The sequence below is a fragment of the Triturus cristatus genome, chromosome 2_1 (assembly GCF_964204655.1).
Source record: "Triturus cristatus chromosome 2_1, aTriCri1.1, whole genome shotgun sequence".
Classification (NCBI taxonomy): Eukaryota; Metazoa; Chordata; class Amphibia; order Caudata; family Salamandridae; genus Triturus; species Triturus cristatus.
In genome coordinates, this window is record NC_140581.1 from 553,695,583 (window position 1) to 553,839,761 (window position 144,179).

Consider the following 144,179-nt stretch of genomic DNA (forward strand, 5'->3'; position numbering starts at 1 on the left):
ATTGAGATTTCCCTATTTCTATCCCTCCTCGGGTCTCCGACACGCAATCTTCTTGCTGTCTACTTGTCCCTTCACCTAGCTTATCAGGAATGTTCCCTACACCTCCTCGGGGGTCTTCCGCAATCTGTCCCTCTCTATCTTCTACTGACCCTGCTTCTTCAGGTGTTATCTCAAGTGGATTTTCAACCTCCTCATCCGACTCAGGTGTAGTCCCTGTGGAATTGCTCTCTTCTCCTCTTTCTTCTCCACTGTTCGTTGGAACTTCAGGCACTCTTACAGAATCTGATCTCTCCTCTGAGACTCTCAATGTTTCTCTTGAAGACTCTCTTGGAAAGAAAAAAGAATCACCTGACTCCCTTTCTCCTTCCCCCCTTTCAGAATTTTTTTTTTCTTCTCACTGGTTCAGTTTCTGCATCATCACTGGAATCTGACTCTTCAAAATACTCTTTACCAGTCCCATCTTTTGGATTTGGAACTCTCAGAGAATGACTCGCATGAACCCAATTCTTCACACCAGCACACTTTACTGCAGTTGTCGTAGTCAGAATGACTTGTCTTGACCTTCCCCACCTTGGAACCAAGCAATTTCTTCTTCTGTGCACCTTAATCCTCACCCAGTCCCCTGGACTCAGATCATGAGCTTGCTTCTTCTCAAGTGTGGTAGCGTCTTCTCCAACCTGGTGAAACACAGAATGAACTGCGTCAGCCAGGCCTTTACAGTAATCCAAAATCATGTCATCAGTTATTGTCATCAACTTGTTGACAGGCACGAATGCATGTCTCATCGCACGTCCCATTAATATTTCATGTGGACTCAACCCTGTGGTTCTATCTGGAGTAGACCTAATAGTCATAAGCACTAGAGGCAAGACATCAGGCCATTTCATTCCAGTGGCTAAACACATCTTACCAATTCGGTTTTTGATTGTGCCATTCATCTGCTCAACAACGCCAGAAGCCTCTGGCCTGTATGCACAATGTAGCTTCTGCTGTATGCTCAATGCTTCACAAATTAAACCCATGAGCTCATTATAGAAATGTCCACCTCTGTCTGACTCAATTGTCACTGGGAACCCGTACCTAGGAATCAACTCTCTTAACAGTAACTTTGCAACTGTTATTCCATCATTCCTCCTAGTCAGATAGGCCTCCACCCATCTTGAGAACAAACAGACTACCACTAGAACATACCTCAATCTGTTCACTTGGGGCATTTCAATGAAATCTATTTGCATTCTGGTAAAAGAACCTCCCTCTCTGCATATTGTTCCTGGACTCACCACTGTCTTTTTCCCAGTATTGAACTGCTGACAAATCAAACATCTTTGACAGATACTCTCTGCAATTAGCCTGAACTTTGCATTGTACCAGGTTTGTTTGAATGACCTAATCATCGCGTCCCTCCCCAGATGTCCCTGGCCATGATACATTCTCGCCATTGTTGATAGCATTGAATTTGGCATAACTGGTCTTCCATCTCTATAGATCCAAACATGATCTGTCTCTCTTGGGGCACAACCTGCCTTGATCCAATCTCTCATTTCCTCATCTCCTGCTTCATCCTGCAACTGTTTCACTTCATCCCACGTTTCCAGGACATTAGTAAACATCACAGAACAAAAAGGCATTTCCCTTTCTCGTCCCCTGTTAATCGAATTATTGTTCTTTGCACAAAACTGTGCTATGTCATTGGCAAAACGATTACCAAGGGTAACAAAATCATCTCCTTGTCCATGTGCAGCACACTTTACAACTGCTAATTCTTTAGGCAGCTGTATCGCCTCAAGCAATTTTCCAATCACCTCAGCATTCTTTATTGGAGTCCCACTCGACGTCAAGAAACCTCTCTGAAGCCAAAGTTGGCCAAAATCATGAACCACTCCAAATCCATACTGACTATCAGTCATCACAGTCACTCTCAGATTCTTCCCAATCTTGCAAGCTTTCGTCAAAGCCACCAATTCAGCCACTTGAGCAGATCTTACTCCTTTCAAAGACGAGGCTTCCATAACTTCTGAAACCTTGCACACCGCATATGCTGCACTTAGCACACCATCATCAGTTCTCAGACATGATCCATCCACAAACAGCACATGATCACTCTCAGGCAATGGCAAATCTCTTATGTCTGGTCTGGGTTTTGTGCAGTAATCAAGCACATCCAAACAATCATGATCAACATCATCTCCCACATTCACATTGTCAGCATCTGGCAACAAAGTTGCTGGATTCACATTCACACATCTCTTGAGAGTCACATTTGATGCTCCCAGAATGATTTTCTCATATTTAGTCAGTCGACTGTGTGACATATATTGAGTCCTACTTCTTGTCAAAAGAATTGCCACATCATGAGGTACAAATACCCGTACAGGATATCCCATTATTATACCCTCACTCTGTTCCAAGCTTCTGCATGTAGCAGCTACTGCTTTCAGGCAACCTGGCAAACCCACAGCTACGGGGTCAAGTGTCGATGAGAAGTACGCAATCGGCCTTCTCAATTGTCCATGTTTCTGAATTAACACTGAAAGTGCACATCCTTTTCTCTCACTGCAGTACAACTCAAACTCTTTCTCATAGTCTGGCATTCCCAAAGCAGGAGCTTCACACATTCTGCTCTTTAACTCTTCAAATGCTGCCATTTGTTCTGCATCCAATTCCAATGGGTCTTTCACCTCACTTTTAGTCACTTTAATCAGTGGCTTTGCTATCAGGGATAAATTACTTATCCACTGACGACAATAACCCACCATCCCCAGAAACATCCTCACTTCTCTCTGGGTCATTGGGGCTCTCATTCCTCTGATAATTTTGATCCTGTCATCAGTCACCTTTCTCAGACCCTTTTCAATATTGTGTCCAAGATAATGCACCTCTTTCTTGCAAAATTGCAATTTGGCTGGAGATACCTTTAACCCTCCATCTGCCAGGTGATTCAGTAAAGCTATGGTATCTACTTCACAAGCTTCACGTGTCTTCGATGCCACAAGTAGGTCATCGATGTACTGTACTAGTACTGAGCTTTCAGGCATGATCAAACTCTCCAATGATTTTTTCAACAACTGATTGAATATCGAAGGACTCTCTGTATACCCCTGTGGGATACGACACCATGCTAAAATACACTGTCCAAACCGAAATGCAAAAATCGGCTGGCTGTCATGATGCAATGGAATTGAAAAGAAAGCATGACACAAATCAATTACCGTGTACCACTCAGCATCATGAGGAATCTGGTACAAAATCACTGACGGATTTGGCACAATGGGACAACATGCCACCACAATTTTGTTAACTTTTCTCAAATCTTGTACAATTCTGAACTTTCCATTAGGTTTCTTTAGCCCCATTATCGGTGAATTACACGGGCTACTCAGTAACTCTCTCAAAACACCCTGTTGAATCATCTTGTCAATTATAGGGGTTATTCCCTCAATTATTTCTGGTGTCAATCTGTATTGTGGGATATTAGGATAAACAATCCCCTCTTTCACTGAAATCTTCACTGGATCTACATTATTCATCAATCCCACATCTTCTCCAGTAAAATCCCAAACTGCTGTTTTTACTGTGTGTCTCAACTCCTGAGGCAAATCGTCTGGATTAAACACAGCATATGTACCAACAATCTCACTCTCTCTATTGTCTAGAGTCATCCTGTACAAAACATCCTCATCTGGTGTCTCAAAAGTTATTCCATCCGGAGTACAAAAAATTGTACAATTCATCTTGCACAATAGGTCCCTACCTAACAAGTTCACTGGACTAGTATCACAGACTACAAACCTGTGCATGTCTGAAAATTTCCCTATTCTTACCCTTACTGGTTCGGTAAGACGAGTCTTAATCTGTGTATTGGCTACACCAACCACTTGGATTGCTGCATCCGAGAGAGGAAGATTTCTAATATCTGCTGACCTGACAGTTGATCTCGTTGCTCCTGTGTCTACCAAAAAAGTAACACTCTCCCCATTTATTTTCCCATCTACAAATGGTCCTGCCTGGTCTATTTCTAGAGTTGCACCAAGTATGCACTCTTCCTCCTCTCTTCGGCACCGTCAATAGTCCCCTTCAGACTCACTCCCCTCGTTCTTTAACCAGTACTGCTGTACCAGGTTAGAACGTCTCGGTTTGTTTACCTGCTCATCATTGTAGAATCCTGAGTCCTGGTTATACTTTTGGGACCCTCTATTCTGCGGCAAGGGCGGTTTTGGCTCTTGGCTCTACTGTCTGACAACCTTCAGCTGTTGTTGCTGTTGATTACACCCCTCGTTCTGCACCTGTTGATTCAAAGGTTTATTCTCATTACTCACTAATGGTGGATTGGTACACTCGGATCTCCAATGCCCCAATTGTCCACAGTTGTGACAAGGGAACTTTTTCTTTGCTTCTTCTAGATTCCCCTTCCCTTTTCCTGCATATCTGAGTCTATTTCCTTGATTATTCGCTTGTTCCACCATCTGTGCTTCTTGTCTTTCAGCCACCTTCACCTGTGCCCACATTGCTTTCTCTTTCAGCTTTCTCTGCTTTGCCTCAATCTCATCACTGAAGTACTTTGCATGTCTCAAGATCTCATCAATCTTTTTACTCTGCCAATCAACTGTATGCTCACGTATTCTTTCACTGATTTCAGGTCTCAAGCCATATACAAATCTGTATACAAAATGACTCAAATCCTTGTCACCCAGGTGTTCATCTCCACTAAACTGTTTAAAAGCCAGTATCAGCCTTTCGTAAAAAGCATGAACTGATTCTTTTGCTTCCTGATGTGTTTGATCTATCTTAACCCAGTCTGTCTCTTTCGGGGGTACCTTATTTTTCAGGAACACAATAACCTGCTCGTATTTCTTCATAACCTCTGGGTCTGGTGCTCCCGTTTTTGGATCTCTTGGATACTCCTTTGCAGGCCAATCTACAACTATTTTACACTCTGCCCACAGGTCTGCTGGAACAATTATATCAAACAGACTATTCAGGTCAATCCACAGCACTTTTGACAATTTCACAAACCTATCTACCTGCCTATACCACTCGACGGGCTTTTCTCTCAGTCGAGGGAAATCATTTGTAAATGACAAAATATCCTGGCTAGTCCATGGGACATGTACATATCCTCCTCCAGGAATCTCTCTCATAGGATAAGCATCCACTGTTTTTTCATTTTCTCTCATGGGAAAAGCTGAATAAGTCCTGTCCACTGAATCTTCCCTTTTCTTGTACCATCTATCCTTCCATTTTTCCACATCACCCCATTTTCGCAATAAGGCAATCATTTCCTTAATCTGCCCTGTTCTGCCAACACCATTTAGATTCTCAATATCCTTGTCGGTGAAATCCACCCTGCAAGGCTTCTGCAAAGCTTTCACTTTATCCATGTCAACTCCTTGTTCACTCGCTATTGCTCTTAACCTGTCATGTGTACTTTTAGCCCTCCAGGTGATACTCTTGCACATAAATAACAACTCTCCATCATGATGATTTTTCAGTATATCTGTAGGAATTGTTCCTGCAATAAGTTCCTCCAATTCTATGCGCAACCTGGCTACATCAATTGCCTGTGAATCTTTATCCTTCTTTTGAAGAACTTTCAACCAATCATTAAAATCTTCAGCTGTTATTTCAGTAGACTTTTTCACTGCACCCACTTGTTCTGCCATCCTCTGTGGTTCCAAAATCGTTCCTCCCAAACAACCAGTATTCAATCCCGAATTAGGCTGTACATCTGATCCTCCACTACATATGTCATATCTTGACTGCCTCAAATTATTTTCACCAGTCCTCATTCTTGATTCCTCCAAAGTGCAAGAACCAACCAAACTATTTCCTACATAGGGAACTGTCAAACCATTTTCACCCATTCTTTGTTTATCAAAAATAGGCACAACCGGACCAATTGTTACAGGTACTGTAACAGCTTCTAGATTTTTCGTCAGCTCTCTAATTTTCTCAGTCAGCTCAGATGTTGTTCTGGCTAATTCTCTTGTTTTCTCGTCACTGACTCGATTCTCTCTCTCTCTCGCTCTCTCTCTCTCTCCCTTTCCGTGAAAGAGCTACCACTTTTCAGATCAGGTGTCACAACCTCAGTTTTAACAATTCGCAAAGTATCTCTTATCGGAGTAGCAACTGGCGTGCTCTCTTCTGGTTCTGGTCTATATGGAGGTGGTCTCTTGTAAATAATGTCATCCAAGACCTCATCCTCATAATCATTAGCCCCATACCTTCTCACTTCTGTATCAGGCACCTTTTCTGCACCTTTCCTCCCTTCCGCTTCTTCAACAGTTCTCATAGGAGATAATCCCTCTGACATACTAGCATCTCGCCATCTCCTCATTCGATCATGATGAGTCTCACGATCATATTTCCTCCCAAAAATATACCTATATTAGCCTCCACTCCTCTCGTTCATGCACCTCATCTTCCCATTCCACCAACGCCTCGAACTGTGTCGGCCTTGGTCTAGGCTCTAGACACATCATTTTTTCCCGTAAATTTCTTAACACGGCCAGATTAAATGAACCATGTTCCGGGAACGCTAAGACACCATCTTCCTTAGTATACCTAGCCCAGTTGTCTAACTATATACAGGTATGATACCCATATTTCGCAACCATGAAGGATGCAGGAGTTTTTGTCGGAGGTAGCAATTCACCTTCTCTAGTTATTATGTTCTTATCCTTGTCGAACCACCTTTTAATTTTACCGAACAAGGATTTCTTTTTCTTTTCCTCCGGTTGATAATACATTTTCGCGCTTACTACAACCCTCTAGTCCTTTCCGCAACTGTACGATCCTTTGTCCAATAACAGCGCGACTCACACCAACGCACCAATCCTGGAGCGTCTACGTCACCCTGTACTCCTTCCAATCCCGGCGCGGCTCACACCAGCTCACACCAACGCACCAATCCTAGCGCGAGCACTGTTCCAATCCACTACCCAATCACAGCGCAGTCTGTATGACTCCCTGACGTCACCGCTGCAGACGCTTCTGCTCTTGTCTCCTGTCACTCGTCTACCCCTCCTTTACAAAGCCTTCTCAGTAGACTTTGTTTCAGATTCTACAAAATCTATTAGTTACAACATATAAACATCTCCATTGTCTGCTTCGCTAACCACAGAATAGTAAAGAAAAGTCTTTCTCACAAGAATCCCGCTTCTCTCTAGAACAGTGCTTACCTCTGCTCCACTACGGAATAATTACTCTCGTTGACACAGTAACACATCCCTCTACTCTGCCCTTCTAACATGCATCCATTAACTGTTTCCTCTAGGAATGCTCCAAAGAGTCTTACAATCAACTAAATGCTCATACATTCACGCACTTTCACACCAGAAAATGTAGCACATGCACACAGAATCCTGCCTTTCCCGAGAACAGCGAACAGTCTGTCCCACTACAGAATTATAACACGCGTAAAACAAGCAGCGCTTACCTCTGCCTGCCCAGCCCTTCAGACAAGCTCAGAGAATACCTATTACTACTCCAACAGTAAGCTTTAACGGCGAACCTTACGGATCCCTGGGACTTAAGACCAGAGTTTCACAGATAACCTTCGCTACCATACACACTCCTTTTATACTGAAAATATGTCTCTAATAGTAACACACGATGATGTCACTGATTCCGAACCCAGACAATGTGACGCGCAACTTCAATTGTCACACGCTTTTCCTGCATACGTACAGGTAATTACAACAGTTCCGTCTTTCCCAAGAGCAGCACTCACTTCCCTCTGCCCTACTACGGAACCGTCACCAGCTCCCCACGTTCCAGAAGCCGTACCCACTACATAGAACTCAATACAACGACTTCAACATATAGTATTAGTACATATACCAACATCAATCAATAAATCAATAAATCAAAAAGCCTATTTACAAGCAATCTATCAGATCAAGACAATAATCTAACACCATCATACTGCTACCAGGAAACTGCTGCAGATCGGAGCATACAAATTCTCCCTACTATCACGGACAGAGTAAATCCACAGTCGCACGCACATACACTCATCATACGCTAGGGCCCATCACACTGACATTCATTCTATCACTCTATCCATACTGAATATAGGAGAGAAACCTAAACCAATCTGCATCTAGAGCGAGGTCAATGCGACCATAAAGAAATTGTCCTGAGTCATGATTTTAAACATAGGAAATACATTTGAAACTCAATAAATGACAAGGAAATAACCACCCGACACTGGAATTCAAACAAATGTCAACTTTTATCTAAATTAGTTCAGAGGAAAGTCAATCAATAGCAAAATCCTTATTCCCATAGTTACCTATTCTAGCTAAATGGGTCAGGACAGGTCTCTCAGTAAAGTCTACCGAGTCGCCGTCCTCTCGATCAGCATCGATCCTCACGAGCATCGGTTCAGGAAGAAGTGGCCTTAGACCCTCCCTAGTCTAACATTATTTATAAAAAAACTTGCAAAAATAAAGTAACAAACAAACTCCAAACGTCCGTTAAGCCGCTGAGCAGAGCGAGCAGGAAAGGATGTTGTCTGGCAACATTTAGAAAACCTCCGCTCAGAAAAATCACAAAAATAAAAACACGGAAGAAGTTAGGAAATGATACATTCATGAATGCTTTTCCTCGGAACCATAGCGTAGCCACCGCAAGTTATCACAGTTCATTGTGGCTTTATTCTTTTCCAAGGGCACTTGGAAGCAAGCCCGGAGCTGCTGTCCTCACGGAAACTTTTAATTCAGACAGAGGCTATGGTCAGGTGACTTCCAACCATGTTCAGCAAGGCCTCTTGTCAAATTTCAGTCACTCGAGTGCAGGCTGTAAATAGCGGCCATCTTGGTTTAGGCCAAAACAGACCATCTTAATTAAAAGAAACACAAAACAGCGTTACCACATCATAATGATTATACAGTGTTAATCCCCACTAATACCCTTATGTGTATGTAATTATCTAGCCGTCTGCAACACAAAGAAGCATTAGAGCACGTTATTTTAAAGCGCAAACACAAAACAAATAGCACTTTTGCAACACTCATTTAATAAATTTGCTCACCAATTTAGTTCACGTATTATTAAAGCAACATATATGCATTCCCGCGTGTAATTTCCTCTCATTAGTAATGTTGATTAGTCAAGACTTCTAACAGAGTTAATAATTAATGATTATAAATTAGTAATTTTAATCATGACAAACAACATAAACTGGAGTTTAAATCTCAATAAATTTTCAATAGAAAACTCTGCTCCAGCAACATCACAGGAAGTGAAATACACTGAGGCCATGGCCCCAATGAAATCAAAGTATATTGCCTCGCACGATTTGACCTGATGACATCACGGAACGGGAGACCGTTGAAGTAAATAAAGCAATGTACACCATTTCTGAAATTAATGAAACACAGCAGATTTACTAAAGAATATACTACATTAACTAATTCACTGCTGTCATAGATCAGGTACAACATACAGCTATCACATGCTGGCCTACAACGATGACAAGCTCAGCTAAAGCCATCATATGTGTCTGACGTCACCAGGTGCAGGCTCAAAGCCTATACCAGTTACAGAATTAGATACCCAGGCACTGCGTTGTTTGTCCATGTAGAGCCAGTGTGTGACAGATACAGACTCAGAGACTGAGGAAATGCTGTCTAATGCCAAGCGTTGCCCGGTATGCCTTGCTACAACCTCACATTTCCAGGTGTTGGCTGTGAGAAGGTGGCTTGATATATGCTGTCCACTAGTTCTAGTGGGTACCTTGTATCAGTCCAAACAACCCCTTATGGTGATAGGTTAAAGACAACCTTTATTGAAAGCTATCTTAGTGGTAGCTATGGAGAGCAGCCTTCAGGCTAAGTCTTGAAGGAATGTAAAGCAGCTTGTTTTACCAGTCTATAATCTCTTGAATGATCAAATGAAAGGACAACCACACCAGGTATATATTCAAAATATATGTATTTAAGATAAAACACATCCCTCTAGTCTCTTTATGAGACTGGAGTTCGAAGTACTTAGTTTACAAGATAGCAATCATCAGTAATAGCACAAATACACATTTGGGCCCTGGGGGCGTACCAAACCATACACCAAAAAAGTGGTATAAGAACCACGACTATAATAGACACAAGGCCTAGAGCCTGTAGAATCGCCGGGACCCCAAGGAACCACCCAAGGTAGTTACACAGGGGACCCACAGGGACTGTATGCAGTGTGTAAACACAACCCAGGGTTCCCGTTATCTTCTATGGGCAATGTCGCGGTTGGAAATTTAAAGATTAGGGACACTTCTAATTGAGTCAGGACCAAACCCTTTTGAACGTAAGAAGTTGTAGGGTTAGCACCCACGAGAGCACCGGAGTACTCGAGTTACCTCACCCAGGGAAGCCGGGTGCATAGGTGTCTTTTGGTGTCAGGTCGCGTCGCCGATTTCAATGGGAGCCTGCAAAGAACTGCTGCTGTCGTGAAGAGGAGAAGTGTCCGAAGAGATCCAAGCCTGGATCTGGGATGAAAGGAACCTGAAAGCAGAGGGGACAGAGTCTGGGTCACTAGCCAGTGACCAGGGGCAGGATGGACCAATGCCCACAGATGTCAGGTGCTTCAGGTGAGTTGAGGGGTGTCTTGACTCTTCAGCCACGAGGTCCAGGAGGTGTCAATGAAGTCCACGAGCTGGATTCGAGCTGTCCCACAAAGTCCATTGAGTGCTGCGGTGTCTGTGACCAGATTGGACCCAACAAGCCTCGGCAAGTCACTGGAATTCATAGAAAGGAATGTGGTGCAGACCAACAAGGTCTGAGGGACTCACCCAGTGAGGGTAAGTCAGAGCACGTCTGGAGCAACCAGGAAAGTCCAATTAGAAAGGGTGTTGCCTTCGTGGGGACCTGCTAGCCAAAGGGGCTAGTGATCGTGAAGGAGCCTCAAGCTGTCACACTTGAAGCTGGCCCACGGGTCACTCGTGGAGTGGAGGCCAACAATCTTTGGTGCAGGAGGTGCTCAAGGCTGGGGCTACTCGGAGCCCAAAGCACAACTTCAAGAAGGACCAGGAAGATAGTGTTGCTGCAAAAGTTCACGGTGTCCAGGGGTCACGGTTCCACGTCACCCACGTTAGCCACGGGCCTCAGCTTTGCTGTGGTCTCAGGGTAGCCTTGGGGAAGTCTGGAAATCCACCTCTGGTGATGCAAAGACCTCAGCGTCCGGCAGAAGCTTCAGCGATGCAGACCAGTCAGTTGCTTCTTTGGTGCCTGCCAAGCAGGGGAGTCACTCCTTGACCCCAAGGGAGATTTCTTCAGTCTTCTAGTCAGGATAGAACATCAAAGGTCCAGGATGTACATTGCAGAGTTTCGTCCAGGGTAATATAAAGTCCTAGGGGCTGGATTCCTATACTTATAGTAAGTTTAGGGGATGGACTAACTCTAAGGCCCCACCTATGGGTGGGCCTGGAAAGAGGGGTGGTTACACCTATTTCCTTTGTCCAGTTTCACACCAGAGCAGGGGCAGGTAGCCCCTGCATCCGGTTTGAACTGGGCTATGCACAGGGACAGCAAACGTGCCCCCAGTGCAGGACTTCAAAGCACCAGAGAGTGCTCCCACGCAGCCCCAATACACATCTGCCTGTCTGGGAAGGTGGTTACACCTCCCTTCGACAGGAAACCTATTGTCCAGGCCTCCCCTGCCAGAGTTTCGGTCAGCAGCAGGAGGCCAGACCCGTGTCTGTGACAGAGGCATCCATTTTGTGATGTCAGGGCTCAGGAAAGTCCTACCGGGTTTAGCCAGTGTGAACATGTCTATCCCTCTAGAAGGGTGGAATGCTACCCCCGCCGCCAGAACTGGTGGGGGGGGGGTAGTATTCCAAAGCGTTTGACACCAAACACGACATGTTTTGATGCAGCCATTCCAAAGTTAGCATTAACCACAAGGTTATAATGCACTTAAGAGTATATGGTATGGCTGTATCATAGAACATAACTTAAATATTCGGTCCGTGAATAACGTTCCGTATACGGGCGCACAGCGTTGTTTGCCTTGTAAATCTAAATCACGTATTTCAAAAGATTAATCCATGTACTCAAACGTTGTAATGAATTGATTTATTTCCAATGATAAAACACATGTGAGTCAATATGTTTTAAAACTGCTTCTCATGCCTCAGATATGCTCATCCAAGCCTTTTTCTGGGCACGTTGAAAAACATAAAACATCTTCAGAAGTGAATCTTATGGTACCCAATGCATTTCGAGCTACTGTAAAGCTCTTCTTCAGGGGTTTCACTATAAATAAAGAACATATGTCAATGAATTGCTAACTAAAAGATGTTTAAAAAAGCACTGAGCGTTCAAATTAAAAAAACATTCAATATTTCAAATCTATGCCATAAATTGCAACTAGCCCTTAAGCAGCGTTTTCCCTCTATAACCGTAACCCTGAGTGTTCGAGAATATCCTGTGGATCCCCTGAGTGACATCCTACATGTTACCACCTCTGCTCTTCCAGCTCATGATACCAACCCTCTGAGTAATCAACCCGCTCAGCTTGTGTTTTAAATACCAAAACCCAAAAATGCGCGACTTCCTATACTCGTACCTTCATATTCCTTTGTGTGCATACACCAACCTGCTCTCGCTTTAATTACGGCACCTGACCTTTCTGATCTTGCTTTGCCTTTAAACCATGTGCCTTAACACCTCCTCTAACCATCAGCCAATCATGAAGCACCAACCCTCTGTCAGTCAACCTGAAGACTACACGCCCCATAATGCTGTATTCCCAACCTCGTTCCTGCTCGAGTATCACAACCAATGACGACTGATCCCTCCGTTCTCGACTGACAGATACCCCTGGATATTCACAAAGTTACCCCACCCCCCTATCTGATGTTAAACAATTCACTGCTCAAAATGTTTAAGCATATCAATACGGACTATAATCAAACAAAATATATACATGTGCTTCAATTTAATAAAACATGAATACTGCTTGTGCTTATTCATAGTTAAATGTGTAGCTTGCTTATTACGACAATGTTTCTTCTCATACTGAAGTGTACATCTCACATGTGTCCTTAGATCGTCATTCATCTGTATTTTTCCAATGCTCTCAGGGTGCAACACATAATGTGGGCAGAGTCCAAACAAAGTTTACATCAAAGTATACTGTGCACACCTTTTCTTCGAAAAGTTTTTTGTAGTTGAGTAGGGAAAACGCTGCTTAAGGGCTAGTTGCAATTTATGGCATGGATTTGAAATATTGAATGTTTGTTTAATTTGAACGCACAGTGCTTGTTTAAACATCTTTTAGTTAGCAATTCATTGACATATGTTCTTTATTTATAGTGAAACCCCTGAAGAAGAGCTTTACAGTAGCTCGAAATGCATTGGGTACCATAAGATTCACTTCTGAAGATGTTTTATGTTTTTCGACGTGCCCAGAAAAAGGCTTGGATGAGCATATCTGAGGCATGAGAAGCAGTTTTAAAACATATTGTCTCACATGTGTTTTATCATTGGAAATAAATCAATTCATTACAACGTTTGAGTACATGGATTAATCTTTTGAAATACGTGATTTAGAATTACAAGGCAAACAACGCTGTGCGCCCGTATACGGAACGTTATTCACGGACCAAATGTTTAAGTCATAATACAGACCGTGCAAGGGCGGATCACGGAATCGGGTTGCACGCTCAATAGATTAAGAAGACTCAACTACAAAAAACTTTTCAAAGAAAAGGTGTGCACAGTATACTTTGATGTATCATAGAACAGCCATAAGGAAGTATTTCCGAAAGCTGCAGAGGGGCTCAGCTCATACTTGGGCACCCTCTCACATAAAACCAAGCACTCTGCCTTCAGAATTGTCAAGGCCTGCCATAGGAGTGGCTTATAGGTTTATATGTGTCTGTATATATGTGTGGATATAGTTAGCCTATACCACTGTAAGGGGTGCAAGCACACCCTTACCCAGGCTGCAGTAGCAGGCCTGTGGTGTCATTTTGTAGTGCTTCCCAGGGGTGGCATAATATATGCTGCAGCCCCTTATAAGCCTCTGAGGTACCTATGCCCTAGGTACATAGTATACCATATACTAGGGGCTTATAAGGCACTCCAGAATCCAGTTAGATATGTACCTAATGTACATGGAAACCATTTTAGAGAGGAAGCAGCTAGGCTGTGGTCCTGATTAGCAGGGCCACAGCCAGACTAAGGTCGAAAAACAGTGAAACACCAGCAAAAAGTGGGGGTACCCATGTGAAGCAGATCCTACTCTCCTACACATGGCAATGCATCGAAGCCTTGTTAGAGCTGCATAAGTCAGGTGCTACCTAACATTTTCAGTTATGGTTTCACGAGTACAGACAATTGTATCAAATGCCAGGCTCAGAGCTAAATACCCATTATTGTCAAGAGAATGTCTCCCGCGCCATCTTCTGGCACGTGCAGCCTCGTGAGCCCATGCACAGCTCCCCCATATACTTCAGCACCTTGTACATCATCAAATACTCATCTGCTGCCATTGAATGCCCGTGACAACCCAGTGTGCTGTCTTATGCCTGGTACAGTCTCACGTGCCCAAGGTTCAACCTCGCATGCCAAGGTACTGCCGTCAAACGCCAGGTGCAACCTCGTGCACCATTTTGTACTTTATGAGACTTACAGGGCACAGCTGGCGCTATCATCTGTTCAGGTCCAGGCATCACATCTGCAGGTGCAAGTCCAGGTGCCAACCGTGCCAGCCATCACAGAGCCTGGGAAGCAGTAGTGTTCCCAGAAACCGTCACCACATACCCAGACGGCACCTATCCAGTGTTTGGTGGGTGCAGCTGCTGTGCACAGACACTCACCTTGCGAGAACCGGACTCATCATCAGACTTTGACCCAGAGCACGAGAGAGAAAGGCAGAGAGGGGAGAAAGAAAAGAGAAAATAAGAAAATAGTTACAAAGGGATAAAGTACAGATGAAAATGAACCTGTAGTGATATTGAGTAATACGAATTGTACGGTGGTGGGGGAAAGAGGCCTACGTATTTGGCAAGCAGCAGTCCTACATTCAGCAGCACTGACAGAGTCCTCTAAAAAAATCGTTTGGGCCCTGCACCTATTTTATTTATTTATTTCAATTGAAGCCCTGCTGCCATCACATGCAGATGCATTCCATGACATTCACAGGTGCCAGTTCATGCTCCGTCTGTTCCATCATCACAGCTTCGTATATATGCACCACCCATAGGCCTTTACTGTGAAGGACACATGTCTTCTTAGAGCCTCAGACACCCAGGTGCAGCCTCAGAATCTCTCATTCAATTGTATGTGAGGTACACAGCACCAGCACAGGCTGGTAGGTGAAGTGGGGACGATCAGCAGGTAGTAGCAGTCAGAGCTGGTGATTGGGTTGAGGCGATAAAAGTGGACAATCTCATTTTGACATTGAAACCAACCCCAGAATTGTAAAGTGGCAGAGAGTGTGGGTGGGGAGGTGGAAGTGCACATATCTTTGGGACCATTGGATGCAGAGCCACAGATGACCATGATATTGATAAGGGTTGTTCATTAAGCAATGTGTAGCAGTCACATGTCAGATAGTAGAAAGGAGGATGCTCACACCCAGAGCTTGCCAGGAAGGAGGATAAGGAGAGATGATGTGAGTGCCATCAGCATGAAGTAGTAGGAGAAACCAAACTACACAAGGGTTCTCCACAGGAAGAAGAGTATGAAGGGACCAGGACAGAGTGCTCTGAGGCCAGCGTGATGGAGAGAGGTTCCTCCGAGTGCCTGTCATCTATTCCAGATCACCATCTAGGGCAGCCTAGCAGAGGATCTATTCTAGTTAACTTTGCAGTTTAGCCACAGTCCACAGAAGATATGTAGAGCTCACAACATATTTTACTGTTCATATAGGCATTTGAATAATGGTTGAAGACTCCATCATTGAGCCTGTATGAACATGGGTGACCTGTTCTTGCACCACACAATGCTTAGGTGGAGAAGTGTGGCTCAATGATTAGAGTGGCAGACCCTGATGCAGAGGTCTAGCCTGGGACCAGGGTTCAATTCCCTGCCTCGGTGGGTCTTGGGCTCAAAAATTCCATGGACCTGATAATTCTCGCCTCGGTGCCTATTCCAATCATGGAGTCCCACTCTGCAACTCTGGGCAATAGCTTGCTTAATCTCCACACCGGCCCCCACAATGCTAAGGATGCCTGGCCTCCACTTTGGGGGTGCCCAGGAGTGGACACCTCACAGGGAAAGCCAGGATGGGTTCCACAGCGGTATTCGTACAAGCGCCTTGAGACCCTTGCGGGTGAGTAGTGCGCTTTACAAGTATCAAATTTACATTTAATGTTGTAAGTCTTTCATGAGCTCATTACTTCTCAAAAGTAATAAGTGTCAGGAACTTAGATTGGAATCAAAGCATGCGGTGATCTCAGTGCAAGAGCAATGTTTCCAATGTTTACATTCAAGCTAACCCGATACCCGGCATATGAAATATTTTACTGTATGCTTTGAGGAAAATCTACGTCATCAAGGCAGCTTCAGGTTATGGATCAGTTTATCTCATGCATCGAGCTTTGAGGTATGGAAAAATCCTCATGAAGAGCAGGACGTAGGAAACGTTTAAATGCCAGCCCAGAGCTACCACCAAAGAAGAACCTGTATTGATTACAGTTCGATCTTGAGGGCCAGCCGCTAGTGATTCCAGCCTCAAGGAATGAAAGGTAAAGGACTAGTTAACAACTAAACTCTGTAGAAGAGGAAACCAAGACATGGAGTGCTGAAGAAGCACAGTTTACCAGCTGAATTGTTTTGTCCCTTTGCCAGGCCAACAGCACAGCCACGTTGGTGCAATGTGATCTGTTGGCAATGTAATCTAGATTGCCACTGAACAATGCTGGTTTCTGTACTTTTATGATACGGTTGACCAAGCTCCCCAGCCGAAACTCCGGCCTAGGTTGCGAATATTTTGTGCGCCTTTGGAGGTTTAAGTAGCCCAACCCATGGGCCTTCGTAATGTTCAATCAGTTTGTAAACAAGATTAGATTCCTTTGTATTTTCAGTCTTTTGAATCTTCTATTCGTAAATGAAATTTGTGTTCTTATGGACTCATATTAAATACAAGAGCATGTTTAATCTGCAGAATTACCTGGAGGTGTCAAGCAATGAGCCCTTCTACCTAGAGTTTACGTTTTTGTTCTATGATCTGCGCCACCTGTCAATTGTTTTCTAATTCAACGTTTTCATGTTGTGAGCCCGTAGTCATAGGAACAGATGTAGTATCGCCTGTTTAGGTTTAATGCTCATCACTGCAAAAAACGATTCCTACTGGTGCAAACAAAATACTTTTAATACTGTAACCTAAAGATGAGAAGCACACAAACACAGGAATGACAATAAAGAAGGGAAAAGAACATCTTTGTAGAACATTCTTAAAACTAAAGGCTAAAATGTACAGAAAAATTATTGACAATATAAAGCCCCACCCCAAGCAATGGCATTGAACTGCACTTCTCTTTAGGCGGTGCCCATATGTGATGACTCGTGCAAGACAGACAGTGGCTGAAGCGATCAGACACATTGCCCCATCACTGGCGTAACGAACCTTGAGGGGGCCTCCCTGCAAGACACCTGGGGGGGGCCCCCTCCGGGCTCAATCGGGAGCCCTGCAGCCAGAGTGCTGTGCTGAGGGGACCCCCTGGAGCTTGGGGCCCCCCGCACCGCGGGGGCTGCGGGGGCCTGTGTTACACCCCTGTGCCCCATGCTGTATGCTGTCGAGCAGAAGTAAAATGTTAATGACAGTCAGAGGTGCAACTAGAGCCAAATTTCGGGGGGGGGGGGGGGAAAGAAAAAATATCGGGGGGGCTGAATCTTTAAGCAATAGGCAGAGTGGAGCTGATTTCGGGGGGGGCTGAATCTTTAAGCAATAGGCAGAGTGGAGCTGATTTCGGGGGGGAGGGCTGAATCTTTAAGCAATAGGCAGAGTGGAGATGATTTCGGGGGGGGCTGAATCTTTAAGCAATAGGCAGAGTGGAGCTGATTTCGGGGGGGGGGGCTGAATCTTTAAGCAATAGGCAGAGTGGAGCTGATTTCGGGGGGGAGGGCTGAATCTTTAAGCAATAGGCAGAGTGGAGCTGATTTCGGGGGGGGGCTGAATCTTTAAGCAATAGAAAGAGTGGAGCTGCAGGGGCTCTTAGAAGGGGTGGAACAACAGCAAGGCCTCATTAACATGCAAATGGTCTTTTAAAGACCTGTGAAGTGCTCGGGTGCGGCTGTGTGTGTGCCCGGGAAGCTGTTTCATCCCGGGCTGCCACACGGGGGGGGCTGAAGCCCTTTGAGTCCAATGGGTGTTGCGCACCTGATGACAGTTGAAAACACCAATGGACCAAGAAGACTGGTCCAATGTCCCCGGTGAATGTACATACGTATGTATTTGTTATTTCAGATTTGGTTTTATTATCTGAGGCTGGTGAGACTGTTAAAGGTGTGACTACGCCCGAGCTAAACCCAGTGGACCCAATTCACAAACTGCATTTTGTATTACGTGGAGTAGTACAACAGCAGTACTCAGAGGCGCAACTAGAACCACATTTCGGGGGGGGGGGAGGGCTGAGAAAAAATTTCGGGGGGTGGGGGCTGATTCTTCCAGAAATAGGCAGAGTGGAGATGCAAGGGCTCTAAGAAGGGGTGAAAAATAACAATGCCTCATTAAGAAGCAGATGGTCTGTTAAAGACCTGTGAAGTGCTCGGGTGCGGCTGTGCGTGGGACCACACACAGGTAAGGACACAAGCTCTGCGCTCTTACAAAATATACATGTATTTGAGCCTATACAGCTAAGCTGTTTGGATAATTTGCGTTCTAAGTGGTTCATGTGGTTTGATCCATCCAGAAGGAATTCGATTATTTTTAGATTTTAATTATTGCATTTCTTAAATACGCCATACATTTTGTTTATTCTGTACAAATGGGGTTGGGCTGCATTTGTTCGGTTGGCTAGCCGGGCTGAGAAATGTGCTGAGTTGCTGTAAACAGAATATCTTTATGTTTGTATTTGCTGTAGCATAAATATTCAAAGCAGAGCTCCCCTCTCACTAATTTGGAGGCATGACAATAGTAGCAGAGCCTTGATACTGCCTCTCCCTTTCTTTGGCACTCGTACCCTGCCTCCTCCCTCCCCCTCTTCACTTATCCATGCCATCTTGGATGATGTGCAGGCAGGAACTTTCAATAACCATGTGTTACTATCTTTTTTCTCTTGCAAGTTTTTCCACCACTCACATACACCATCCCATCACCTTGTGATTTGCACCATGTCACACATGATCTTTTACTAGCACGCACTTCACTCTAATACACCACACACCTCGCTCTCCATCATATGCAATCATGCTCAGTTACAGAAGCGGAGGAAAGTTTGCACTGCTGCTGCCTGTGATATATAAGTGAGTAAACTTGGACTGCTGCTATTTCTGATACGTACGCTTGAGTAAGCATACTTTGTTGCTACATTTTCAGTAATCAATTTATGTGTGGCAGGAAAACATGCCCTGGTTGTGTATGTCAGTGCAGCACTGTTCACATAATGGAAGCTTACACCACTGCTACAGTTTCGATTAATTAAACGTAACTAGTGTCTGTCTGCTGCAAGCGCTATAATTGAGGCACTAGTCCCACTTTCTTTGTGAATGATGTGTTACTATGGCAGTTTTTGTTTGCCTGTGCTTGTGGATTGTAATGATGTGTAAATGCAGTGCTTAATTTGAGCCGGAGCTTTCCGGTGCTGAGCACCAGCACTTAATTGGTTTCCGGTACTCGGCACCAGCACCTAATTGTCAACACTACACTTAGGGCAGTCTGCCACAAGGTGGCGCTGCTCATGTAATTTAGAGAGGAGCAGTATTTCAGCTGTTTAGGGAAACAATATACATAAAAAAATTACTAATACCTGCTTTCCCAGCCATTCCTTTAGCTTTGGGGACCTGGAATAATCTTTACTGTCTCTAGAGAGAGGGGTTAGTAGTTGTTTTGGCAGCGATGACAGGGGTGATGGGTGGTGCAAGCTGCAGTGACCCCCTGGTCAGAGCCCTGGCACTTAATATTTTACAAATTAAGCACTGTGTAAATGTTTTATTTTCTGTGTGCCAGCTTGATAAAGAAAAACGTTTTCGGTGGCGTACACCCACTGCACTCCAATACAAAACACTTGTAAAAGACATCGTCATTTATAAGCCAATACTTCAAAATCTGAAAAATACAAGACCAATTTGCATTGAAAATGCTTGTTTTCTTGGCCCCCGCTTGACGGATCACCTCGAAACCTTCAACATCGCAGCTGAACCAAAAAGGGGAAGTTTTCTGAAAATCTTGTGGAGATTCGTCAAGCGGCAGCAAGTTATTAGCAAAACCAAAACTAACAATAACTACCTACTGGCGTCGTAAGAACGTAATTGTGCGTTTTTTTCATTTGCCTATATTTTTTAGCCATTTGACGAATCTTCTCAAAATCTCCCACAAAAAGTACCTTTGTGATTCTAGTTGTGCATGGAAAGTTTTGGGGTGATCGGTCAAGCGGGGGCAGGGAAAAATAGAGGTTAAAAAAGGAAGTTTCCCATGTTAATTTCCCATAGACTCTTTAGACATGCCTGAAGCCCAAACCGCTAAACGAAATTACACCAAATTTAGCCAAAAGCTAGCTTTTGGTCCACAGATTGTGCTTTTTGTTATTTGGTGTAAATCCGTTCAGTAATTTGTAAGGTAATAGAGGAAATTCAAAATTGTTTCTCTGAGATCGTGACGATTTTGCGAATAATAACAAGCTCGTGCAGAGATCTACACAGCTCTGATTCCCTGCCAACACTTCAGCCAGGAAGTATTGCCAGCTGTATTGGGACTCGGCTTCAGCCAAGTCAAAAATAACATTAAAAAACAGAGGACAGGGGGGAGGAGCCTAGCGCCGGACCAAGATGGCCGCGTGAGCTTTGAGCTCCCGAGACCCACGCGCCCTCCGTCGACTATCCTGTCTTCAATCCTGTATTATATGCACGGCATCTTGCAGATGACTCGTTCTGGAGGCGATTGACGTCGCCCGAGTTCGGATCGCCCACCGGGAACCGGAGTTGTGCACGGCGGAAGATTGAGGCCTGTCTCCGAGGGATGCCAGGGGCTGGCGTTGGCAGGATGCCCGACCTCTAATTGAACAACAGCGGCCAGGCGAGGTGTGAACTGTCGGACGGAAGATCCCGTCCTTTCACTTTCACTTTCTCGCCCTTTGTCTGCCTTGGCCTGGGAGTGCTTTCGGCTGCTTTATTATCCTCTGGACGCTCTGCGCCCTACCCAGGCGGGCTATTGCAGATCTGACCTCTCCTGCTCCCTCTACCTGAGAGAGGGCCGTCTTTTGGCACCGGACTGCTTGGAGCCAGACATGTCGGGTAAAGCAGAGGTGGATCGTCTGAAACCCAAGGCTACCAGGCGGGGAGCTTATACTCAAGCTAATAACATGGACCGGTATGCCCAGCAGAAGGGGTCGCCCGGTGGATCGAGCCAGTCGCTGGATGGACAGAAGACTGCCTCACCCCCGGCCTCGGAGCTCTCGTTGCAGGATGTCATGGGCGCGCTCGAAGGGATGCAGGCCTCGATTGGGAGACAGTTTGATGCCCTGGCGCATAAAGTGGATACCATCTTGGTGGACGTTAACCTGATCCGCGCGGACTTGGGCAAAACTAATGAACGGGTAAAAACCCTTGATCTTAAGACCACGGGCCTCGCTGACGATGTCTCGGAACTTCAGACTGAGGTTCGTAAGCTGCGGGCCGAGAGTGACCTCTCCGCCCGTCAGCTCGAGGACTTCGAGAGCCGGGCCAGGCGCAACAACGTGCGCATTATCGGGGTCCCGGAGTCCTCGGACGAGGTTTCTGTGGACCTTCTCGTGGAGGACTTGGTGCTTAATCATCTGAAGCCGAAGGGCCTTGGGAAGTTCTTCGCAGTTGAGCGAGCCCACAGAGTGCCAGGCGGGAGGCCCAGGGTGGGAGCGCCACCGAGACCGATTGTCGCCAGGCTCTTTCACTTCCGAGATCGGGACGCTATCCTGCAAGCATCTCGGGTGACGGGCCCGGTCCCTTTTCAGAACGCGTCGGTGAGTTTCTATCCTGACTTCACCCAGCTGGTGCAAAAGCAAAGGCTGAGCTTCCTGGGGGTGAAGAGACGGCTTCGGGAGAGGGACCTGAAGTATGCCATGCTTTTCCCTGCCAGATTACGGGTGGTGTATGAAGACCGAACTTTCTTCTTTGAATCGCCTGCAATGGCCGGTGAATGGCTGGACGCTTTGCCCCGACGACGGACTGGTGAGGATGCCGCCACAGACGGGGACAGTGGCCGGGATGGGCAGGGTTGATGCCTTTGGAGCCGGACTGACTTGATTTGGTTCCGGATGATGACTTGAACTGATTGCAGTACAATACGGAGGGTTGCGGGAGGACGATGGGAGCTCTTTCCTCCCTCAGGGTACTTTTTGTAGATTTGGGTATTGGTAGGGCGACAGGCACACTGCAAGTTGGGGGGGCTTTGTAAGCTGCAGCAGGGGTGCAGGGTGGGGGGGATAGTTGGGATTTTGGGTTTGTTGTTGGGGGGTTTGTTTTTGCAAGGCGCAGTATTCATTGTCAGGATTTTTCCATGGTGGCTCTTCGGGTGGGGGGTGGGTCTCTTGTGGTGTGGGGATGGGGGGTAGGGGTTTAAACGTTCTTAGCTGGAATGTTAATGGTTTGGGGGATCGCATTAAGCGGGGGATAGTCCTGCAGTTCTTGAAACGGTCTTTGCCGGATGTCGTCCCACTGCAGGAGACACACCTTATAGGTAATACTTGCCATGCTCTTAATAGGAAAGGTTACAAATTCATAGCTCACTCGGGATTCTCCTCTGGATCCAGGGGTGTGGGCATCCTAGTTAGAGCTTCACTACCGTTTGAGGTGAACTCCACCATTGTTGATGATAGAGGGAGGTTTGTGGCGGTGGCGGGGAGGTGGGAAGGAAGAACTTTGGTTTTGGTTTCGGTCTATGTCCCTCCTGCCCTGCAGGCCTCCACGTTCACAGATCTGGGTAGGGCCTTGTTGGACCTCCCGGAGGGTATGTTAGTGGTGGGGGGCGATTTCAATGCTGTCGGCTCTGGGCTGCTCGATAGGTACCCGCCCAGGGATACCGGGGGGGCTCAGAAGTGGCTTCCAGACTTCCTAGACACACTCGGCCTGGTAGATTGCTGGAGGCTCCGGCACCCCACACAGAGCCAATACACCTTCCACTCCGGGGCGCATGGGAGCCTCTCTAGGATAGATTACCTGCTGACCCTGGCTGCGCATGCCTCATTGGTATCTGAGGCCAGGCATATGGCGCGGGGCATATCGGATCATTCGCCAGTGTGGGTCCGGCTGGATGTCGGGCGCGAGGGAGGGGGCAGGGTTGCTCCTATTAACCCCTGGTACTTTCGGGACCCCAAGATGCGCAGTGTGCTGTTGAAGACAGTTGATCACTTTTTTAAGGACAACCAGGGGTCTGTTGACTCGGCCGTGTTGTTGTGGGAAGCATTTAAGACTGTGCTGAGGGGAGAGGCCCTCTCCCTGGTAGTGGCGGCCAAGCGGCGGAGAGATGGCGAGGTTATGCAGGTTGAGGAGGAGATCGCGGCTTTAGAGGTGGCCCTGGAGGAGGAGGTTACAGAGGCCTCCCTGCATGAGCTGAGCCTGAAGCAAGCCGAATATAAGGACCTGGTGACTAATGCCGCCAAGACCCTCAGTAGGGAACAGCAGGGCCGCTTGTATGATGTTGGGGATAAGGCCGGGAAGCTCCTAGCTTGGCTGGATAAAAAAGAACAGGTTAATAGAGTAGTGCCGGAACTGACGAGAGAGGGGGGAGAGGTAGTTGTTGACCCTGAGGGGATAGTACAGTGTTTTTCGGATTATTTCAGTATGATTTATGCCTCAGTTTCGGATAGGCCGACCGAGGACTCGATTGACCTCCTGCGGGACATTGATCTGCCCTGCCTGTCTGACGTAGATAGGGACGACCTCGATGGAGACATAACGGTCGATGAGGTGGCGGGTGCCATCCGTGCGCTGAACTCGGGTAAGGCCTCAGGCCCTAATGGTTTGCCGCTTGACTTGTATAAGCTGTTCCCGGATAGGGTTGCCCCTCACCTGCGCGCCATGTTTGTGGAGGCGCGGGGGGGAGGGTCCCTTCCGTTGGACCAGAGACTGGCGACGATTGTTGTAATACACAAGGAGGGTAAACCCAGAGATAAGTGTTCCTCCTATCGGCCAATCTCACTCCTTAATGCTGAGCCGAAAATTCTGGCTAAAATTCTGGCAGGCCGCTTGGTCAGGGTGCTCGGAGACTTGATCCATCCGGATCAATCCGGCTTTATCCCGCACCGTAACACTGCGTTGAACCTTCGGCGCCTCCATGGAGTGATTGCCAGGGTGGGCACGATTCGAGAACCAGCTATTGTGGCATCTCTCGATGCCACGATGGCTTTTGATACGGTGGAATGGGCATATCTGTGGGCAGTGCTTGCCAAGTTCGGTTTTGGCCCTGGTTTTTTGAGCTGGGTGAGGTTGCTGTATGAGGGTCCCCTTGCGAGTGTTGTGGTAAACGGGCGGGCGTCGACTCCGTTCCAGCTTGGGAGGGGAACTCGGCAGGGATGCCCCTTGTCGCCTTTGTTGTTCGCCCTTGCCCTCGAGCCGCTGGCGGCGTGGATACGCTGGCATCCGGATATACGTGGACTTAGGTGGTCGCCCGAGCACGAGGACCGTATATCGCTCTATGCCGATGACATCCTGTTATATCTCGCCTCGCCCAAGAACTCGCTTATAGTGGTTTGTGACGTTCTGACGTCCTTTGGCAGGAACTCGGGTCTCGTCATCAATTGGAGTAAATCGTATTTGTATGTTCTGAGCGGCGAGGTTCCGCCTGTCCCGCGAACGTGTTCGATCCAGATTGCCCAGCAGGGCTTTGTGTACCTGGGGATCTTTATCTCCACTGACTCCACCCTGCGGTATGAGAGAAACCTGCTCCCCCCACTGGCGCGCTTGCGGCGGGATGTTGTGGGCTGGCGGAAGCTGCCGCTCTCCCTCGTTGGGCGTGCCGCTTTGTTTAAAATGATGTCTCTCCCCCGGTTCCTCTATGCTTTGCAAAATACCCTTGATTGGGTACCGGCCAGTTACTTTCGGGAGGTTGAAAGCCTCCAACGATCATTGTTGTGGGATGGTAGGCCGCGCATAGCGATTGCTAAGTTGACGCTTCCGTGGTACGACAGGGGTATTGCGCTTCCGGACATTCGACGCTATTATTGGGCCACCCAGTTGAGCGCGATTAATCATGGTTTCTATGGTCCGGCTCTAAGCCCCGGTTATGCCATGGACCGATGGTTGCTGCGCGGCGGTAATTATCATAGAGCTCTGTACTCTCGGGCACTGGACTCGTCCCTCACGGGGCCTACGGGGGTGGCGGTGCGTGTGTGGAGGTTGGCGACTGACTCGTTGGGCTGGAAGGATAGGCTCACCCTAGCTACCCCGTTGTTTGAATCTGACAAATTGGGGAGGCTCTGGCATACGAAAGGTTTTGATAAATGGGACTTGATTGGAGTCTCCAGGGTTGGAGATTTGCTGATTAAGGGGAGGGTGAAGCCCTTTGAAGAGCTGCAGCAGGAGTATGAGTTGGGGAAATCCGAGTTCTTCCGCTATGTTCAAGTGCATCATGCCCTGCGATCAGTTCTCGTAGACGGAGAGAAGGTGCCTGAGTCCTCTCCATTGGAGGATCGGATCCTCGACGGCCATATGCCGGAGAGTACGATTTCTCTCATATATAAGAAATTGATAAACGTTCGGGCGGACCTGCTGTTGGGGCTGAGGGACCAGTGGACTAGGGACGGGCTCGAACTGGATGATGAGGATTGGCAGTCTGTGGTCTCCTCTCCTAAGGAGGTCGCGATCCCATCACGACTGAGGCTGGTGCAGCTCAAAATACTCCACAGAACCTATGTCACGGGGCCTAGGCTGGTTCGTATGGGATTCTCGGAGGAGGGTTTATGTAGGAGGGGATGCGGTATGGTGGGTACCTTTATGCATATCATTTGGGAATGTGGCGTTATCAGGGAATTCTGGAGGAGAGTCCATACGGTGATGGGGGAAGTGACGGGCATTGTTATGCAGCCGGAGGCACGGTGCTGTCTCCTGAATGTTTGGGGGCCTACCGATCACGATGTGGGACAGACCCAGTGGGTGACCCTGGGTAATATGGTGGCTAAGCGAGACATCGTGCGCCTGTGGGGCTCAGCGGGTCCCCCCACATTGACTGCGTGGAAAGAAAACATGGACTGGAGTATGCTGAGGGAAAAGACAGTATATTGTGCTAGAGGGCGCCCCCGGAAGTGGCATGCCATTTGGGGGAGGTGGAACCAGTATAGGGGTGGCATATGTCTTGCCCCTGATTTGGATCCCCCCGATGAACAGCTCTCTCCTTAACATTCTTTCCAGCATTTGTATATGTATCTGATTGATAATTGACTTTTTGGGCCTCTGCTTTTCCCCCCTTTTTCCTCTTAACACAGAGTTGTGACTGTTAGACGACGGGGGTCTGCTCTCCCCTGAGGGGCAATCACCAGTGGTATTCAGTGTCATTCGCCTTGCTGGGGTTTTGTGTGAGTTTGTGTTTATTTAAAATAGAACCTTTTTTGCTTCTCCTCTATGCACTGTGGACGTTTCCTTGTTTGCTTTCTCAAAGCTGCCGAACCTCCGGGATGTCGGCTAAATAGCTGTGTCCATGTTTTCAAGAATAAAGGTTTTTCAAAAAAAAAAAAGAGGACAGGGTATGAAGACCCTGACCCTCTAGCTCTAGTGATGTGATCTCACAGGGACCCCGCCAGGGCAAAAAAGCATTTTTTATAAAACATTTGCAAAAAATTCATGAGATTTGCAAATTGGCAGCAAAAATAATTTTAAAAAACGAAGCGCGGACTCCTGCTCTTGTTTTGAAAACGGCCCTGGGTGGGCTAGGTCCCAGGGGCATTTTGTAAAAAAAAGTGGGGGATGCACAGGCCCCCTCCTGAGGCTCTTTGAGGTCTGGGGACCACCACCTCCCTGGGGCTTTATTTTTATTAATGAAGGAGGGCCACACGGACCCCTCTCCATCAGATCAAATGAGCCACAGGGACCACCACCGCCACAGGGCTTTATTTAATGAATGGAGGGGTGCCAGACAGACCCCCATTCAGGGCTGTTACAAGCCCCTGGAACCACTACCTCCCCAGAGATACATCAACAATATTGTGAGAGGGCCACATGGCCCCCTTCACGGGTTATATGCAGCCAGGGGACCACCACCTCCACAGGGCCAGTCATGTAGATCAAAGGAGGGGGGCAGCATGGCCCCCCTCCTTGAGCCATACATTGCCCTGTGGACCACCACCCCCCGGGCTGCTATGTACCAGGGTGCCCACTCATGGGATATAGCTGTTGGATTTCATCGGCAGGAGCAGACAACTCCCACCAAGTGAAAGCAAACACTCCAGTTCCACTGAGCAGGAGATTTCAAAGCGCTCCCGCCCACTGGAAGATAAGGTTTCATCTCTTTCCCTGCCCCCAGACATGTGTGCGGGCAAAGTCTTGCTCCTGCATGCAGAGAGCTGCATTTCCATCAGCTCCCTTTATGAAAAAGCAATGCTGTCTCCCGCAGGAGGTGGTGAGCTGGCTAGGATCCGGAGGGCCTTGAAGGGCTCAAACCACGGTCCTCAGGGAAAAGAGCAGAAAGAGGTAAGACAAAGGTGAGAAATGAGCAGAAAGAGGCAGAGTAAAGGTCAACAACAAGCAAAAAGAGGCAAGATAATGGTGAAAAACAAGAAGAAAGAGGCAAGATAAAGGTAAGAACGGGCAGAGAGAGGCAGAATAAAGGTCAGAAACAGGTAGTATTGTAGTGAAGATCGTTATCAATATACGTACAATGCTAAGTTAGCACAACCGCGTTAGATGTTAGTAAGCCATCTTGCCGCTTTTGCTGCTTTTGCACACGACACTGTAGTTACATGTTATTAATTGAGAAATGCTTGCTCGACTTTGCTTCACATGAGAACTGTCTGTTGTTCACATCCCAAACAGTGAGCAGTGACCTTGGTCTGCACATCGTGTAAAGAAACAGTCTGGGTCGCTAGACGGTGCATGTTGTTGGGTTCAGGTTGATCGGCCCACTATTTAGCCAAACACGCACGCAGCTGCAAATACCTGAAAGTCGGGTGCTTTTAATATTGCAGTGTTACATGTTTTTCATTACATTCGGAAGAAGAGCTTTCCCAGGAGCAGAGCCTAGCTGATCCTGTGATGTGATCTCACTGAGCTGATCTTTACGGTATGGGGTTCCCCATTCAAGCCTAGAGACCTTTACTAGTCTAATAATAATAATCTTAGTTTGCTAGCGAAAGGAAGGTGGCTGAGATCCACTGTCATTTTAGGATGATTACTCCTTTCATTTTCTATGGTATTGTAACTATGCTGATGGTTTTGATCTTAATCATTTATCTGCTTATGTTAGCCAAAGTACTGCATCTTAGGACACGAGGTTTATAAAATAAACTCTTTAAACTTTACCGTGTCTCTGTTTATTCTGTTGTGGACTGATATGAGAATAATTACGAACAGGTATTTCTGATTCCCACCATTCCTGAGAAATACACTAAGTCGCTTGTTCTGGGTTGTCTATACATTGGGACCGCCGAGATAAACCTCGGATAACGAATAGGACACTGATGCTGGTCGGATAAGGGGTTCTGGGTTCTGTGGTGAGTTTTTGGTACACCGCAATTCACTGAGGTCCTGGTTTCCTGTGCATAGTTCTGTGCATAAGCAGAATCCCTGCAACATGGCGCACCTAATGTTTGGTCTATTGATTTGAAACGCCTTAGTAGTGCTTATATTACTCCACAACTCCCTCACTCTGGTTTCCGGTTGACGGGAGTGACGGTTTAACCTACCTGTGTTTCGACTAATAGGTTCTTTCAAGCTTGATCATTAAAAAGTTTATTTTAACTAAACCCCAGTGCTACTGTTGATATCGTTGATACTCTTTAGTGTGTCCTAATGGCGGTAGACATAGCCGTGCATAGTCGTGCGCCTCTACGCCGTCATTTGACGACGTATGGGGTGCCAGATGATGGGATGGCTGTTATTTTTGTGGTGAGAGCTGATGCGTCATACCCGTATGAGTTGTTTTACTCATGGGTGACTTTTCCGGCAGTGGATGACGATGATACGTTTCATTCCTTTACTCCCACACAGCTGCCTGCGGTCTATACCCCGTATAGGACACAATAAATTCCTATCTCTGCCTGGCAGCATACCATTTGGTTTAATGGCGCCCTTCCCCAGGCGGTTGCACCGGCGAGAATGGGCCTGTTGTCTATTGCAGGGGCCACATGGCCGGTGCTGGCCGGCTTTACGCCTCATCCCCGCTATCTCACGGGGGCTGAGTTGCGAGTGCTACACACAGCCCTGATTACGGTCCATAGGGCTTTAATGCAGTACGTGTCGCGCAACGTGCAGGTGGGAACACCAACGGACCAACGGACCAACGGACCACCGGTGGTTATTAGTCCTGTTATGGTTAATTCGGTTATGGGCAAGCGCCCACAGAATAGGGATGATTTTCCTTATTAGCTTGCTGAGAAATTTGACCAACTGGAGGCGGTTTTTCCACATACCACTCCTGTGGAGAAACACAGGATACTCACCATTAATTTGCCGAAAGACTTAGTCCCAGATATGGCTGATTGCACAAACTGGGGCAAGGTCTTTGCCGCGACCTACTCGAAGTGCTTCGGCACTCCGTCTATGTCTGTACTACCCTCCGTCATCAAACTTGTTCAAGAGAATCATGGTGCGGAGGCTGCTGTTGAATTGGGAATGAGGCTTGTCGGAGTGTTCGATGTGGTGGCAACCTCAAAGGCGATGCCATGCAGTTCCAAGTACTAAATAAGTTGGACAGCGTGGATGAACTCGACAAGCCCAAGGAGTTCGCAAAAATAATTGCGCAAGCCTACAGGCAAGTGGGCCGTAGTGCGTTGGGTATTAAACCAACCGTTATTCCTGATATAGTACAGCAAGCTAAGGTGAGCTTGTCGACTAAAGAGGAACGCCCAATTTTTCCTAAACAAAGTTGGCGAGCAAAGAAACAGGGGAAGCAGCAACAGAAACAGGGGTCTCGTCCTGCCTCGCCCGTGCAGTCGTCCAGTGAACGCACATATGATCTGCGCGATCAATCTCGTATAAAGTCACCTGATAGATTTCAGGTTTCTGAACAACGCTCTCCTCGTTCTTCACAGGAAACATCGGCTTCACAATCCGGTGGCGGAGATCGTGGGAAAGGAAGGGGTGCCCAAGGTTGTGAGCAGCCCCGCCAGACTGACGGCAAAGGCAAGCAGGACGAGTCTTCGCGTCAACGACCCCCATTTCAGAAGAAGAAAGTTGCTACGCTAACAGCGAGGTATGCCACAGATGGTGCGGACGCAGCTTCAGAACCTGACATGGGCACTACCGCTGCTTGACAGCGCGGCGGAAGTTACAGCAGTGCGACAAGCACTGCGTCCATATCTGGTGGCGACAGCAACTGATACGTTCATAACTGTAGAAACTGCTGACACTAGAGTGGCTCCCCCTGACAGACTATATAACATAGTCCTTTTAATTGAGGGTGACATACAACGCATGATTAAAGGGATTTTTTGGGATCATCTGACCACTTCATATGATATTCTATTAGCAGAGGCAGATTGGCCCCCGGCTTTCGTTTTAGATGCTCCTAGAGTGGAGGAGGTAATCCTCCCGTCCTTTGCGCACACAGTGCCAAGGGACCAAGCTAAAAAGTTCGCCGAGGAGTGTGCTCTGGTGCTTGCACCTGCTCTGTATCGTAATCAGGTAGGCTGGGATAAATTGTCCCCCAGCCATGAAATTCCGTTGCGGTCCACGCCCCAGCCACAACCCCAATATCCCATGCGTCGCGAAGCAAGACCTCACGTCGCGGCTATCCTTGAACAATTGGAATATCAAGGGGTAATTGAAACTTGTGTGTCACCAATGAATAATCCTTTATTCACTGTGACGAAACCTGACGGGTCGTACCGCTTAGTTTTGGATTACCGGCATTTAAACTCACATTGCCGGACATGCGCAGTACAAAATACCCACAGTTCGGCTCTCGTCGATAGTCTTGTGAGAAAACGGTTTAAAACCACACTTGACATTTCCAATGGCTTTTACAGCCATAACCTGTGCTCTCTTGGTAGTGAGTGGACGGCATTTACCTCGGGTGGCAAACAAAACATTTCAAAAGATTACCGATGGGCTATAAAAACAGCCCTGGTGTCTTCGCCGCTCGCGTTGTCTCTCTGTTAGAGAGCATAGACCCTGATGCGTACTCGTATGTGGATGATATTTATCTCACGGATGACGAGTTGGAACCGCATCTCAGTCGTGTTGATCGCATTATTGTTTTGTTTGCAGACTTCAGTTACAAATTCAACTTTGCGAAGTCTCACATTGCGGAATATACAGTGTTGTTCTTGGGGTACGAACTCAACAATGAAGGTCGAGGATTGGCTCCGCACTTCCTAGAGAAATGTGCATGCCTACGTGCTCCCACGACACTGAAGAAATTACAATCTCTGCTGGGTTTTCTGAATTTCGGTCAAATTTACATTCCAGATTATGCCCAGCGTATCAAGCCGCTGTATGCCTTGATACAACCTACTTTTTCCAAATCATGTTGGCTGCCAGAGCATTCAGCTATATTGCAATCATTGCAAGCTGATCTTCTTGCTTCAAAATACTTACTGACGCGTGATAACCACACTAACCTGGTCATAAGAATAGTGCCAGGCGCAGTGGGTTTCACATACTTGATGTTCAATGAGGACGACACTGTCCCCATTGCCTACAAATCTCACTTGTACACTTCGGCTGAACTACGATTTTCCGCTGTCGAGAAAGTTCTGACGGCAGTGCAGATGGCGAATCTGAAAGAGTGAGCGCTATCGCAAGGTAAACGCATGTTGGTGGTAACACCATATCCTGCCCTTGAGGCGGTGACGAAAGCAAGTGTACCAAATTCTAAGGCTTTGCATCCAAGGTGGATACAATGGGCCACTTCCTTGACATCGCCTGACGTCACATATTTGACGCGGCACTTCAGACTCAGGAGTTTTTGCAGTATGAATTTGTTCATCCAGCTCCTCTGTCTTTGCGCCCGCTCGAAGATTACCATTGTGTCATTTACACTGACGGTTCTGTGCAACCGGCAACTGGATCAAAGCATGCCTATTCAGCGGCCTGCGCAATTGTGGTCGGTACTTTCGTAAATGGTGATTTCCAATCCGATGTCATGCATACGCAGTCATTGGGTGATTGTACCGCACAGTTGGCGGAGCTTCGTGCTCTGGTGCTAGCGCTAGAGTTTGCTGATCCCCACGTCACTACCCTTATAGTGAGTAACTCATTTTATTGTGTCCAATCTTACAACGACAATCTACATTTTTGGTCTCAGAATGACTACCATGATTCCAAAGGTAGCACGATTAAGCATAAAACGCTTTGGGTTCGAGTGGCAAAACTTAAAGAACATCTGCCTCTCGTGAATGTTATTCACACTCTTGGTCACCAACGAGTTGGTGTCCATGCTGTCGGCAACAGCATGGCTGACGAGGCAGCAAAAACAGCAGTGGCAACATACTTATTAGCAGCAGTTACAAGATCCAAAAGTAAGATCGATGATGACATCTTGGCTGCTATTGCTGCTACAGAGAAGGGAACGAAATTTCCGAGAGGTTTCCCTTCTCGTTCCCATTATCGCTTAAGTCCTGATAACGTCCCATTAGTGAGGATCAATGACGTAGGTGACAGATTGATTCCCAACGCGGACTGCAGACCATCTTTGATATTAGCAGCTCACGAGGGCATGGCGTCCGCGCATGCCGGCGTTGCAGCTACTGTATCTCTGTTGCAACAACGTTACTGGTGGTGCGGTTTATATAAACAAGCCCGAGCTTATGTTCTTAATTGTGACATTTGCCAGCAGATAAAACCTTCGACTGCACCGCGCCCACCACAGACTCAGTTGTACATAGCTAATAAACCGCTGGGTTGTGTTTATTTAGATCATTGCGGTCCATTTACCTCTGATACTGCGTACAAATACATCTTGGTTGCAGTGGATTCGTGGACACATTTTCTGTGGGTGTGGCCACAAAGGAGTGCTGATGCCCGTACTGTCATAAAGGATTTGCGTGTCTTTGTTGGAAGTTTTGCATGTGGTACCTTTCATTCTGATCAGGGCCCTGCGTTCGCCTCTAAGGCGTACAAAGATGCCATGAGAAATTTGGGGGTCCAAGTCAAATTTTCATCTCCATACCGACCTGAGGGTAATAGTGTAGTGGAGCAAATGAACCGTGACTTAAAGCAATCTTTGACAGCCAGGGTTTTAGGTACTGGCCGGAACTGGCTAGCCCACTTATATGACGTGCAACGTGCACTTAATAATCTCCCTAGAAGGTCTCTGGGTGGGCGGACCCCATACATGATGCTCTTTGGCATACGAATGTTTGTCCCGGACCTTGATGGTCTAGACATGGCGGCGTCGGCTGCACCCTTTGACGTAGATGATCACTGTGCTGTATTGCTGCATCTTCAAGAAGCCAGAGACAGTCTAGCGAAGGGACACGTACCCTCCTCATCTGATGCTGCGCTTCAGGTTCCGGTAGTCGGCTGGCTACCTCGAGTTGGTGATCTGGTCCGTGAGAAGGTGGAGAACAAGAGATAGTTCGGCCCCTCTTATCGTGCACCAGTTCCGGTGCTTGGAGTACAGGGTACACGTACAGTCATTTTACCTCCACTTCCTGTTCGAAAGGATAACAGGTACATCTCTATTGACAATGTCAAGCTACAGCGAGTGGCCGATTCCTCATAGTATGACACCCGCAGTTTCTTGCCCTTCGATGCTGAGAAATTCTGTTGTGGCCCAAGCTCCTAACACCATGCCTGATGTTGCCGTCGAGATGCATACAGTTACTGGTCCTTTATTGCCACCGACACCTGGTGGTCTACCTGAAGATGTTGAGTATGCTTATCCTGCGGATGTTCCATTGCCTGTTTTACAATCCACCACAGTTACCCAGTCACGATACTCTTTTGACTCTAATTCAATGACTTCCATTGCCCCGTCCAAAGTTTCGATTTTTGTGGCCTGGTTCAAAAGGCATTTTTTAATTCCCCCTTGGACTTACATTTGGCTGGTGCTCATATGTATTTTTTTGTTTATGTCCATTGGCTTTGTGGTAGTGTTTTTTAGACTTATCAATGGACACTACCTGAAAGAAAGATCTACAATTCGACTAATTGATGGAACTTTGGACCCCCACTCCTCATCACATATCATGAAAAGGGACCAGACTTTTGTGAACATTACTGCCTGGCCCGTACGTGATATGATCGCTTGGGATGCTGTAAAATTTCAAATTCATGGCCCCACTGAAGTAATCAATGTGCCAAATGTATTTCGTGTTTCTATGGGTGATATAGTTAAGCAGAACATCCACTCGGATGACTGGAATGTTCAAGCCATAGAAGCACTGTTTTCTGATTTGAAATATTATGCTGCATTTGATGCTGAGGATTTGTATTTAGATACTGCTAATTATGATGAGCAATTCTGTTATCAACATTATGGCACGCATTTCCTACACAAAGCAAATACGTTTAGAAATTTTGTACATTTTACACAATGGGAACACTGTCCCGCCCCTAGGCTGGGCAGCTCTGCCACGTTAGTGGACAAATTCACATATTTTTCTGATTTCAGTGTGTCAAATCCGGCCTCCTTTTATTTTAAGGTTGCGCCTGAGTCTGCTTCTAAAGTTAGACTGACACACACCAAATTGTTGTATTCCAAGTCCTTTATGGACGAGTCGGCAATTGGAGGATATGATCTGTGGAAAGCTACTATCGATCTTAAATCGGTTTGGGGTTCTAAACCGTGGCAGGTACAGAAGCTTTGCATCGTGCCTGTCTTATCCCGAATCACATGTTATTTTTAAATTCGCCCATTTTTCAGACCACCTGTTTTGGATTGGCTACTTCTAAAAAGTTAAATTCTCGCTCCATTCCGGGTCTGGGTGCTTATCCCAATTGGGGCAATCATACGGATCTATCCCTTGCTACGTTGCAGTCATACGTTTCCAACACATCCTTCAATATTTCTGGAAGGGTGGTTGGTGTGGCAAACGAGTACGGATTCCTGTCAACATCGGTCTCTCGATTTAGCGCCGGGGTATACACAACTTCGTGTAGACCCCCGTTTTGAATCTTCTCACACTGTAACTACCTACTCAGCAGGGAAGGTATGGCAATCTTGGCTGCAACATTCCACCTTAGCATCTGTTAAACTTCATTTAGCATGATTAAACGACAAAATAGATTTGAATGATTTTGTTAAGGGTCCTGCGGTTGGCAGGTCCAAAAGATGGGTATATGCTGTTTATAACGAAGTTTGGAAGCTATCACAAATTGAGGCTGCATCCAGATTACGTGCTATTGATCAAGTTAATATGGAAAAGGTATTGGCTGTAATAGATAATAGCATTAACACCCTGTCTTCCAGAATTTATACCGTAGATAATATTCTTTCATCTGTGGTAGACATTGTGCAGGATGATTTGTCTGTTTTGTATCATGGTCAGAATCAATTGCGTTCTATTATGCAGTTTGCATGGACATTGCAGATGTTAAAGGCTGGGAAAGTCCCTTGGGATTACATGAATAGTTCATCTTTGTTCCTTCCTTTTAATTTAACCGCAAAACAACAGTTCATGTCCATGAAAGATGCGACTTATTCGTTGCTACACATTGAAAAGTTAGAACCTTTACCTTTCTCTGTTGCTGAATTAAATTCCGCTGTGAGGCTTATACACGGGTTGATCACATTACCGTTCCCTCTGTTTAAGTTCAGTTCGTGCATGAAACATTATGCTCTTGGCAGATATGAAAAACTTGGTTCTGCCTTCCTGCACAAAGTTTGGTCACTCCCATTCACGTATAGATGTGTGAGAGACGGAAAAGAAGTATACTTAAAAGGTGAAGAGTGCACTTCCACTCCGGATCATTCAACATTCAATTGCATGGTGCATGTAATGTGCACGCTCCTAATTTAGCTTGCGTCCTGAAAGGGATCCCAGTGCCAGTTATAACACCGTCTTTTACGCTGCTTGCTAACGTTAGTTATTTGCTGTTAAATAATGAAGCTTGCTGTGGGATGTTAGTGGGAATTCCCTACATAGTGACTGTATCACAGAGAGTAGTTTGCTGTAATAACGTCCTTTTCCCATCCCCTCATGGACGGCTCGATGTATCCATCTGGCCTTCCATTCCAACCTTGAAAGCAGAGTTCAATAAGATGAGCAGAATAAGGGCTCTGTTGTCTCAAAAAGAAGTCGCGTTGACTTCATCCCGGGAAACATTTGTCCTTCACGTAGCAAACACCCGCACTGAGGTACAAGCGCTTTTGAATACTGATCTCCCACTTCATTTTGGGACCCTGATTCAGACTATCTTTAATGCCTCGTCAACAAGTGGCCTGGCTCATTTTTTTTAAATTGTGGGCTCCGGCCTCGTGACCTCCTTTCAAACTATTTTTGGTGTGCTCCCGGCATTTTTTCATTCTATTTTTTCCAGCGTCTTCGGAGGTCTCCCTTTGCTTCTCACCCTCGTAGCTAGGGTACTTTTGTTGATCTGCGCACTACGCTATGGATGCACAACTTGCGTCTCACGACAGCAGGTCCCGGCTGTTACATCTTCGTAACCGGATGCTTGAATACTATGGCACTTAACTACTGGCGACCTTAAGCATAGCCTATGGATTGTCCTTCCGGTTTCCCTACTTTACTTGTGTACAGCCCGTCTTTCATTGCCTAGATTGTCCATTCCAATGGGCTCTGGATTTGTGTCTGTTGAACTCGGTGTCTCCTGCCCCGGATTATGATCAGCTGATGAGCCCCTTACTGGCTCATGAGTTGGACTATTCTGGCGTCGGGACTATGGCCTGTGGAGCAGCACATGGAGTCCTTGGGAATTGGGACATCGGAACGGCTGCAACAGAATTCTTAGCGAGAAGTTATCTTGAAGTGCACGCCAGTTGTCCTCGAATGGTGCTGGAGGCTCCGGTGGTCGGGGAACATGTATGTTCCTTCCCGTGCTGAACTGGATGGCAGATAATTTTGCAGAACGTTCCAATGATTTCCTCTTGGAAGCTGTTGCAACTTATTGTGCTTATACATTGATGGATTTACTTTTTTGCACTTTCATTTCGTCATACGTCCTTCAATGATGTTTTTTATCCTTTAAATGGTTTTTTCAATTTCTTTTTATTTTTTTCTTTGTTTTTTCCTCTTCGAACTTTTTCACTTACCTTATATGGACTTACAGTTCCTGCCCTTGGTTCCGTTCTATCAAACTTGAACTCTGCGTTCTTGCAAGTGCGCCCCTACTGGTTAGTGGTCCGATCAAGGGGGGGTGTAGTGAAGATCGTTATCTATATACGTACAATGCTAAGTTAGCACAACCGCGTTAGATGTTTGAAAGCCATCTTGCCGCTTTTGCTGCTTTTGCACACAACACTGTAGTTACATGTTATTAATTGAGAAATGCTTGCTCAACTTTGCTTCACATGAGAACTGTCTGTTGTTCACATCCCAAACAGTGAGCAGCGACCTTGGTCTGCACATCGTGTAAAGAAACAGTCTGGGTCGCTAGACGGTGCATGTTGTTGGGTGCAGGTTGATCGGCCCACTATTTAGCCATAACACGCACGCAGCTGCAAATACCTGAAAGTCGGGTGCTTTTAATATTCCAGTGTTACATGTTTTTCATTATATTCGGAAGAAGAGCTTTCCCAGGAGCAGAGCCTAGCTGATCCTGTGATGTGATCTCACTGAGCTGATCTTTACGGTATGGGGTTCCCATTCAAGCCTAGAGACTTTTTACTAGTCTAATAATAATAATCTTAGTTTGCTAGCGAAAGGAAGGTGGCTGAGATCCACTGTCATTTTAATATGATTACTCCTTTCATTTTCTATGGTATTGTAACTATGCTGATGGTTTTGATCTTAATCATTTGTCTGCTTATGTTAGCCAAAGTACTGCATCTTAGGACACGAGGTTTATAAAATAAACTCTTTAAACTTTACTGTGTCTCTGTTTATTCTGTTGTGGACTGATATGAGAATAATTACGAACAGGTATTTATGATTCCCACCATTCCTGAGAAATACACTAAGTCGCTTGTTCTGGGTTGTCTATACATTGGGACCACCGAGATAAACCTCGGATAACAAATGGGACACTGATGCTGGTCGGATAAGGGGTTCTGGGTTCTGAGGTGAGTTTTTGGTACACCGCAATTCACTGAGGTCCTGGTTTCCTGTGCATAGTTCTGTGCATAAGCAGAATCCCTGCAACAGTATAAAGACCAGCAGCAAACAGAAAGAGACAAGTTAAAGGTGAGAAATGAGCAGAAAGAAGCAGAAGGAAGTTCAGAAATGAGCGGAAAGAGGCAGAATAAAGGTCTGAAGGGAGCAAAAAGAGGCAGAATAGAGGTCAGAAACCAGAAAGGCAGAATAATGATGACAAATGAGCAGAAAGAGGCAAAATAAAGGTGAGAAACGAGCCGAAAGAGGCAAAATAGAAGTCAGAAACAAGCAGCAAGAGGCAAAATAAAGATGAGAAACAAGCAGAAAGAGGAAGAATAGAAGTCAGAAGGGAGCAAAAGGAGGGATAATAAAGGTCAGCAATGAGCTAAAAGAAGCAAGACAAAGGTGAGAATCGAGCAGAAAAACAGCAGAATAAAGGTCAGAAGGGAGCAAAAAGAGGCAGAATAAAGGTCAGCAACAAGCTGAAAGAGGCAAGATAAATTTGAGAAATGAGCATAAAGAGGAAAAATAAGGGTGAGAAATGAGCATAAAGAGGAAAAATAAAGGTCAGCAACGAGTAGAAAGAGGCAATATAAAGGTGAGAAAAGAGACAGAATAAAGGTCAGAGGGGAGCAGAAATTGGTGGTATAAAGGCCAGAAATGACCAGAAAGAGGCAACATAAAAGTGAGGAATGAGCAGAAATGGGCAAAATATAGGTGAGAATCAATCAGATATTGGCAAAATAAAGATCAGTAACGAGCAGAAAGAGGCAAATTAAAAGTGAGTAACAAGCAGAAAGAGGCAGAAAAAAGGTGAGGCGGGAGCAGAAAGAGGCAGAATAAAGGTTAAAAACAACCAGAAAGAGGCAAGAGAAAGGTGAGAAGCAAACAGAAAGAGGCAAAATAGGGGTCAGCAACAGGCAGAAAGAAACAACATAAAGGTAAAAAGGGAGCAGAAAGAGGCAGAATAAAGGTCAGAAATGAGCAGAAAGTGGCAAAATAGAGGTCAGAACCAGCAACAAGAGGCAGAATAAAGGTCACAAATGAGCATAAGGCTCAGGAGCATGCAGAAAGAGGCAAAATAATGGACAGAATAAGAAGAAAAAGGCAAATAGAGGTGAGAAACGAGCAGCAAAAGGCAAAATAGAGGTCAGTATTGAGCAGCAAGAGGCAGGATAAAGGTCAAGAACATGCAGAAAGAGGCAAAATAATGGGCAGAATGAGAAGAAAAAGGCAAAATAGAGGTAGAAAAATGAGCAGCAAGAGGCAGAATAAAGGTCGGGAGTGAGTAGAAAGAGGCTAAATAACAGGCAGAATGAGTGGAAAGAGGCAACATAGAGGGCAGGATTGAGCAAAGAAGAGGCAGGAAAACATGCAGAGGAGGCACAAAACCAAAGGCAGATGAGGGCAGTGTACTGCAGGCAAGCTGGACTGGAGGACTGTCACGAGGGACTGTCATGAGGACCTGCTCCAGTGTACCCACTACTTTTCTTTACAATGCATCCACTGACAGACCCATTCATACACTCATGTACCCACTCACCAACCCATTGAGAAACTCACATGCATACTCACAGACTCACTCAGAGACTCACACACCCACTCACAAACTCATGCACCCAGTCACTGACCTACACAGAGACTCACATACCCACTCATAGAGCCACTCAGACACTCACACACCCACTCATAGATCCCTCAGACTCTCATGCACCCACTCACAGACCCAGTCAATGACTCTTGCATGCTCTCATAGACCCACTCAGACACTCATTCACCCACTCACAGACACAATCAGGCACTCATATTTCCATTCACAGACCCTCTCAGAGATTCATGCACCAGCTCACAGATCCACTCAAGGGTTCATGAACCCACTAACTGATCTACTCAGAAACTCAGTCACACTCACAGATCCACTCAGAGACCCACACACCACTTATTTCTTTATTTTCCTCTTTTGCACACTGTACTATATTAACTGCTTTGCTGCTAAACTGTTTGCTGCTAAACGCTGCTCGTCTGCACAGAAGGGAGTGTTTTTAAGCGGACAAATCTTTTAAATCATTTTAATATTGTTTTCACCCAGTGGATAGTTGGGCTGAAGTTTGTCTGGTTGTGGCTGGGGAGGGTACCGGGACGCCCCGAGGCTTTTTGTGGCAGTGGTTGCTTTAGGCGACTGCCATCTTGAAGGCACTGTGGGGTTAGCGGTCTAGTGGCTTCCCAGGACAACATTAATGGGAGCACTGACGCGGCACGCCGCTGGCTCACTGAAGGCGTGCCAAAGGCAAGCCCGTCTGCGCCCGTCTGCGCCCGTCCACGCTCAAGACGCTCACAGTGCCAGAACCCCTGCACCATTCTCATTGGGTAAGAGGCTTACCTTAAGGTATTCTAGAGACCAACTATGTAAACCGAGGCCGGTTGTGGAAAATCACGGCTGTGTGTGCCTCCAGCTGAGCTTAAGACCCCCCTCTTTAGATATCACCTGCTCTAACTGTAACTGCTCGCTACCAAGACGCACTTCTACACTTGTCTATAAAACCAATATGAGATAAATATTAGACTAAGTGTTTAACCACAAAAATTGGTATGAGAAATTATTAACTTCTGCATCTCCCTGCTTGCAATCTGCTGCCTTTTAACCAACTAAGGGGCATATTATCAAGGAAGGCATTAAAATTATCGCCGCTTTAGTGGCAGGAAACTGACGCTAAAAGCGCCGATAATGGGCTTGATAATATGCCACAGAGAATTTCAATAGAAGCCCATGTTCTGGTGTGAACATGGGTTTCTATTGGAATTCTCCAGGGCATATTATCAAGTCCATTATTGCGGCTTTAGCGGTAGCTTCCTGTCGCTAAAGCGGCGATAATTTTAACGCCGTCCTTGATAATATGCCCCTAAGATTTTTTAAATTTTAATGTATTATATTTGATTGTAGGTGGCACTAAAGGTAGTTTTGCACTAGAGCACTTTATAAGCACTATATGATGGGCACAACAATAATGTAGGCCCACTTGGGCTACACAACACAGCCAAAGTTGTTAGAAACGAAAAGAATAATAACTGAGCTGAGGACTGTTGTAGGCATGGGGGAAAAAGGGGAAAACTGAGGCTCACCCAAATTCTACCATAACACTCAAAGAGGTCCTAATAAAAATGTCTAGATATATGATGCAGTCACTGACCAGGTCTGTTGCATTTATAGTATTAAATACATAATTTATTTATGTTCACAGACATTTTAATATATTGGGTACACATTTTAGAAAATGTAAAATGAACTCCTTATAATTATGTTATTTACTGTTCCCTATTGGACCGCATACAATTGTATATAAGTCTTTTTTCTATATCTACCATTACCACATAATCTATGCACTTGTCACTTTAAAAATGAGCATCTCGTCCGAAGCCGCGTCATGGCAGAACAATGAGTAAATACACTTATTTGCACCAGCAAAATTGGAGTCCGTTCCTGATTCTTCCATATACCAAGGGAATATAAAGAATAAAGGATAAAACAATATTCTTTCCGAGACGGCTTCCTCAGAAACTAGGGACCAATCTCTGATTGGGCCGAGCGGCAGAAAGCTGAGTCCAACGTTGGGCTGGAAATCTCTAAAGTCTCCAGGCAGGAGAAAGCTGCGGCATCCCCCAAACAACAAGAATATCCACCGGCAGTGGAAACGGCACAACCTGAGTCGGAAGGTAGGAGAAAAGCAAGTGTCTGGTAGACAGGTGTGCGCAGTCTGGGGCATATTCTCAAGGATCTATCGCCGAGTTATCGACACTTTATCGCAGCCAAAGTCACAATATATTAATCGCCCCATTCACAAGCTGGTGCTAACAGCCCATATCACCAGTTTACCTGCGATAGCAGTCGGAAAAAACATCACCACAGATGATCCCAGCAACTAACGCTAATGAGATGCAGAGTAGGCGTTCCCGTGCAAAAAGCCACGACAACACCACTCCACAACATTCTCAATGACCAGCCAGATAAGTGATAAGATCACAAAACATGCGATAAGGCGTGTTAGCAGCAGGATTTTAACACCTGCTCTTATCTGGTGTAAAGTCGGACGACAACCGGCACCAGACAAGGGAGCACAGCCCACAGCCACACATGAAGAACAACAGATGCCCTGGAGCAACTGAACATGCACCCGGAGCCCCAACAGGGCAACAAAACCCACCGCCACCACACCCAGGCCCCCCCCCGGGCCCCACCCTGGGCACCCCCACACCCTCCCCCTTTGGACAAAGATATTGCACATCAACTCCACGAAATCATGAACCAAACAATTCGCCTGAGGTCGCACAATCACAACACCTAGCATACATGTGTAGTCAAAAAAAGGGAAATCATACATATCCAAATAAGACATTTATTACAAAATAAAACCGAAACAACAGTTCTGAAGAGTCATGGCGGGTCTTCTCAGGACATTCTGTAAGTCACAGCCTGCAAGACAGAAATCTAGTAAGAAGGTTGTAAAGAAGTCCAATGGAGTACAGAGGAAATTTGTAGAGTATTTATTTCAGAGTACAAGTAAAGGACCACCAGCCCAAGCAGCAGTACATCTCCAACTGCCTAGGATGCAGACTTCAAGAAGCTGGAGAATTCTGTTGCCAAGCTATGACACCATGGAATGCAGGGACACAGCCCAGCAATATATGTAAGAAGAAATAGAAGCAGGACACAGAGTAGGAGAAGAAGATGCAGGAAATATACATATGAAACCACAACACATCTCCCTCCCCAAAATACAATAAAGTTACATAAAGAAATTAATGCACAGAAATACAATAACAACATAAGAGTTCTAAAACATTTTATAATCTTTGTGCCATGTTGGTCTAAACCTCAATCTCTGCTGATACCCCTTATTAGGCACAACAGGATCATTATCACCACCAGCAGTCCCAGAATTTTCACAGGGATCAGAATATCTTGACTCACTAGAAGGAACATAACTTCACTTATGCCCAAAAGAACTAGAACCAGGTTCCCACTTGACTAACCGAGACATACTCCACACTTCACCAGAGTCCAAGACAACAACATTCTTCCTGACCTCCTTAATAATGAAGGGTCCCATAAACCGTGAGCAACCCTTCCTTAAGAGACCAGGTTTCTTAATCAATACTTCACCACTAACACTCCAGTGTTTGTACAAGGAAGAGTTCCTCAAATCAAACCTTTTTTTGTAATTGTCTTGGTGGAGTCTTCGTTTCAAAACAACTTGTTCATTCACTCGCATGTCATTGATATCCAGATTTAGCCAAGCAGGACTCAACTTGTCATGTGGTTTCCTACCTCACAAAATTGAAAAAGGGGAAACGGATGTCAAACAATTGGGAGTATTACGGTGAGCCCACCATGTTTCCCTAAGCATTTTTTTGAGAGAGGACCTGGTCTGTATTGCCCTTTGAGCACAAGACTTGACCAACTTGTTCATACTTTCAGCTAAGAAATCTGTTCATCTCAAGTGAGACAAACTGAACGCCATTATCAGTGATGAGGTGTTTAGGTATTCCTTCCCTAGAGAATTCCTCACAGAGAAACTCAATAACTGTTCTAGTGTTCACAACAGGCACACATTTTGTTACGACCCACTTGGAGGTGTAATCCATAAGCAACAACACATAACGTTCATCGTAAGCAAAAAGTTCAAAAGGTCCAGCTATATCCAAACCTAACTTGGACCAGGGTTCAGAAGGAATTTCAACAGGTGAAAGTGGTGCAGTACAACTTTTCTTACTCTTATCACTGTTGGCACATTCCCAACAATCTTTGACAACTTCCTCAATCTGTCTATCCATCGTTGGCCACCAGTACCACTCACGAACCCTGGCCTTCGTCAAATTTCTCCCTAAGTGTCCCTCATGGGCCAAATTGATGAGCTTGCACCTAAGATCACAAGGAGGTATCACCCGATTACCCCTCAGTAATTTCTCATCGAAAACACATAGGTCATTCTTAACATTAATGAAACATTTCAGATGTTCAGGAACATCTTTATCAGCTGGCCACCCTTCAACTGAAAATGTCTTGATCATTTCCAAATCACTATCAGCATGAGAAGCTAAAGACCATTCATCTGAGTCAACAGCAGACTCGTGTACCCATCCTACCAGAGAATATTTTTCACCTCCACACTTGATCCAGAGGTAATCTTGAAAGACAATCCGCAATGACATTCATTGATCCAGGAACGTAATCTACAACAAAATTAAATTCTGACAATCCCTCCATCCAACGTTTGATTCTAAGGGAAACATTTTCAACATCTCTGCATGTGAAAATTTGACATAGAGGACGATGATCAGTCCTAACAATTATGGGTAAACCCCAAAGATAAAACTTAAAGTGATGAACAGCCCAGAAAGACCACCAACGCCTCTCGCTCAATCTCTGAGTAGCGTTCCTCAGCACCCCTGAGTGAGCGTGAGGCGAAAGCTACAATCCTGGATTCACCATCCACAATTTGTGATAAAACTGCTCCCAACCCAAGCATACTGGCATCGGTGGACAAGATTGTTTTCTTGCAAGCATCAAAATGCCCCAAGGTGGGCATATGACTGATTACACCTTTGATCTCATTGAAAGCAGAAGAACATTCATCAGACCATGCAAATTGAACACCCTTTTTGAGTAGCAACCTCAGAGTAGAAGAAACACAAGCGAAATTGGGAATGAATTTTGAGCAAAATTCTGCTAAGCCTAAAAATGAACCAACTTGGTCCTTATTAACAGGTACAGGAGCTTTCACAATACTTTCTGCTATGTCAAGTTTAGGACTAATTCCTTCAGCAGAAATAGTATGTCCTAAATAATTCACGGAAGACACACGAAATTTGCACTTTTCCTTTTTGATAAGCAGACCAGCATCTTGTAGCCGTTGCAAAACCTTCCACAATACTTTGTCATGATCCTGTTGGTCCTTCCCATGAACCAAGATATCATCTTGAAAAATGAGAACTTTGGGTAAACCTTCTAAAACTTTATTCATGACCCTCTGAAATCAAGCTGCAGTGGAAGCTAGACCAAAAGGCATTCGAATGAATCTGAAAGCGCCTAGGGGTGTTACGAATGATGTCAGGTGCTTGGAGTCAGGATGTAAAAGAAACTGATGGTAGGTGGAAGACAAATCCATCACACTGAAGCACCTGGCATCTTTAATTAGAGCAAGAGTTTGAGAAATATTTGGTAATGGTTGCCTGTCAACCCAAATATGTCTATTGAGACCACGTAAGTCTACACACATGCGAATCCCTTTACCACCATCCTTGCGTGCCAAAACTATGGGAGCCAACCACTCAGAGCATTCGATCTCTTCAATGACACCTTCATATAGTAGTCTCTTGAGTTCTTGATTCAAAGGTTCCATCAACAAGTGTGGGACTTTCCTAACTTTGCTGACAAAGGGTTGAGCATTATGCTTCAAAACAATTTTGTGTTCAAAGTTTTTGAGTAAACTAAGCTGATCGCTAAACACCTTGGGAAATTGTGAACATACATCATCAGATAACAAACCAGGGGATAAAAGTAGCACTTTTTCTGGTGAATTAGGATCAAGTTTAATTCCCATGTCCCTCTGGTACCTCCTCCCAAGAAGATGGTCTCCTCTTTTCGCTACATACACTTCCCAATGGTCTCTCTGTCTTTGAACTGAATTTTCCTTATTACAAATCCTAAACCATCAATTTTGACCCCACCATAACCTACTGGGTTGATGTCTGGAGGAAAAAATGCAACTTTATCAAGACCAAAAACGGTATTCCAATTAGCATCACCTACCAGAGTGTAGGGTGACCCTGAGTCGGCCAAAACAGAAAATCGTTCACCACCAATGAACACTTCACACTCAGGCATATCAAGAGTCTCACCATCAACAACACCATCCTCTCTTATACTGCAAATAAACTTTTTCTCTTGTTCGACAAGCTGTACAGCTTGATTTCCACCACTACGACACACACATGCATAATGGCCCCTTTTTCCACATTTATTACAAACAATGGACCTTGCAAAACAATTAGGACTATTTGGTAAATGGCTGTCACACCAACAACTAAAACATTTGAAACTGTTCCTGTAGTTTCTAAACCCAGAATGTTCAGTATCAGGAGATTTATATTTTGATAGGGATTGTTCCGAATTGAAAGGTTTTTTATCTCTCTCACATTGATTTCCTTTGAATGCACCCTTGAAGTCATCTTTCTTAGATTCATCTTTTTTAACCTCATGAACAGCCTTATCATCCACAGTAACATCACCACCTTTCTCTATGTTCATCTCACGTACCCACATATTGGTGTTTTCCATGCTCTCTACAATTGATAATGTATCTTTGAGGTCGGGATTCTTAGCAAGAAGCTTTTGTTGAACTTTCAGATCATTCATGCATCTAACGATTTGATCTCTAATGAGAGAATCTGTAAGTTGCTCAAACTCACAGGTGCGAGCTAACGTTTTTAACATGGCTACATAACTGCTAATCTTTTCTTGCTTGCCTTGGATCCTAGAAAAGAACTTATGGCGTTCTAGTACAGCATTAATTTTTGAACCAAAATGTTTTTCAAGCATCATAATAGACATATCATAGACATTTTCAGGCTCACCCTCACCACACCCTAACACAATTTCCTCTAAGCTGTCATAGATATGTCTTCCTTCAACTCCTAAGTTATGTAAAAGTGTGGCTTGTTTCCTTACCACTGAAAATTTCTCCCCTCCGATAGCTAATAAATATGAGTCAAACAGAGGCTTCCACCTTTTGCAAGGTAAGATGGGATCACCAACATCAGAGAGGAGTGGAGGTGGTTGAGACATGCTAGAGGAGGTCATTATGAAGAAAATACTATATTAAAAAACAGAATTGTAATGTCAGATGCAAAACAAAATGGTTGCAATGAAGTATACAGAAACTGAAAATTCTTTAAAAAAAATTAATTTAATGAGGATTATTTGTAAAGATACTAGCAATCATAATGAATCTGTTGAAGTAAATCATTTATGAGAAATGAATTGGAAAGATTTACACACCATAGATATATTGTATGAAAATTTAAATTATGCAATTATGCATTGTTGGAGACTATCCCTCCCCCTTTTTTCTCTCTTTTTTTTTTTAAATTGACTGCGCAGCCGTGCGCATCGGCGAGTTACAAAGCAACATGTTATAAAGGTGAATTATTCTAGAAACTGAAGTTCTTTACTGACTGTAACTCGTTTTATGCAGAAATAAGTCAATTGTCAAGCCTTAAGTGTGCGTGTCACTGATGCTCAACGTAAAGATTTCAATGTTTGAAATTCCACAACTGCGTGGAATCAATAAGCAGTGCGTCCGATGTGGTTGGCAAGGATGTGGTTGGCAAGAGTGAAGAATTAAAGATGGTGGCACGTAGTCCGCATAGGTCGTGGTATGCATCACACACATACATGCCATGCGGCAGCAGGAAGATTTGAATGGAGCGCGGTCAGTGCACAGACTCCCATGAAGATCCACGTTCTTCTGAAGGTAAGGAGATTTAAAGTGCGCAAGCGAGCGCAGTTGCAATTCAAACTATGCCAATGTTACTGTTAAAGTCAAATACTTCCCAAAAGAAGCAAAATTAAAGCACCCGTGAGTGTGGCACGACAGGGTAATGTCACAATACCTTGCCAAGAAAAAACTTGATGGTAGTTTCAATCAATCCCCAGAGCGATGAAAAGTTCACACCAAGCCAATCAAATGTAGATCTGTCCAATCCAAGACAGTGTAGGCAATCCACAAAGTAAGAAATACTAGAAACACGAAGATGATATGAAAAATAGTCGCTCACAATAAAACAGTACCTGAGGCTTGTTCCAATACATAAAAGTCAGCAATGCTGTAGTGGGTTCACAGGGGAGGCTGGTGGTCGTCAAATCCTGTCCCCTTACAGGTACAACTCATCGCCAGTGTAAAGAAGTCCAATGGAGTACAGAGGACATTTGTAGAGTATTTATTTCAGAGTACAAGTAAAGGACCACCAGCCCAAGCAGCAGTACATCTCCAACTGCCTAGGATGCAGACTTCAAGAAGCTGGAGCATTTTGTTGCCAAGCTATGACACCATGGAATGCAGGGGCGCAGCCCAGCAACATATGCAAGAAGAAATAGAATCAGGACACAGAGTAGGAGAAGAAGGTGCAGGAAATATACATATGAAACCACAACAAAGGTGTGTCATGCGCTCCTCAAAGTACAGAGAGAGAGAGTGAAAGAGAGAGAGAGATAGAGATAAGGAGAGAAAGAGAGGGAGAGGGAGAGAGATAGAGAGAGGGAGGGAGAGAGGGAGAGAGAGAGGGAGAGGGAGAGAGGGAGAGAGAGTGCAGACACTGCGGACCCAGGCCTCACTGCTCATCTGCTGCCACCGGTGTGTCTCCAACCCTCCACATCATGCATCCCACACTGCGGGCCACCAGGTCACGCACTAGATTCTGGGTCTCGAGTTTCGCAATGGCAGAGACCATATCAGTGCACATGGCATCATCGCAGGCTGCACACCAGCTCAGCTCTTGAGGTGTCACTAACTCTATGAACCGCGAGGCAACACTACGTTGCGGGAGGCCTGCACTGCCCGCTGGCTCAGGCATACACTTCAGTCCAGCAGGGCTCACACTAATCCTTGCTGGTCCGGACCGCCAGGATGGCGCATTATCGCAGGCTGCACACCTGCTCAGCACTTTAGGTGCCCCTACGTCAGTGCACTGAAAGACATCGTCCCGTGGCAGTGTGCCTGTGCCTGCCGCAGTGTATCCAGTGCCACGAAGTCTCTGTACCGCTAGCCATGGACCCCTTATGATTGAGTCCCATGGTGCGTATGCCATCATGTCACCCCCAGCACTGGGGAATGTGAGGTGGCAGGGCCCTAGGCCCTCATGCATAAATGATAACCACACGGAGACACCCAGTTAGAGAATGGAAATGGTGTCCATCACGTGCACCAGGCCCTTTTTATTGGCAGGGTCACATGTCCTGTGACGCCTGTGCTGGATGGATGTGGTGTGGGTGTAAACCAGCCATGAGGGAGTGGCTGTGGCATGCTGACAACTAGACCTGTGAGCAGCAGATCCCTACAGGGTAGACCTGGGACATGTAGCATTGTCGTCCCCCCTGTGAGCGTAAGCAGAGTGGGTTGGCCTGGCGTATGCCAGTCCAGCGTAAGGGTGTGAACAATGACCCCGGGGCTATGGGTGTGGTTCCGTCCCGGGCTGGACAAGGAAGTAACTAATGGATGTGTCCCTGTTGTAGTGTCAGGCCCACCCAGACCACAATCGGCAATGTGTCACCCTGTGACCCAGGTGCCACAACATGAGCAACATGGACGTAAGGGGAAATCACTGACTCTATATTCATCCATACTTCCACACTTGAAAGATCATAGATTCATAGGCAAGACACATCTGTGTTAACATGAATGTGTATTGCACATTCAGTGGAGAGTTGCAGCTGGAGCAGTGCAGGGCCATGCAAACCCCACTTTACATTGTTGGCACATGGAGGGCCAGCCAGAGTCCTTCAGGGAATGACAAGTACATAAGAAGAGGAGGAGTTCAGTCCGCAGTCTGATAGCTGTGTCACTGGTGACCAAACAGAATATGGCAGTCCATGTCGAGGTCCAAGGTGAGGGTTGCAGAGTTCCTTCGGGGGACAGTGGAAGGTGATGATGCAAAGGGTAGAAGCAAGTGGAAACAGGCCACATGGCAGAGATGAATGCTACTGCCTCCTTCTGACCACGAAGGCAGATTCATCCACATCTTCGTCCTCTGTTGTTGCATGTGCCTCACATGTGGGTGGTGGTTTTCTGTCTCCAGCACTGTGTGGCAGTGACACATCAGGGGCCGGAGGTGGAATGTCTGCCGCACTGTGTGGCACTGACACATCAGGGGCCGGAGAAGTGGATGGGGTGGTAGCAGCATCATGCATCAGTGCCAGGCCTTGTCGAAGCAGTGCCATGAGGAGGGTCTTTAGGGCATTGAGGGACCCAGCTACCTCTCGCTGATGTGCAGCCATGGCAGCTCCTCTTTCCGCCTGCATCCGCTCCATATTCTCCATGATCCGCCGCATGTGTTCCAACTCCCGGGCGAATTCACTGGAGCCACTCTGACTAGACAGTCATTCTTGTCGCAGAGTCAGGACTCTCGTGATGTCAGCCATGGGTCGTCTGAGAGCATGGAGTGGACTGTGGATGTCCGTTAGGGTCTGTGAGTGGTCCCTGATGGGACTTAGGCACCCATGTATGGTGTCTAGTTTGGCTTCCATGCGGTCGAACCCCACCTGCACCTGTTCAGCCAGCTTCTCCTTGGCACCCCAACACATGGTGTTGGAAGGCCATGTGTTTGTCGTGGGGTTCCTGGGAGGCAGCCGTGGTGGTGGGTGCTGCCTGCTGTGTATTCTTTGCAGGGGGTGGGTTTTTCTCATGGCATCTGGGCTGCCCTGCTCCTGGAAGTGGGATGCAGATGCTCTCCACGAGCTGTTGGAGGGCGTTGGAGTCGAAGGTGTGGTGGTCCTCTTTGTCATCAGAGAAGAGAGGTTCGGACTGCTCTGCAGGAGGTGTTGGATTTCCCCCTGCAATGTAAAGGGGAGATGCAGTTTAACATAGTGTTCACATGTATGTTGACGCATTGTACATGTTTACATTCAGACTACATGACAGTGTACATTGTGACTGTTTGGGGGGAGCTGCCTATTTGATGCGGGACAGTGGACATTCTGACCACATCAAGGATGTGTGTTTGTACTTGTACATTGTCAACTCACGTTTCCCTGCAATGCCAAATGTGATTGGACAGTTTCTACGCACATGCAGCACCTGTTGTGTCCTCTGTTCTGTTGTGGACATGTTGCAGTTTGTACCACATCGTTGTCAATGTTGATGTGCTCAGCATGTAGTGTGTGTGTGCCACATTTTGGGGGAGTCGCCCCTGCAGCTCTGATTTAGCTGCCACTTATCCCTTACATGCGGTGTGCCTCTGGCTTCTGTGCTTATGCAGTGCTGAGATGTTGCATATCTGTGTGCATTGGTCTCTTGGTGGAAGTTGGGGGTCTGGGGCATGGTTTGTCCGCAGATGTGCTATGCTTAATTGTGCATGTGTGCCATTGTGCCATCTCCCCCTCCCCCAGTCCCTGGTCGTTACTCACCCTGTTGCTGCTGTGTCCGGTCATGTTGAGCAGTGTCCGGGCAACCAAACTACTGCCACCGTCTCCCCACTGATGACTGTGGACACCATTTCCTCCATCTCCTCCTGTGGCGCTAGACTCCCACCCCCAGTCTGCATTGCTGCCTTCCGGTTGTTTGCGAGTTTCTGCTTGGTTTTGCTCTTCACATCATTCCAGCGCCTCTTGACTTCTTCCACTGTCCTCTTTAGCACTCCGACTGCATACACCTTGTCCACGATGGTCTGACATATTCCATTTTTAGTTTCCAGTGACACAGTGGATGGTGTTCTATCACCTCCGTTATCAGGATCCTGTTTTCCTGTGGACTGAACTACTTCTTCCTACTCTTCTTGTCCTTGCCCTTCCCTTACCCCGAGGTCCCAGGCTGGCCCTCCTGGGGGCTTGTGGGGTTCTGGTTGTCCTCTGTACTTGCTCAGGCTACCTCCATTGTGCTTCCCTGATGTTTGGCTTTTGTTTGTATTTTTTTTTTCTAGTTTTATAGTGCATTTTCCCGCATGACGCATGGAAATTGCAGGCCTGTGGCTGGTTTTCGCTGATTTTTGTATCGCGATTGGCGTCATTGCTACTATTTTCGTGTTTGTGTTTCGTGTTTTTGCAGCGGTGCGTTGATTTTAAGACATTCATTTGACACGTTATCATGAGACTATCGCATGGTACCACCGTGTTGGGAATACCACGTTGACACAGCTTTAATTTCCTGCGATAGACTGCGATGTGAAGAGTTGCGTTAAGCTAATTTTGCGGTGTTTATCACACGTTCTTGAGAATATACTACTTTTAGTGTTGCTAGTAGTCGACACTTTAACATCAATTTGCTCAAAAAGAAAGAAAATGTCTGCTGATGCACTGCGGGCTCAGGAAGCAGCAGCAGGTGAGAGGTTTAGTGATTCCCCGAGGACTGATGAGCTGATACAGGCAAGCAGTAGTTCAACTAACCGGGGTACAACAAACATCAAGGACATGTTAAAAAATTGGGAAAGGCTCATGAAACATGAGCAAGCCAAATGGTGGGGGCACAAATCGCTTTATAGAAACTTGGAGGTGGGCAGGTTCCCATTAGGCTTGAGGATCCTGATTGCGCCTAGTTTTGAAAACCCCAACCCTGACATGCTGAGGGAATAGGCAGAGTGCAACTTAGACTCATCGAGGAAATTGGTACAAATTCTAGTCAAGTATGCAGAAATTGATCGGACTGAATTACAAAATCAAATGGAGGAGATGAATGAACAAATGAACAAAGTAGAAGCAACTGAACTAATAATAAAATGCCTAGAAGAAATGACAACAAGATTACTCAGAGAGGAAGAAATTATAAAAAAAGGAAAGCATTCAAATTTCAACAGGACAAGCAGGACTATGAAAATGGCTAGATTTTTACTTTTTCAAAGAAGTATGACTCACTGGAAGTAACTAGAAAAGTAGGGGTGGGCGGAATTTGCGTAGTTGCCCTACGCAAATTATCGCGAAATTGCTCTAAATCGCCAGGAGCACGCGGAACTTTCGCGAAGAAGCGGAGATTGCTTTTCCCGCCCGTTCGCGTTGTGTTTTTGCGTGCTCGCGGGGAAATATATATCTCTAACTTGCCCATGCAGTCGCTAATGGGCGCGGCCATCTTGCTCGCAATGCTTATTGCCTGTTCCGGGTCGAATGACGTGTTCGCAATCACAAACTCTCGCGGGATAGCGCGACCGGCTACCAGCAATTCAACATCTTGTGGCGCACGCGAACGGATAGGAAAACGTGTCTGCGAATGTAGGGATCCGGTAAGTCGATACCACACGCACAAGAACACATTTTTAAAGCGCAAACAAGAAAATACTTCCACTTTCGCAGCGGATCACAGAAGTTTCGACATCTCCGCAGAACGCGGAAATGCCAAAAATTCGCAACTTTCGCAAGTGGAACGGAAATTTCCGCCCAGGCCTATAGAAAAGGTGTCCAGTTTGAAAAACTACAGGGGGCCAACAACAGTGCTAGTCCTGGCATGCAAATCACCACATCAATGTCAGATCTGAGTTCCGTGATTGAAAGTGAATCGGACCCTGAATCTAAAAGAGAGATGGCAGGCCAAACATCAGTAAAGCTATCACTGGCGGAAGAACTCGATTTTTTACACCAAGACAGGCGTCAAACACTAAGCCCCAGGACACAAAATTACAAACAAGACAAAGGAGGAATAAAAAGCGTCAAGAAAGACGCAAACAAGGGCGCAAAGGAGAAAGTGAGAATCAGCAGAAAACCAGCAATCAGCAAATGGAAGTTCAAATAGAGACAAGTTTCCACAATGCTAACACCGTAATCAACCTATCTCAGATCACCTTAAATGAGGCTGAAACACAGTTACTTTCTGTAGGGTTGTCTTTCTGTCCGGAGAGCAATTTCAACTATTTCAAATGCGAATAGATATCTATAAGTTCATTCGCAAATTGAAACTGCAGAAATGTCATCTCCTTCACAAAAGCAATGATAGTAACCAATGTCCAACAGGTATTGTTCCTCCCTCCAGTTCTGACATCATGACAGCAGCAGATATACAATTACTGTGTAATTTATAAACACACATCAGATAATTCTGAAGTATCTACCCCATCAGTTATAGATCATCAACACCTGCACACGTTTGGAACTGTATCTACAGGATTCAAAAGAAAATCAACATTCCAGCCCATCATTTCGCAAGATGTCATTGATATCTTCAATAAACAAATAACATCTCAAGTAAAAAAACTGAATCATCAAATACAAAGAACGCGAAAACAGCTTAGCCCACCGGTTCACAAGTATCATCAACTAATGAATACATTACAAGGCAAAGATCAATTTGTTAAAAGAAACTCAGAAAAAGGGGGATATATAGTAATCTGGCCAAGAACAGACTACATGGATGAAGCAATTAAACAACTAAATGATCGCGATTGCTACAAAAGGAGCAACATCCAAATTACACGTGCCACATAGAATGTATTTTACTCAAAGCTACTTGTCTGGAAAAGTGCAGGCCTCCTTAGTGCGGATGAATACAAATATCTGGAAAACGACCATCCGATTATGCTTGTACTTTATTTTACTCCGAAAATACATAAGCATGCTACTAGGCCACCTGGGAGACCAAAAATTTTGGTGCGGAAAGGTCTCTTAGAGAACACATCACGCTATATTGATTTCTTCTTACAGGAACATGTGCGATCCTTGCCATCTTATATACAGGATACTAGCGACTTCTTTGAACATATTCACAACTGTACATGGGAAGAGGACTATCTATTAATGACTTTAGATGTCACCACGCTATATACAAGTATCCACCATAAGGATGGTATAAGAGACCTGGAACATTTCTTAGGCACCAGATCAATTTGTCTATACCAACATAACAAGATGTTGGTGAATATGACTACATTTTGCCTAGAAAATAACTTCATTATGTTCCAGAACCAAATTTTCCAGCAGATCGGGAGTGTTGCAATGGGGGCCAGCTTCTCCCTCTGCTATGCCTGCTTACACATGGGATGGTGGGAAGAGCTGGTCTTTAGAGCAAACTACAAGGAGCTTTTAGATAAACATGTAATTGTATATTGACAACTTTTTTGTGATTTGGCGGGGTACTAAAGAAAGCGCATTGAACTTCATCTCACAGATTAATGTTAATAATATCAATTTGCACTTCACGGCAACGCCTAGTGGAGAATCAGTCAGTTTGTTTTCTGGATGTAGAGGTCTATATTGTAAAACTCAAATGGCTAATACAAAGGAAAGGATTCGTGAAATGCATCACATGATTTGGAGTTAACAAACCATCTTACTCAGTACCCTTTAAAGATGAACCAACTAACATCAAGAAATTTCTAACATGCAAAACTGACCATGCAGTATATGTGTTGGAGTGCTCCTGTGGACTGCGATATGTAAGCAGCACAAAGCTGCGAGTACATAAGAGAATACTCCAACATGTCAGGGCAATCACTAATTCTGACACGTCATACCCTGTGGCACTTCATTTTAGAGAAGTGCATGAAAATAAGTTGGAACATCTAAGGTACTTTGTATTAGATTCAGTTGTTTGTCCAAGGCGTGGGGGAAACCGGGAGGCAACACTACGTAAACTAGAAACACGGTACATTAATATGTAGTAAGGCTCAGATTTCACACATACAAAAGCAGTGAAATTCAGCAAACTATAACTTACACCCCCTGCAATGCACTGCTTATGACTTTACATAATACATCACTCATGACATGGTGAGTGATATCACTGATGACATCTCAAGTGATATCACTGATGATATCAAGTGAGTGTAAGTGTTTTTTAAGAGTTTATGATTGTTAAACCTATATACTAACCTACTGCAAAAGTTAAATTAGTATACTAGGTGCACTCATACTGAGTGATACTTCTACTAATATATATAATGTGAGTGGTTGTGCGACTGTATGTATCCTTGTATGTATGGGTGTGTGAATGGCTGTATCGCTATATAAGTCAGTGTGTGAGCAGCTGTGTGGATGAGTGAGTTGCAGTGTGAGTGGGTGTGTCAGTGGCTGTATGAGTGAGTGGCAGTGGCAGTGGCTCCATAGGTGGATAAGAGGTGTGTAGATGACTGTATAGGTGAGTGAGTGGGTGTCTATTGGCTGTATAAGTGAGAGACAGGTTGCATAAGTGGCTGTTATGGGTGAGTGAGTGGTTGTTTGAGTGGGTGTATTGTAGAGTGAGGGTTTGTGTGAATGGCTATATAGGTGAGTGAGCGAATGTGTGAGTGCTTGAATGAAAGTGTGAATGGGTATGTAAGTGGGGCATTAATAAAACTGGCCTGTTTTGTAAAATGGTAAAGTAAAATTTGAGCCATATCGACTCTTGCCTGTCAGCACAGAATCCTTACCCTGAGGTAATTAGTGATAGTATTAATCTTTGTGAGGCCATCAAATCCCTACTATCGAAACCCCCCATTTTTGTCCAACGTGGACCCAGATGGTTTGACCGTGAGTGCTCAGAGGCTAACTGACAGTTACTCAAGGCCCTGATGAATGGCAGGGGGGAGGTTTCTAATGACATTAAAGTACGCAGAGGGTCAGGCAGGTATGCGTCTTGGCCCCACTTCTTTTTATTATTTACATTAATAATTTGCATAAATCATTGATCACACTCACTAATAATGTTCCCAGAATTAATGGCAAAATACTTCCCGTGTTATTATATGCCGATGACCCGGTTTTAATGGGCCGGACACCCAACGTCCTATACACTTTAGTGCAAGGATTTGTTGATTTTATGGCCAGTTTAGACCTGTGCACCAATTAAAAAAAATCCTTTATAATGCCCTGTGGGCCAAGAAAACATTACCTAAATTTTATATCTGTGGGCGACCAAAAATTTAAATGCACTTGCACATTTCTATACCTTGTGTTGGCCTTTGCTGTGAACGGTACCTAGTCTGAACACGTGGTTTTTTGTAAGAACAAGTTCTCAAAGGCCACCAATTCCATTCTTAGCCTCCCCTGGCCGAAGAGGATAGGGGCCATTTTATCGATCTTAAATTTTCTAAAATCCCAGTGCATACCCACCGCTACTTATGGTGCAGAGGTTTGGGGCTTCGCAAAAGCTACAGCATCCAGCGGGAGGAAAACAGATTTTGGTGGAAACTATTGGGTGCACCAATCTCCACCTCTCAATATGTTTGCCACAGCGAACTGAAATTAGGCTACATTGAGGATTTCATAAGGGCACAGCCCCCCTTTATTCCGGCTCGCCCCATGGTGAAATCCAGCAGCGTCCCTTACAAGAGAGATAATAGGTGATTGCATTAATTGTGAGAAGGGGATGGATATTCCATGGCTTGCCGTGGTGAGCCAGGGCCTAAGTAGCATTAATTACGGCAGGCACTTCTCAGGTCCACATGCTACTGATACTACATAAAAACAAGGCCTTATGACGGCACTATACACTCTTTATGGCAAGGAAAGACTGGAGAGGGAATCTAAGAAATCAACTGTCGCTAATTTTATGACCATCGAGCACACTTTGCCCCTCCGGCCTAGTTATCTCAGAACACCTATATGTTATTGAGAGAGGGGACTCCTTTTCCACTTAAGGGCTAACACTGTAAAATTCTTGCTCTTTTTCCCTCTTGGGTACAATGCAAATCTTGACCCTTTGCCTTGCCCGTGTGATGCTCAGAGCGGCCAAATAACTTTACACTTTTTATTCTTCTGCAGGTTTTATATAAGGTATGCAAAATGGCTTTTAATCCCGGTTTGAAAAAACCCATTGCCTATCCATTTAGTAGATGCATACAGGAGTATACTTAAACTGGAAGATGATGAGCTAGGTTTCCGTGTTGGCACTTTTTTGAGAACCGCTGTACGGGTTTTGCAAAACGATGTGTAATCCATGAAGAGTGCCCCAAGGCTCCATCAGAAACTTGCTGTATGTATTTTAATATATTTGGCACTTGTGATCAATGTTACTGAAATCGTTTTATTGTGAACATGAATTTGTGCATTTAATCTGGTATATGTGATTGTGCTTTTATGGATATGGTCATATCCAAATAAAGTATTTCTGAACTTTGTAAGTGGTTGTGTGAGTGTGTGAATGAGTGTGTGAGTGCTTGTATATGTAAGTGAGTGGCTGTGTTGAGAGGCTGTATGGGTGAGTGAGTGGGTGTGTCAGTTAATGTGTAGGTAAATAAGTAGGTGTGTGAATAGCTGTATGGGTCAGTGTGTGGGTATCTGACTGGCTATATTGGTGAGTGACTGGTTGTATCGGTGGCTGTGTGGGTGATTGAATGGTTGTGTGAGTGGCTGTACGAGTGAGTGAGTGGGTGTATGAGTGTCTTTATGGAAGAGTGAGTGGGTGTGTGAGTACTGATATGGATCTGTGAATGGGTATGTGAGTGGTTGTGTGGGTCTGTGAGTAGGCATATGAGAGGCTATATGGGTTGGGTGTGAGTGGGTATCTGAGCAGTTCTGTGGATGATGTCATCAGTGATGTCATTTAAGATGTCACTGACCATGTCATGAGTGATGTAATATGTGAGATCATAACCAGTGCATTGCAGGGGCATAAGTTATAGTTAATTCAGATAACTATAACTGCTGAATTTCACTGGTTTAGTACGAGTGAAATATAAGCCTAACTATAATGTCCCTGTAACCTTTTGATTTTTTCAGTGAATTTCTAAGTTTTTTGAAAGTCTACTTCCTAACTATAACAACCCTGTAACCTTTGTTTTTTAAGTGAATTTGTATTGTTTTTTAACTAGTAGTCATATTTGCATAGTGGTGGAGAAAGGGGGTGAGCCTCCAACCGGCTCTCAGGAATCCTGCTGTGCCAGACTTACTGGAGGTAACAGGAGGGCTTCTGTGCCCCCAAGAATCAACAGCATCCAAGAGGACTTCATTCCCAAACCAGCAGTGTGCTAGGAGGCATGTTTGCAGAGTGATGGAGAAAGAGGGCATGGCCTCTGAAGTTCTCTCAGCAATTTCACTGTGTGTGACTTTGGTGGTAACAGGAGGGATTGTTGGCCCTCAAGGACACTCTAGAATCAAGGGGACTTTGTCCCCCAATCAGCGGTGGGCCAGGTAGCATAGTTTGCAGAGTGGTGGAGAAAGGAGGCGTGGACTTCAAAGTCCTGTCAGCAATCGTGCTCTGTAATACTTACTGGAGGTAACAGGAGGGCTTGTTGGCCCCCTAGGACAATCAGCATCCAAGGGGTCTTTATCCCTCAACCAGCAGTGCACTAGAAGACGTGTTTACAGAGTGGTCGAGAAAGGAGGCGTGGCCTTTGAAGACCTCTCAGCAATCCCACTGTGTCTGACTTACTTGAGGTCTTGTTGGCTCCCAAGGACCCTCTGCACCCAAGGAGACTTCTTCCCCCAACCATCTGTGTGTCAGTAGGCATGTTTGCAGAGTGGTGGAGAAAGGGGGCAGGGCCTCTGGTGACTTGCTGGTCATTTTTAAAAGTTATTTTTTAATTTTTAGGGGAGGGGGCTTCTAGGCTCCCCCTTCCCTGGGCCAATTTCACCCTGGGGACCAGGCTTCTTTTAAATGGGAGAGAGGGGCCATGCGGACCCCATACCCTGGGACCCAGCCTCTAGTGTGGGTGCCCTGGTCCCACCCAGCAAAAACCAAAGAAAATGATGGACGGAGTGTTGAACATTGAAAGCACTCACCCCCAGTCAACTGATCTGGGTTTAATCCATCACCGTTCTTTAGCCCACTCTGCCACCCCAGTTCAGACATGGCCATATGCAAATCAGTCTGACCCTGTGCCTCATGGGAACAGTCCAGCCCGAACTGCCAAGCCATGTCTTCCCTGGACCGGAAACAAGCTTCCTAGGACCGGTTTCTGGCATTTCAGCCGTCTTCAGCCAGGCTTGCTTGAATCCAGTGGCAAAGTGAGCAAGGGACTCACGTCTGAGCATGCCCTGCCAACTTATGGCGAACAAAGCAAAAACCAAAGAAAATGATGGACGGAGTGTTGAACATTGCAAGCACTCACCCCCAGTCAACTGATCTGGGTTTATTCCATTACCGTTCTTTAGCCCACTCTGCCACCCCAGTTCAGACATGGCCATACGCAAATCAGTCTGACCCTGTGCCTCATGGGAACAGTCCAGCCGAACTGCCAAGCCATGTCTTCCCTGGACCGGAAACAAGCTTCCTAGGACCGGTTTCTGGCATTTCAGCCGTCTTCAGCCAGGCTTGCTTGAATCCAGTGGCAAAGTGAGCAAGGGACTCACGTCTGAGCATACCCTGCCAACTTATGGCGAACAAAGCAAAAACCAAAGAAAATGATGGATGGAGTGTTGAACATTGCAAGCACTCACCCCCAGTCAACTGATCTGGGTTTAATCCATCACCGTTCTTTAGCCCACTCTGCCACCCCAGTTCAGACATGTCCATATGCAAATCAGTCTGACCCTGTGCCTCATGGGAACAGTCCAGCCCGAACTGCCAAGCCATGTCTTCCCTTCCCACCCAGGGCACCCACTTAAAAATGTTGGGGACCACAGGGGGATCCTCAAGGTCCCCATTGGCCCTTCCAGCTCTACCCCTCATACAGGACCTTGCATTGCTTTTACACATTGGGAGTAGCTAACATGCAGTGTGTAAGAGCAATTGTGCTCTGCTTTGAGCAAGCGAGAGCAAAACGCTTAAAGTGGAGCAGAGTTTGCTATGCCTTGGCATGCTTAAACACATCCGGTGCTGTGACAGAGGCTGCGACCGCAAGGAAGAATCAAGGGGACTCACAAAAATCACCTAATGCTGCAATAGAAAAGATCTTAGATTTACTAAGCCACACAAAAGATCTATTGACCCTCAAGGGGCTAGTTGTTACAATGGCTATGGCGCTCACCGAGGGGGATGGAGAACAGCCCACTCAGGAAATGGGGTCAGGCAAAAGGAGAGGTTAAGGCACTGATTTCTCGCGTGTCTGGCTCTGGCTCGGTAAGGGGGCAGTGTATGGGGAGTATAACAAGCAACCCAACTAGGTTATCAGAGAGCGAGTGATATCTCCGACTTATCCCCTAATTAACTCTACTGGATACCTCAATCAGAACAGCTTAGAAATTCTGCCCAGACCCAGTGAAGAATCAGCCAATAAAACTCAGACAGCTTCACTGGATGCTGAGCTTGAGACTGAAGAACACCTTACCGCTAAGGAGCCATCACTGGCAGTAATATTGCAGGCCTTGCAAGAACAACGGAGAGAAGCCCAGGATCATCATGCTCAGATTGAGCAGACTGTCTCAGCATCAAGCTATCATTGGATGAGGTGACGGGTACGGTGGTTGGTATCACGAAGGATATGACTGAGTTACAAAGTAGGGTAGCGGAGACAAAGGAGTCAGTTACCGCTATTGCTCAAACCATTCAGTCACATTATCTACAGCTCCAGGCTTGTCAAACTAAAATTGAAGATCTGGAAAACAGACAAAGGTGAAATAATCTAAGATTATTTGGAGTACCGGAGGGTAAGGAGGATGCTGACCCCCGAGCATTTGTGGTTCAACTACTTCGAAAGGCATTTCCATATTTGTCGGACTGGGACTGTCAAGTCCAAAAAGCACACCGGCTTCCTATAACTACACAGAGGCCTAATGCCTGGTATCCTCGGCCTATTTAGATTTTTTGGGGGAATTTTTTGCTGAGACAAGCACTGTCTTTTATGGCTTGCCCCAACTCACTAGTAGCGGTTGATTCTTTATCAATATTTTTTAGAACTGATTTAAGCTGAGCTACTATTGAAAAAAGATGGAAAATGAGACAACTCATTGACCCACCTAAAGCGACAAGGGCTTAAGTGTTTTCAGGACTCGCCAGATTGAAAGTTATTAAAGACGGACAGCCACTCTTTTTTGTCTCGGATTTGGAGGATAAGCTGGCACTAAGCAAATGACAGACGGCATGAACACTTGGTGGGACTGCTTGGTTATGATGAAACTTATAATGCTGCACTTTTGAATCTTGTAATTTTTTTCTTCTTTTCTTTCTTTGTGTCCCGGTAAAAATGGCTGGGGAAGGGTAGATTAGAATTATCTTCGTGCCCCGGTAAAAATGACTGGGGAAGGGTAGATTAGAATTGTATAGAAACTGGGCCTAGGTGGCTTTGGGGGTAGTAAGGGCTTAAGGTTACTCATATCTTTTTTTCTTTTTCTTTTTTTTTCCCCTGGTCATGAGGGGCCAGCTGGGGCCTAGCTGGGTGGTACACTGAGACGTAAGCTGCCATATTCAGCGGCAGCTGTTTGGGGAGGGTGATTCCATCTTTAGGAAACGGGGAGGGGATGGGTAGGTTACTTTTGAGGAGTAGGAGAAGGGTATTTGAGGGAGGGAGTGGGGTATAACAAGGGAAAGAAGTCAAAAAGAAGGTTTGCAGTTTTTTGTTAGGTGGTGGAAAATTAGCGCTTATTACTATTTTGTTTGGAGGTTTGACAATTTAATTAAATGGGCTTGGCTCTGATTAGGTGTCTATCTTGAAATGTGTCTGGTCTGAATAGGGGTCAAAAAGACAATGAGTCTGGTTGGAGCTCAGGGCATATAAACATTATTTAGTACTTTTAACAGAAACACATTTAGCATATAAAGACTGGGGTTTTCTTAACCAATTGGGATTCCAGAATGCAATATGTACCTCTCAAAATGTGTCAGTCAGAGGGACTGCCATCTTGGGGTCTAAAACATTAAACTGTCAAGTCCACAAGGTGTTAACAGATCAAAGAGGGAGGTGGGCTATTGCTCAAATTGAGATTAATACTGTGAAATATGTTTTCTGTGTTTTATATGGTCCCATTGTTGATGATCCGACAATATTTGATGATATTTGTTTAGAATTAGTGGGATGGCAAGGGGTGGTGGTTTTGATGGGGGATTTTAATTGTGTTATTAACTATGGTATGGATTCCACTAGTCGGCCACTTGCCCTAAGAATGATGAAGGTGAGAACTATGGTGATTACATTTACTGCAGGACGCATGGCGCTATTTGTACCCAACTACACCGGGATATACGTACTACTCTGCGCCACATCGGCAGTACTCTAGGATTGACATGGCTTGTGTCCCAGACACTATCTTGACGAGGCATACACGGAGATCTGTCCCAGAATTACATCTGACCACAACCCCATAATCTTTTCTGGCAAACTGCAATCCTAAAGTAGCTCGCCTTTTTACCTTCCCACAGTATCTGGTCACAGATTCTGAGTATTCGGCTTTTATTCTTAGAAAAATGTCGGATTATTTTACAGATAATATAGGATCTGCCCCGCTTTGAGTCATATGGGATGCTATGAAAGCATTTGTTAGAGGAGTCACTCAGCAGTTCGTCCGGCAACAGAATAGAGAAAGGGAGAGACAAACTAAGGATGCTTATCAAAAGCTTATCAGTTGTGAGATTCAGCATGCCGAGGCCGTTCGACTGCAAAAGGTAGATCAAGATTCTCGGTATGCTTTCCTTCTGGAGCAGAGGCAGTGATAAATAGGGCATTAAAAGAGAAGGTAGCGGCTTGCTTTACTAAGCATAAGACACTACAATATGAATATGGGGACAGGATAGGGAAAGTCTTAGCTCATTAGTTTATGGATAGTCACCTTACAACTAAGATTGCGGCTATTAAAGGCGAGGGTGTAACTATTTACAGAGACCCCCAGGAGATAGTTGACCAGTTTTCTATTTTTTATCAGCAATTGTACTCCCCAGATCGAGCACAAGACTTGACTGATATGCAGAGCTATCTATGAGGGAGTAATCTGCCGACTTTGACAGAAGAAGATTCTCTGGTACTAGAGCAGGAGATTACAATGGAGGAAGTTTTGGAAGCGATTGGGGGGCTATCGTCAGGGGAAGCGTCTGGGGATGATGCCTCCCGGCAGAGTTTTCCAAATGCTGTAAAAGCCTCCTCGCCCTGATGCTTCGAGATGTAATCTCTCAAGTTGAGTTCCAGATTCATGGAACATGGCTATCATAATTTTTTTTCTAAAAAAGATAAAGCTCCAGAGGAACGGGCATCATATCGCCCAATTTCTTTAATAAATGCAGATGCAAAGGTGTTTGCTAAGATATTGGCCACCCGGTTAGCTCCAATGATGGCCAGCCTGGTTTCTCCCCAGCAGCATGGGTTTATTCAAGGGAAAGACAATACTGTCCATGTTAATATGGCAATCGCGGCTTTTGATGCTGCAGGGAAGCTAAAAACTGATCTGGACATGGTCTTATTGGATGCAGAAAAGGCATTTGACCGGGTGGCCTGGGAATATCTCTGGGCAACACTCATCGCATTTGGGGTTAAGGAAAACTTTCGGAAGCTGGTTGCGGCTGTGTATCATATACCGATGGCTAGATTACTGTATTCAAATGTCCAAACCATTCCTTTACCCATTCGTTGTGGTACGAGGCAGGGCTGTCCCATTTCCCCTCTATTATTTGCTCTTTATATAGAGACTTTTATTCGGGCATTATTGGTTAATAATTTGATTTGTCCTTTGAATATTGAACAGCGCCCCCTCAAACTTACGGCGTATGCCGATGATATAGCTATTTTTACTGAAAAGCCAAGGGAGGCTATAGAAATCATTAATAGGGAGGCAAAGAGGTTTGGATGCTTTTCCGGTTATAAGCTGAATAGTAACAAAACTCAAGTTCTTCTTAATTTTCAGCCGGAACTCCCAGTTGAAGGGGTCTGCCAGAAGGTCACATATAAGTGGGTGCAAATCTCGGCTAAAATTGGGCTCATGCATTCATTAAATTATGATTCTTTATTAATCACTGTTACTAAACAATTGAAGCTGTGGCACAAGCTTCCATTAAGCATCTTAGGCAGATGCAATGTTATAAAAATGAAGATACTTCCCAAGTTTCTTTATCTTTTTAGGTCAATCCCGTTACGAATACCTAATGTGTTTTTTAAGAAGTTGGATGGGGTCTTGAGCAGCTTCATTTGGGGTTATAAGAAGTCAAGACGCCCTATTGGATTGATGAAGCTCCCATATAACCAGGGTGGTTTAGACCTCCCTGATTTTAAACTTTATTTTTGGGCCGCTTTTGTTGGCCGGCTATGCAGCCTCTTGAACCCCGAGCAAATGGAATTTTGGCATTGGTTGGTCCTTGGGGGAGAGAGACAGATGTTTTTATATCGAATTAATGACCCTAACTATTTTAAACGCTTATGGTTCAAGACCATTAGAGATTGTGTACATATTTGTCAGGGTATCAAAACTAGATTCACTTTATCTCCAAACTTCCTCTTTGGGTTAATCCAATGCTGCCTGGAATATTTCAGGATGGTATGGCTCGTCAGTGGGCTAGGTATGGGGTGTACTCTCTCGGGCAATTGTATGATTGCAATGGTTTCAAGACATTCGAGAATCTCCAGTTGATGTTTGAGATTCCTCAACAAATGTTTTTTAAATATATTACCAGTTAGAGACTATTTTGCCAGAAACTTAGCAGTTCGGAGTGTCTCTGGGTCAGATATGTGGGAGTATCTGTACGTCCAGATCCGGCAGGCCACCATCAGCAAGGCATATCAAATTCTTTGCCAAAGTAGGGCAGAGGGCTGTGAGAAATTGGCCTCCTGGTGGAGTGAGATTCTAGGGGAAAATATTGCAATAGAAAACGTGAGGATAGCTTTGGATACTATTGCCCGTTCTGTACACTCTGTGAACCTACGGCTCCAGCAATTTCAGACACTCTGTTTACTTTATTATACCCCTGAAAGGATTGCTAGATGGTTTCGAGGTGGGGTTGGAGGGGGAGGGATTTATAGAAGGACATGTCAGAACTATCCTAAATGCGGGCTATATGCGGCTGGTATTGTTCATATGTTTATGTGTCCTGCCTTAAGGTTGTTCTGGGATAAGATACTAGCAGCAATTAAATATAAACTTGGCGGTGACCTCATGCTTTCAACAACTGAAAAGATGCTAGGGTACAATGAAGATTGCGGTCGGAATAGGTCTCTATTGACAATTATGCTGGTCGCTGCCCAGTTGGTGATAGCTAGAGCCTGGATTTCTCCCAAACCCCCCACCGAGATGGAATGGTGGCTAATCCTCAAGGAAACTGGGGAAAGGGAAAAAGCGCTGGCTAAAGAAAGGGGTATTCAGGGTTTGCAAAAGTATAGAGCCATTTGGGGCTGTTTAGAAGAGCCATAAAACATATGTTAAAAGGTTATGGGTCGTCATAGGCATATGTAGTTGTGAAATTGCTTAGGAGAGTTTCCATCACTTTGTTTACTTGGTGTTTTTGCTTTTTGTCTCTGCTTTCGCTACTATGCTTTTTTGCTTGTATGACTGTACTTCTTCTTGACAATAAAAATATAAAAAAATAATAATAATTCTTCTTGACCTTAGCGCCGCTTTTGACACTGTATCTCATAAAATCCTGGTGCAATGTTTACAATAGATTGGCCTAGGTGACACCACTCTGAACTGGTTTGTTTCCTTTCTATCAAACAGATAATTCTAAGTGATTTCACCTCCTTATGGCTCCCAGACACAGCTGACACATTATGAGGTTCCATAGGGCTCGGCCCTGAGCCCAACATTATTTAATATCTACGTTCAACCCCTAGCGGGAGATGCAAAAAGCGGGGGCCTCTCCATGGTCTCATACTCTGAAGATACTCAGCTTGTTATCTCTTTATCCAACACCTCTGACCAACACATTGGCAAGTTCCGAAATGACGTGATGACCATCGCAGAATGGATGACACCCAACTTTCTTCAGCTGAATGCAAGCAAATCTGAGATTCTTCTTCTAGGAAGGGACACGCATCTCTGGAGTGCCCTATACTACTAACCAATCCACTCATCACTAACACAACGCCATTCAAAACCATGTATAACTACATCCCATCCAGACACACGCTCCCTGCTCTAATTACTCCTAACAGACCACCTTTTATCGCTAACAAACATATAATCAGACTTCCATCATTTGTCCAATCAACACCCTCCTCTACATCGAAATCAGTTACGAGCCTCTTCACGTGGAAACACAGTCGTTCTAAGGAATGAAAACTTATCAGGGTTTTGACCCATGTCCACCACAAACTATCAAGAAAATTCTTTTAACAACCTCTGCTGCCACTCCAGTAAGAAGAATCATCAACAATTCCTTAACTACTGGAATATTTGCAGAAGAACTCAAAAAGTCACACATACCCCCTTTACTGAAGAAAACAAACTTGGACCCGCTGAACCCTGACAACTACAGACCCATTACAAATGGACCTTTCCTGGGCAAACTGATAGAAAGAGCAGAGTTTGCCCAGATGTCACAATTCATTGAAGAGAATGACATACTTTCAGACTTCCAAACAGGATTCTGTCTGGGAAGAGGCACTGAATCTGCCCTCCTTGCCATCTGGGATGACCTGAAGAATACAGTAGGCCGCAATGGGTTTGCTGCGCTACTCCTCTTGGAACTCTCGGCTGCCTTTGACCAGGTTGACCAGGTTGACCATGACACTCTGAAAAAAAAGAATCTATGAAGCCGGCATAGAGGGAACTGCTCTAGACTGGATCGGGTCCTACCTTTCAAACCAAACTAATGTCATTCATACCCCACCTTTGTCGTCCAAACCATACTCCATAAAAGCAGGGGTCCCTCAAGGCTCTATCATCTCGCCCATGCTTTTCAACATCTACATGAAGTCATTACCAGTACTGATCAATCAATTTCACCTCACGTGCTATAACTCTGAAGATGACCCGCAAATACTCCTTCAACTGGAATGCCCCAAAGACATTGGAAATTCCCAATTTTTAGTTGTCTCAGAGCTGTGGATCAGTGGATGACTTGGAGCCATCTCAAATTGAATGCTTCCAAAACGGAAATATTCACGTGTGGCGATTGGAAACATTATGACCCGCTTGCTGCCTGGCCTGATGAACTGGGATCACTGCCTAAAGTATCGAATGAAGTAAGAAACCTCGGAATGACCATGGACTCCAAGCTATCGATGAATGCCCAAGTGGACAAACTAGAAAGATCAAACTTTGTCACTATAAAAACACTGCAACAAATTTTCCCTCATTTGGGATTTCCAGACAAAGTCCAAGCTACCATCTCCCTTGTTCTGTCCAAACTCGATTACACCAATAGCCTCTACCACGGATCACCTTTAATAAATATGAAAAGACTACAACGGATTCAGAACTCGGCTGCCAGACTACTCTTGCATATCAAACCGCAAGACCACATCTCACCTGCCTTGAAAGCCCTGCATTGGTTACCGGTTGCCAGAAGATCCATGTTCAAGCTACTTTGTATCACCCACAAAGCAATACAAGGAATGGGACCGCTCTTCATCAGGAATAAAATCACCAAACACATTCAACTAAGGAACCTCCGCTCTAAAGGGGCATCTCGCCTCAAATTCCCAAGATACAAGAAAAAAACATGGGTGGCACATCCTTCTCTGTTCAAGCAGCCAAACTATGGAACTCTTTACCCCCCAGACATAAGATCCACCAACAACCACCTTATCTTCAGAAAACTACTCAAGAATTGGCTCTACCTCACATAAGCACCATACGCAAACTGGATTTTACAGCATATCTCTCTGTATATAAGTATTTATTTTCACTATGGATATGTACCTATCTTTGTGTATTGCTTTGTATAAACATGTAGAATAATTATGTTGTTACAAAAAAATCATCTTTGGTCTACATGTACTTGCTTCCATTGTGCATCTATGTACCTTGCATGTACTTGGATCTGTGTGTCTGTTACTTTTCGCCTGAAAAAGCATATCCAATGCACTACCCTATTTTTCATCCTGTGCCTTTATCAATATCTTTAATCTACATATACTTGCCTCCTTTATGCATCTATATACTTTCAATGCATTATGGATCTATATATTTATCACTTTCTTCTAATTTAGCATTTCCAATCCACTACCCTATTTCTCAGCCTATACTTCTCTCAATATATCTTCTAGCCTAACTTTCTGACTCATCTGAAACTTCTTTCCACCACTCTTTTCAATGCACTACTCTATCCCTCACCATATACATCTATCAATATATCCACTCTCTCATTTATCCCAAACCCCATCCCACTACTATGATCCCAAAATAACCCTTTCTAGACTCTCTCCTACTCTACCCCTCCTAGCATCATCTGACACATTTTTTACTATACCGATCCACCAAAACAAACCTTTCTAAACTCTTCCCTCTGACTCTCCCCTACAATACCCCTTTTTACTCCTCCTACTGCTATGGCCTCCAAATCCTTCACTCTTCTATCCCTCCACTTTCCTTTTCAATCAAAATAACAGACTAACGTTCACTTTCCAAATTCCATATTCCTCTATACTAATTCACCACTAATCCTTTATGGGTTCCAGAGTAGCGTGCTATTCACCAATAAAGTGTTTCAACACCCCATCAGGGTCACAAGCGCTATGTAAATGCAAACCGTGTTCCCTTTTCTGCCCCTCCCCAACCCTTCTCAATCCAAATAACTGACTAACATATCTACCACTCAAATTACTTTCATGTTTCATCATACTGATTCAACACTAATCCTTATGGGTTCCAGAGTAGCATGCTACTCGCCAAAAAAGCGCTTCAAAACCCCATCAGGGGTAGCAAGCGCTATAAAAATACAAACCTCTTTCCCTCTTCTATACCGCTACCTACCCTTCTCTATCCAAATAACTGAATAACATATCCACCACTCAAATTACTTCATATTTCACTATACTCATTTTCAACACTAATCCTTTATGGGTTCCGGAGCAGCGTGCTACTCACCAGAAAAGCGCTTCAACACCCAACAGGGATAACAGGTGCTATATGAATGCAAACCTTTCTTTCCCTTCTATCCCTCTGCTATCTTTCTAACTCCAAATAACTGACTAATATCCACCACTCAAATTACTTTCATATTTTACCATACTAATTCACCACTAATCCTTTATGGGTTTCTGGACGAGCGTGCTACTCACTAAAAAAAAAAAGAGCTATATAAATACAAACCTTTTTTCCTCTTCTATTCTTCTGCTATCATTCCGAATCCAAATACCTGACTTACCTATCCACCACTTAAAATTACTTGCATGTTTCACTATATTAATTCAACATTAATCCTCAATGAGTCCCGGAGTAGCGTACTACTCGCCAAAAAGCGCTTTGACGCCTCGTCAGAGGTAGTAAGTGCTATATCAATGCAATTACAATACAATGGTGGCCTGCCGCGTTGGGAGCTTCCCCTACCCCCAAGGAAACCATAAAAAACCTGGGCGTTTTTTTAACACTGTGCACAGACAATACAATGGCTGGCAGCAGTTTTGGATTCCTACGTGGACAGAAGCTACTGCTTAGGTTCTTCAATGCTCAAACACGCCAGACCATTAACCAGTTTACTATCCTTTTTAGACTGGATTATTGCAGTTCTCTGTACATGGATGCTAATAAAGCAGGCATCAATAGTCTTCAGAGGGTGCAAAACGTCACAGCACATAAATTCTTCGCCCCCCGGAAATCCTGCCCCATCTCCAAATTCAAGTTGCACTGGCTTCCGGTAGAAAGGAGAATTCAACTCATGTCCCTATGTATCTCCCATAGAATTTTCCATACCCAAGACCACTCATTTTAGCCAATCTTCTCATCCCCTATGTACCATAATGCACCCTCCGCTCCTCTAATCGACATCTGCTATGTGTTCCCCGTTTTAGACGAGCAGAGGCAGGAGGTCGGTCATTCCCGGCTTTAGCTTCCTCACTTTGAAATGCTCTCCCATGCACTATCAGGAGCATACAGGATCATGGGGTTTTCAGGTAGGCAGTTAAGACCATTCTGCCAAAGTGCCTCCTGGAGCAGTGCTGGCTGGGGGATGAGGTCCGCTTGGATGTTGAGGGTTCTTGGGGGACAACAACCCCTTCTGTTACCTCCTGTAAATCCCACAGAGCGCGGTTGTTGAGAGGAGGCCACATCACCTTTGTCCACCACTCTGCAAACCATGCTTACTGGCGCACCACTGGTTGGGGGATGAAGTCCCCTTGACTCTAGAGTGTCCTTGGGAGCAAATGAGCCCTCCTGTTACCTCCAGTAAGTCTGAAACAGAGAAATTGCTGAGAGGTCTTCGGCGGCCACTTTTCTCTTGCCAATGGTGCATCGAAGGCATCTTATCAGATTTCCAATTCTTAACAATTAATGACCTTGCTACTGCTATAGATATGGAGAAAAAACATTGCTGGCATTTTGTCAAATGGTTTATCTCCGCTGAAGAACCTGATAAAACCAATTTAAGGGAAGGGATAACATAGCCCAATAATGATAATGATTGATTAATAACTTGAAATACTTCAGACCAAAATTGCTGTAAATGGTGACAATTGAAGAAAATATGGTTCCAAGACCATATCTCTTGATCCTGACACCTGAAGCAATACTTCAGAAGGTAGAAACATGTTGTGAAGCCTTTTAGGCATAAAGTAGGTCAGCCATCTTGACAAAAAAGTCATTCTTTTATAGTTAGCAGCTCGAAGCGCTCTATGCCCTACTTCACATTGCGTCTGCCACTCATTGTTCTTGAGACTACATCCAGTTTCCTTTAATAGTTTGGAAAGAAATTAATTAATCTCTTCCTGCTCCCTCAACTGAGATAGGAAAGAGTACCAATAGCTGACCCTAGTTAAGCCATCATCATATAGTTGGCTTAGAATCCTTGATACCGAATTATTAACCATACCATAATTTGATCTTAAAAAGCTGGTTAATTGATTAAAGGTAAAAGAAAGGGCTGAAATCTTAGAGCCCAACTTCTGGGTAAACAATTTGCAAGTAATCAAATTTGATAGATTATAAAAATCCCCCAGTCGTTCAAACTCCGCCTTCCTCCACAAATCCCCTGGGAGAACTGTAAATCGAAACCCTGTCATCGGGTATATATGTGTATATATATATATATATAAGTTATAAAGGCGGCTTGCCGTTGAAACGTGTCGTGGCCCTCGTTTGTTGTGAAATAAACCCGTTTCTTGCTTGATACTCAAGGAGTCTACGCCTGTCATCATTGTTCTTGGCAGGATTGGTTGCATATATATATATATATATATATATATATATATATATATATATATATATATATATATATATATATATATATATATATATATGCAAAAAAGAAGGAGAGAACTCTGGGTATTTCCCAAGTTTAGGTGTACAGAGCACGCTCAACACCAGCGACACTCTAAATTTGCTCACCTCAAATGTCTGCTTTTCTATCAAAGTTTGTAAGCATAGGATTAGCACAATGCTATCCACGCCGAGATAGAAATAGACAAAGACTTTTGCCATTTATACCGCAAAGTCTTTAAGCATAGGATTAGCACAGTGCTATCCACGCCGAGCTGTAAAATGACAAAAGCCATTTATCACTCCAGGCACAGTATTATAGCTTTGGATTGGTGAAATACCATCCAGGCCAACCTGAACTGAATAAAAGCAACCCCTGACACGTGTTTCGCTGTCATTACAGCTCTCCAGAGAGGTTTAGCTTTGTTCAGACACAAGGGAGCACCCAGTATAAGTCAAAACAATTCCCTTGCAGGCATAGAGTGACGCATCAATTATGCAAAAAAGAAGGAGAGAACTCTGGGTAGTTCCCAAGTTTAGGTGGACGGCAGCTCGTGTACAGAGCACCCTCAACACCAGCGACACTCTAAATTTGCTCACCTCAAATGTCTGCTTTTCAATCAAAGTTATTAAGCATAGGATTAGCACAATGCTATCCACGCCGAGATAGAAATAGACAAAGTCTTTTGCCATTTATACCGCAAAGTCTTTAAGCATAGGATTAGCACAGTGCTATCCACGCCAAGCTGTAAAATGACAAAAGCCATTTATCACTCCAGGCACAGTATTATAGCTTTGGATTGGTGAAATACCATCCAAGCCAACCTGAACTGAATAAAAGCAACCCCTGACACGTGTTTCGCTGTCATTACAGCTCTTCAGAGAGGTTTAGCTTTGTCCAGACACAAGGGAGCACCCAGTATAAGTTAAAACAATTCCCTTGCAGGCATAGAGTGACGCATCAATTATGCAAAAAAGAAGTAGAGAACTCTGGGTAGTTCCCAAGTTTAGGTGGATGGCAGCTCGTGTACAGAGCGTACAGAGACTTTGCGGTATGAATGGCAAAAGACTTTGTCTATTTCTATCTCGCCGTAGATAGCATTCTGCTAATCCTATGCTTAAAAACTCGCGCACCAGCAATGCACTGCTCATGACGTCACATATTATATCATTAATGACATGGTCAGTTACACCACTGATGACATCAAATGGCCTGATGCATTTCGAAGTTCGTGACTTCTTCTTCAAAGGCTGATGGAAAACAAATGTGCAACCCCAGGCACTTCCTGCTCATATCTTAATCCGTAATTGCACGCCATTGATTGGCCGCCTAAATAGTTCTGTGCAAAGGATTATGGGTTAGGTAGTCCCGGGAAACAGTTCATGTCCCTAAATGGGAGCGCCTCTCTTTATGCTGGATGGCCGATGTACAAACCCACCGATGGGTCTCAGGAGACAAGCCCGCTCTAAATTCAGCACTGTGTCCCCACGTTGATGGCTCAGTAAATACCTGCCACATGGTCCCCTAAAGTCATGGGGTTGGTTCTTCTCGGCAGCCAGGTAGCCGCCAATAGATAACTGCTCCACAGGTCCCCTGATGTGTGAGAAGCACTCTGAACACAGTGCAAGGTTTCAAACCTTTATTGGTACGAACCACAGCGCCCCTCCTGATTTCATTCTCAGCTGTTCCATCAAATGGCCTGACGAATTTCTAAGTTCGTGACTTCTTCAAAGGCTGGTGGAAAACAAATGCGCAACACCAGGCACTTCCTGCTCATATCTTAATCCGTGATTGCATGCCATTGATTGGCCGCCTAAATAGTCCTGTGCGAAGGATTATGAGCTAGGCATTCCCTGGAAAGAGTTCATGTCCCTGAATGGGAGCACCTCTCTTTATGCTGGATGGCCGATGTACAAACCCTCTGATGGGTCTCAGGAGACGAGCCCGCTCTAAATCCAGCTCTGTGTCCCCACATTGATGGCTCAGTAAATACCTGCCACATGGGGTAGGTGCTTCTCGGCAGCCGGGTAGCCGCCAATAGATAACTGCTCCACAGGTCCCCTGACATGCATGAAGCAATTTGAACACAGTGCAAGGTTTCGAACCTTTATTGGTATGAACCGCATCTCCCATCCTGATTTCATTCTTAGCTGTTCCATCAAATGGCCTGACACGTTTGGAAGTTGGTGACTTCTTCTTCAAAGGCTGATGGAAAACAAATGTGCAACCCCAGGCACTTCCTGCTCATATCTTAATCCATAATTGCACGCCATTGATTGGCTGCCTAAATAGTTCTGTGCAAAGGTTTATGGGTTAGGTAGTCCCGGGAACAAGTTCATGTCCCTGAATGGGAGCGCCTCTCTTTATGCTGGATGGCCGATGTACCAACCCTCCGATGGGTCTTAGAAGATGAGCCCGCTCTAAATCCAGCACTGTGTCCCCAAAATGATGGCTCAGTCAATACCTGCCACATGGCCCCCTAAAGTCACAGGGTTGGTGCTTCTCGGCAGCCGGGTAGCCACCAATAGATAACTGCTCTACAGGTCCCCTGACATGTGAGAAGCACTCTGAACACAGAGCAAGGTTTCAAACCTTTTTGGTATGAGCCGCAGCTCCCCTCCTGATTTCATTCTCAGCTGTTCCAGCAGCAGGCCTGAAGCGTTTCGAAGTTCGTGACTTTTTCTTCAAAGGCTGACCATGTCATGAATGATGTAATATGTGACGTCATCAGCAGTGCATTGCGGGGGTGCGAGGTATAGTTAGCTCAACTAACTATAACAGGCCGAATTTCTCTGGTTTTTTATGAGTGAAATGTCCAACTAACTATAACGTCAGTGAAATCTGTGGTTTTTTCAGTGAATTTCGAAGGTTTTTTTAATGCGAATTTCTAACTACAACGTCCCTGAAACCTATTGTTTTTTCAGTGAATTTCAAAGGGTTTTTAAATGCTAATTTCTAACTATAACACCACTAAAACCTATGGTTTTTTCAGTGATTTTCTAAGGTTTTTTAGATGCTAATTTCTGACTATAATGTCCCCGAAACCTCTGTTTTTTTCAGTGAATTTCTAAGGTATTTTAAATGCTAATTTCTAACTATATAGTTCCTGAAACCTATGGTTATTTCAGTGAATTTCAAAGGTTTTTAAAGTGATATTTTGTAACTGTAATATCAACAAAAAAAAATGTCTTAGCTTTTTATTTGTAATAAAAATAATGTAATGTTTTATCTTTTCTAAAATATGAATATATATATATATATATTTTTTTTAGTTGTTGAAAAAAGTGGCGTTGCGTAGCAATCGTGTACCTGTCTTGGTGGGTGCGCGCATTAAAGCCGCCATATTGTTAAAGTCATGTAGGATGCGCATTTGGTGTGCGATGGGTGCGCCGTGCCCAGCCCCGTGTAATGTCACATACGTATTTCCGGGGGTCGCACCAGGTGCACGTCTCCCGTGTAAAATTTGATTGTTTTAAAAGTATATATATATAACTTTAATATGTATATTAGAGCAAGAGATTATCTAAACTAATTATAAAAATCATATATTTGTAATTGCAATAAAGTTATATTATTCTTTAAGATATTTTCCGTAAGTCGCATCGGCTGCACGCTGGTGGCGCACCCGGTGCGCAATTGCCATGTGACTTCAAAAGAAAGCATTTCATTGATTTAGAAGGTTTTCATTCCTTCAAGACCATCAGAGGAGATACACCTGCTGTGTTTGCTCAGCTATTTGCTGGTATTTTTTACACAACAGAAAAAATGGTTTCTTCAAATCCAGTAGTGGATTTACCATCTGATGAAAAAGATTTGGAGGAACCAGTGAAGAAACAAAAAGAGAGTGTTGTTTGGGCGTTCTTCACCATACCGGACGGGGAAGAAAAGTCAATGCCCAGAAGGTGAGCTGCAAACTCTGTCCAAGGGTGCTATCACTGTGGCAGTGATAAAAAATATTTTTATGGTACTTCAAGTATGATAAAGCACCTCCAAACTATCCACCCACGACATCTGGCCCACAAGCAACATCGTCGCGCACAAGAACTCTCCCAGCAAGATGACCAGGTTGCAGGTCCAAGCACCTCAGCAGCTTTAAGTTCCTCATCTCGTGGACCTGACATTCATCCCGAAATTGCCAACTTAGAATAGTGCTGCATCAAATGTAAAACCATCCTCTGCTATGGAGAATAGTCTGTCGACGCTGTGGTTTCTGCAGCAAGAAACCACAACTGTTAATTTTTTTTGTCGTAATCCCTGTTTTAATTGCAAAGTCTTATAGTTTGTTCTGTTGTTTTTTCCGTTTAAAAAACCCACATAAAATAGTTAAAAAAAATACAAAAAAAGGTGTTTAAAAAAGAAGAAAAATTGGTTCTTGCTAGAACCGTCTCTTTGGTTAAAAAAAAAAATTGTATGTGTTGCATGAAGAAGTGCATGGATATTAGCTAAATGATTACATGGGTGTATGGGTAGTGCCTGGATGATTGGAAGACTACAAGGATACTGCCTGAGTGATTGGAAGTAGTGAATGAGTAGTGTCTGGATGATTACAGGAGCTCATGGGTAGTGATTGGGTGATAGAAAGACTGCAAAGGTAGTGCATGGTGATTGTATAAGTGCTTGGGTGGTGGCATAGTGATTACATGTGTTTATAGGTACTTGCTGAGTGATTGTAAGAGTGCATGAGTAGTGAATGGGTGTTTGGAGGAGTGCATGGGTAGTGAGTAGGTGATTGGAGGAGTGCATGAATAGTGCCTGAGTAATGGACAGAATGAATGAGTAGTGTCTAGCTGATTAGAGGAGTGCATGGGTAGTGCATGGGTGAATGCATGAGTGCATTGATAATGCCTGGGTGATTGCATGAGTAAATGGGTAGAGCCTGAGGGAATGGATGAGTGTAAAGGTAGTGCATGGTGATTTTAAAAGTGCTTGGGTACTGGCAGAGTGATTGGATAAGTGCATGGCTACTGGCTGGGTGATTGGAGGAGTGCATGGGTAGTGCATGGTTGATTGGAGCAGTACATGAGTAGTGGCTGGGTTTTTGCATGAGTGGATGAGTAGTGCCTGAGCGATCCGAGGAGTGCATGGGTAGTGCTTGGGTGATTTTGTAACTGCTTGGTTAATGCCTCAGTGATTGCTTGAGTGCGAAGGTAATGTATGGAGGATTGGAAGAGTTCATGAGTAATGCTTGACTGATTGCATTCGTATATGGGTAATGTCTGCATGATTCAATGAGTACATGGGTTGTGCCAAGGTGATTGCAAGAGCGGAAGAGTAGTGTGTGGTGATTTTATAAGGGCTTGGGTTTGATGGAGTGATTGGATAAGTCTATGGTTAACAGCTGGTTGATTGCAGGAGTGCATGGGTTATTGCAGCAGTGCATAGGTAATGCCTGTGTAATTGTATCAGTGGATGAGTAGTGCCTGGGTGATTGGAGAAGTGCTTTAGTAATTCCTGGGTGATTTTGTAAGTGCATGGGTAATGGTTGGGTGATTGGATGAGTTTATAGGTAATACCTGGATAATTGCATTAGTTTATAAGTAGTGCCTTGGTGATTGCATGAATGCATGGGTAGTGCCTGGGTGATTGAAGGAGGGCATGGGTAGTGCCTGGGTGATTGTTGGAATGCATGGGTAGTGCCTGGGTGATTGGAGGAGTGCATTGGTAATGCCTGTGTGATGTTCTAAGTGCATGGGTATTGCTAGGTTGATTTTACAAGTGCATGCGTAATACCTGGATAATTACATGAGTTTATAGGTAATGTCTGGATGATTACTTGAATACATGGTTAGTACCTGAGTTGTTGCATGAGTGCATGAATGCATGGGTACTGCCTGGATGACTAGAGGACTGCAAGGATAGTGCATGGTGATTTTATAAGTGGATGGGTTTTCGTAGAGTGATTGGATACATGCATGGCTAGTGGTTGGGGGATTAGAGGGCTGCATGGGTAGTGCCTGGGTAATCCAAGGAGTATATGAGTAGTGTCCAGATGATTAGAGAACTGCATGTGTAGTTGAAAGATGATTGGAGCAGTGCATGGGTAATGCCTGAGTTATTGCATGAGATGATGACTAGTGCCTGGGTGATTGCAGGAGTACATGGGTTGTGCCTGGGTAATTTTGAAAGTGCATGCGTATTCCTTGGGTGATTTTGTAAGTGCATGGGTAATGCCTGGGTAATTACATGAGTTTATAGGTAATGCAGGGATCATTCCAAGAGTGCATGGTTAGTGTCTGGGTGATTGGAGGAGTGCAGGGATACCACATGGTGATTTCATAAGTGCTTGGGTATTGGTGGAGTGATTGGGTAAGTACATGGTACTGGCTGGGTGATTGTAGGAGTGCATGGGGTAGTGCACGGGTGATTGAAACAGTACATGAGTAGTGCCTGAGTTATTGCATAAGTGGATGAGTAGTACCTCGGTGATTGGAGGAGTACTTGGGTAGCGCTAGGGTGATTTTTTAGGTGCATGAGTATAGCTTGGATGATTGCATGAATACATGGTTACTGCTCTGGTGATTTTATAAGTGGAGGAGAAATGTCTGGATGATTGAACGACTGCATAGGTAATACTTGGGTTATTGCAACATTCTAGAGGTAATGTGTGGGTGTTTATAGAGCTGCATGGGTACTGCCACAGTGAATAAAGCTGTATATTGGTAATGCATAGGTGATTTTGTAGGTACATAGGTTATATTTCAGTGATTGAAGAAGTGCATGGGTTCTGGTAAAGTGATTTGATGAGTGAGACAATTCAGTTTTAGAAAATGAATGACTGCAATAAAAGTGACTGGAAATATTAATTCATAACATTATGCTTATTACATTACTTTATCTTACCTTCTTTATTGAAGTAGATATGAAAGTAATTGAAACAATTTTGCAGTTGTTTTACTATAGTCTAAATGTAAAATATTTTCAAACTTTAGAATTACTTTCTGTAAAAGAGAAGGAAAAATACTGTTATTGCAAATAATATTATAGTTTTAAGAACGCAACAAAATTTCACAATTAGATAACATATTCATATTCTCTTTTTTGCTGTTTTCAGATTCTATTGAATTTCACCATACACAGTGATTTCAATGTTGATCATCATATAACAGCTGGCAAAAAATACAATCAATAAGATTGTAAACAAATCTGTGTTCAAAATATTTACAACAAACTCCACTATCTGTTTACATTTTCAAAAATAAACACTCTCATGTACATTGCATATAATACAAAGATCAAATATGTGAACTGCTTCATATTTTTGAAATGCAATATCTTGCCCCCTGCCGACACTGCACACAATTACTGCAACAGAAAGCACACACATTGCATCAATGTGCAGGCAATAGTGGACCACCGGGGACTCTTCACCAATGTCGTCGCCAACTATCCAGGCAGTGTGCATGATTCCTACATCTTCCAACAGTCCATCATCAACTAGCGCTTCCAGGATGGCACCTACGGAAATACAATGCTTGTTGGTAAGTACCAAATAAACACACAACACACCTCAAATCCACAATAATGCAACTCACAACTCTGGGAATGTACACATTACAAAATCACATACAACATGCCAAACAACATGCCCAACCACCAGACACGACAGCACAACTTACTGTGGCAACCTGAGCTAGCCATGTTTATGAGTCATCATCATTATGGCCACTCAGCCACACATTAGCAGAATGTGGGGAGAGGTGGGAACCAGGCCAAGTGTGACGTAGATGTGCTGGACAGACTGCAGTATGCAGACCACAGACATATCCATGTCAACATATACTGCTGGTGGTGGTAGTGTTGTGGACAGTGGACACACCCATGTCACCCCAGCCAGTGGGGAAGATCTCGGAAATGTAGCTTGTTACGTCCCCCCTGTAAGCGTGTGGGGAGTGGGCTTGCCCAGAGTACGCCAGGCTAGCATAGGGGTGTGAATGTAAAGCACATAGCCCTGGGCATGGTTCTCTTCCGTAATGGCCAATGTGTCTGCCAGGGCGACGCCTCTCACCCGCCACGAGGCCAACGCCGTGTGTGGCAGTGCCTGCGATCCTGTGTGCCTGCTGCAGCCTGGCCTGCTGGTTCCCGAACCAGTCTCGTCCGCCCCTGCCCATCCAGGCCTCACTGCTCACCTGCAGATACCGTTGTGTCTCCAAGAGGGCCCACCACGTGCCGATGCAAGCTCCAAGCCCAAGGCCCGCGACCTTGGCAGCCTCCTCAGACTATCACGGCCACCGCGAGCAAGGGCCGCAGTACTCCTTTGTTGTTGATGTACTCCACCGGCATACACAGTGGACAAGTAGGTCACACATTTGGAACTGGGTCTTGATTACACAATGGCCGAATACATATTTTATGGCATTGTTTAAATCCCTAAACTCCCTTCAATGTGGTGCCACCCACTCTGTGCATAGTATTCCGACCACATGTGTCTGTGGGCCCTTGCTGACTTCGGCCATCGGCATACACTGTGGTCCAGAAGGCCTCACATCAATCCAATACAGTCCGTACCAGGCAGGACATGGCATCGTCGCAGGGTGCACAGCCGCTCAGCTCTGGTGCTTCCACCTCCGTCAACCACGGATCGTCTCCACATGCCATTTCAACGCCGGAGGAGCTGGCTGCACAGCTGTTGCCCCGTGCAGACCGCTGCCACCGGCACACACTGCGGTCGTGTAGGACACACAATTGGAACTGAGCCTTGATTTCTTCATAGCAGAGGTCATATCATTGTACCGGCCTCATCGCAGACTGCATCCCCTTCCAGCTCTGGTGCCATTGACTCTGTGCCATGGGAGTCATGGACACTCTCTGGTTGGACTTTGGTGGCATTTGAGGCTATGGCCTGGGGGTTGTCTTCATCATCATGTAGCTGGTATTGACATTGTGTGAAAAGGAGACTGTAGCATTCATCTCCTCCATATTGCCTGTTTCTGCTTGCTTCAGCCCTCTGCATCATGCCCTGGATGGACACCTTCCACTGTCCTCCATAACACTTCACGACATTCCCCCTAGACATCAACGAAGGCCCGCTCAGCTCTCGTGGCCCTACCTCAGTGAATCGCAAGTCACCGTCCCGTGGCGGTGTGCCTGTGCCAGCCGCAGTGCATCCGGGGCCCCCAACTCTGTGCAGCTCAAGTCATGGACCCTTACAGTTTGTACTTTGAACTTCTGATTGTCTGATCACTGTTGTAGTTGCTGCCAGCACCAACCAACTCCTGAGGGGTGGCTTACACTACCCAACATCCATCCAGCACAAGCGTCATTGGACTTGTGACCCTGACAATAAAAGGTGCTGGGCACACGTGCCCATAGCCAGTTCCACAAATTATCTGTGTGTGTCCGTGGGGTCATTATGTATGCATGCGTGCCCCGGGCCATGCCACATTACTTTGTGCTGTGTACAGCGGGCGCAACCTTGTCATCTCAGGCAGTGGGGTAGACCTGGGACATGTAGCTGTGTCGGACTTCCCTGTGAGTGTAAGGGAGTGGACCGGCGCACAGCAGTACAGCATAGGGGTGTGGTCATTCAACACGTGGCTCTGGGCGTGGTTAAGTTTAGGCCTTGCTAAGGAAGTATCTAATTGTTTGTGTCCCTGGTATTGTGTCGGCGCCACCGGTCATGCAATATACAATGTTGCTATGTAGCATGCCCCCGGAGTGCAGGCTCTGGTGAGGGGTAAATGAGGGTGCGCAAGCCCGCTCGGGGTCAGGGTTCAGACATGCCAACTGTTGTGTGTGTTGCTATTTCCACAGCATATGCCACTGGTCTAACCTCAACCGCATGGCGAGTTCAGCCAGGCATGAACACTACATCTGTGTATGCCCTGTCCTTACCATAGACCCACACACATGTGGCCTCCCACCTTCAGCGCACAACATCACTGTGTCGTTGTCAGGCTTGTGGACATGTGCAGACAGGCATGACAATGGTGTGCCGTAGGGGTGCAAGTGATGCAACCGCGCTGCGCACAGTAGTGAATAGGCTCGGGGGGAGGGAGGAGCAGCAGTGAGGCTATGTAATACACATTGATGCCACTCATTTACAACAAGCACAACATGTCATTCAAGAATCACAAAGTCACACATATCACACACCAATGAACCAGTGAGCCTGCCAACACATCAAGCAGACCCAACTATTCACTCATGTCTCTCTGCACTGTCACAGTTGACCAAGGCTATGCACTCTGCGCTTGGATGATGACAACCCTCCGAGCCCCGAACACACAGGCCCAGAGGCAGTAAAACGCGGCCCACAAATGCACCAGGGGCATCGTGGAACCTACATTTGACTTGTTGAAGTCACGTTTCAGGTGCCTGGATGTCAAAGGTACAACCCAGACATCGTGTGCAAGATGATCGTTGCATGTTGTGTGTTGCACAACTTATGTGTACGCAGCAAGGCACCATGGATACAAGTTCCAGAAGCACCGGATGATGATGATGAAGATGAGGCTGGTGGACCACACCCCACTGCAGCCACAGCTGGAATAGCCCATAGGAACACTATCATTGCAAATTTCTTCAGATGAGCACATCACATTGTGACAGTCCTTGGCAATCATGGGACAGTACAAAATAACCACAGGCACATCACGTGCAAATAAATGCATTCCAAAATAACATTACCTGAGTGCATGTCACTCATCTGTGCAGGCACACCACTCAGACAAGTGTGAGTGCGACATGTATTGCTAAAGATTTTATGATTGGTTCATTGATGGTGTGTGTGTCACCTCTGTGCAGAGAGGCTGTTTGGGGTGTCATGTACTCGAACTGCCAGTTCTGTGTGTCACAGTTAGTAGGGTATCCCACTTTTTGTTGTTTCACATGTGTCCAAGATCATTTCATTTTGGCTGCCATTTGTAACCTACAATTGACAACAGGGCTCCTTTTGGGGTCAGATATGTACCACCATCCATGATGCAGGGATGCCCCCTGTGACTCAAGACCGACAACATGGGCAACATGTACGTAAGCGGGAGTCACTGCCCCTACATTCGTCCACGCTTTCATAATTGATTGATCATGGTCATGACACGTCTGTGTGCAGGAGGGGTTGCTTGTCCCTCTGCAATGTGACGGGGAGATGGGGTTTCACAGTGTGTTCTATGCATGTGTCAGCATTGGCGCAGTTTACATGCAGACTGCATGTCAATGTACATTGTGTCTGTGAGGAGATGCCTATATGATGCGAGACAATGGTCATTTGTTCTACGTCACAGATGTAGGGTTGTGCTTGTACATTGTCATCTCACCGTTATTTTACTCTGCTTTTATGGTGTATTTTCCTCTATGATGCCTGGGAATTGCAGGTCTATCGCTGGTTATCGCTGATTTTTGCATCGCGATTGGCCTCATCGCTACTATTTTTGCGTTCGTGTTTTGCTTTTTAGCCACATCGCATTGATTTTAACACGTTCATTTGACACGTCATCGTGAGACTATCGCATGGTGCTGCCAGGTTGAGAATACTACGTTAACACAGCGTTGTTTTCCCACGATAGACTGCGATATGCAGAGTTGCGTTAAGCTAATTTTGTGATGATTATCACACGTTATTGAGAATATCCCCCACAGTTTTGCAAACTGGTATTGTCAAATATATGAATCGATCAGTGTCTATTTCAGCGGTAGAAGAAAATGAACGTTTTTCACATTTATGATCCCATCTGTAACAGAGTCCAGACAGATTTTCAATTTGTATTCCTTCATCTTCCAATACTGCAAGCATAAACATAAGAAATTCTTTTTTTTTTTAAATATATTTTTATTACCATAGCTCATAGTACCATAAAACAATAGACAATGTGAGGTAACAGTTAAGTGTTGTGTCCTTGATGATCGTGAACGCTCTTTTCTCAGCCCGCAGCTACCCATATAAGGAATTTTATTCAAAACCATTTCCTACTTTTCAAGCAAGTGCTTCAGGTTATTCCATTTTTAACTTTTGTACAAAACCAGTGCTCCAAATATTCAACAAAGTAGTATCCATATTATCAACATTGAAGAACGGAAGAAATAGCTGGTGCAGACAAAATTCAATCCTGTGATTCTGGGCAAATCACTTACTCTCCCCAGTGCCTAACAAAAATGAATGTGACCATCTGTAACGAAACTGGTGCTCATGTAAAGCGCTCTGAACCTGATATCTTTGGGTCTAGTTTGTGCTATATAAAACTCTAAAAAAAACAAAAAAACTCTGACCTGCTTTTTTACGCATGTTTCCGACCCAGAATGATTATTGATGATGTCAGACAGGAGCACCCTCTTTGATTGACAAAAGCCTCTGGCAGCACAGGGCTTATGCTTAAAGCGAGGGTGTTTTGTGTCACAGGAGGTTGTGGCCACAGAAACCAGGACTGGAAGTAGGTGTGCCCTGGATAGCCTGCAACATGGCACATGGACACCAGTGCATGTGCCCATCAAAAGTGCCCTGACTGCCGAACCTTCAGGCAGGATGAGGGTCCTGAAAATAAAATCAGAGTGATAACGAAATCCAAAAACAGGAGGCAGGAAGGAGTGTGGGGGGCTGAGTCCCAAAGCCCAAATTAATGAACTGCCCATGCGTGAAAGTAGACGTCGTGTTTGAGACTCTACATTACTTTTATTAATAGTGCGTGGCTGAGGGGCTGATCATGGACCTTTGAGATAGTATTCATGTAAATTGCAGCGCCCATGTGTTGTGCAATTAACATGAATACTATCTCAAAGGGCCACATTCAGCCCGCAGCCGCGCACTATTAATAAAAGGAATGCAGAAAATCTGAAGCACGACGTTTGCTTCATAGCTGCCAAGGTTTCAGATTGGCATGTGTGAGATGCAAGGTTTCCCATATAATCTGAATAAAAATAATACCTTAGTGAAGTACTGTTCCATGCAGGTCCTGATAGATTTACAGATAATTGTTATAGAGTGAGTGTTAATGAAAATCAATTACATTGTCAGTGGTTAACTTGAAAACAATCATTATTGCCCTAGAGAGGCTTAGGCTATCATCTGTTTGCGAATATCAGGATTATGATGTAGTGGAGTTTTGACTATAACACATGCCACCTCTACCATACTAGTACGTCCTCACACAAATTTAAGAAAATTGTGCAAATCATTTCAAGACCTCTTCTTTTGGAACACTGTCACTTGACTTCATGTAGCACCCTTGATTAGAGGGTTCCAGGCACAGATACACAAAAGTCATGACTTCGGCATTTTCTTGACAAATTTGTTAAGCTTCTACATTTTTGCAGTGAGTATCTCAATAGTAACTCCAGTCAACTTCCAGGAAAGAATGGACAAACTCAGCAGACAATATCAACGAGTTCATGGTAAAAGAGCCTATATGCCCTTCACAACTGACAACATACAGGACCACCTTTCTGGCCTTCACACTTCTCACCAAACATCTATCATGTTCAGTAGAATATAAGTAATTTGAAGATTCTCTTTCCCAATTTACAACTAGCCTGGTATCATATAGTCCTTCCAGAAGGCAGTCCCATATTGCACCTTGATACATGATTAAGCCTATATGTATGAAACTAAATGGAGAGCCACAACTAACCGCAGGAACAACATAGAGTGCCAAGCAGGTGATCTACCTGTTACTACAAAAAATATAAACTAGCAATGACTCAGCAAAAATTGTTTTACTGAAAACATATCAACAATAAGTCAGTGAGATTTCAGCAGCTCTAAAATACACCTCTGTGGACATAATAATTGGCCCTACTTAGACACTATGGGCCATATGTAGGAAGCCTAATACCGGTCGGTAACGGCCGATTTTCGGTAAATATCCCGTTACCGACCGGTATTTAGGCTTTTGGTATGTAGGGGGCATATTTCAGGATTCGGTAATTTACCGAATCGGTAAAATTACCGAATCGGTAATTTTACCGATTCGGTAAATACCGAATCCTGAAATGATATGTAGGGGGAGTGTGTCGTTGGTGCGGGGATTCGTTATTTACCACCAACTAAAAGTTGATGGTAAATGACGAATACCTGTAAAAAAGCATTTTTTTACCATTTGAAGTGTGCAATGTGGCAGACATACATGCCCTTAGGGCATGTATGTGCGCCACATGTGCACACATGGACTAATCAGGGGTGCAACAGGGTGTCAATGTGACACCCTGCCACCCATGATGATGCCTCCCCCATTACCGATTCGGTATTTACCGAATCGGTAATGGCAACTGGCTTCCCATTCATTCCTATGGGCCTCCAGGCCCATAGGAATGAATGGGAAGCCAGTTGTCATTACCGAATCGGTAAATACCGATTCTAAAATACCGACATATACCGAATCGGTAATTATTTACCTACATTACATTTACCGATTCATAAATACCGAATCGGTAAAATTCGGTATTTAAGAATCGGTAAATGTAATTTACCTACATATGGCCCTATGTGACCAAATGCTGGAGTTGAGGATCTTTAGTAAAATCTTATTATGGTACCACCACTGGAGTCCTGTGCTTTTCTAAACCCAAAGTCTACTTGTTTGTGTAACTAATTCATGTCATGGCGTGTGTATCTAAATTGAAAACCTGCGTTAAGACTCTTCATGTGGCGCTGCATGTGTGGAAATGCACCATGTTTTCACTTTTTTAAGCAAAACTTTGGAGTGAGCCCTTACACTGCCGCATACAGAGGAAAAAAATTAGAGGGAACATTGTTGCTATGCATAAAAAGTGTAGGATCACATTGGAATGCTAAATGAATGAACCAAAATATATACATGTGATGAAATGGCTCATAAATACAGAAGAAAAAGGTGCCGAAACAATTTCTTATCAGGTTACACAAGTCAAATTGTTATGCATGACAAGGTGGCATACTGTCCCTGGAAGTGTTATCAGAGAATTCTGTTCTCTATGAATAGTTCTACTATAAGCAGATTACTGTGCTAAAAAATGAAAAAATACAATTTTGGGACGGGGAAGAAAAAAGTATAATCATAGAAAAAGTTCCAAAGTCAGTATTACGTTTGAAAAAGAATGAAGGCCAAATTCAGAGTCTCTCCGGAACACTGTGTACTTGAATCAAAAGTCAGTGTGTGCGGATGGAGAAAACATAACATTTTCTAATCCTGTAGACAACAAGTCGTCTACCTTTGTTGGTGAGAGTTGGAATACCTCGTGTAGAAGATCAACAGCACAGAGATGCAAACTATTGCCTTCAGCATGGGAAGCATCAGCAATGTTCAGATTGGATGTTACCTGCGTGCCTGGTGTTTCCTCTCGTACCTCAGCAGTAGCATGTTGCGTTTGTGAGATCTCAATGAATGCCGCCATCACGATTGGTAGCCGCTGGGGACAACACATGGCATGGGCCGTTATCGGGTCCAGCAGAGTATCGACATCTGTAGGCATGACTGATGGGAGTGTCAGCCAAATGTCCAGCACGCATTATTCACCGCATAGCAGGCAGCATAGAACAGGTAAGATGCAATCTTGCCAAATTAGTCTGAATGACAGAAACCAAGTGGTGTTTAATTCTCGTAGACGAGGTAAACCCAGAATTCGGGCGATACGCTCATGACACTTCATCTCCAATAGAGTTCTTTCCATGGTGAACTGGGTGTCGATGGTGATTTGGCTTGCCATATCGTAGCAGTAGGAGAAAAAATAGTATTCCTGCAACGAGTGCTAAAAGGAGTGGCAGTCCGCCAAACACAGAGTGCATGAAGTTTGGAAAAATTCCGAGGACTTCTTGAAAAGGTGCTAACAGTCCTGCACACACGGTCTTAAAAAAAAATGTACGATACCGCTCTTATCAGACATGATAAGAGCGGTATACAAAAGGGTATACAAAAGGGTATGTATCTCCGCCGAAGTCCTTGGGTCTTGTTGAACATAGGTTTCCTTGGCAGAGGTCAAAGGCACAGCTTTTTGTAAAAGAATGGCTTTCATCCTGCTTAAAGTATCAACTTGTATAGAAGAGATATTCAGTGAAGGCCATAAAGGCGACTCCCTGACTAGGTCTATTTGGGGAAACAAGACTTGCATACAGCAAGTGACCCTGGAAGTAACCGTTACTAGATATGGGATACCTGGCAGCATGCCACAGCAGCTGTGATCATTCAACATAATGTAACTCCCATTTGAAAGTTGACCAAAGATTGGATTGATCACTTCTGCCGGTGAACCGTGCAGGTGGCAGGATAAGTTTGTAGTGGAACCATCACAGGCCCGTGTAAGTTAATACCCTGACAAAGGAGAGAACCGCTTAGTGCGTGTTCACAGTTTTCACCGCTAAGAAACACTTCACGTCCCCATTCCAACATCTGTGTGTGTAAGGTAAATGCCAGGATGTCTTGATGTATTCTTTACCCAACCTTTCATATTTGCCTGCTGGTATATTTTTTAGGCAATACTGAGAATGGAAAGTCGGAACAGGCAGAGTAATCTTACCATGTATGATCCACTCAGTAGCTGATTTTTCTGCCACTGTGAATGGTAATTTCTCAAGTTTTTCAATGCTCAGCACCGTATAGTCTGCTACTCTTTGCGCCAGTTTGATCTGTCTGTCAGTGAGATTGAATTCCGCAGTGACGTAGTACTGATTAAACGCCAAGGCACATAGCCAGAATGCAGGTTTTGGAGCGTCCAGCCTAATAGCATGATAGAACGTAACTGAGACTGACCATGTTGAAACATGCCCAAGTATTGTTCCATGATGTCTATGACAGAGGATACAATACTGTCCAAAGAATATATATCCTGGACTACAGAGTCGTTAACCCATTGTCTACTACAGAGACAGATTTCTCTAAATTAATACGATCAATTTCTCATATTCGTTCTGCAGTCTCTGCTTGGGTGACCTTCCATGCTTCATTTTAGGCAGCGTAGATACCGGCATATATGAAATGTTTTTGATGCGGGTTTCTTGGTCCTAACAAGAATTTCCTAAGGTCTGCGTCTTCTTCAAGTAAAGTTAAGTGTTGTTTTACATCCTCTAGTGTAGCTCTCTGTAGCCAATCAAGGAAAAGTTTCCCTACACTGTAAGTTGTTACTACCCCCGGAGATTGTCTTTGGACATAACGTGGGTCTGGCCTACCTGTGTTTTATTCAGGAATCTATCTTGACAGTTGTTTGTGTCTAAGGGCCAGAGCAACCATTTTTTCCATTCAGGATCTGATCTGTTGTGATGCAAAATAGTATGTACGTTGACCTCCCCCTTTGTAGTGCTTTCACTTGTAGGTGCAGGTATAGACGGTGTGTTCATGTCTTTTATCTTGGCTAATCCAAGGCATGATGTTTGTTGGACAGTGTCGTTCAAAAGCATAATTTGCTCAGGGATGATACAGGCTCTAAACAAAGCTTCTATTCCCTGTACCTGCCAATCTTTAGTACCCCAGACAGTTTTTGTCTCAATATTGTCTTTCCAAAAGTCGTAACCCTGTCTAGACAGTTGGGTAATAAAGGCTTCAGGATAAATCTGTTTGGTATTCGTTAACATATTTTTCATTCCTGTCTTGGTGACATTTGTTAAAGAAAAATGATTCTGCATTTGACACATTGAACCCTGAAAAATATGGAAATTTAATTGCAAATGTTTTCGAGCTACCCTTTAGTGGTGTTGGACAATGTTCCCATTGGTTATACATGAATACATTTCTGGGCATTGCAGATTTATGCAGGAAATGATGACCATAGTGGTTATAGCAATACATTTGTTCATAGTCTGATGAACCTTGTAAATATTCATTATTAGTAAATGCAGTTAACATCTCTAGATCAGACATCATATTATTAACAGTCTCGAAGTCCCAATCATCAGAAAAGGTACTGGAGGTAATAAAGTTACTTAATGAAATCTTAAATAAATGTGGAATCTTCAAAAGCTCCGACGGGCCAAAAATGTCATATTCGGTTTTGTCCCAAACTATACCATCAGGTATAGGAATCGCTGTGATGTTCACTGCTGACAAGTCTCTTGCTTTACGATGGGATGATTTGTGTGGCTGGAGAAGTACGTTCACTCTTGTACTTGCTGTGTCCATTTGAATATATCTTCCATTAATCAGCATACCCAGAGTTATTACCAGAGCTAACCAAGGTAGAAAGAAGAATATTCAAAAAACAATCCATAGTTCAATCCATGGTGAAACCGGATACGTTTTTTCCAGCAGATGAAAAAAGTCTGTTGCTTATTCTTTGAAAGTTCTTTGTACTAGCGTAGTTTCAGGCTCGCTTGGATCCTCAGAAAACTTATCAAAGTTCATTAAATAGCCAGAAGCAGTTCTGTCAATGGTTGGAATTGCATCCGTAGTTGATGAAATTGCTGGAACCAGTTGATCACTTGTTACTTCTTGGTAGACATGTGTTTTAAGTCAAACTGTTATTTGGGTCTCAAGAGGTACAAGGTCCATAGCATTGTTGCTTAGTCCTCTATTTCTTACTGTCAAATCTTCAAAGGTGATGAGTCTCTCAGTTTGAACTTACCCTGGGCGTAGTTTGCGTAGTAGCGCTACGCGTAGCTACGCGAAGTGCACTTTGCACTACGTGAGATATGCGTAGCGCTACGCGAACTGCGTAGTGAGCTGTTCGGGATGATTGCACAGTGCCTGATGCTTGTCCGCATTGTGCAATCATTGAAAACGGCATCTCGCACAGTGCGAGCTGTCGTTTTCTGCCGCTCAAGTATATTTTTACTTGAGGGACAGCTTTCTCAATGCGGACTGGTAGTTTCTCATCGCGAGCGGTCACGAGCATACGCGACCACTCGCAATGAGAAACCTGACCTCCCCACGTTGAGAATCTCGCCGGGAGGTTTATTTTCCACGCTCATGATCGCCAACTTGATGATGCTAATCGGGAACGAGGAAAAAGTCTCGCCGGGAGGTCATTTTGCTCGCTCGTGGTCGCCAACTTGACGTTGAGGACCGCGAGCGAGCGAAAAATGCCAACTACGCTACGCTACACTATGCGTTTTTGCACTGTGCTACGTGCAATTCGCGTAGCGCGAAGTAGCACAAACTACGCAAACTACGCATGCGTAGCATAGTTGGCCACCCAGGGTTAGTTTGAACCTCTTGGATTGTAGCTAGAGGAGTACGTCTGCTACATTGGCGGACTTCACTTGGCCTACTATTCAGTATCGGCCACATAGTGTGGTTTGATCAGGTCAATGGACACAAATATTTTCTCCTTTTTTTCCAGCAAGGGGCAGCAAAAGTACTGTTCTTGATCAGTGGATTGCTAGGACAGGTACTGGTTGTCTGTATGAAGGCCCAAATTCCTTCTTATCCGCGATCTTTTCTCTGACTAGATCCCCAAGCTTTGGGATCGAGGCAGGCCTTGCTGGGACGGCCGGATTTTTCTCGATGGTGATTGGCTTCAGGACCACGTTGCTTTGTTGTTTTCTCAAGTCATTTAAGTCCTGTAAAATAGCCAAATGATCTTTGATATCAAATTGTTTGTTTTCCACCACTGTGCCTTCCATATCTAAGTCCAGAACCAACATTCTAGTCCCAAACAGGACCTCATATGGAGTGACACCCCCTAGGGAACTTCTTGGCAAGTTGTTTAGTGCTCGCTGGACCCCGTATAGATGTTTGACCCACCCATCACCCGAACCTAATACCCTAGCTGATATAGACTTCTTTATGTCCGATTTTTTCTTTCCACAACAGAATTTCCCTCAGGATGGAATGGAGAAGAATACCGCAATGCTACGCCCAGACTGGACATGGCTTCTTTGTAAGCCCTAGAGCTAAACGCAGGACCCTGGTCAGAATGTAGTGTGCCTATTGTGTATTTGCCGATAAAGACTCGCAAATCTTTTATAACAGTTGAGCGTCAGCCGAGCGCTGAGGCCACATCCATGGGAACCTAGAGCATGAATCCACTGCGACCATGATATATTTATAGTTCCCATCCCTTTGTAAGGGACCGCAGTGGTCCAGGTAAATACAAGCTAATGGTTTATCTAAAATTAACAGGGGCGTCTGCGCAGGACGTTTCATAGTAGAGACTTTCATCTTTTGGCATATTTCGCAGTCCAAAACATAATTCCTGGTCTGTTTCCTAATGCCCGCCCACCAGTATCTCTGTTTTAATAATGATACTGTGGCGGAAACAACTGCATGGGCAGATGCGAGCCTTTCATATGCTGCTAGGATTAGCCCTAGTCTATGTTCTATGTTTGGTATTACCCTATCCCCCACTCCAGGGATTCGAGCAAACGGAACATTGTTTGCATCAATTATATATGAGTATTTGAGTGGAAACTTTTTAGGTAATGCCGCACCACTGACTTTGCTTGTTGCATTGACAGCCAGCATTATCTCGCTGTCTATTTTTGTTTTTGAACGAGTGATTGCAGCAACGGAAGCTGTTTGCACAGCCCCTTTCGCGGCTTCATCAGCCAATGAATTCCCTTCAACGTGAACGCCATCACGTTGGTGACTCAGCGTGTGTATCACATGAGTATTTTGTAGTCTGTTTCGCAACTGAACTACTTGTTCCCAAAGCAATTTGTGCTTAATTGTGCCACCTTTTGCACCTTTGAAAACATTTTGAATCCAATTCTGTAAATATTAATTGTAAGATTGAACACAGTAAAAAGAATCGCACACTATTAGTGTGGGGAATTCGCGATCTGTATTTTCAAGTGCCATCTTAAATGCTTGTAGTTCAGCTCGCTGAGCAGTGCAATCTCCTAGAGACTGAGTTTTTGTGACCATTTTTTTAATTTACCATCTCGCATGCGACCTTTAGCGATAGCACATGCTGCACTGTAAGCTTGTTTACTCCCCGTAGCGGGTTGTGCAGATCCGTCAGTATAAATTATAAATTCGTACTGGTCAGGAGGGAGAAAATCAGTAGGCAGAGGACATTCGTGTTCATATTGCAGGAATGCTTGTGTTTTTAAAAATGGATCAAAAACATATTCAACATCAGTTGCAGCAAGAGAAATAACCCATTGTATCCATCTCGGATATAAAGCTTTTGCATTTGGAATGCTAGCCTTTGTCACTGCCTCTAAGGTTGGTACAGGAGTCACGACCATAATGTGTTTTCCCTGTGCTTGGGCTCATTCTTTTGCTATAGCGGTTTGAACTGCTGTCAGAATTTTTCTGTAGAAGTGAATTTCATTTCCGCATGTGTATACAAATGGAATTTGCATGCAATGGGTACTTTTTCACCTTCGTTAAAAGTTAAGCAGGTAAATCCGCATTGACCCGGAATTATTCAGATCACTAAGTTGCGTATGTTTACGCGTGTTTGCAAGCGTTTCATTGCTAACAATATCTGTTTGGAGTGATCGCAAAATTTCAGTGTGTTTTGTGTCCAATGTGTGATTTTTAAATCAGCTTTGATTAATTCGTAGAGAGGTTTAACCCTTTCTGCGTAATTTAAAATGTAAGTTCTTCCAAAATTCAGGAAACCTAGAATCGACTGTAAATTCTTCATTGTTTTTAGAGGTTGGAGCAACGCACACTTTTCTAAAAAGTTGGCTGCCAGGCTTTTGCCTTCACTTGATAGTTCATATCCTAGGAATAGGACATTGAGGTGGGCAATTCTTTACTTTTTAAAGTTGAATTTGTAACCCTCTGAGGCGAAGCCCAATATTATCGTGCTCACCCTGTTCAAGTGCCTATCCAGGTCATCGTCTGTTAGATATATGTCATCGACATACGACAATGCCTCGTCATCATAAGTTTGTAGGAACTCTGTTACCCTTGCTGAGAATAACCCTGGGCTGTTTTTGAACCCCTGGGGCAGTCGACAAAATTGGCACTGTGTCCCCATTATTGAGAAAGCTGTCAAATATCTGCTTTCTGGTGCAATATTTTGACAAAAGAAACCATTTGAAATATCTAATGTGGTTTTATATTTTTTATTCACAATGTTATTCATCAATGCTCTACTATGTGTATTTTGCACTGCAAATGTTTTGCAACAATAATTTAAGTGTCTGTAGTCCAAAAGTATTGTCTGGTTTGGAGACAGGAAACAAAGGATTGTTCATTGATGAGGTGCATGTTTCAATCACCCCTTGATATTCAAGTTGATGTAAAATCTCCCAGACCTGTTTTTTAGCTTCTTGCTTAACTGGGTACTTCCTTTGTGCAGTTGGTTGACTTTTTAACTGGATCTTATGGTGAGGTGACTCCTCATCCCATCCTACATGATTTTTATACAGTGCTGGGGCTTGGGCTACTGCCCATTTCCTGGCTAATGTATATTTTAAATGGACTGGAACATGGTTGGAGAAGGCAGGCATAATGATGGCCTCGCCATGTGGGCACTCCCTGAAAAATTCTGGTGGCCAGTCCTTTTCTGCTAGAAATGTATCATAACCCCTTGAAAGATGCTCCCAAAAGAGTGCTTTCACTTTTCTTGTTATGTCTCCCTCCATCCGGAGTGTTATTTCATATAACCTATGTGGAGAACTAACCCTGGTGTCTACAGTCTCAACTTGTATGTCTTCACTCAAGCCCACTGTCTCCCGAAGTCCCTTCAGGTTCTGGCAAGCTATTGTAACTTCTGCTGCACTGTCCAGCATGGTCTGGGCCCATTCTCCGTTCTGTAGTTGAGTTCTCAGTATTCCCGGCATGTGTGACCTTCAGACCTGTTACCTTTTTCTTGGAGAATTGAGGTTTTGCTTTAATTTTCTAAACATGTTGATTGTCTTTGGACTTCACATGTTCTTCCTTGTTTTCTGATTGTCCTCTTCTTTCGGAAGTCTGTGACGATATCTGAAAGGTACGAGAGGAACATGTATCATTATCTTGATATCTGTCAGGTTTTCTCAAATTATCCCTATTCCTGAGGTTGTACCTCCTTTCAGAGGGCTCCTTCTGTGGAGGAGACCTGCCTCGGGAATGAGAACGCTTCTCTTTGGAATTCTGTTTGCTATTTTCCCACTTCTTTTTAGAAGAGGTAGGAGTGTTTATAGGAAAGACCTTATCAGGACTTTCAGACAGTTGTGGTTTAACTGTATAGTTCTATTAGCTTTTGTATGTTTTTAAGTAATTCCTCGTCTGACATTGATTCAATGTCAGGGTCAGGTGTGTAGCCGGCTAAAATCGGCCATGTTGCTCCTGGTCTGCCTAGTGGACCGAGCCTGGTAATGTGATTGTAATGTTTTAGGGTGCCTTTAAACCAGAGCTCATGCTCCTGGTATGTGAGTGGAATTTCAAAATCCTCGAAAGGAATATATTCCTCAGGTGGATCATCTTCTTTGTAGAAGTGAAACACATGTGTTACTGGATTTGATTCTGGGAATACTATCCATGAATAGAATACCTCTGTCTGGTGAGATTCATGTACCTCTATCACAAAAACTGCTCTGCCACCTCTTGGTGTCAGACCATGTTTTATAAGTTTTAGAGTGATGGCTCTCCTTAAAATTGGTGGGAAGTGTATAACACCCAACTCGTCTTCATTAAGACCTGTAAGGTCAGCCGCAGCTTGACCGTTGTCGACGACAGCATCTCCGGTGTCGGACATTGTTTAATGAAAAATTGCAGAGCAAGTTTCAAGGAAACAAAGATAAGGTGCACAATATTTTGGAACACTGTATCCTTCAACGTTGAACAAAACCAAACAGCTAATACATAGGACTTTTGTTCTACTCAGCTATGGCGGATATTATCCCTACCCACTCCAGACGTCTTATGGAGTTTTATGAGTAGAGGGTCAACCTGTAGAAAAGCACGACTGAGTTACTTCAGTATCTAGAGTTAAATTAGTGCCTTACCAAACCGTTGGGCGCCATGTAGCGTAGTTTCTATATCCCTGAAAGGCTCCGTGCATTGGAATAAGATACACTATAGATTTGACATAGGACTGAGGTCAGTATGTCTCTATCGAGTATATTAAACTTAATTACTTGTGTGTGCCAGCTAACTCAGAGGTCACTAGAAACTTCTCGAATATACAATTAGGGATTAGTCTCTGACAACCGCATAAACATGACAACTTTGTTTCCCTTTAGAATCGGAACAGTCTCAGAAGCGTGGAAACAATAGATAACAGTTTCACCCCTGTCAATAGTGCATGCTTCGTTTCTACAGAGTTGCACAGAAATAGAGAGATGAGCGTTTTCAATAAAAAAAGGTTTATTGCACAGTCTTATTTCTCGTGCAAGAGATATGAATTGCTACAATCGTAAGACAGACTGTGAAGTACAATATGTATGAGGTTAGCAGTAAGATAAAATAATACTGCAATAGCATGGTTTGTAGCTATGACATATATTAATCAAAATACATACATAAATAACATATGCTAAAATGTGATATTCATCTGATGCTTCTAAATTGTTCTACCCTAGTGTACCTAACCTAAGTGCAGAACGAAGTTTGAAGTCGGTGCTATTTCTAAAGTATAGCTAGCTATATTCTAGTTTAGCCAAGAGTTGCCAAAAGTTTCTCTAAGTTCCAGTCAGCTCCATACCTGAGAATGAGAGAGGTTGGAATCTCTTTTCTGGATTCGATAATTGAACCCCCAGCAAGGGAAGTCAGAGAGCACTGGAGCTGGATTATCTGCGAGAAGGATGACAGCGTCTGGTCAGTGTATCAGGCTGGAACTCGATCTCCTTCCGAACTTGCCGTGGCAAACCACGTAGTCTAGGTTGGATCGAATCCTCCGGGAACCACAATTTGCCAGGGCAAGTGCTGGTATATTTATACCTTGAAGGTGTCTAGGAATGCCAGTATTGACGTAAAAGTCGGGCAGAGGAATGTCATGAATGAACCCCTAAGGAATAGATGTTCATGCATACTTAATGAGTTCTTGGTGAAATCAATATTCAAGCCGAGGGAAAATTCCTAAAGGCTTAAGGGTCTGGTTTTCAAGAATTCATTGTGACATGGATGGACGGATGTAGGTGGCCATGACTGTATTTGGTTTGTATGGACAATATCTAAATAAGGGCCGGATTTCTATGTCCAAATAAGGGCAATGTGAATTGTACCTATATAAGGGCATAAATCGGTATACCTATAAACGGAATCTAAATCTACACACAACAGATTAGTACACAAGTGGGATATCCAATTACATAATTACTCCCCGGACTCCCTCCCCGACCCTCTATATTCCCGCCTTGGCCTCCAGATCTTCTTCCATTTCTTAATGCAGCCCCTGCTCCTGTATATGGTTTCCTCAGCTCTTTGGCACCAATCTAGGTCCCTCCTCCACTGTTCCCATTGCGGGGGCATCTGGGAACCCCACCCCCTGGCGATGTTCCTTTTCGCTACCCCCGCGGCCAATGCCAGCCAGAGTTCAACATGTCTCGACCAGTCTGTGTCCCCCCTAATCATCGATAACAGCCACTTTGGCATCATCATACGGAACCTTGTCACCCACAACCGTTGACATAGTATCCGTGACCTTGGTCCAGAAAGGAACTATTTCGGGGCACTCTCATAGTATGTGGTAGAAGGTGCCTTCCCCCTGGCAGCCCCTCACGCAAAGGGCCAATTGACTCCTGGCTCACGCATATAGATGTGTGCGAGGGTAATATATACCATGTAAGATTTTCAATTGGACCAGCTTAAACCTGGGACGGATTGCTATTTCGCGCGGGCTCTGTATGGCGTCTTGCCAATCATCATCATCTAGGGTACAAATATCATGAGCCCATGCCACCTGAAGCCTCACCGAGGGGTCTGGCCTATTGTTTATGAGCTTTTGATAAATGATGGATGTGGGCTTCTCCAATATGGGGTCCAGTAGTAACCTATCTTCCAAGGGGGAATACTCCGGGATAGAGGAATCTTTACTAATATGTGAACGTATGGCGTGTATGAGACGTATGTAGTGGTATTGTTGTGAGTCGTGAAGGTCATATTCCTTCTTGAGGTAGGCAAAGGAGCGGGAGGCAGATCCCTTCCAAACGTCACCTAAGTAGTCAATGCCGATCAGCATCCACCCCTTAAAGCCGGTCATACGCGCCACCTCTCTCAGTTGATCTCCAATCCATAATGGGGTTCTACCGGTCAGTTTGTCCGTCCACCCCAGGAACTTGTTCGCCTCCCTCCAACATTTAACTACCACTCTTGTGTGTTCAGGCCACTCTCTTTGCGGCCTCCGGGCATAAAGCAGGTGTTCACTGTTACCCCCTGGCATGACTAACCTGTCTACTCAGTAGGCCGGTTCAGAGTTATCTGTATATACCCAGTCATTAACTACCTGGAGCTGTGAGGCCCAGTAATATAATCTGACATCAGGGAGCACCAGGCCCCCATCATACCCCTCTAGTGAGCTTGTGGAGCGCTATTCTAGGAGTCCCACCATTCCAAAGCAGCGTCCGCACCGCTTGCGAGATGCGTGTGCACACCCCCAAGGATACGGTGTGGTAGGATGTATAGTAGCCTCGGCAGAGCGAGCATCTTAAATAGTGCCACTCGGCCCATGGGGGAAAGAGGTAATGATCACCAGTGACTCACGTCTGCCCTGAGGCGAGCCAACTGAGGCTGTAGGTTTCAGGCGAAAAATTCCTCTTTATCTCGCGTGATATAGACCCCCAAGTATTTGAACCCGCTATGGTGGCTGGGCATCTTGTGGGGATCCGCGGAAGGAAAGATCACCGACTTCCCCCAATTAATGGTGTAGCCAGAATAGCTGCCGAATAACTCGAAGAGGTGTAACGCCTGCGCAATTGAAAGATATGGCCGCGCCATGTACAGCACGATATCGTCGGCGTAAAGGGAAATACGCTCTTCCCATTCGTCCGTCAGCACCAGGCCCCAGAAAGACACGTCTCTCCTGATCCAATGAGCCAGCGGCTCCAGGGCCAGGGCAAAAAGGAGGGGAGACAGGGGGCAGCCCTGCCTGGTACCCCTCTTAAGGGGGAACACCCTGGACACAGCATCGTTCACCCTGACCCGAGCTACAGGTTTTTCATAAAGAAGACGCACCCAACTGCAGAAGATCAGGCCCAAAATTTCTGGAGCACCATGAATAAATAGGGCCATTCAATACTATCGAACGCAGTTGAAGTGTCTAATGCCATCAACGCCGTCTGTGCATCCCCAAATCCTCCGTCATGTATAGTACGCCATACAAGCGTCGCAGGTTGTGGCGGGTGCTGCTATGGGGCATAAATCCAGACTGGTCGACATGCACCAAGTCGGGAACAACAGATACCAGCCTATCTGCTAGGGCCTTGGCCAGGACCTTGGCCTCTACGATGATAAGTGAAATGGGGCGGTACAAGGAGCATTGATCCACCGGCTTCCCGGCTTAATGAATGACAACAATCGTAGCTTTGCGTTGATCGGGGGGGAGCCTACCCACCTCCCGTGCCTCCGAATACATCTGAAGAAGGGGGTTGACAATGAAGTTCGCCTGCCTCTTGTAAATCTCTACCGGAAGTCCGTTGGGTCCAGACGCTTTTCCGGACTGGAGCGAGTAAAGGGCCTTCCCAATTTCCTCACCCGTGAGATCCGCGTCCAGGCGGTCACTCTGTTCCTGGGACATCTTGGGCAGTGCAAAATCTTGCAGGAATTCAGCGCAGTCGCCTTCAGTCCTGGTGCACACTGGGGAATATATCCTTTCGAAATGAGACGCAAACGCCTCCGCTATTTCCAAACTGTTGGATACTGGGGACCCCGACACGTCCATCACCTCAGCCACTCAGGAGCGCTCTCTGTCGCGCCACTCGAGCCAAGCAAGCAACATTAGGGACTTATTCCCAACATCATACAGCCGGTGTTGTGTGGCAAGCTCGTATGCCCGTGCCTCCCCCTTAGCTACTGCTCGAAGTTCCCTATGTTTGAGTGCTAGTCTGTGACGGAGGTCAACCAAAGAGGCTATACAGGCACCCTGCTCCATCTGTTCTATTTCATTTTCAAGTTGACTGATTTGTAGGGATTCCTCTTTCTTCTGGGCTCCAATCAGTGCCTGGGCCTGCCCTCTTAGCACCATTTTATATGCTTTCCATATTGTTACATAATAGGCTACCGAGCCCTGGTTTTCCTCAAAGTAGAGCCGAGAACACTCCCGGAGTTTGTCCTCAAGAGTCTGATCCCAGAGGCGCCACGGGTCTATCCTCGGGAAGGGCACCTTATTAACCACAGGGCCCATAAGTGTGATGCCGACCGACGAGTGTTCGGAGATCCCACGGGCCAAAATATGGGGGTTGGCAAAAATGCCCATCTGGTCGGAGCGGGTGAAAAAGTAGTCAAGTCTTGAAGAGGTACCATGTCGAGCTGAGTAGAACGTGTACTGTCTATATGAAGGGTGATATGTGCGCCCCAGGTCACTAAGGCCCATTACCATGACAAAGCCCTCCAGGCCCCGTTCCCCCCTGCAGCCCAACTCATCCCCGGAACGGTCAAGGTCCGCATTCATTACTGCATTAGTGTCACCCCCTAACAGGAGGAGCCCCTGGGGAAGATCTGCCAGGAAAGAGCCCAGTCGTGGGAAAACTGAGGAGTGTATGCCTGGTGGGACATAGCATGAGCAGAAAACTACGGTACGGCCCTCCCATTTCACCGCTGCGGCTGCAAAACAACCCGCATCGTCAGACCATGTGCCCAACGGGACTGTGGCCAAGGCATTGTGGATCAGGATGCCCACCCCCGTGATCCTGACATGAACCCCGAGTGGGCAATCATTTTATAGCCAAAACGATCCAGGGCCTTGCACCTATTCCCCCGCAGGTGCGTCTCCTGAATAAGAACTACATCGGAAGAGTGTCGTTTGAGGTGCTGTAATACTAGTGTCCTCTTAATTTTGTTGCCCAACCCGTTCACGTTCCACGTCCATATTGTAAACTTAGCTCAAGTAGCCATTGTAGTCAGAAAGGCTTATCGTTATCGGATAGGTGCTCAAACCCACTGTGTCATCAGGCAGGTAACCACACGCAACAGGACTAATCTGGTCTAGAGCAAAACTTACCAACCCCTGAAACAAACCCTCCCCCCTACTAACACCCCTCTACCTGCCTCCCTGCTCAATGGGTCCCCAACCTCCCACTGTTCAAACATGCAGAGTGCCTGTTGCCCCATTATTCCCACACTCAACAAATATGAGGAAACATGAACTTGCAGTCAGCTAGAATAGTTATACATAACTAACGAATGTCCCACACACATTAAAACTATATTAGGGCCGTTCAATGCACCGTCACATATTCCCGCCCCCTCACAGATTTGCTCCCGGTAAATTCAATATGCCCCTATAGGCCCGAAACATCACAGATCATTAAAAGGAAATTCAATATCCATACTGTGCGGAGCTCCTCATATCAGGACACCCCCCCCCCCTCCCCCCACAAAGCGAAGCTTAAGTGATCTCAGAGGTACCAAGAAAGGAAAAAGAGGAAAAACAGTTCAATTCAAATGCCCACTGTGAGAAGTTGGCCTGGTATATGCTGGTCACTAGTTAAAGTGGCCACCTTGCACCAGTACAATTCAACTCTTATGGTAGATAGGTTTAAGACAACCTTTTTAAGAAAGCTATCCTAGTGGTAGCTGTGGAGGCTAAGTCTTTAGAGGAATGTAAAGCAGCTTGTTTTACTTTATAATGTCTTGAATCACTAATTGAAAGCACACCACACAGGTATATATATAAAATATATATGTATTTATTTCTAACACACTCCACTAATCTCTTTATGAGATTAGAAGTCAAGGACATATGCACAAATCAACATTTCACAATAAGTTAAGCACAAATATGGCTGGGGCCATAGGGGCGTACCAGACCATATACTAAAAAAGAGGTTTAGGAATATCGACTTGAGAAGAGACATGGCCTAGGGCCTTCAGAAGCGCTGGGGCCTCACTAATCCACCCAAGGCAGGTAAGTAAAGGACCCACGGGAGACGCATGCAGTGTGAGAACACAGCCGCGGATCCCAATAGACTTCACTGGAGCAAGTCGCGGTTGGAATTTCAAAGTTTTAGGGTACTTCGGGAGAGTCTACAAGCAAGTCACTTACAGGGTAAGTAGTTCTAGAGCCAACACCCACAGGAGCACCATAGTGCTGGAGTTACCTCACTCAGGGAAGCCGGTGCATAGGTGTCTTTTGGTGTCGGGTCGCGGCGTCGTTTTCAATGGAAGCCAAAGAAGACTTGCTGCTTGTGAAGACAGGAGAAGTGTCCGGTGGAATCCAAGGCTGGATTCAGAAGAAAGAAGACCTGAAAGCAGAGGAGACAGTGTTCAAAGTCACTTGCCAGTGACCCAGGGCCAGGAAGCTGGATGCCCACAGTAGTCGGGTGATTTCAGGTGATCATGGGTGTCTTGACTCTTCAGCCACGAGGTCCAGGAGGCGTCAACGACAACCAGGAGTTGGATTCCGCGTGTCCCACAAAGTCTGCCACTTACTGACATGGTAGCAACCAGATTGAAGCCAACAAGCCTTGGCAACAGCAAGTCTTGTGGAAAATGAAGAAAGTCAGCGGTGCAGACCAGCGAGGTCTGAGGGACTCACCCAGCGAAGGTAAGTCAGGGCAGGCCTGGAGCAACCAGGGGAGCCCTTTGGTTCTGTAGAAAAGTCTTCTGGGGACCCACAAGCCAACCGGCAAGGCATCGCAAAGATGCCTCAGGAGGATTCACTCACCAGGAGCCCACGGTCACTCGGGACAAGGTAGGCCTCTGATCTTCGGAGGAAATCCTGCTGGAGGCTTGGACCACACGTGGTCCAAAGCACAAGATTGTAGAATGTCGTGAAGGGGTTGCACTTGACAATAGTGCATGGTACCTGGGTATGGCTGTTCCTCATCACTCGTGGGGTCCTCTTGCCTCAGCTTCGCTGGGGACTCATGATGGCCTTAGAGAAGTCAGGAAATCTACTTCTGGGGCTGCACGGACTTCAGACTCCGGGGGAGCAGGAAAGTTTGAGACCGTTGATGCAAAGCTTTGGTGCCTGCCAAGCAGGGGAGTCACTCCTTGACTCCAAGGGAGATTCTTCAGTCTTCCAAAGGTAGTGGAATGTCGAAGGTCCAGGACTTCTTCTTCAGAGCATCATCCAGGGATATATAGTTTGCAATGGCAAGTGTTCCCTAACTTATACTACAAGGAAGGAAGGGACTAGCTCTATGACCACTCCTATGGGAGGGTCAGGGGAGTGGCTGGCTATACCCACTTCCCTTTGTCCAGTTTTGTGCCAGAGCAGGGGCTGGAAGCCCCTGAACCGTTTTGAGCTGGCATATGCACAGAGGAGCCTACTGCTCCCCTAGTGCAGGACTTCAAAGCACTCTAGGAGTGCACCCACCCAGCCACAATACACTAAATCCTGCCTGGAAGGTGGTTACACCTCCCTGTGACAGGATGCCTATTGTTGGCCCTCTCCACTGTGAGTCTCGGTCTGCAGCGGGAGGGTAGCCCAGTGTCTGTGCTGGTGGCATCCATTTTGTGATGCCAGGGCTCTTCAGGATTCTACCGTGTTTCCACAGTGGGTACATGTCTATCCTCTAGAAGGGTGAGATCATACTCCCACACCAGTTACTGGTGTGGGGGTATGATTCCAAAGCATTTGACACAAACACAACATGTTTTGATGCAGCCATCCCAAAGTTAGCATTTACCGCTAGGTTATAATGCACTTAAGAGTATATGGTTTAACCACATCCACAAACAGCCACAGAGAATGGACCCTGAGAGCTGCAGAGGGGCACTGCTCAGGCAGAGGCACCCCCTCACATGGAAACCAAGCACCCTGCCCTCAGGACTGATAGGGCCTGCCTTAGGGGTGACTGATACGTTTATATGTGTGTTAAGGGTGGGCGGAATTTGCAAAATTGACTTTCGCAAATTATCGCAAAATTGCACAAAATCTCTGCGAGCATGCAAAACTTTCGCAAAGATGTATAGATTGCTTTTCCCGCCCGATCGCGATGTGTTTTTGCTTGCTCGCGGGGAAATATATCTCTAACTTGCCCATGCGGTCGCTAATGGGCGCAGCCATCTTGCTCACGATGCATATTTCCTGTTCGCGATCGCAATGACGTGTTCGCGATCGCAAACTCTCGCGGAATAGCGCGACCGGCTACCAACAATCCAACATCTTGTGGCGCGCGCGAACGGATAGGAAAATTCGTCGGCGAACGCAGGGACCCGGTAAGCCGCGATCGCGTGCGCGAGAATGCATTTTTAAAGCGCGAACAAGAAAAATACTTCAGTTTTGCGGCAGGTTGCAAAAGTTTTGACATTTTCGCGCTCTCCGCGGAACGCGAAAATGTCAAAATATTGCAAATTCCGCGAACGGAACGAAATTTACCGCCCAGGCCTAATGTGTGTGTAAGGTGAGATATAGGGAACCTATACCTCAGTGAGGAGTGCTAACACTACCTCGCCCAGGCTGCAGTAGCAGGCCTGTGGTGTCAGATTTAGTCTGCTTCCCAGGGGTGGCATAATACATGCTTCAGCCCCTGGTAGGCCTGTGAAGTACCTATGCCCTTGGTACCTATGGTACCATATACTAGGGGCTCATAAGGTACCACAGTATCCAATCACTAGTGCATCTAATATGCACTCCAAGTTGTTTAGAGAGAACAGAGAGGCTGGGGCCCTGATTAGCAGGGACCCAGCCAGACTATAGCCAGAAACCAGTGTAAACATCAGAAAAAAAGTGGGGGCAACATAAGTGCAGATCCTACTCTCCTACAGTCCCCCTTCTACAGGTCACTTTATTACTCTCCGTTCATGGCCCTGGCTGCCAGGCAAGGGTCTCTCGTCACTCCCAGTGTCCTCTCCATTAATGGAAACCAAGCACCCTGCCCTCAGGACTGATAGGGCCTGCCTTAGGGGTGACTGATAGGTTTATATGTGTGTTAAGGGTGGGCGGAATTTGCAAAATTGACTTTCGCAAATTATCGCGAAATTGCACAAAATCTCTGCGAGCATGCAAAACTTTCGCAAAGATGTATAGATTGCTTTTCCCGCCCGATCGCGATGTGTTTTTGCTTGCTCGCGGGGAAATATATCTCTAACTTGCCCATGCGGTCGCTAATGGGCGCAGCCATCTTGCTCACGATGCATATTTCCTGTTCGCGATCGCAATGACGTGTTCGCGATCGCAAACTCTCGCGGAATAGCGCGACCGGCTACCAACAATGCAACATCTTGTGGCGCGCGCAAACGGATAGGAAAACTCGTCGGCGAACGCAGGGACCCGGTAAGCCGCGATCGCGTGCGCGAGAATGCATTTTTAAAGCGCGAACAAGAAAAATACTTCCGTTTTGCGGCAGGTTGCAAAAGTTTTGACATTTTCGCGCTCTCCGCGGAACGCGAAAATGTCAAAATATTGCAAATTCCGCGAACGGAACGAAATTTACCGCCCAGTCCTAATGTGTGTGTAAGGTGAGATATAGGGAACCTATACCTCAGTGAGGAGTGCTAACACTACCTCGCCCAGGCTGCAGTAGCAGGCCTGTGGTGTCCGATTTATTCTGCTTCCCAGGGGTGGCATAATACTTGCTTCAGCCCCTGGTAGGCCTGTGAAGTACCTATGCCCTTGGTACCTATGGTACCATATACTAGGGGCTCATAAGGTACCACAGTATCCAATCACTAGTGCATCTAATATGCACTCCAAGTTGTTTAGAGAGAACAGAGAGGCTGGGGCCCTGATTAGCAGGGACCCAGCCAGACTATAGCCAGAAACCAGTGTAAACATCAGAAAAAAAGTGGGGGCAACATAAGTGCAGATCCTACTCTCCTACAATCCCCCTTCTACAGGTCACTTTATTACTCTCCGTTCATGGCCCTGGCTGCCAGGCAAAGGTCTCTCGTCACTCCCAGTGTCCTCTCCATTAATGGAAACCAAGCACCCTGCCCTCAGGACTGATAGGGCCTGCCTTAGGGGTGACTGATAGGTTTATATGTGTGTTAAGGGTGGGCGGAATTTGCAAAATTGACTTTCGCAAATTATCGCGAAATTGCACAAAATCTCTGCGAGCATGCAAAACTTTCGCAAAGATGTATAGATTGCTTTTCCCGCCCGATCGCGATGTGTTTTTGCTTGCTCGCGGGGAAATATATCTCTAACTTGCCCATGCGGTCGCTAATGGGCGCAGCCATCTTGCTCACGATGCATATTTCCTGTTCGCGATCGCAATGACGTGTTCGCGATCGCAAACTCTCGCGGAATAGCGCGACCGGCTACCAACAATCCAACATCTTGTGGCGCGCGCAAACGGATAGGAAAACTCGTCGGCGAACGCAGGGACCCGGTAAGCCGCGATCGCGTGCGCGAGAATGCATTTTTAAAGCGCGAACAAGAAAAATACTTCCGTTTTGCGGCAGGTTGCAAAAGTTTTGACATTTTCGCGCTCTCCGCGGAACGCGAAAATGTCAAAATATTGCAAATTCCGCGAACGGAACGAAATTTACCGCCCAGTCCTAATGTGTGTGTAAGGTGAGATATAGGGAACCTATACCTCAGTGAGGAGTGCTAACACTACCTCGCCCAGGCTGCAGTAGCAGGCCTGTGGTGTCAGATTTATTCTGCTTCCCAGGGGTGGCATAATACATGCTTCAGCCCCTGGTAGGCCTGTGAAGTACCTATGCCCTTGGTACCTATGGTACCATATACTAGGGGCTCATAAGGTACCACAGTATCCAATCACTAGTGCATCTAATATGCACTCCAAGTTGTTTAGAGAGAACAGAGAGGCTGGGGCCCTGATTAGCAGGGACCCAGCCAGACTATAGCCAGAAACCAGTGTAAACATCAGAAAAAAAGTGGGGGCAACATAAGTGCAGATCCTACTCTCCTACAATCACCCTTCTACAGGTCACTTTATTACTCTCCGTTTATGGCCCTGGCTGCCAGGCAAGGGTCTCTCGTCACTCCCAGTGTCCTCTCCATTAAGGCGCTGACCCGGTCTGTGCGGGCCTCCTTTCCTTCCCACTGTTCGCCAACCTTCCAACCAGTCACTGTCCTCCGCTGGTGATTCAAAGAAATAAGCCCTGCCATCATCCAGGATCTTAAGGCAGGCGGAGAAGGGCATCATGTACTTCACCCCTTGTTCCCTGAGGGCTCTCTTCAACCCCTCAAAGGACCGACGCTGGCACTGGACATGAAGGGTGAAGTCTGGAAAGAACCGGATCATGGCGTTTTCAAGATGGAGGTCTCCTGTTGTCTGCGCCGCCTGTAGGATGGCATCCCGGTCTCTAAAGTTTAGAATGCGGGCAATGATGGTACGCAGGGGGGCTCTGGGCTTAGGCTTTCCCCCAAACGCACGGTGGGCCCACTCGACTGAGAAGAAGTTGGACAGGCGTTTGGGTTTCAGGTGGTTCAGTACTAGATCTTCTATGAACCAGTCTGCGGAGGGCCCCTCCATTCCCTCCGGAACCCCCACCACACAAATGTTTTGCCTGGCCTGCCCCTCCTGGTCCTCGAGCCTGGTGTAGATGTCAGTTTGATTTTTGGTGAGGGCAGCAACCTCTTCCTCAAGTCTTTTCATTTTTGATTGGAGACTCCCATTGCCCATTTCCGCCACTGCTACCTTATCATACATCTTCGTGAAGTCCGCCCTTAGTAGGTTGACCTCCTCTGTCACCGAGTCTAGTTTGGGCTCCAGGGTCCCCCGGAGTTCCCGAATAGCTGCCATTATGTCCCTCAAGGAGGTGATGAATACAGGCCCCAGCTAGGCCCGCAGGACACAAGGGTTCGCTCTCCTGTATGGAATCTATAAGGAAGTTGGCACGGAAACTGCAAAGTACAAAGACAGCATTTATTAACCCTTAAGGGTGGTCCTACAATCCACGCAACACTCTTCAGTATTGCATAGAGTAGCACAAAGAACTTGCGTACACAGTCCCCTTTTATACACAACAGAGGGGCCCATAAGTGGGTGGATACAACATGAAGCCGAAGAACATTACCATTTATGGTCATTTTCGATACTGAATCAATATGTGGGCGGAGCTAACACACTCCTTGAGCCCGCGAAAACATGGTCAAGCAAGGCTAACTGATAACAGATGTGGTCAAGTCTGGGCATGTGCCAGATGGACAAAGGAGCTATTTATAGACTGTTACTAGGCAGATTACAAGAGCAACTAACACAGAGGTTGGACTCTTCTCGTGGGGAACACGTGGAAGCATGACAATACAAAATGGAATCCAAACTTCGGTCAACATTACAGAGAAAACATGCTCTATAAGAGGGGAATTAATGTCTTTAGTAAATGCATAATCACATCGTTGTTTCAATTTACAACAGACGACCCTTTCAGCATTTACTGAAGACATCCGGTTTGTTAAGATAATCATCATATATGTCAATCGTCATCATTTCTTCAACTTCTTTAGCTAAACGTTTCTGGTGAGCAACATCGGCAATAGCTTTCTTATTGGGGATACAAAATGATACACATAATGAGCAGAGCAAGGGACCACATTGAACGCAGATACAGCATGAAAACAGAACCGCCACAATAATGCAGAGACCAGTTAGAACCTTCCATCCCCAGGCGGTAATTAACGCCCAAAACCATCCAGAAAAGGACCAAGTGCCGTTTTCTGTATGGATCTCAGCTGCAATTTTATGCAGTTTATTGATGGCATTATAAACTGATGGCGTATGATCAGGGATAAACACACAACAGCTACTTCCAATAATTTTACATGCTCCTCCTCTGTCAGCTAGCATAACGTCTAATACCATACGATTCTGCAATGCAACAATTCTAGTAATCTGTAATTCCTCCGTAAGATTCCCAAGAGCAGCAGCAGTCTGATTTGTCACAGCTTCTACCACTCTTGTTAATCTTCGGATCTTCCTACTGTTCAGGGCAGCTCCAACAAAGAAAAACAGTCCTAAGTTAAAATCAATATACTGTTGCAGACTGGTATCAGTCTGATCTACATCATCAATTGATAAAGTACGTTTATACCTATTTACAGTCACATTATTCAATAATTTCAGATCCTTATGATAAGATGCGGGTGCTAGGAATACAGGAGGTAATAGAAATGATACATAGCATACCCCAGACCACCCAGCCGGCAGACGGTAATAACCTTTATTTCCACACACAAAATACGTATTATGGGAGGCCAAGAAGGTACTATTGTTCAACCCATCAATATTCAAAACAGTAATACAATCACTAACACCAACAGGGATAAAACCCACACTCTGGACACACAGGTCCGCTTGAGCTTGTGCTACTTGGATCACAAATTTGTCTTTTCCCACAGTGTCTCTTGTGTTCGTGAAGATGTAGGGAATGGATTCATTGTCTGGTCGGTACTCTTCCCACTCCCAAATTGTCCCATTCGCTTGCGGATACCCATTCTTATCTTGATGGCATTCTTTATTGAGTCTGAAAAGCAATCGTCCCACTGTCGGTTTCCGAGTGGCAAAAAGCAAAGTATACCATGCTCTACAAGAGCCATTATGAGAGAAAGGAAGTGGTATAAATGGCGTTCCTCCTTTCTTCTGATGAGCTGGCATCATCCCACATATCCAACAGTTCGTAGCATTCGTAGCAACGTGGGTATGATGCAGCATCTGGATGAAAGTGTTATTCAAGTAAGATTGTCGATGCTTCAACTCTTGATACGGTAATGTATAAAAGTAGTGCTCCTCAGGCACCGGAGTTGTCAACACAAGAATCTTCCGAGCGGGAGTTACATCCTCCACGAACCATGTGGTTATCCCAACAATGGCTACTGTCAACATGAACCCTAATGCACAAAGGATTTTCTTTTTCTCCATATCAAAACAAAAATAAAACCCAATATCTTCCTGAAACTAAAAGTCTGTCAGAACTCTTCCCCTTGGGCAGCGGTTGATTTCTTCACCAGCGGGCCAAGACGGGTGTCGCTACACTAATGCAGGGCTGATCCCCCCCCTTGCCTCATCGGCTCTCCGTTCCACTAACCCAAGGGCCGTTCTGACAGTATGTCCCGGTACTGGAAAACTCACTTCCTTGGTCGAAGATGATATCGCCTTCCTCCAGGAGTCGCGTGGTCCGGAAAGAGTTCCTCGGTGGCGTTTGGCTCCGCAGCACGGCCTGTCTCTGCAGCCAAGATTTCTCGTTGATCGGTCAGCACGGCAGGTTCCACCAATCCGGGCGGCACCTTCCTACAGTGCAGAGAGTGGATCCAATTCTTTCGGTTGGAGACTCGCACAGCCGTCCTCGTTGCGAGGAGGACCTGCTCAGGGCCCACCCATCTCGGCTCCAAACTGTTCGTTCTGTCGAAGACTTTCACCATGACATGGTCACCGGGCCGGAGACCATGTCCTTCGCCGGTAGACCGAACAGGGAGCGCCTCTCGGACCTGTTGATGGATAGAAACCAAGTTATCCGTTAACTGTGCCAGATAATCGCTCATCATTACACAAGGTACATCATACACAGCCTTAGGTCTGGGTGGACCCCAAATATTCATTGGGCGTCCAAAAACAATCTCATATGGCGTAAGGCCAGTTCGAGAGTGCGGTACTGATCTTATTGATAATAACGCCAGTGGCAGAGCGTCTGGCCAAGTCAAAGACGTCGAAGCTTGAATTTTAGCGATCTTAAGCTTCAATGTACCATTATACTTCTCGACTAGGCCTGCAGACTGAGGGTGAAACACGGCGTGGAACTTCTGAGTGATGCCTAGGCCCTTCAAGACATACTTTATAACATCCGCTACAAAGTGAGGGCCGTTATCACTCCACAGAAGTCTACAGACGCCATATCGAGGGAAGAACTCTTTCAGCAGCAACTTCGCAGTAGTCATTGCAGTATTGTCTTTCGTAGGGTACGCTTCAACCCATTTGCTGAAAGCGCAGACCACTACTAGAACATACTTCAGATTATTACAGCGCTCAAGCTGGATGTAATCCATCTGCAAAACCTCGAAGGGCGCAGTAGGTGTCACAAATCCTCCTGCTGGAGTTCGAGTACCCTTTCCTGGGTTATACCTCAGGCAGATCATACAGGTCTGCACCACCCTCTTCGCTGTGCTAGCAATCTCTGGATGCTCCCAGACTTGGGTAAGCAATTTCACAATTGCGGAAGCTCCAACATGTGCTAGCCCATGTGCCATCTGAACCATAGGCTGTACAAAAGCCGTGGGTAATTTCCATCTATCCATCTGCTTATTTCTCCAGCAACCCTCATCATCCAATTCTCCCTCACTAGCCCATTGTTCCCGCTCTTTGTCAGAAGCGGTCCTTTGCATTTCTCGCACTTCCTCCTTCGCATCATGCCATCTTTCCACCTGTGACTTTACTACATACACGGCAGTAGTACCGGGCTGCATCGCAGTTTCCCGTGCTACTCGATCTGCCAACGCATTCCCTTCTCCAACTTTGTCAACTGCTTTCCTATGGGCGCTACACTTAACAATAGCAATTTTCTTTGGGTATGTCAATGCGGTTAAAAGATTGTGAACTAACTCTCCATGCATTATCTGTACTCCATGTGACGTTAAAAACCCTCTCTCCTTCCAGAGTAGGCCGAAGTCATGCGCTACTCCGAAGGCATAGCGGCTATCTGTATAAACATTCACACATAGTCCTATACTGAGCTCACATGCTCGTGTTAATGCTATCAGTTCCGCTGCTTGAGCTGATTTCTGTGGTATGCGTGCTGTCTCCACTATCGTTTGCAATGTGGTAATCGCATACGCTGCTGAAGTCGTACCATCTGGTAGCTTCAGGCATGATCCATCCACCCACAGTTCTCCATCTACATCTGGAAAGGGCGTATCCTGGAGATCAATACGACCCTTTGTTTGTTCCTCAGTCACGAGAATACAATCATGCGCTTTCCGCGCCTCAGGCTGGGTTTCGGGGTATGGCTTTCTACTTTTCTAAGCGCGAAGACTGATAGATGTTTTCTATTCTACTTGTAAGCTATAGGTACAGTACGATATCCTGTAGCTAATAATACTAAAAATAGTAATGTAAACAATTCTATGGTCTCGAGCTCAGCCAATACTTGTGGACTAAGTGACTTTAATAAAGGTACCCCTAGAAGCCTATGTGGCCCCCCCTATATATGTAGAGAAGGAAGGAAAGGCGGAACAAGAGAAAGCTTAAACAATAAGACCTTCCACCCCCAATGCTTGTTATCTATTTCGATGCCACAGAGGAGAAATATAGATAAAGTGAAAAAAAGTGAAAAAAATGAGGGCGGCAATACCTCACGGACGTGACCCCCACGAGGTGTAAGCGGACAGGTACTCGTCCGTTACCTCACTTTATCATCATTGGTTACTGCCGTCCCCAGTGAAAAACACAAAAGTGACACAACAGGTATGGCGTTTGTCTCTAATGCCTATTGTGGAAAAAACTAATAACTTAACTATGTGAGTGTGCAACCAAAAACAATGAGTGTCGACCCTAAGACTAGGGAAGGTGAGTCTGATCAGGACCCAACTATTCCCAATTTAAAACCGGGTAGCCCACACTGGCTAACGATACTTTTTATTCAAGCTGTGTGGCTATCCCCTTAAAAAACCAACATGTTTCGTTGCCTGTATGGATTGGCGGCAACTTCATCAGGGCTAGGGTCGACTAGCCTCTTAACTTTGTTAATGCTGGCCAATATGGTTTGTCAGCACCTAGGGGAAACATAAAGAATAGACATATACAAGTTCAGTGCATACCACAACTATACCCCAGCAGGGTAGTCACACATTCATCCAGGCAATAGGCTTACTGCCCGATACAATCACAGCAGGTATATTTACCGTAAGGGTGTCCCTCTTACTGCGTACCTCACCCCCACTGATTTCAGTGGTCAGCGTTATCTCAGACACGTCTGGATAGCATAACCGCAACCTGCGGATTCTTATCTCTAAGATATATGGAAAAGGTTGAAAGGTTAGTGCCGCATGTGTTAAAAATGGCATCGAGCATTCCGTTATGAACACTAACATCCACGATGTACAAACCAGATACTTGGTACTTAGGGGTCTGTCAGTATCCCTTCTTATTCCCTGCACTCGAGGTCTGCTTACTCAGTGCCTGGCCTCGTGTGTGGTTACTCTTATGCTGACTTAGTATCGCTGTGTGTATCATTTCCACTCATCAACTTGACCCTCCTTCACTCTCAGTGCCCGCATCATTGTTGTATCATGTTGTCTGGGTCGTCTATGTATCGGGTCAACTATGCTGTGCACCCGCCAGTCTAGCTGTATACATGGATCCTATATAGGCACCCACTGGCTCCCCGTCCCTATCAGGGCTTAGTTCAGTATTTTGCTGACCTAACCACTACTCGTACCGGTTCTCACCTCGTCAGGGTTGCGTTGCGTCTTAAAATCAGCCTTCATTACGAGTTCTGCTTTCCTAGACCGATTAAGTACCCCGTACCCCGCTGACTAAGTCAGCATAAGAGTAACCACACACGAGGCCAGGCACTGAGTAAGCAGACCTCGAGTGCAGGGAATAAGAAGGGATACTGACAGACCCCTAAGTACCAAGTATCTGGTTTGTACATCGTGGATGTTAGTGTTCATAACGGAATGCTCGATGCCATTTTTAACACATGCGGCACTAACCTTTCAACCTTTTCCATATATCTTAGAGATAAGAATCCGCAGGTTGCGGTTATGCTATCCAGACGTGTCTGAGATAACGCTGACCACTGAAATCAGTGGGGGTGAGGTACGCAGTAAGAGGGACACCCTTACGGTAAATATACCTGCTGTGATTGTATCGGGCAGTAAGCCTATTGCCTGGATGAATGTGTGACTACCCTGCTGGGGTATAGTTGTGGTATGCACTGAACTTGTATATGTCTATTCTTTATGTTTCCCCTAGGTGCTGACAAACCATATTGGCCAGCATTAACAAAGTTAAGAGGCTAGTCGACCCTAGCCCTGATGAAGTTGCCGCCAATCCATACAGGCAACGAAACATGTTGGTTTTTTAAGGGGATAGCCACACAGCTTGAATAAAAAGTATCGTTAGCCAGTGTGGGCTACCCGGTTTTAAATTGGGAATAGTTGGGTCCTGATCAGACTCACCTTCCCTAGTCTTAGGGTCGACACTCATTGTTTTTGGTTGCACACTCACATAGTTAAGTTATTAGTTTTTTCCACAATAGGCATTAGAGACAAACGCCATACCTGTTGTGTCACTTTTGTGTTTTTCACTGGGGACGGCAGTAACCAATGATGATAAAGTGAGGTAACGGACGAGTACCTGTCCGCTTACACCTCGTGGGGGTCACGTCCGTGAGGTATTGCCGCCCTCATTTTTTTCACTTTTTTTCACTTTATCTATATTTCTCCTCTGTGGCATCGAAATAGATAACAAGCATTGGGGGTGGAAGGTCTTATTGTTTAAGCTTTCTCTTGTTCCGCCTTTCCTTCCTTCTCTACATATATAGGGGGGGCCACATAGGCTTCTAGGGGTACCTTTATTAAAGTCACTTAGTCCACAAGTATTGGCTGAGCTCGAGACCATAGAATTGTTTACATTACTATTTTTAGTATTATTAGCTACAGGATATCGTACTGTACCTATAGCTTACAAGTAGAATAGAAAACATCTATCAGTCTTCGCGCTTAGAAAAGTAGAAATCCAGTTTGACGCCAGAGACAGGTCCTTTGTTGTGCATTTGTTATTGAGTGGGGGGCGACCTGTCTCTGAGACCCCCTTAGCTCCTTTGTGTAAATTTCGGGGTATGGCAACAATGTTGCCGGGTTTAACGTCACGCACCTTTTTAACGTAATATGAGGAGCCAAAAGCGTCAACTCATATCCCGTTAAACGGGCGCTGGTCAAATGCTGCGTCTTCGTTTGATTGAGTAGGGCATCGACAGCATGGGGGACTAATACCAACAACTTATGAGATAACACAATTCCCTCACTTTGGCGTATTGACACAGCTGTCGCCGCAACCGAGCGAAAACACCCCGGTAATGCTCGGGCGACAGGATCAAGTACAGCCGAAAAATATGCACAAGGGCGCTGCTTATCGCAGTGCATCTGCACTAAAACTGACAATGCACATCCATCTTTCTCATGCACATACAACGAAAAGGGTTTTGCATAATCAGGGGTCCCTAACACTGGTGCTGAACAAAGGGCCTGTCGTAGTTGCTGAAAAGCAGTATCACACTCATCTGACCAAGGGATTGGGAGAGGCGTGTCCTTTGTCAAGAGGGCTAACAATGGCTTAGCTATATGTGAAAACCCCAATATCCACTGTCTACAAAAAGAAACAAGGCCCAGAAACGCACGCACATCCTTCTGTGTGGACGGTCTCGGTGTGTCCAAAATTACTTGGATACGATCCGGTGTGAGTGCACGCCCCTCCTTAGACAAAAGGTGACCCAAATAAGTCACCTTTGGTCTACAGAATTGCAATTTCTTCCTAGATACCTTATGATTGTGGGATGCTAAAAAGGAAAGTAAGGATAACGTACTTTCCTCACACAACTCCAGGGTGTCAGCCGCCAGCAAGATGTCATCGACATATTGAATGAGGGCGACACCCTCGAGCAGAGCAAAGGAATCCAATTGTCGTTTCAAAGCCTGACTGTAAATGCTAGGGCTTTCTGTGTAGCCCTGGGGAATCCTACAGAAACGATAAGATCTATTATTCAATGTAAACCCAAAAAGATATCGGCTATCAGGGTGAATGGGAATGGAAAAGAAGGCATTCTTCAAATCAATCACTGAGAACATGGTCGCCGTAGGCGGGACCAAGGAAAGCAACGTCGTGATATCGGAAACCACTGGGTACTGAGGTATCACGATCTTGTTCACTTCTCTCAAATCAATTATAAACCGATAAACTCTGGCATCCGTATCCTTTTTCAGTATGGGAAGGATCGGACTGTTACAAATGTTGTAGGGGACTTCCTCCACTACCCCTACCGCCATCAAATCCTGCACTATCTGTATAAGAGCCTCCTCGCCCTCCTGGGAAATACGGTACTGTGGGAGGCGTGGTAACACCGCCCCCTCCTGGACGCTAATGTGGACCGGTGGAATCACCATTTGTCCTACATCAGTATCCGAAGTTGCCCACAAAGCACGAGGGAGGGTAGCTAACAGCGCATCCTCTGACATCGTACACATCCGTTCTGATCGGGGGTAATTGTCATTCAGTATTACCCGTACACCAGCAGGGGAGCAACGGATCGTAGCCCTAAAATGCTTTAACATATCAAGACCCATAATGTTGTCCGGTGTGTACGGGGCAAGCAGAAACGGACAGGGTGCAGAAAAAGAATCAACCTTAAACATGAGGGGCTGTGAAAGAGGGCTTCGGGAGAGCGTTCCGTCAAACCCTACCGATGTGACCATTAAGCCGGATGGGGGAGCCCCCGGAACCAATTGCTTAGACAGTGCACTACGTGTCGCTCCTGTATCCACTAGGAACTGATCAGTAGAGCCCAAAACCTCAGCCGATACATAAGGACCCTTCTGATCAACCGGCACCTCAACTGATTCTAACCCCCATCCAACGCATTCCTATGCATGCTGAGAGTCATGGTACCCCGACCGGTCAATCCCCGACGCTTGGTACTGATGCTGGCGATCAAAAACGTTTGATCTATCGCGGTGCTGTCCAGCAGAGTCAAAACGAGCCTGGTCGTTAGAATTCCCTCGGAAGTTGGAGAAACCCCCTCTACCTCGCGGGCCACCATAGGGATGCCCCTGACGCGACGCATGCAACACCGGGCAGTCCCTAGCCCAATGACCCGATTGCTTACAATACGCACATTGGTTCCTATTTAAATCAGATCGGCCCGAGGGAGGACCATAAGATCCTCCCCTACCTCTATTACTACCCCGCCGGGGCGGGCCATAGACTTGTGCCAACATCACCTTTGTTTTCAAATCTTTCGATTTCTTTTCCTCCTGGCCCTTTGCTTCTTGCTCCTGACGCTCATAATACTGGGCGATAGTCAGGAGGGCCGTCGGTGTAGCGGAGGACCAAGAACTCTCACTCGCTTTTAAACGGGCCGCAACTGCCGGCAGCAGATTAGCCACATATTTATCCGCAAAAAGGTGGCGGCCCGTATCGTCAGTAAGCGACTGGCCACTAAAATCATGAAACGTCTCCTCAAAGCGCGTAAAGAAGTCCGCAACTGACTCGTCAGCTTTCTGTTTACATGCAGCTAACATATTCCAATCAATCTTTTTGGGGGGGATAATTGTCTTCAGCTTAGCCACAATAGCAGCGGGGAGATCTAAAATATTCTGGGGCGGTTTCTGCGCGGGCTTCCGTTCCCTATCCTCATCCTCAAGGTCAGACCACCGAGCCTTAAAGGCAACTACATCATCTACCTTTCGGACAGATCGCCACATATCCGGTGGTAGAATAAGGCCAAAGAACAAATCGATATCTGCTAAAGTCATAACGCAAGAATTCAAGGCCCCCTCGACTTCTTCGTAGAAGGCCGCTGGATTCTTGCGGGGGTCAGGCAGCGCATTCTTTAATGCCATCACATCAGCTCTATGCCACGGAGTATAAACCCAATTATACACAAAATATCCCTTAGCATCGGCGGAGGTAATGTCCGAGCTAGTCCCCGCTCCTTTAGGAGGAACATACAAAGGCGCCGCCTCGCGCATTGGCTTAGCATGCACTAGATCGCTCTTATCTGATTGAGAGGTGGATGAGTGGCCTTCTGCGGTACACGAATCCGACTGCGTCTCCTCCCCTGCTCGTTGGCGCGCTTTTTCTCTATGGGCCAGCACCGCGTCCCGCAAGGCGAATAACCGCCGAGCCGTATCAGGAGCCTTAAAGGGAGAAAAAACACCATCATGCAATGCTTTAGCATCCGATGTCACTTCTTCAGGCTCAAAGACACTAGAATATTTCCGAAAAGCAGCAATCACTTCCTCAGCGAAATGACTCAAAAAATACAATCTCTCTCTATCCTGCCACGACCCCCAAGTATGGAACAATTCATCCACGGACACCTTACCCTTAAGTGCACGGAAAGAGATTTGCCGAAGCTCAGCCATATGCTCAGCCGATAACATGGACCGCGTATCTACCTTACCCGTACCCGGGACGGAATCTTGTGGCCTCGGAGCAGATGCGCCAACATAAGGGGGCGGAGAGCGATCTAGTAAATAAAAATCATCATCAAGATTATTAAGGACAGGATAGAGTGGCTGCCGAACAGCATATTGACCCGAAACTTGCAGCCTACGCTCTTTCTCTTGTCTCTCTGTCTGTTCTCTGTCTTCCCGACGCTTCGCTTCCTGGGCTCGCACATGATCATTCTTCCGTTGTTCCTTATCAAACAGCGCTTTCTCACGCTTCTCTCGCTCACGCACCTCCTTCACCCACAACCGTACACACTCAAACATATCCTGACGAGCACGCCGCTTACACATACACTGTTCCACATACTCAATCTTACGTATATCAAACGATCCATACAAAGGCCATCGTAACTCAGGATCTTTTTTTGTATATTTCCTCCATACTGTGCTGTACATTATGGAAGAAAGACCATGCTTCACATACATATCCCTATTAGGAGTCCCCTCTGGGGGAGCTGGAACAGATTCCTCGAGGTTCAACCGGTTTCCGAAACAGCAACACCACTTACAGAGTGCGCTGAAAGCAGGCATGCTCAGAAATAATGCAAAATATGCAATATTATAGAAAAATGGCACTTAATCGTTGCGCCGTTCAAAGTTACACAGCTCCGGAGAAATCTCTCCACATTACCTGCCTATATGTGTTGCAACGCATATATTTTCACAAAGACAAATACAAAATATGACTAGTCATCACAAATCAAACTCAAATAGCCAGATCAGGCTTCAAAAACTCGGAGCAAGTACCGTACACCGGTTCTTACCAATCAAGAGTCCAGATTCCAACTGCCAAGCTCCACAATCGCCCAAACGGCTTTCACGGCAAGACCGACAGAAGAGGTCTCAGTCGAGGACCGGCGCCACCCAGACGGTCAGCTCGGAAGGGAAGGAAGAAAAACCTCGGGATGCCAGGGCTAAGACGCCGCGGGCAGTGATCACGTCCCCGGTCAAATTCCTCACCTTCGTCGCGACCAGTCCTTCGAGCATCCGAGTCGCCGATGAGCCCCACGTGACGGGCGCCAATTGATGAATACAGGCCCCAGCTAGGCCCGCAGGACACAAGGGTTCGCTCTCCTGTATGGAATCTATAAGGAAGTTGGCACGGAAACTGCAAAGTACAAAGACAGCATTTATTAACCCTTAAGGGTGGTCCTACAATCCACGCAACACTCTTCAGTATTGCATAGAGTAGCACAAAGAACTTGCGTACACAGTCCCCTTTTATACACAACAGAGGGGCCCATAAGTGGGTGGATACAACATGAAGCCGAAGAACATTACCATTTATGGTCATTTTCGATACTGAATCAATATGTGGGCGGAGCTAACACACTCCTTGAGCCCGCGAAAACATGGTCAAGCAAGGCTAACTGATAACAGATGTGGTCAAGTCTGGGCATGTGCCAGATGGACAAAGGAGCTATTTATAGACTGTTACTAGGCAGATTACAAGAGCAACTAACACAGAGGTTGGACTCTTCTCGTGGGGAACACGTGGAAGCATGACAATACAAAATGGAATCCAAACTTCGGTCAACATTACAGAGAAAACATGCTCTATAAGAGGGGAATTAATGTCTTTAGTAAATGCTTAATCACATCGTTGTTTCAATTTACAACAGAGGGGTCTGGACCATTAGCTACAGGATCTTCCTGCTGGTTCCCACCTGGAGCCCCGTCTTCTATCCCCATGGCCACTGTGTATTTTTCAATCTGATTTGACTGCCCCGGGCCTGGTGGTCTGGTGCGGCCCATGTCCCAGGGTGTGCCACCCGTGTCGAGGTCCAGACAAGATGTGGTGGGGAGGGGTGGCCCCCTTGGCGATCACGTTACTCTCAGGGGGGAGCCGGGCACCCTACAAACACATCAGGCTCGATAGGATGCAAAAGGCAGTGCGCAGAAGGCTGTCAGGCACAGCACGTCTCCACAGGGCCGGCCTCTCTCCACTTCAGGCCACCTCTAACGGCGTTCAGTGCAGCCGGTAGCCCAGACACAAGGGCCCGGGGGCTGCCGCGTCTCCGCACACCTCCTGCTCGCTTGCTCAATTCTGGGCTCTCTCCACTGCCCAGCGCAGCGCTTCTCTCCTCTCCAGGGGGGCCCACGCTCCGACCTCTAGGGCAGTACAGTGCACAAACTCGGTGGGCACTCAGCCCCACCAATGGTCCGGATGATCACCCTATTGGGCGCTTACACTGTGGCGGGCCTCGCTGCCCCCACCTCCTATAGCGCGCCAAGTCTCTCCTGCAGCCTCGCCATGACCGGCCCACACTCACCGGCTACCAGGTGAAGGGCACCTCACTCGGCCCAAGGCTCAGCCCCGCTGCCTCCACTAGCTGCTCTGGGGGCGCTGGCTCCCACCGCGGGCTACGCCGCCTGTGCTTCTTACCGCGATCTTGTTGCAGACGTGCGTCTAAGCCCCCGTCCGTGGCCGCAGTCCCCAGGCTGTAGTCACCACCGTCTCAGGGCCTGGAAGGCGCCATTTTAGCTGCGTTGAGGAGAATGGTGTAGATCGCTGTTTTACGGGCAGAAATGCTTAGTGGCGGCCGTCTCAGTGTCGCTCAGTCTTCCGTCGTGTTTCAGCATGACAGAGCCCCGAAAATCACCACGGATGGCCCTCAGATAATGCCGGATAGCGGGTTTAGTTGCTGAACGCTAGTGGAGTCTTATCAGCGAGCGGCCATCTTCCGCGGCTGCAAGCCACGCCCCTCAACATAAGAAATTCTTGAGCATTTTGTTGTATATCAAGTGTAAATTATGAAGACCCAGAATATATATCCAAAAGATGCCGAATGCCAGAAGCAGTATGGATTTTAGTTTTATCAGTTGTCAATTTTTCAAAAATAGAATGCAGCAAAGAACAAAATCTTTTTTCTCGATTCTCCATAATTTGATGATGAAGATTTTCTAGAAAAAACACAACATTCACAACTACATTAGCATAGCAGTTGATACCTGAACTATTTTCTAATTAGTATCCTACAATATCATCAACTGTGTCCATTTTCATTTTCTTTGCAGCCTCAACATTCTCTTGAATTGTTTTCTTCTTTCCAACCTCACTAGAGTGTTTCTCATATGTTTGTTTTGGACATACTATATGCTTTTCATCTATGCGATATTCACCTACGTTAGGAGCATACAATCTTCTTAACCGATTATACTGTCTCACACAATTTGCCTCCGCACTAAAATGTTTTGTAATCAAAATCAATGAAAAACAATCCAGATAATGTTCTTACTCGAGACAATGCAACATATGCCATACCTTATTTAAAAACTGTTCTTCCAATGTTTACCAAAGCATTGTCTACACTTAAACCTCGAGATTTATGAACGGTCACTGCATATGCTAAAGAGAGAGGAAACTGTTTTCTACGAACATACAAGTCTTTAGCAAGCAAAACATGAACAGCATAACCTCCAATCTGTTTTACCTCTTCAATCTGATCAAATTTAATCTTCAAGAATTCAATTCCATCTCTGTTTGGATAATTAACAAAATCAACAACTTTTCCCATTACTCCATTTACTAAACATTTTGCTACATCCAAATTACGCTGTAAAATTACCCGACAGTTTTCACATGCAAATACATTTTTTTCTAAACCAGGAGTCTTAGATATAGACTTTTCCAAAGAATCCAATTTTGATTTAAATATTTCAGACAGAATACTAGTAATTATTTCGTGTTCTATTTTATCAAGGGCTTCCGTTTTCATTATTTGTTGTTTTTCCAGCTTCAAAAGTTTTTGATTTAATGTAGAACACTCTTGCAGTGTTGGCATTAGGCAAATTATAGATTTCTTTTCCCCAATTTTTTTGTATATTATTTCAGGACCAATATTTTCATTTGGAAACAAGTTTGTAAGTAGCCGATTTTGTAAAGCTTCTTTACCATGTTTTGTCAAAGCAGCAATTCTTATATCTTGAAGAATGCTTCCATAATGTTCATCACTTGCTTGTCGCATATTCTTAATAAGTTCTTTATATTCAAAATGAGATCAAATGTTGACATTTCCAATACTTCCTAAAGATTTCCTAGTGTCTTCATGCACAAATGTTTCAAAAACTGGTTGCCCTTTTACAGGAGTAAGTTGTAGTAGGTCGCCAAATACAATTACATGTTTTCCTCCAAATAAAACATCATAATCTGTTTTTTAAATCTGCTGCATTCTTAAATGTACAAAGGCAAGCGTTAAGTTTGACACCATGCTCACCTCATCAATGATCAGAAGTTTAATTTTCTTTAGTACTCTTGAAACTTCATAACAAGCTTCTCCAGATAGCTTGTGATAGTCCAACTTATTTTCAAGTTCAAATGGTAGCCTCAGTAAATGATGTAATGTAATCCCTTTAATGTTGTGGGCTGCTAACCCAGTTGGAGTGGTTACAATACAAGATAAATGTGATTCAACTGGTCAAAACTTTAATTAAGAAACTTTTTCCTGTAAAAGCTTGACCACTGATATACATTCGAATAGGTTTAAATGATGTGCAGTTGCATTCTTTTTTTTCATGAAGTAAACCATGGTCTATCTCTTGTGTAACTTGCTGATATATTTCTTTCTGTTCAATATTTATTTGTTCTTCCAAGTTTCCCAACTCCATAATATCCTGTTGTGCTTGTTGCATTGCCGTTTCTACTTCATTCATGGCTATTGCTGCTTTATTTTCCAGAATTGGTTGTCCTAGTGGATCTTGACTCAGTGGAGCAGAACTTTGACTATCTTGAAAACTGTCTCTAGCAATTTCAGCTGCAATAGGCGTGGCGTCTTGGTAGCCTGAACTGCAGGTCACTCAGCAAACACAAAAGAGATATATTTGACCTCCTGTCCGACAACTCACTAGACGCCCTATTCCTCACTGAGACATGGCTACACGTCAGCTCTGGCCCAGACATTGCTGAAGCCCTACCATCGAATTATGCCATCATCCGAAAAGACCGAACCACCGGCATTGGAGGTGGGTTAGCAGTCATTTTCAAAAAATCGCTGCAATGTACTTTGGAACCCATTCCCTTAACCGCCTGTGAGATGGTCCTTTTTAAACTCCAACTCCACCCGCATTTCACCTTCACAGGTCTCCTGATTTACCGTCCACCTGGCCCTATACAACCATGGGCCACCCAACTAGTGGATTGGACCGCTTCAGTAAGGGTAAACTACAACAACCTATCTATCGTAGGCGACCTGAACATTCATTTCGACGACCCAACAAACAAACCAGGAAACAATTTAGTTCATGACCTGGCCGCCATGAACCTCACCTTATGGAACTCGGGCCCAACACACAAAGGGGGCCACCTCCTGGACCCTATTTTTTCCAGCCTTCCCCTGATACACTGCCAGCCTGCTCTGCCCCTAGATTGGTCAGACCTCTTCCTAATAAAATTCAACGTGGATGATCATACGACTTCTAGCCTTCCGAGTGGGACAAGCAAGTCCTTCACAAGAAATTGGAAAAAACTGGACATAAACCAATTTGCGCCCGTCCTAATCGCTGCCCCTCTGGATGAAATATTTGACACCGAAGACATGGAGATCGTAGCCACCAAAATTAACAAATGGCTCCTAGGTGCCCTAGACACTTGCCTGCCCCAAGCTCACAAAAAATCCATCCCTCATAACTCCCCTGCCTTATGGTATAATAAGCAACTGAAGGCTACAAAATCCAAATGCAAACGCCTAGCACGCCTTTGGAGGGAAGATTACTCCCCGGTTGCCAGCTCGAACTATAGAAACAAGCTCAAGCTTTATCATAAAGCCTGTAACACGGCAAGAGCCAACTATGTAGCCAAATCTATCTCTGAAGCTACAAACAAATCTAAGACTCTTTTTAACCTTGTAAAAGAGTTAGCAGGCTCTAATACATCAGCCAAACCTCTTCCTCTGAACAGTTTCCAGTGTGAAGAACTAGCGAAATATTTCACAACGAAGATTGAGACAATCTACCAGGAGATATTAAAACAGCACCAGGTTCATGCTAAAAGGGTGCAAGTCCCCGGCCCTAACGGAGAGGACATCTCCTCTCAACCTCATCCATCCTATGAGCCACTTACAGCGTGGCCCGGGATCGATGTTCAGGGTCTGTGAGACATCTTAGGGAAAGTAAAATCTGGTTCGCCCGCCGACCCCCTTCCGATCTCAATACTCAGACTCCTGGACACCCCACTACTTGCCGTGATATGTCAAACATTGAACTTATCCCTCTCCACGGCTAAGGTCCCGTCATCCTGGAAACATGCCATGGTCTCACCTCTACTCAAGAAACCATTGGCTGATCCAAAAATCCTGGCAAACTTCCGTCCAATATCCCTCCTGCCCATCTTCTCCAAAATCTTGGAGAAACATGTCCATGAACACCTCGCAAGGTTTGCGGAGGCTAACGACATCCTGCACCCCTCCCAATCGGGTTTCCGCTCCGGTTTCTCGACGGAGACAACACTACTCGGAGTGATGGAAAATCTCCGCCTACTGGTCGATAAAGGGGACTCAGCTGCGCTGATCCTACTCGACCTCAGCGCAGCGTTCGACACCATCTCTCACAACATACTGCTTGCCTCACTCTCCAACATGGGCATTAAAGGTAATGCACTAGACTGGATCGCATCTTTCCTGACTCTCAGGACATTTCAAATCTCCTCCAGCAGTGCGGCATCTAATGTGCATCTTTCCCCCTATGGAGTGCCACAAGGATCGGTGTTAAGCCCCCTGCTTTTTAACCTCTATGTAACCCCGCTCGCCCAGATTGCTGAAGCAGCTGGTCTCAAAATGTTCACATACGCCGACGACTCACAAATCGTATTTTCCCTTTCTAATAGTGACAACGATTCCCCCTCCCTCCTGCAGACAGGCCTCAGGAACATCGCTACCTGGATGAGCACTAATATGCTTAAACTCAACTGCAGCAAAACAGAGGTCTTAATAGTGGGTCCTAACCAAAACCTTTGGAATTCTAGACACTGGCCATCTGAAATGGGCCCCTTACCAACCCTGTCGCAACAAGTCCGTAATCTTGGCATTACCATTGATAAGGGCCTAACTATGGAGCCCCAGGTCAACAACCTCACAGCTACCTGTTTTACAATTCTGAGATGGCTCAGAAAAATCATTTAGATGCTCCCGGACGATACACAAAAGACTGTGGTCAACGCACTAATCACCTCCCGTTTAGATTACGGTAATGTCCTCTATTTAGGGGCATCACAGGCAGTCATGCGACGCCTCCAACTGGTACAAAACACTGCAGCCAGACTGCTATCCAAATGCAATAGGAGGGAACACATGTCCGGTCACCTTAAAGCGCTCCACTGGTTAAGAATTGAAAATAGGGTCAAATTCAAAACTCTTAGCCTCATGCATAGAATAAAATGGGGCAATGCCCCCGGATACCTCCAAACCCTAGTGCACACTTACACGCCTCCTCGATGCCTGAGGTCCTCCACTCAAGGCCTTTTCTGTGTCCCCAAAACACGCCGAGCGAGGATGGGAGGAAGATCCTTCTCCCTTCTAGGCCCCAAGCTCTGGAACTCCCTCCCGCAACCTCTCCGTTTGGAAACTCGCTACACTCATTTCTGCAAAGCCATTAAGACATGGCTTTTCAACCAGTAACCTGCTCCGGTCTCTTTCCTGAGACTTTCTCTTGCCTTTATGGTTCAGTATCTTCTAGCGCCGGGAAACCCTTTTTGGGTAGCTGTCGCGCTCAATAAGCCCAATAAATAAATAAATAAATAAATAGTAGTTTCTTGTTCAATCTCTTCATTCAACATTTGTAGATAATTTGGAAAAACTGTGCATTCAATGCTATCTTTACATGCATTAAAAGAATCTTCATAGCACTGAAAATCTCCAAGTAATTCCATTTCAGGACTCCAAGGCTTGAAGAGTTGCAGAAGTGCTAAATAGAAAAATTATTTTTTAGCTGGAGTATCACAACTGAGGGGCATATTCTCAAGGAGCTATCGCCGAGTTAACAGCACTTTATTGCAGCCAAACTCAAGATAAATTTTCCGCCCCATTCACAAGCCGGTGCTAACAGCCCATATCACCAGTTTTCTGGCGATAGCATCCTCAAAAAACATCGCCACAGATGACCCTGGCAACTATCGCTAATGAGATGCAGAGCAGGCCTTACCGAGCAAAAAGCCGCAACAATACCACACCTCAACATTCCCAATGACCAGCTAGATCGGCGATAAGAACACAAAACATGCAATAAGGCACGTTAGCAGCAGGAAACTAACACCTGCTCTGACCTGGTGCAAAGGCAGACGACAACCGGCACCAGAAAAGGGAGCCAGACCACAGCCACACCTGAAGACCAACAGATACCATGGAGCCACTGATCATGCAGCTCAGAGCCCCAACAGGGCCACAACACACAACACCACCACCAAGACCGCCACCCTCCTGCAACCCTCCCGACTCACCACAGAGGCAGCGCAGACAAATACAGCAGACCATCAGAAAATGCACCAGCCTCACAGACTCAACACCAGAGAATTGCAGTGCCCACCACAGGCTCAAAAGGACAACCATCCCACGCATCCTGACCACCATTGCCCACAGGCAGACGGCACCAACACAGCGGACAACCAACATCCCACCTCAGACAAAGCTGCTGGTCGTGCTGTACCTGTTGGCTTCTGGTACCTTCCAACCAACAACTGCCAGAGTCAGAGGCGTCTCACAGCCAACCCAATCCAAGTTCCCCACAACTGTCTTGGATGCCATCATCAGCTTGGTACCACACTACCTATACTTCCCCCACACTACGCAGGAACATCTGGAGACCAAGCAAGGCATCTATGCCACAGCTGGCTTCCCGCACATGTCAGGGGGCAATTGACTGCACCCATGTCCTACTTATGCACCCTGGCAACACTGCACACAACAACCGCAAACTAAAGCACACGTATTCCATCAATGTGCAGGCAACAGTGGACCACCGGAGAATCCCCACCAACCTCGACGCCAACCACCCAGGCAGTGTGCATGATTCCTACATCTTCCATCATCAACCAGCGCTTCCAGGCTGGCACCTACGGAAATGCATGGCTCGTTGGCAAGTACCAAATGAACACACCAGAAACCTCAACTGCACATTCATGCAAATCACAACACTGGGAATGCACACATCACAAGCACACAAACAACATGCCAAACAACATGCCCACCCACTAGACACGACAGCACAACTTACTGTGGCAACCTGGGCCAGCCATGCACATAATCCACCAACAGCATGGCACATCAGCCACATGATAGCAGATTCTGGGAAGAGGTGGGGACCAGGCATGTGCGAAGGAGGCAAGTGACCCATGAATGAGAATGTACACAATGCCAAGTGTGGGTTGGATGTGATGGCCAGACTGCATTATGCAGCCCACACACCTATCCATGTCGACCTACACCGCTGGTGTCTGGAGTATAGTGGACAGTGGATGCAACCATGTCACCCCAGCCAGTGGGGAAGATCCCCGAAATGTAGCTTGTAACGTCCCCCCCTGTAAGCGTGAGTGGAGTGGGCTGGCCCGACATACACCAGGCCAGCGTAGGGGTGTGAATAAATAGCACGTAGCTCTGGGCATGGTCCTCTTCCAGAATTCTCAACGTCTCTGCCAGGTGGGCCCCCCTCAGCCCTCCACGAGGCCAACGCCATCGCCGTAAGTGGTGTTGCCTGCGATCCTGTGCGCCTGCTGCTGGACCTTGAACCACCCAGAGTTCGATGCACACCTGCCAGTACCGGCGTGTGTCGAAGCTCCCTTCCTGAGTGCAGCGACCCTGGCAGCCTCCTTAGACCATCACGGCCTCCGTGACACAATCCAGCAGTACTCCTTTCCCGTTGACGTTCTCCACCGGCATACACAGCAGACTAGTAGGTCACACATTTGGAACTGAGTCTTGATTTCACTATGGCAGAGAACATTAACTATGGCTGATTTTATGTCACTATACTCCCTTCAATGTGGAGACACCAAGTCTGTGTATAGCATTCCAACCACACGTGTCTTTGGGCCCACTCGGACTACTGCCCTCGGGCCACACCGCGCTCAAGTCAGCCACACATTTGGGACTGAGTCTTGATTTCTCAATGGCAGACTACATATCATTGCACGCAAGGAGAGGTGTAAGAGATTGACGCATTTCAGTCCTGAGGAAAAAAGGACCATCGTTATGGAGGTGATCGAGCACTACCCACAACTGCCCTGGTGTCACTGAAGATTACACCTTCGGCCTACACTGCGGTCCAGCATGCCTCACACCAATCCAATCCAGTCCGAACCAGGCAGGACATGGCATGGTCGCTGACTGGATACCCGCTCAGCTCAGGTGCTCTTACCTCCGTCAACCACAAGTCACCCCCACATGCCATTTCAACGTTGTGTGTTAGAGTTCCAGGAGGAGCTCGCAGAACAGCGGTTGTCCCGCACCCACTGCTGCCTCGGGCCTACACTGCTGTCGAGTAGGTCACACATTGTCAACTCAGTCCTGATTTATTTATGGTAGTCTTTATCTTATTGTACTGGCATCATCGCAGACTGCATACCCCTTCAACTCCGGTGCCACTAAGTCTGTTCCCTGACATCCATGGACACTTTCTGGTTGAACTTTGGTGGCGACTGAGTCTATGGACTGGGGGTGTCATCATCATCTTGTCGGTGATACTGACTTGGTGGCAAAAACGAGGCAGTAGCATTCCACTCTTCCATTTGCCGCTTCCGGCCAGCTACTGCCCTCTGCATCATGCCCTGGAGGACACCTTCCACTGTCCCCCACAAACCTCCACCACATTCACCTTGGACATCGACGAGGACCCACTCAGCTGGCGTGGCCCTATCTCACGGCACCGCAAGTCACCATCCCGTGGTGGTGTGCCCGTGCCGGCCGCAGTGCATCCGGAGCCACTAACTCTGTGCAGCTCAAGTCAGGGACCTTGTCTGCTGGGATATTGGATGGCCTCTGGGACGATGGCCTTGGTTCATCAACGCCATGTGTCTGTGGGCCTGCGCTGTCCGCTGCCTCCGGCCTCAACTGCGGTCCAACAGGGATCACACTTCAAATCGTGTCCTGACCGGTCCGGACATCGCATCACCGCAGGAGGCACACGCCACCCCTGCTAGGACCCCCTCCAAATGCCAACTGCCAGATTTGAAAATGTCTTACTGCCAGTCTATCAGGGTTGCTCACACCTATCGTGGATTCCATCATCTGCCTGATACCCTGATCAGCACTAGAGCTGCCACTGATTCAGTGCACCACGGCTCATGGACACTTTTGTTTGCTCATTGGGTGACCTCTGACCTTGCACTGGCTACCACCATGATGCTCTGCAGTTGTCTCTGTAATGCTGGTGTTTTCTGTTTCTGTTTTGATGGTGTTCACTGTTGTAGTTGTTGCCAGCACTGACCACTCATTGCAGGCTAGCTTACACTCACCCCACACACATCCAGCAAAGGCTTCACTGTACATGTGACCCTGCCAATAAAGGGGCCGGGTGCACTTGCCTGCAGCCAGTCCCACAAACTACCTGCGTGTGTCCGTGTGGTCATAATGTATGCATGAGGGCCCCGGGCCCTACAACATTACATTGTGCTGTGTACAGTGGCTGCAACCATGTCCCCACTGGCAGCGGGTAGGACCTTGGATGTGTAGCTTTGTCGTCACCCACTCTATATGTAAGGGAAGTGGACTGGGCCATCGTATGGAGGTCTGCCGTGGGTATGTGAATGTTAATTCCGTGGCTCTGGTCATGGTTCATTACTGGACATGTGCAAGTGCATGTGTCTCTGTCGCAGTGTGGGTCTCCTTTGTGGGATGTAGGTGGTCCCTGATGGGACGTATGCGATCTAGTTTGGCTTCCATGAGCTCTGACATACCCGCACCTGTTCAGCCACCTCCTTTTGACATTCTGTCACCTGGCACTGAAATGCGATGTGTGTCTCGGGGGAGTCTTGGGAGCCAGCCATGGTGGTGGGTGCTTCCTTCTGTGTGGTCTGTGCAGGGGCTGGGGTCTCCTCTATGTAGCTTGACTGCCCTGGTCCTGGTGGTGGGTTGCCTAAGATGTCCATGAGCTGTTGTAGGGCATCGGTGTCGAAGGTGTGGTGGTCCTCTCTAGCATCACTGATGAGTTGTCTGGTCTGCTCTGCTGGAGGTGTTGTTTGTTCCTCTGCAATGTGAAGGGGAGATGCATGTTAACATTGTGTTGATATTTATGTTGGCTTATTGTTTTTGTTTACATGCAGACTGTATGACAATGTACATTGTGACTGTTTGGGAGGTGCTGCAATTTGAGGCGGGCAGCGGACATGTGGACCACATGACGGATGTGAGTTTGTACACGTGCATTTCCATCTCACAATTTCCTGCTATGTTAGATGTGATTCGCCTGTTTCTGTGCATGGGCGGACCCAGTTGTGTCCTTTGTTCTGCAGTGTCGATGTTGTACTTTGTACCACATTGTCGTGGGATGTGCTGTGATTGCTATGTGTGTGTGCTGCAGTGTGCCACGGGGATGAGGAACATGATCCAGGGTCATTGTTGGTGTGCAGTGTGCTACACGTCATTGTGCATGTGTGCCATTGTGCCCGTCACCCCCGTCCCCCTAGTCCCTGTTCGTTTCCCTACCTGTTGATGTTGTGTCAGGTCCTATCGAGCTGTGTCAGTACTCCCAACTCCTTACAACGTCTCCACCCTGATGACTGTGGCCTCCATTTGCTCCTGCTCCTCCTGTGGCGCATGACTCCCACCTCGAGTCACCGTTGCTGCCTTCCTGTTGGCAGTGGGTTTGTGCTTTGTTTGGCTTTTCACTTCATGCCAGCACCTCTTGTCCTCCTCCGTAGACCTCATCGGCACTCCGACTGCATTCACGTTTGTCATATCGACGTTCAGTTGATGGTAGTGTTCTGTCACCTCCGTGGCGCAGATGTGGTTTTCCTGCGGACTGCACACCGTCTTCCTCTCCCTCTTCTCCTTGGCCTTCCCCAATGCCGTTGTTCCCTGCTGGTGGTCTATGGGGCTTGTGGGGTTTGCGCTGCACTCGGTCCGGGGGCATCCATGGTGCTAGGTGGCTTCTTTTGGTTTTGGTGTGTTTTTGTTGCTTTCATGGTGCATTTTCCCACATGACGCGTTGGAATTTCAGGTTTGTCACTGGTTTTCGCGGACTTTTGTATCGTGATTGGCGCCATCGCAGCTTTTCTTGCGTTTGTGTTTTGCATTTTTGCGGTGTCACGTTAACTTTATCATGGACCTTTGATGCGTTCTCGTCAGCCTATCGCATGGTACCGCCGGAATGTGAATACCATGTTAACACGGAGCTATTTTCCCACAATAGACTGCGTTGTGAAGGGTTACGTTAAGCTACTTTTGTGGTAGGTATCACACATTCTTGAGAATATCCCCCTGAGTTTTCTGTGATTAATGAGATTTCCTATGGTATGTTTCACCAAACATCCATCACATCCAATGACTGCATATGTTTCTTCATTTATATTTTCTGTAATATTTCTCTTAAAGCTGTAATATTGCAGTACGTCATAGAGACATTTGTTTTTCAGATGTGGTCTTCTTTTAGGATGGTACGTATCCAACATGTTTGTTTTAACAATATCTGTACTTTCCGGTTCATTTAATGCTAAGTACTCAATATCTTGTACAGATTTCAATACTCAATTTCATGTTGCAACAAGACCTAGACTTACCCAAATGATTCCTCTTGACTTTAAATATAAACTTGCAGATATCAACTGATCCGAACATTTGTAGGATCCAATCTCTCGATGGGAAAGCATTTTCAAACTAAAGCTGTACAATTTGTTACTAAGAGTCTTCTCTTGTGAAATTTCTTTCCACGTTTCTTTCAACTCAGTTTTTTCAGATTTTGTTATGTATGATGTAACATACCGAGCAACAGCAATCGAATTATCTACAACATAGTGGATATGCATATTTGCATTCCACATCGTCAAAATCACTGGATTGTAATCATTAATATACTTTGAATGTTCACTTCCTTTTATATTGTAAGTATTTTTGGGAGACTTTCGAGTTATAGTATGCCTCGCTGCTGACATGAAACTGTTGACTCTTCCTTTGGAAATTACTGGATGTTGGAACCCAAAACGACATTTTGTATAAGATTTTTCCTTTCACTTGTATTTCCGTCTACAATAGTTGCCACATCGATGAGTTTGAAACCGTAAAACTTGTTGTCTTAAGGTATTTTCTTCTCCTGTTTTTGGAATACCACATGTAACATAGTCTTCAATGAAAGATAAAACAGTCTCATCAGAATCAGTTCCAAATTTAGGTACATCCTTGTTCCATAATAGCATATGTATATGAGGAGCCCCTCTGGCTTGGTACTCCTTTCTCCAAAAGAAATCAAACACTTTTCCAAGAGGTGGGTTATTTTTATAGCAGATAAAAGACATCATAGCTTGAAACCTATGATTAAAATATCTGCACACATTTACAGGATCCAAGAAACACAGTTCTCCAGCTCTCTTGAATTCGATGTTTCTAATATTTGAATTTTCTACTCGTAGAAATTTAAGTAAATCGTCCCATGCGTATTCAGCACAGTTTAGCGTAACAAGCCATGTAGGGGTTCCTAAGTTCCTTAACATACATTAAGTCGAAATCTTGGATCTTCTGAGTGCAATCTTGTTGTACGATATTCTGAAGCTGGAATCTGCACGGGTAGTTCATCATATCGTCCACCTTTTCCAGTGGGGAAGAGCTGTGGTAAACTTCTTTCCCAAACACTCATAGGAGTTCCCTGTGCTTTCTTCATTTGGAATAAATCAATAGTATTTCCAATCACTTCCTTTGAATGTAAAGGATGTACACTATAATGTTCATAAATTTCTTCACTTCTGGAGATGTCCACTTTTTCGATTTGCCCAGTTGAAATTTCGCTATCTTTTTCTAAAACTATTTCTTGTTCTTCCAGATATACGTTTTTGTAATAAAGATTATTTATGAGATATAACGCAGCCTTTTGACCTTTGGTGACATCTACTAACTCTTGCCATATTTTCCGACTCTTTGTTGGAACACCATTATCTAGAATAACTACAGGTTCAGTTTCCTCTCTCTTTACACCAATAGTTTCAATATTTTTCTTTAAATCTAAAGGTAAATATACAACCCTTCCTTTTAATCCTCTTTGTAAATCTGTGGGAGGCAACTTACCAGTTTTAGGCTCCGTACGAACAATAGCCTGAAACGGGTGCACAGATTGAATCAGAATGGACTCATACGTATTTAAATCTACCAGTTCTGGAGGAATAGCTACCAACTCTAGGTTATTATATACAGCTCTAGCGAGCATTTTGTTCTCTTCTAATATGTTGTAACAATATTTACAAATACGTTGATCACTACCCAACTCAAAGCAATCTTCCACCAACAAATAACTTGCAAATTCCTTCCACTTATCATTGTTTTCCTTCTCACTTTTTAAATACAGATCAACATTCCTAGTTTGATTTCTATAGTGAGTGCTTCCACAACAAATACAGACATAGTTTGGTTTTTCACAACAAATTACTTTAAACTTTGTAATTTCTTCTACAAACTTCTCAGTACTACTATCTTCCACCTCTTCTTCAACACCTACACTTATGAGACTCTCACTTTCTCTACACTCCTCCAGTACCAAAGGAAAAAAAACTGTATATCATCACAAACTTTTTTTACATCTAATACTGAACCATGCAAAAGAGCAGTGTTTATCTCCCTTAAACATAATGCGGGACTCTTTACATAGTACAATCTTCTTACTAACGTCCGCATTTCTGAGTGATGTACTGCTAACATTCTCAAATGATGAAAAATGCTTTGACACACTTTTCTAGAAAGACAAGCCAGAGAATGACCCTGCAAGCCACTATATTTTCTCACTTTACAAGGATCTAGACCTTGTAACATCTTAAACTTCTGCTTAACACTTTTTTTTACCATATTCTCATAAGAAATTGTATAAAATACGAATAGATTACTGTTGTATACTACAAATACTACTATAATCCCACGTATAGATTGGAGCTTGTGAATGTCTCCATTGAACTTCTTCAGCTATTACTTCTTCTACATTTCTAGGAACCATCTTTTCTTTTTCAATTGCACAAACGTTCTCCACCTCATAAGCATGACCACTGGTATCAACTGCGTGAACTAATGTATTGTATTGAAAATAGCTCTCTTTATTAAAAAAAGGTTCTGAACTAGAGGTGTGCTTCCATTCACTCAACTGCTTTTTACAAAAGTTAGTTCTGTTAATCAGTCTTTTCCTTTTGCTTTTCTCCTTCATAGAATGCATTATTTTATTCAATGTACTCATCCTGTTTAAAACTAGAATAAACAATCTTCTTTTCAATTCAAAAGCGTTTTCAACTACACTTTCAATCTCTTCTTTTTTCTTGAAAAATGCAGATCTATTTTAATATTTCTTGCAATGTTTCATTACATTTTGCACTATTCTACTTTTAAACATACATTTCCTAATATCCTTATACTGTTTCATTCTTCTTTCATCATAGTTTTTTTCCCCAAAACTTGATCATCTACAAATATCTCCTTTTTTCTTTTCCTTCTGAATAGTTGTGCTACTTTCCTCCTTTTTTCTCCATTTTGTGAATTCATAATCTTCTTTAAAATTATTTTAACTATGGGGTATAGTATCAAGGGCAACACCTTTTCAAATCATCATGATATCTAAAAGAAATTTGTATATAATATTTCTGAAATATAGTAAAACCTAGAAACTGAGACATGTACTACATCTGCCTGAGTGATTCAAAAACTCCATGGGTAGTGCTTGGGTGATTGTAGGAGTGGAAGGGTAGTCACTGCATAATTGCAGGAGAAGATGGATAGTGACTAGCTAATTGCATGAGTGCAAACATACACATTGACTGCATGGATAACTGTATAAATAGCACCTGGAGGGATTGATGAGTCATTGTGTACTGCCTGGGTGAATAGATGAATGCAATAGAAGGGCAGACGTCATTCTACGACTGCAAAGGTGGTGTGTAGGTTAAGACATGACTGTATAGGTACAGCCTGCATGATTGCATGACTGTAGGGAAAGTACATAACTAGACCCTGGAAGATTACACACCTGCAAGGGTAATATCCGGCGGATTACTTTTGTGCTACATCTTCACCATTCCATCTAAAATTATACGGCATCATTCAACTATACCTTTCTACAGACTAGAAAAAAGAAGCTTAATTAACAACACCTTTTATGAGCATCTTTCAAACCCCACTTTTGTGCTGCATCTTCACCATTCTATCTAAAATTATGCGGCATAATTCAACTATACCTTTCTACAGACTAGAAAAAAGAAGCCTAATTAACAACACCTTATATGGGCATCTTTCAAACCACAATTTTCTGGTGTATCTTCACCTTTCTATCTAACATTATGCGGCATCATTCAACTATACCTTTGTACGGAATGGAAAAAAGAAGCATAATTAATAACACCTTATATGAACATCTTTGAAACCACACATTTGCGCTGCATCTTCACCATTCTATCTGGAATTATGCGGCATAATTCAACAATACCTTTCTACAGACTAGAAGACAGAAGCCTAATTAATAATACCTTATATGAGCATCTTTTAAACCACACTTTCCGGCTGCATGTTCACCATTCTACTAGTACTCACACTCTTGACCCTACCACATAAAAAGCAACAACAGTTCTTTGTTATACATCGTGCACCTTAAAATGTATAAGACATATGAAAATACATAAACAAGTAGAAATATACTAGAGACAGAAGTCCATGCACACCTTAAAACTTGACATAGTCCACCTCTACATTTAATTATATATTTCAAACAACACAGTTTTTTAATAATTTTAAAAGTTTAAAAATAAACCTAAAAAAATGTATAACTCACCTTCCTAATAGATTTATTGAATATAAAATATCACAAACTCTTAAAGGATTTTCTTTTGCACACAATCAATATAATGCACCAGTCTCAGCAAGGTAAAACCAGTAATGGCAAAGTTTCCGTCTCTTTCTCCACACAAATACATTTAAGTGACAAATCACATTCCTTCCCAGATTATTTCAAAATATAAAACATATTTCTATTGGTTACACATATTAACCCATGGCAACTGACTTCTAAAAGTGGGAAGTCGCTACTCCATCGTGCACCACCGCAATGGAGCTGCGAATTCATACGAGAGTTCAAAAAGATTTTACAAATACATTTTCAACAATTTTTTCATAACACACCACTTCTAAAGATAGCACTGACTTGGGAAATGTTACTGTAATAACATATTACTTATATATAAATTACAAATTCACATTTTAAGTCCACAGTTAAGTTTCATCCCTACCCCCATTCTGCTTAATGCCAGTTTCCATAGTAACGGTTCATGGAACACTCAACTTAACTGACAGGTCGCATGTTCACTATATTTTCAAGTTCACCACACAATGTTGCAAATGCAAACAGCAGGTGTGGTTGACTTTGCAAAATATGACCTCGTCCTTTCTATTTTACCTTTCAAATATATTTTACTAACCAATAAGAAACATGCTTTTTTTGCACCATAATTGTCAATGTATAATGTTCTTAAACAGCCAATAAATTCTCTACTTTTTAAAAAACAGCATCTTGTCCACCATTTTACATACCTCTCATTCTAACAACTGACTACCTCAGCTACAGACATCTTTTGTTACTTCCAGACCCCTTCGAGATGCCTACAGTGTGGATTGTTGGAAACAGCTATGTTTTCTGGTGCAAAAGGTATGCTGAACGCAGAGGTTTTGACAAAAACCTAGATTTACAAAATGTGGATATTAAAAAACTGAAAGCATATCCTACTGAGGAGACTGCAGTAAATGAGGAAATTAGGAAACTTCATAACAAATAAATCTCCCAAGATGGCCACCAGAGACAAAAGAGCCCAAATGTAGCCAAAATATCACCCAGATGTAGCCCAAGTATAGCCCAATGACAGAATGTCCCAGAGTGTTCTAACGAACAAATAGAGTGCTAACAGTCTTACTTATGACAAAAGTATGGCACACCTGAAGCCATCTTGATTGGAATAAAGTGGTAACACTTAAAACATTTAATTTACATAGGAACCAAATGAGGGGGTTCATTTTGCCATAGAAATTATGATTAGTTCTGCAGAAATAAAAATTAGGGCACATTTTGACTTCTCAAATCCTCTTCTATTTCATAAACAAATTCTGACATGCAGACTGAAACATGCACTTTGATACCAGCAGTAGACTTCCCTGGTGAGCAGTAGTTTTACTACAGTGACCTAATGAGCAACTAGAGTGCTAACATTCAGAATTTATGGCAAATGTGTGACACATCTGAATGCCTTCTTGATGGAACCAAAATAAAAAACTGAAAGTATTCCCACTGAGGAGACTGCAGTAAATGAGGAAATTAGGAAACTTCATAACAAATAAATCTCCCAAGATGGCCACCAGAGACAAAAGAGCCCAAATGTAGCCCAAATATCACCCAGATGTAGCCCAAGTATAGCCCAATGACAGAATGTCCCAGAGTGTTCTTAAGAACAACTAGAGCGCTTACTGTCTTACTTTTGACAAAAGTATGGCACACCTGAAGCCATCTTGATTGGAATAAACTGGTAACACTTAAAACATTTAATTTAAAAAGGAACACAATGAGGGGGTTCATTTTGCCATAGAAATTATGATTAGTGCTGAAGAAAGAAAAATGAGGGCACATTTTGAGTGACTTCTCAAATCCTCTTCTATTTCATTAAAAAATTCTGATATGCAGACTGAAACATGCACTTTTAATACTAGCAGCAGACTTCCGTGGTGAGCAGTAGCTTTACTGCAGTGATCTAATGAGCAACTAGAGTGCTAACATTCAGAATTTATGGCAAATGTGTGACATATCTGAATACCTTCTTGATGGAATCAATGTAAAAAACTGAAAGCTTTTCCTACTGAGGAGACTGCAGTAAATGAGGAAATTAGGAAACTTCCTAACAAATAAATATCCCAAGATGGACACCAGAGACAAAAGAGCCCAAATGTAGCCCAAATATCACCCAGATGTAGCCCAAGTATAGCCCAATGGACAGAATGTCCCAGAGTGTTCTAACGAACAACTAGAGTGCTAACAGTCTTACTTATGACAAAAGTATGGCACACCTGAAGCCATCTTGATTGGAATAAAGTGGTAACACTTAAAACATTTAATTTACAAAGGAACAAAATGAGGGGGTTCGTTTTGCCATAGAAATTATTATTAGTGCTGCAGAAAGAAAAATTAGGGCACATTTTGACTTCTCAAATCCTCTTCTATTTCATAAAAAAATTCTGACATGCAGACTGAAACATGCACTTTGAATACCAGCAGCAGACTTCCCTGGTGAGCAGTCGCTTTTCTACAGTGATCTAATGAGCAACTAGAGTGCTAACATTCAGAATTCATGGCAAATGTGTGACACATCTGAATGCCTTCTTGATGGAACCAAAATAAAAAAGTGAACGTATTCCCACTGAGGAGACTGCAGTAAATGAGGAAATTAGGAAACTTCATAACAAATAAATCTCCCAAGATGGCCACCAGAGACAAAAGAGCCCAAATGTAGCCCAAATATCACCCAGATGTAGCCCAAGTATAGCCCAATGACAGAATGTCCCAGAGTGTTCTAACAAACAACTAGAGCGCTAACAGTCTTACTTATGACAAAAGTATGGCACACCTGAAGCCATCTTGATTGGAATAAAGTGGTAACACTTAAAACATTTAATTTACAAAGGAACAAAATGAGGGGGTTCATTTTGCCATAGAAATTATGATTAGATCTGCAGAAAGAAAAATTAGGGCACATTTTGACTTCTCAAATCCTCTTCTATTTCATAAACAAATTCTGACATGCAGACTGAAACATGCACTTTGAATACCAGCAGCAGACTTCCCTGGTGAGCAGTAGTTTTACTACAGTGATCTAATGAGCAACTAGAGTGCTAACATTCAGAATTTATGGCAAATGTGTGACACATCTGAATGCCTTCTTGATGGAACCAAAATAAAAAACTGAAAGTATTCCCACTGAGGAGACTGCAGTAAATGCAGAAATTAGGAAACTTCATAACAAATAAATCTCCCAAGATGGCCACCAGAGACAAAATAGCCCAAATGTAGCCCAAATATCACCCAGATGTAGCCCAAGTATAGCCCAATGACAGAATGTCCCAGAGTGTTCTTAAGACCAACTAGAGCGCTTACTGTCTTACTTATGACAAAAGTATGGCACACCTGAAGCCATCTTGATTGGAATAAACTGGTAACACTTAAAACATTTAATTTAAAAAGGAACACAATGAGGGGGTTCATTTTGCCATAGAAATTATGATTAGTGCTGAAGAAAGAAAAATTAGGGCACGTTTTGAGTGACTTCTCAAATCCCCTTCTATTTCATAAAAAAATTCTGATATGCAGACTGAAACATGCACTTTTAATACTAGCAGCAGACTTCCGTGGTGAGCAGTAGCTTTACTACAGTGATCTAATGAGCAACTAGAGTGCTAACATTCAGAATTTATGGCAAATGTGTGACATATATGAATACCTTCTTGATGGAATCAAAGTAAAAAACTGAAAGCATTTCCTACTGAGGAGACTGCAGTAATGAGGAAATTAGGAAACTTCATAACAAATAAATCTCCCAAGATGGCCACCAGAGACAAAAGAGCCCAAATGCAGCACAAATATCACCCAGATGTAGCCCACATGTAGCCCAATGACAGAAGTGGGCAAAACACTTATTTGTTGAGTATTTGCAGTTTTATATAGTGCAGACTTGTCAGGTATTGGAGTGCTTTACATGAGCATTGGTTACATCACAGAAGATCAAATTCATTTTGGTTGTAGACACGGGGAGATTAAGTGATTTGACCAGAATCACAGATTGTTGAGCTGAAGCAGAAACTCCAACCTGGTTCCCCAGTTGCAATGTCTGCAGCTCTGGAAGTAACACCACATCCTCTCCCCTAGGTGCAACATTTAATCAAGTGGTCAACTGGATAAAAAAACATAAAGATTACAAATAATTTAAAAGTTCTTTGTCGCTATTTGAAAACTCCGAAAATATGTCCTCATTTTAGTTTTTTAGAGCACTAACCATAATTTTGATGCAAATAAGACCCTCTCATATATGTAATTTCTAAAGGAAATACTCTAGGTATTACAGTTTTGATTACATCAAGACGATGTCAGGCGTTCCACACTTTTGTAATAAATATAGAATGTTAGCAATCTAGTGGTTCATTGGGATACTGTTGAGAGGCAGAGGCCAGGGGCACGGACTCTGAAAATTGAAGGCAGGTAGGAGAGTGCAGAGGCAACAATTTGACCACACTGGGCAGGCAGGAAGGGCAGTGGAAAGGGGGGCAGGGGCAACAAACAAACAATACAGGACTGGCAAGAGAGGCTGTGGCAATATAATAGACCATTGTGGGCAGAAGGAAGAGGCAGTGGTAGTACAACCATACATGCCAAGAGACCCGTTTCAGCCAGGAAACGTCCAATGTTTTTAAGCTCAAATGGGCTTTATTTGATCTGTCTCCTGTCTACAATCTCCTCTTTTTCAATGTAACTCAAAGGGGAAATCAATACCCCAGTTTTTTTTCAAAATCTCCCTCTTACCAAGTTCAAAATGTTCACAAGTATGGTACATTGGATCATGGTAGGCAGGAGGAATTGGGGTAGGGACATGGACTTGGATAACAGAGGACAGGAGGGACATGGAGAGGTGCACCAAACTGACCCTACAGGGCAGGCATCAGGGTTTGCAGCAGCACAATACACCACACAGCGCATGCGGGACGGGAGTTCCAGCACAACAATCCATAGAAAGCAATAGGGAGGGGACAGGACCAGGCACATGGACAACAGAGAACAGAGGGGAAAGAGGCAATGGTAGCTAGCTGACCATAATGGACAGACGGGAGAGAAAGCTGCAGAATAACAGACCATAGAGGGCAGGAGGGACGGATCAGGGGCATTACAATGGAACAGACAAGCCGGGAGGGAGTGAATAGGGGTCTGCACATGGAAACAGAGGGCTGGGGGCAAGGGGGCCAGGCAGGAACAGCAAGATGACCATGGAGATCAGGCAGGATGGGCACTAGAAACAAGACACACCATGGAGAGCAACAATGAGACTATGATGGCATACACACAGACCATGGAGGAAGGTGGGTGGGGGTCAGGGGCAGCTAGCTGACCACACAGGGAAGGTGGGAGGGGACATGGCAGCACAGAAGACCATGCATGGCAAGCGGGAGGGTTAGTGGCAGCACAATGGCAATGATGGGCAAGAAGGAGGGTTCAGGGGCATGCACAAAGGGCCATGGAGGATAGAAGGGAGAGTCAGGACCTGGGCACAGACAAGAGAGTTTAGGGGAAGGGGCCTCACAACAGACCGCGTGGGGCAGGCAGGAGGAGCAGTTGCAGCACAACAGACCAGGGAGGGCAGAAGGGTGTGGCAGTAAAATGGACCATGGAGGACAGGAGGAAGGGGATAGGGGCATGGCATGTGGACAGGCAGTATGGAGGTGGAAGGGACAGGTTACAGTCATCTGACAATGCTAGGCAGGTGGGAGGGGAGTGGCAGCTCAACAGAGCACTCAGAGTAGATAGGAGTGGCAGGTCCATGAAACATGGTGGGCAAAAAGGATGGAGCAGGGGCATGCACAAAGACATCGGAGGGCAGGGGGAAGGAGAATAGGGGCAGCAAGCTAAGCACAGAGGCTAAGCAGGAGGTCAATGATGGGCCATAGAATTGGGCAATGGAGGGCAGAAGGAGTGGACTGGTACATCATGCTAAATGGAGGGCAGTGGCAGCACATCAGACCATGCATGGCAGGAGGGAGGAGGCTAGTCCATGGATTCAGACCATTCAGGATAGGGAGGAGGTGGATGGGGCAGCAAGCTAACTGTTCAGAGAAGGTGGGTATTAGGAACTTTATTGTTTTTAAAATGTGTGTCTGTGCGAACTACTTGCAATATGAACAAGTATGCAGCATAATCTCACTTTTATTCAGGAAGAAGAGGACGTTTGTGACTGTGACTCTGGGCTCACTTGGCAGAAACACCCCCTGACCCTCCACCCCCCATCGCAAAATGTAATGCCTGTGAAAAGGGTAGGTGGACGCAGTGTTGTATAGAACATGGTCCTGAGAGCACGATTGAAAATGAAAACTAGATATAGTATGTGGTATAAACTATGCACCAAAAAGTGTGATATAAGATGAACAGGGGCGTGAAATATAATATGCAATACATTGTGCGCAATGACAGATTCATTGGAGAGCGCGAGATAGCACAGGCACTAGCGCGTGCTATGCGATATGTGCCTTGGAGTGTAATATGCACAGGGCCGTGTTGTGTAACCTAACTAGTCTCTAAAGTTGTAATATGAAATATGTGCTGGGGAGTGTAACATTGCATATGCACTGTGACAAAGATATGGATCCCAGATTGTAATATGTATGGCATAGCGCTGTGCGTTATAACATAGGCATCGAGGAAGGCATGTTAGATGGGGCAATATAAACCATGCGAAGGCAAGTGTGGCATGACATATTCACGGGGTGGTGTTACAGTGCACATGGGCTAGAGAGTGTCATAGCATACGCACTAGCTGGTGGAATACAACACAGAGGTGTGAGGCACTCGGCGGGCACTGGTGGGTGTAACACATTATTGGGCTCAGCCAGGAGCACGCTGTGACTCTCAAGTGAGGTTCATCTCCTTTCCAGAGAGTAAAATAAAAAGTATTACACATCCGGCAGTGCATGTGTATTTTATTAACTGTGAGGGGGGTTTCTTGCATAGTTTGGTCGAATTTTCGTCGAATCCCCTTTGAATGGCTTGGTGTGCGTGTATATTAAATGTGCCTGTCAATAGCTACCCATGTTTGTATAAATAAACGACAAGGGTGTCTACTTGGAGAGTACCCACCGGTGGGGGTGCCGGGATTAGGAACGGTAGGGCGTCAGACACGTCAGAGCTTCACTAGCGGTGTAAATACATTCCATGTGGATTCATTCTATGCATAGTTGCCTTTTAATGAATATCACGCAAATCATCATGGTGATAGGTACGTACGGTTTGTCCAGCATGTCTTAGGTGTTTCTATAAATATACATTTTTTTAAAATATTAAAAAACAAAGGCCGGCCCCGGGGGATGGGGTCCCCGGGGCCATAAGTGGCCTGAGGAGGGGGGCAACACAGCCACCTCCTAAAGAATAAAAAATAAAAAAAAAGGCCATGACCTGGGTGTTGGGGTCCCCGGGGCCGAATCAAGGCCTTGGGAGGGCCAAATAAATTTTTTTCAACAAAAAAAAATAGGGTGCAGGCCCTGGGGGATGTGGTCCCCAGGGCCAGTAAATTAGAAAAAGAAGGGGGGCCACACAGCCCTCCTTCTTAAAAAAATAAAATAAATAAAAGACCGGCATCACACCGCAGGCCATGCCCCCTCCCTGCAGCACTCTGCAAACGCGCCCCCTGGCCAGTTGTCAGTTGGGGAATTAATTTTCCTTCAATTCTGAGGGTCCCTGAGGGCCAACTAGCCCAACAGGTATCTCCAGTATGCGCCAGGGAGCTGCGTTGCAGACAGGTGTTCTGAGGCCACGCCCCTTTTTACACCTCTATGCAACGCAGCTCTGTGGTGCTTACTGGAGGTACCTAGTGGGCTAGTTTGACCCTAGGGACCCTTAGGATTCAAGGGGACTTAATCTCTCAACTTAGAACGGCCACAGGGCGCGTTTACACAGTGGAGAAGGGAGGGAACGGGGCCTGAGGTGACGTGTGTAAACACGCCCTGTGGCGCGTTTTAAGTTGGGGAAATAATTCCCTTTCAATCCTGAGGGACCCTGGGGGCCAACTAGCCCACCAGGTGCTTCCAGTAAGCACC